The sequence below is a fragment of the Cricetulus griseus genome, chromosome 4, assembly GCF_003668045.3.
Source record: "Cricetulus griseus strain 17A/GY chromosome 4, alternate assembly CriGri-PICRH-1.0, whole genome shotgun sequence".
In the NCBI taxonomy this organism is placed as follows: Eukaryota; Metazoa; Chordata; class Mammalia; order Rodentia; family Cricetidae; genus Cricetulus; species Cricetulus griseus.
This window is the reverse complement of record NC_048597.1, coordinates 75,403,803-75,547,202: the sequence shown is the minus strand read 5'-3', so window position 1 is coordinate 75,547,202 and position 143,400 is coordinate 75,403,803. Positions and strand designations below refer to the sequence as shown.

At 50.1% G+C, this 143,400-nt stretch overlaps 2 protein-coding genes across 2 annotated transcripts; both read right to left on the bottom strand.

Moving 5' to 3' along the window:
- Positions 1 to 58,023: 58,023 nt before the first annotated feature.
- On the bottom strand, positions 58,024 to 59,545 carry Foxl3 (forkhead box L3). Its single transcript, XM_027413767.2, has 3 exons — positions 59,439 to 59,545; positions 58,604 to 58,772; positions 58,024 to 58,398 (listed from the first exon to the last, which is right to left on the bottom strand). Exons 1-3 carry the CDS (start codon positions 59,543 to 59,545, stop codon positions 58,024 to 58,026), a joined length of 651 nt encoding a protein of 216 aa, XP_027269568.1.
- A 10,663-nt stretch (positions 59,546 to 70,208) lies between these two features.
- On the bottom strand, positions 70,209 to 122,932 carry Fam20c (FAM20C golgi associated secretory pathway kinase). Its single transcript, XM_027413451.1, has 10 exons — positions 122,340 to 122,932; positions 120,500 to 120,678; positions 111,193 to 111,271; positions 85,199 to 85,291; positions 82,694 to 82,809; positions 73,971 to 74,151; positions 72,969 to 73,078; positions 72,760 to 72,841; positions 72,242 to 72,301; positions 70,209 to 71,135 (listed from the first exon to the last, which is right to left on the bottom strand). The coding sequence occupies exons 1-10, from the start codon at positions 122,930 to 122,932 to the stop codon at positions 70,886 to 70,888; spliced, it is 1,743 nt and encodes a 580-aa protein (XP_027269252.1). The 3' UTR covers positions 70,209 to 70,885.
- Between the last annotated feature and the right edge of the window lie 20,468 nt (positions 122,933 to 143,400).

Here is a 143,400-nt window from a genome sequence, read left to right as displayed (position 1 = left end):
TGCCAGGCAACCACATCCTGTAGCCAGCTAGCCACATCTTATAGCCAGCTAGCGGCGTCTTGGGGTTCCTCTGATCTATAGTCTCCTGGACCATTCTATTTCCCTCCAAGGCCCCGCTGACACTGAGGGAGACCACATCTTTACTTTCGCCTTCCATCTCCAGTCATCTGGCATCACCAGACCACACAGGCTCCTTTCCTGTCTGAACTTCCTCTTTCCATGCTCATTCTGGTGGTGTCCTCCCTGGCCCTATTTAAATGATGCTTCCTCTGGGAAGGTGGAGACCACAGCAGCATACAGTGGGAGCCACAGCAGGCTGGGGGTACAGGGAGAAGCATCATAGACTAGTGTGATCAAAAAAGGGGTACATGTTCTCACCTTGCCTCTTCACAATGACAGGGTTACACCTTCCTGGGGGAAGTGAGTGTCTACAGGGACCTCCCATTGGGTCCCAGGCACCACCTATAAATGATGGTCTTTTGTTCTATCTTCCCCTCTCACCTCCTCTCCTAGCTATACCTCAGGCTCAACACCTTCTTCCAGTCTTCTCCTCAGCTGAGGTTTTTCTCATGGTCAAAGTTGCATTTCCAGGCTGCAGAAACAAGGATAGTCAATAACTTCATATGAGCTTGAGACTCATCTCAAGAACAATATTACAACCTCACAGGCTAGTATTTTAGCTGTAATTCATTTTTCTAGGAGCACCACACAACACAGGAGGGCAGAACTGTAGGTTCAGAACCTCTCCCTCTTGTCCCTACCTGGTCCTCAGTTTCCCTGCCTGTCCAGTGGTCTGGTCTTGAAGGCCCTTTACTGATGCTGTGGGTCTCTTGCAGGTTTGAGTGGTCAGGTCACACCAGGGACTTTCTCAGGGCATATCCCTCCAGGGGTCTAACCTGGGCTATGAGAGTTAGAAGCTCAACCCCTTTCCAGCTTATCTCGCCTTTTGTGTGTGTATTAGTTAAACGCATTTATGTACATGGTGCTTGTGTGTATGGTGTTTAGAGGGTGTCTTCCTCTATGACTCTCCATCTCATTTTCTGAGAAAGGGTCTCTCACTGAACCTGAAGTTGTTTGATTTAGATTAATTAGCTGGCCATCACACTGTAGAGATCTTCTTGTCTCCTGCTCTTCCATGCTGGGATTATAGGAGTATACTGCCACACCTAGCTTTTTCTATGGAGTCTGGGAATCCAAACTTCAATTCCCACGCAAGCACTGGACCCACTGAGCCATTTCTCTAGTCTCGGGTATCTGATTTTTTGACCTTGCAGTGTAACGTTGTCATCTACACGTGTTGGGCCACCTTCCTATCACCCTTCTGAAACCAGCTTTGGGCCTCTTTGGGGGCTTCTCCTCCATTGCTGGCTTAGGTGCTAGCATCTTTTGTGCTGTCCAGCTGGCTTGGCATGCAACTGTGTTAGCTGTACTATGATGACCTGCAGCTCCAGGGATCTGAAGCCCAGCAGTGGTTGGTTGTGTTCACATTATTGTAGATTCAGATCAAAGCAAAGGGGCTACGGACAGCCCCAGTGGTCCCCACCAGAGAGCCATGGCTAAATGGCCACAGAACACCAAAGGCCTCAAGATGCCACATTTGCTTGCCCCAGGGGATGGTGGTGAGACCTTGGGTGGATGGTGTACTCCTGAGGCCACTGTCTCACCACAAAACCGCTTGTCACACATGAAACAGCGGGTTAAGAATTTCCTTTTCTATTTTTACTATGGAATTTGCCCTGGCAAAGAGCATCTGGTTTGGGGGAATAAAGGCTCTTTGGAGCAGCTTGGCTGAAGATGAAAGGTGGTCAGGCCTGGGCCGCCTTAGTGGCATGCTCTCATGGGGTCCATGGCCTCTTCAACTGCAGGGCCAACAAGGGATCAAAAACCTCATTATCGCCCGTTTTTATTAAGCAGTTAACCACTAAGAAAGCTGTGGCATAGGGGCCAGGGTGATGTGACCAGGGGCCACTCACATCCTTTGTAATCCCTTTCCTGAACCTTTGCCTGGTGACCATGGAGGAGCAGTGAGGACCTGGGTTAAGATACAGGCTGCTGTGGGCTCCTTTGCTCCCTGAGTGGGGTGAGAGAAGGGATTTGAGATGCTCTGGACTTTTCAGAAAAGTACTGTTCACTCATGTCCTCAGGCTGCTCTGCCACGAGTCACCACTGAGCTGCTGCTGGCCAGCGGGAGAGGATGCAGGGCAAGTTACGATAGACAGACACAAGAGGCTTCCTGTGTACTCCGGGGGTCTCTGCTGAACTGCAGTTGGGGTGGTCTAAGACGAGCCATTACAGGCATGTGCCACCACCACAGAGGCAAGTGGATCTCTGTGAGTTCATGGCCAGCCCGGTCTACAGCCCGGTCTACAAAGTGAGTTCCAGGACAGTCAGAGCTGTTACACAGAGAACCATATCTTGGGGGCGGGGGGGGGAGAAACTGGCCATTGCTTGGAGGATATGAGGTACCCTGGAGAGTCCCAAGGAGCTGCATGTACTTTGTGGTAGACCATGTGGCTTTTAGATGAGCACCCCCCCCCCCGCGCCCCACTATGTACTATCCTGTGGGTCCTTGGTGCCTGTTCTCTGGAAAAGGCTTTACGGGCCTCTCAGGCTTACAAGAACAGCCTGGGGACATGAGTGGACAGCACTTTTCTGAGAAGTTCAGACTGTCTTGGAGAGAAGGAGGCCATCAGGAGGGAATGAGGGGAGGGGTGGAGGCTGCCAGATCTAGGTGGTACAGAGAAGGTGAAGGGCCCTCTCTGGAGCATGGGTGCCGTGGATGGTGGGGGCGCTGTTGTCTCCCACACAGAGGCCATTCAGGGTTCCATGAACAGAATATTTTAAGAACAGGGTCTGTTTGTAAGAGAGATGTGAATTTTCTAGTGCGCAATACCGAAGCAGCTTCTCCAGTCCCCTTATTTCTGCGGGATGTGCAGCAGCCATGGTGGGCATGTCCTTCCCAAGCAGGATGCCTGGCAGTTGAGGTGTCCGGGCAGGGAAAGGCAGAGATTGTGCCTTCCAGTGTACCTACATTCATGTCCCTAGAAGAATCACTGCTGGAGTTGCAGGATATGTGCTCAACAACAGTGAGAACCTGCGTGAGCTGCAAGTGCTACTCCAGAGAGGTCCATTCCAGAGGACGAGCTGAGTGTGTCCCTTACCCACGCAGGCATACATACATGCACACATTCAAACAAGCCTTAGCATATATGTACATACACACCATAATACATGCCCTAACATGTATGTGTATACACATGCTGCCATAAGCACAGGCATGCAATAAGCACACACTAGTGTGCACTCTTACCTGCACATGCACACATGATCACCAGCATGAATACGCACATACATGCACTAGCAAATCACACATGCATGCCTCCACATAGGCTACTTCCCACACATATATTCCTCCATACTTGGGTGTACCCTCATAACTAGCATATCACATATTTGCCCATGTGCTCAATGCTCACCCACTTGCATATGCACAGGTGTGCAGTCTCGACCCAAGTGTGCAGCACTCACGTTTATGTGTGTGCACACTATTAAACCATGTTTATGCTCACACTTACATACACACATGCTCACCCACATCACATTTTCACACTCATGGACACATGCACATTGGTATTTGTGAGGTTTAGGGAATGAATAAAGCTGAAAGAAATCCCAAGCTCAGGGTTCTGTGTTCAGGGCTTGCCCACTCGGCAAGGATGGACACAAAGTGTTTGTAATTGGGGGCTACCACCCTGCAGCTCTCGGGAGGTTCCATGGGGGTAGGAGTTACACTTCCTGGAGTTAAAATTCTCATCACGGCTGTCTTTGGATTTTCTCTAAGTCGCTGACCACTCAGCTGTCCATGGCAGATACACTGTACGGTAACCAGCTCACATGGTTCCCAGAGTGTAGTAGGTTAGTAGGCTACCTAGGAGCTGTCCAGGGTGACAGTGGGCTAAGCTGCAAGCACCTCCTGGACCAAGCACAGGTTAGTGTGTTAGTTCTGTGTGGCCCCGTGGCTCCTTGTCTTCCCACTTTGAGAGTTCCCACATGGTGACAATAATTGGCTCCTCAATCTGGGTAACTGGTAGGTGCAGTGTCTACTCTAACTGTCTGGTGTGTTTTCTGACCTCCGCTGCTGTGTGCACTGCAAATGGTGAGGCCACTGCTGCCAGGAGGTCACCAGGGCTCATTCCCACCCACAGCTGCAACAGTCTCCAGTGCCTGCTAGGGAGTAGAAGTCACTCTTCTTGGCTGGGTGGTGGTGGTGCACACCTTTAATCCAAGAACATGGGAGGCAGAGGCAGGTGGATTTCTGAGTCCAAGGTCGGCCTGGTCTACAGAGCAAGTTCCAGGACAGCCTGGGCTACACAGAGAAATTCTAATTCTAGTATTTTGGCTGGTGAGAAAGCAGCACAGGTAGGTGTCCTTTCATTGTCCCCAGGACCTCAGGATTAGCTACTTTTCTCATTGCTGTGATGAAATACCTGACAAAAGCAAACTTAGGAAGGAGGGTATTTTTTCTGCCTCTCAGTTCCTGGGTCCATCACAGTGGGAAAGGTGTGATGGAAGGAACACGAGGCAGCTAGTCACATGGCATCCACGGTCAGGAAGCAGCGAGAGAAGGATGCTGGGGCTCAGCTAACTTTCTTCTTTTTTATTCTGTCCAGGTCCCCAGCCCATGGGAATGGTGTCACCCACCCACATTTAGAATGGGTCTTACCCCATCAATTAGCCTAGAAACTTCCTCACAGACATGTGTGGAGATTTGTCTCCTGGGTGATTCTAGATACTGTCACAGTCTCTGAGGCCCTAGTCTTTACTGGGTGTTCCAGGAAGGCAGAGAAGTCACCACCACCTTCTGAGACCCACAGCCCTTCATGTGATGGGGTTCAGCAGTCTGAACTCCAGGGCAGGAAGCTGGGATTCCCTGGAGACTGTCCCAGAGGACAGCTGTGGAAAGCTGATGATTGTCTTTCTGTCCTTCCTGGGGGACACAGAGATGGCAAGCCAACTGGAAATGGTTGGGAGCAAGGTGGATACACCTCCCCACAGATGAAGAAACTGAGGCTCATGGGGTCAGCAGTGAGTTATTTCTGTACAAGTGTCAGCCCCTGAGTCATAGACTGCAGAAGATCTTCTAGGGTTCATGCGGTGACTCAAGGGATCAATATGGGAGCTCAGTGCCCTTGATCTTGGGCCTTGCCTTCAAGGACACACTGCTGTCACTCCAAGAGGAGCTCTTCCCAACCTCAAGAAGCCTTGTGGGTCTGGCCACCTGTTCCTTATTCGGCAGCAGTCATAGTAGCAACTGTCAGGATAAGGACACTTCTTCCTGGGCACATACCATGTATGGAGCGTGGTATAGTGGAGGACTCTGAGCATAAAAGCCACAGCCATCTTCACCAAGGTACTGACTACCCATGAGTGACCCTAAGGATCAGGATTGTTGACATTGACATTGCCTCAGAAAAGGAGGGGGTGGAGAGGGCATTAGAGACCACGACTACTGCCTTCCTGTAGTTCTATCCAACTGTATGTAACTCTATTCTGATTGCATGAAGGGTTGGGAGTGCTAGGGGACATAGAGGGAGGAAAGTTCATGGATGCGGGCACTCCATCTGTGCCACTATAAGGGTGTCATTTCCATGTTGCGAAGGCAGGGAGGGACTTATCAGTGGTGTGGCTGCTTTGGGATCACCCATATTCCTGAAGATAAGCCCCACAAACTCACTGGTTCACTAAGCTAGACTTGGGATGGATCTTTGGTCTGTTGTCAGTGTCCTATTGGAGGCGTTCATGTCTCATCTGGGAAAGTCGTCACATGTGAGCAATGGAGAGTGATAGAAAGAGTGTCTATAAATTAATGACAAAATGCAAGTGAAGGAATGGGAGAGAGGAAGGACAGTGGTGTGCAAGGGGGGTCTGGGAAGCACTCCTTTTATGAACTGCCTCCCCCAACTCTGTGGGCCACAGCCACTACATGGAAGATGGTGCATGGAGCACTCGCAAGTGTGCAATGGAGTGAGCATCTCTTCAGCACATTGTGGGGATGGACACCCTCAGAGGCAACAGTCTGGCCAGATCCTTCACACTGACCGTGTGTGCCTCATGGCTCTGTGTTTAGGGTTACCTCTTATTGAGATGACTATGAGCCAGGAGGGGTATTTACAGATCATCCTCATGTCCCCTACTCTATGCAGTCTGTTTTCAGGGCTGGGGAGAGGGCTCAGCAGGAAAGGTCTGGTTGCAAAAATATGAGAGCCTATAGTGGGAAATTACCAATACGGAGCCAGGTAGAACTATAAGGGTATTTAATAGGGAAAAGCCTTACTTACAGAGCAAACATACACAGTACATTCCCCATCAAGAGCTTGAGTCCAGATACACAGAATCCAAGTAAAGAGTGGCATGGTGATGCATGCCTACAACACTGAGAGGGTGGGAGTAAGGGGGTCTCGGGGGCTTGCTGGCTAATCAGCCTAGACAAAATGGTGAGCCCCAAATTCAGTGACAGACCCTGCCTCATAAAAGAAGAGGTGAGGAGTCATTGAGGATGTCATATGTTCACCTCTAGGATCTTCGAATGTATGCACAGACACCATGCACAGGTGAACACACCAGCACATATACCCACCCCTCTAAAAAAAAAAGGGAAATTTTGTTTTGGCTCAAAGTTCTGGAAGGTTCCACCCACAGCTGTTGTTTGGGGCCTTGGGGCAGGCAGTGCACGATGGTAGGAGCTAAACAGCTTATTTTATGTCTTGAAGATAAAAGAAAGGAAAATGAAGGACACCGGGAACCCCTAGCCTCTTCATTCTCGTCCCAAATGATGCAGCCTACCCTCTAGGGATGACTGCTCACAGCTTTAGTCACCTCCCAATGCCATCATGCTGGTGACCACTTGAGTTCATGGCACATAGCTTCGGGGGACACCCAAGATCCAAAGTAGAGTCCTGTGTAATTTGGGGAGAGATGTTAAAAAAAAAGGGAATTGATTGAAACGTACTCCAAGCCTGTCAACAGTGAGCTGATTAAATCAATCCTGTTCATCTCAGCAAAGGAATATTAAACAGGTTATAAAAATAACACTGTATGGATAAGGAGTACCATGAATTACATTCTCTTGAATTCTAGGTATATAGAGGCATGTATGCATGCGTTTGTGTGCATGTGTGTGTAGAGGCTGAAGTACAAGCCCCATTCTTCAGCTGCCATTCATCTTTTTATTTAGACACCTTTGTTTTTGAATGTTGAAACAGAGTCTCAGTCTATGGTCTTGGCTGGCCTAAAAACTTTTATATGGTCCAGGTTTGCCTTGAATCTGAGGTCCGAGGTGATTCCTCCTATTTTTGTCTGCAAGTGTTGAGATCATAGGTGTGAGCCACCACTCTGGTTTCTGAGACCTCTGCTTATAGACAGGGTCTGGGAGAGGGGAAGGAAGAAGGGAAGGAGGGAAGGAGGGAATGCGGTAGACTGTCCTTAAAGAAAGGACAGAATCCACAACACAGCCAGATGCTTTTGAGAAGTAGCAGAGGAGCACACATATAAAAGACTGGAAGGGACTTGGCATAAAATCTGTCACTAAGTGACACACTCAGCAGATTGTCTGCCCACCACCATCCCGCACCAGGGTTACAGATGCCCATTGCTGTGTCCAGTTTTATGACTGTGCTGGGGAATCCAGACTCAGGTCCTCATACTGACCCTGCAAGCACTTTACCCACTGAGCCATCTCCCCAGCCCCTGCCTCAGCTTGTCTTTGCTTGCCACATGACATCTGGTTTCTCAGAATGAACTTCTGGAACAAGGGAAGGGGCTGCGTGGTGTTGATCTAGGGAGTTGACATAAGGTGTCTGTCAGCCCCCACTTGTCACAGGTCATGTCCCTGGAGCCAAGACTCTTGTGGGTCCTGCCTCATAGCACCCCTATGCTTCTGCCACGATCCTCACTGTCCCTGGGTTCTTGGTCTTGTGACCAACATTAGTAGGACTTTGCGGACCAGCCCCTCCCCTACTTGTCACCTGAAACGGCATCCTTGCATAGCTGTAAAAGTCACCTTTCAACAAAGAGTCTATTTATCACAGCTCAGTAGAGGGGCGTGGGGTGTGTGCCCAGGTGGGCTCTGCATCCAGGTGGGCCTGGGCTGGGTCCAGACCCAGTCGCTTTATAACCTGGGTGACCTTGGCCACCCCTGGCTTCTCTCAACCCGCTTCCTTATCTGTTTCAAGGGAGCAGAATTCCCACCTGGCGAGGTTGTTGTGGGGTACAGATGAGATAGTAAGCCATAAAGTGCCCGCCAAGGGCTTGGCATGCTGCTGGGGAGAGCGTGAGAGTGGCCTTTGTGTCATTGTTTGTGTAGGAGTCTTATCTGCCAGTGTGTGCGGGGCGGCTGCCTGGTCCATCTCTGTGCCCAGCTTAGTTAGGTAGGGGCCTGGGCTCTGGAGACCACAATGACTCTGGGTGATTTGTGTGAGACTCAGTCCCAGTGCCCCAGCCAGCCCCCTTATCATCGTTTCTCCAAGGCTGGTGTAGAGGGGGCTGGGTGGGTCCCCAGGAATGCAATCCATCTCCCCCAGCCCCCGAGGGACTCGATCTTCCGCTTGTGATAGGCCACCTGCAGTCTGCAGAGCCCGCCATGGGGCTGGGCTGTCAGCACCGGGAGGGGCCGCCTGTCCCCACAAGACCAGGCCTGTGCCTGGGGCCACATCCGGAATTTGATGGCAGAGCTTCCTCTTGGCCCTGTCTGCTCTTGTCCTGGAATGTCCCACCCTCCTAAAGGGGGTGGGGTGGGGCTCTCCAGAGCCCTTTCCTGAGAGTCCCTGCTATGTGACACCAGGTCGAGGGGGCAGCCATTATAGTATGGGCTGTCCCATTCTCTCAGGAAGCACAGACCTGGATATCGGCCCAAGTGCATGAAAGGTATGCCGCCTGGCCAGAGGGGAATGTTCTGGGGTCTTATGAGACTTCTGAGTGGAGGTGACTCTAGGAGCAGTCTCACCCTGTCACACCCCAAATGAGTAGCAGAAGAGACCCTCTCAAAGGCTGGTGTGATCCAGGGCCCATCAGTGAAGGAAGGATTGACACTTTCAGCCCCAGGCATGGGTCACCAGGCAGATGTCACAACACAGAAATGAACCTGCCCAAGGCCAAAGTAGCTGCTGGGTTCCCAGAATGACATGCCACCCTCAGGCAGCTGTGGGCTCTGATGTACACTTGTACTTATATTCTCTCTCTCTCTCTCCCCCTATTTATGTCTGCATCTTTCTCTTTCTCTGGTATAAGGATGACACTCAGGACAGGGCCTCAAGCACTCTGGACATGCTCTACCACCGGACCACACCCAAAGTCCCTTACTGGGGATTCTAGCTCATTTTACCACTGACCTCTCATTTACTTTTAATTTTGGAATAGGGTCTCATTAGATTGGCTGGGCTTGCTTTAAACTCACTGTGTAGCCCAGCCTGGTCTTGAACTTGTGATCCTCCTGCTTCAGCCTTCTGAGTAGCTGGAGCAACAGGTATACACCAAGCAGCCCAGCATACCTTCCTTGTTTATCTTTTCTCCTGTATTGGGTCCTGGAAAATGATATTGACCTCACAGGAGCTTGTAGAGGGTCAGCTAGAAGTCTAGTGGACACACAGGGAAATGGGCTCCATGATACATGTTCCCAGGGACATTCTGATTCCAGGGTCTCAGGACACTGGCACTCTCACTGTTGCTGAGGACAGTGTGGGTTGGGGCTCTGTTCTGCTCACCTTGAACATGGAACCAGTTCCTTAGCAACTTACATGGGGCCTGCAGGCTGCTGAGCCAAGTTCCATTGGGGTCTTCCCTCTTTACAACTAGTGGAAAACCCGGCTGGGACTGTGACTCGGATTTCAATGATTCACCCCAGGCCCCTTTGCTCTCTGGGCCTCAGTTTCCCCCACTTGTTCAATGAGATGCTCTCAAATGCTCACCTTGACAGCTCCTCCCACCATAGCTCCACCAGCCTGCTAACACGCAGTTTCCCTGAAGCAGCTCTCTGCTGCCCACCCACCCTTTGCAGCAGTGTGCCTATCAATCCCTCAGACCTGGGGTTTGCAGATAAGGATCATTTATGGGCCCTTCCCAGACTCATGTCACAGGCTCTTGTGTGGAGATTGGCTCTCCTTAGATCTCCCAGGGAATGCAGATTCTGGGGTTTGCTCTTCCCAGTGACTGTGCTGTGTCCTGGTGGGGACCAGGGACCCACAGCCTTGGGACCTCAGGGTACCCAGGTTGCAGGTGAGACTGAGGACCCAGGGACAAGTGGTAGAGCAGGCCCCAGGAAAGATGGAATACACAGAAGGAGCCTGTCCATACCTGTGCTCCAGCTGAATTTAGAAGGCTGGAAAGGACAAATAGAAACTAAGTTTTTGTGCACCAGAAAGCGATAGCCAAAGCCAAAAGGCAAAGTAAACGGTGCAGAATTTGCAAAAGGCTCCAACAAAGAATCAATGTATTAATTCCACAAAGAATCTGAGAAATAGGGGAGATGGCTCAGTGCAGTGCCACGCAAGCATGAGTACCTGAGTTCAATCCCCAGCACCCACATAAAAAGCTAGCCATGTGTGCCTGTAATCTCAGTAGTGGGAGAGTAGAGACAGGTGGATTCCCAGGGCCTATGGTCCTGTCAACCCACTCACATCAGCAAGCTCTGGGGTCTGTGAGAGTTTGCCTCAAAAAATAAGGTAGAGAGTGACTGAGAAAGGCATCCAAGGTTGACCTCTGCCCTCTGTATGTGTGTGCACAGGTGAGCATAAACACACACAGACACACATGCATACAGACACACACACACACACACACACACACACACACACACACACACACAGGTCTGAAACTTATCATTTGAAAAGCCTATCGTTAGGCCAGGCATAATGGCATTCACCTATAACCCTAGCACTCATATGGTCGAGGCAGGAGGATTGCAAGTCCAGGGCTAGCCTGAGCTACAGAACAAGATATTGTCTCTAAACATAACAAAACCCAGTGCAAAACGTCTGCAGGTAAAGGGGCTAAGGCCAAGGATAGACACTTTCATAAATATTGTGCAGGAAAGACGAGGGGAGTGGCCATCACTTGTTATGCAGACTCAGCTGTGGTTTCTACAGTGGGGGTATCAGCCACTCTCTTCCTGGCCCAGCAAGTTCCTTAACATCAAACTTCAGTTGTCTAATGTGTACAATGGGCACAGTTACTGAGGGGATATGGAGAGGAGAGCAAGATACTCTGTGTCCAGCATGAGGCCCACTGGGGGCACCTGGTTAAGCCATCACAAGCTCCATCAGCCCTCAGACACGAGAGCTGATGAAGCTCTGGCATTGTGTGAGTCCATACAATAGTGAAGCCACTGTGAGCATGAGTGACATGCAAAAAGAAGCCAGAGAACAGGTGGCTGCTTCAGAGGTCCGCCTGAGTGAACATTTCTCTCTTACCTGCCCACATTTCTGACATAAGGTTGTGTCACCCAGAGAGAGTGTCAGCTCCCCAACTGTGATGTCTGGATTAGTGAACTGGAGACCTAGAACATTCCCAGGCTTCCCCCAGGCAGGTGAAGGTCCTCTAGTTAGTGCCTGCCTGCTGACTTCTGACCTTTCAATCCCATACCTGCTGGCTTCTGTCACAGGATCCAGCTTTGTTGCACAATTTTGTCCTATTCCAGGCAATACACAGTGATGTTTTTGTGGATTGTCAACAAAACAAGACCTAGACTCACCATGGAAACAAATATCTGAGCATGTCTGTGAAGGAGTTCTGGAATTAGCTTAATCACGGTGGGAAAACCCACCTTAACTGTGGGTAGGCTGAGGTCCTGAACTGAACAAAGAGGAGACAGTGAGCTGAGCGTCAGCATCCGTCACTCTCTGCCTCCTGACTGCGGTTGCCATGTGACTAGCTGCCTTGTACTGACACTGTGTCTCCCTTGCCATGATGGACAGTACCCTCTATCTGTGAGCCAGAATAAACCCTTTCTTCCTTAAGTTGCTTTTGCCGAGTATTTTGTCACAGCAATGAGATGACTAAAACAGAAGGATGGGCCATTGTCCACTGACACTGGTGGTGTCCAGCTTTTGACTGTTGGGATAAGGCAGACATGGGCATCTCACACTCTTCTGAGTGTCCCAGATTCGCAGAGTTAGGCCCTTGGGTTTCCAGGGAGAACAACTGATGGGCTATGGGGAACAGTCCCCCAATGAGAAGGGAACAGTTTGGGCCCTTTCCAGCTGTGAAGGAGGATCATCTTGCACCCAAAATGAAGAATCTTCCTATTAAGAAAATCAAAACAAAACAAAACAAAACAAAAACAAAAACCAAAACAAAACCCAACATATCTGAGGCTGAGGACAAGACTCATTCAGTAAAGTGCTTATCTTGTAAGCATGAGAACCTGAGTTCAGTAATAATATTCTATGTGAAAAGCCAAGGGTGGTGTTTTGCATTTGTAACCCCAGTGCCAGGGAAGCAGAGAAAGGGCAATCCTTGGACTCACTGGCCAGCCAGCCTAGCCTATTTGATGAGTTATGGGGGCAAGTGAGAGATTCTGTCTCAACAACAACACAAAAACAAAAAACAAAATCACAGCAAAAACAAGGTGACAGTTACCAAGGAATGACCTTTGAGGTTGCCCTTTGGCCTCTATACATGTAAGTATACATATGTGTGCATCTGCAAACACCTGTATATGCATATACACACATACAAAAGAAAAAGTCTATATATGAATGTCATTTCTGGTAATTTTCATTTGTTTGTTTTTGAGACAGGGTTTCTCTGTGTAGCCCTGGCCATCCTGGAACTTGTTCTGTTGATCAGGCTGGCCTCACCTGCCTATCTGCTGGCTGAGTGTTATGATTAAAGGTGTATGCCACTACTGCCTGGCTATTTCTGGTAATTTTTTTTATCACTATAGTTTTAAAAAAAGATAACTGGACCCCTGCCTCTGACAGGGAGTAGCCAAGCAGGAATTATTCTCTGTGAGCAGCCGCTCGACTCTCAATAACAGTCTGCCTGACACAGGACCAGGTAGGAAAGTGGCAAGCTCTAAAAGATGCAGATAAAACCCATGCTGTGTTTGTCCCAGAGTCACAATTGATTGGACAGCACAGAATGGATTTGTAGGACCTCCACAGCAGCAGGTGTAAGGAGAGTGAGAATTTTGTAGTCCTTTCAATAAATGAGAAAGAGTGTAATTCCAGTACACAGGAAACTGAGGCAGGAGAATCACAAGTCCCAGACTGACATGGGCAACAGACTGAGTTCAAGATTAGCTTGGGCAAGTTAGAAGATGGTCTCAAAATGAAGAGTAAAAAGAAAGCTGGGTGTGGCTCAGGGACAGATCAGCTGTATGAATCCCCCAGTGAAGGGGCCGAGGGTCTAACTCAGTGACAGAGTACATGTCTGGCACACACAATGTCCTGGTTTCCATCCCCATCACTGCAAAAAGTACACAGAAGCAGATCTGGGGAATAAAAGCCCTGGGAATGAGGCAGGGATGCCTCAGGAGCAGCAGTTTCCATCTTGGGTCTGCGCTGCTGAGGCCACTATGCCAAGTGCACACTGCTGGAGGACTCTGTGCTTTCTAGTGAGCTGGCTGGGCGCTGCTCATAGTATCCATCCTTTCATCTTTTCGACCAGTCTTCGTTTGAGTCTGGCTAAGGGGCACCTGTTTCTGCCCCACTTGCCAGCACTTCTTAGAGATCAGAGCCCTCTCTCCTACAGGACAAACAGCCCACATGCATCCCTTGCTTCCCCCCGGTGTGTTTTTTTTTCTTTTTTTCTTTTTTTTCTGTTGACTTTGGCTGCAGCTTACAGGCACATGGCCACCTCAAATCTCTTTGCAAGTCTGGGTAAACTAGCAGCCCAGAGCTGCTGGTGAGCACCCATGTGGGCCCTGTAGGCCAAGCTGATCTTCCTAGGAGGTAGCCTAGCTATGCCTACCTGGGAGCCTAAGGGCCTCCTGGGAAGGCAGGTACCCCCCATAAGCAGGTATGGGTCTCCAGTGAAAGAGACACCAGGGAAATACACAGAGCCAGCCTGGGCTATGGAATGAGCTCCAGGTGGACTGGAGACCCTTGCCCAGGCTCCCTCTACCATAACCTCTTTTGAAGGTGCCTGTAGTCAGGGCCAGGACCAAGACCAGGACCAGGTAGGGTGTGGAGTCAGGGCAACCTGCATCAGGGTATGTGGGGACATTCTTCCTTGAGAAGGACTGGACCACTATTCACCTTTTAGAGGAAAACCAGCTCTGGGGCATCCTTTGGAAGTGCTTTGGGAGGAACCCAGAGCAAGTCAGATTGCAGGGCCAGGGCAGCTAGGAATCTCACATCCAGCCACAGATCACACCTTCTGGATAACAACAGGCCAGTTCCATTGCCTCTCTGGGCTTTCAATTGCACTCTGCACAGCAGAGGATGGAAGACCATACTTGGGTCACTGCTGCGGCAAAAACTTCAAGCATGGTCACCTGTTAGTGGGACTGTGGTCCTGCTCCTTCCAGAGGCTCCCAGGACAGACTCAGGACCTTCCACTTTGGAAGACTTGTCCTAATGCATAGGTATAAATAGAAGGGTGGCCAAGGAGCCTTCAGGTTCCCAGAGCACTGGAAGGACACAGGCTGGGGTTTGGCATAGCCTGGAAAGGTGTTTGTGTGTGTGTGTGTGTGTGTGTGTGTGTGTGTGTGTGTGTGTGTGTGTGTGTGTGTGTGTAGGGGGTTCCCAAAAGTAAGAGGCAGTTAAGGGTCCTGCTTCTCAATTAACTATATCAGAGAGAGTCCCATTCCATCTTCCAACTTCACTGATTCCCCAGGAAATTTCCAGGTTTCATCCTCTAACAGAGTTGAAAACTGAGTTAGCACCTGCTGTGTAACAATGGCTAGTGCTTAGTGGCATCAGATAGTGAAACTATGTTCTGTCTCCATGGCTTCCATGATCATGAGTTGGAGGGTGGCTCAGGTGGGCATTACTAGCTCAGGGACACTATCTGGAGGCTGTGGGACCAGAGACAACGGGGCTGGGTGGCTCTATGTTGGCTCCTGTCCTTCGGTGTCTTGGGTTTCCACAAGGTGGAGGTATATGCAAGAAACCAAACCATTACCTTGGCAGGTGTTGACCTTGAATCTGGTGTCATTGAGGGAAGGGTCACCAAAGCCACCACAGTGTCTGGCTCTCTGAGATGGTGTAGGTACCAGGCACCAGGCTAGGGGGGACATGGGCAGTGAGGCTGCTTGAGGTGCTTTTCCCCTGTTCCCAGGGGTCCTGGGGTCTGGGTAGAACCCTGTAGTCCACCAGCTAGGACAGGAAGGAGCTGAAAAGAGCCCCTGACTTGAACTTGTAGCTAGTTAACTAGAAGGGTTTGCTGGATTTGAGAGTTTTGTACTCAGAAAAGCCTCTCGTCTCTGATCTGTCACAGAATGATTTAGAATTGAAGCCTCTATACCTGGAATGAGCTTTTGAAATGGGAAACAACAGAGACATGGCTGGGAAGACCCACATTCCAGGGTGGGGGCATCCACTCTCTGATACCAGGAGTCCAGGCTGTGCTTGCTCTCCCATCTCTGGATCCCGGCTTGGATCTTCTGTAGGCTATGGAGCTGTTTGCAAGCAAACAATGCTGTAGAGATGGAGAGATGGAAGGAAAGCCGCAGGAAGTCTGCCTCCCTCTTGTCATTAAAGCCAGTTAGATGAAAAAAGGACAGTTCCCTGGACATGTCAGGGACAGGAAATTAGATTGCTCTAGTCCAGAGAATATTGTAGAAGGTCCCTTGACCCGTAGCCACGGGTGTTCTGAGATGCTCAGGGTGGAGCTAGGGCAGGTTAGGATATTCATTCTTATGGCACAGAACTGGAGTCTTGGTTGGCCTTGCTCTTCATGCAGCTAGAGCCCCACCATACTCAGTGGACATGGGGAGCCAGCACCCAGCCTTGAGGTGTTAGCTGCAGTCCCCAAAGTCTCTGTGATGGATGGAGAAGGGGCCCAGGGCATCAGAGCTTCCAGCCTGGGTTACTCAGCATTCTTTGGTGGGTGGCTGGCTGACGATGGCCATGATGAATGCTGGTCTATGTCTTAGTGGATTTCCTCATGTTGGAAGTCCCTAAGGGCCTAGGGGTTGCTGCTACCTCTCTGAGTTCAGACACCTAGTTGATAGCCCATGGTGACATTTGCCCCACCCCTGAGAGCCAGAATGTGGTACGAAGCTTTAGTGATTCTCTGATGGGGCAGGAGTGAGGATACTGAAGTTCCCGGATCTGGAAGGCTCCAGGAGGGCGAGGCTCAGGGCACAGGTGAGCCATAACCTGTGGAAGTGCAGGAAGTGCTGGTTCTGGCCTTATCCCACCTGCTGGTCATGAGTCATGTCCTTGACCTGGAAGAACTCCTGCTAGGCCTTTGGTATTGGGAACAACATTGGCATGGCCCAGGTCCCTTGTCCTTGACCTCCTAGTAGATCTTGACATTGTCCATCCAAAGTGTGCCCTATATGGTAGCTCAGGCTGCTGTGTTCCCAGGAAGGGTGGCTTTGGCCCCATTGCTCTGTGGTTAACTGGTCCATTGTGGTGCAGCCACTGACCCACAAGCTGACTCTGACCACTTGTTCTAAGGTTCTCTCCTCTTAGCCCGACTCTGGTCTCTGAGGGGATTTCTATGTGGCTCGAGAAGCCACCGGGGATCCAGTATGAGGACACTCAGGAACTCTGGACACCTACCTCTTTCTCCCATTCTGGATCAGTCCTATCTACATACCTCCCCTTGGCCTTCTTCTCTCTTCCTCTTGTCTCTCTTGGCTCAATCCCATCCAAATAGTTCACGATGCTTCCAGGATTAGCTGGAAAACAAAACAAAAGCAAGTCAACCCAAGGGGAAAGTCCTCAATAGAAAATGGTAATCCTGGGTAAAGGTTAAGAGCACTGGCTGCTTTTCCAGAGGTTCTGAGTTCAATTCCCAGCAACCACATGTTGGCTCACAACCACCTATAATAAGATCCGATGCCCTCTTCTGGCCTGCAGGGATACATGCAGACAGAACACGGTATACATAATAAATAAATGAAGCTTTTAAAACATGAAAGAAAATGGCAGTCTTTTATATAATCCTTATTTATATAAACATTTGAAATTATCCACACACACACAAAGACATGTTAAGCTCAGCCTCAAGGAAGGCAGCCTTTCCTCTGGACGGTGGGTAGAGAGATAAGCTTGGATCCTTGGATCAGGAACACTGCTGTTGGTAACTATAAAACAAAGATGTGGAAGGGTGAAGAGAACAGAAGAGACTTGTGCCATAACTTATGTCCTTGGTCCCAGGAGACCCCCAATGTGAGAAGAATCATGAAAACTGATCCCATAAAGGATTTGATCATGAAATTGCTGGGCCTAGTGGTGCATGCCTTTGGTCCCAGCACCTGGGAGCAGAGACAGGTAGATCTCCGTGAGTTCTAGTCCAGCCTGGTTTACACAGTGAATTCTATGCCATCCAGGGATACATAGTGAGAACTTGTTTTGCAGGGAGGAGGTGAGAGAAATAATTTCATCATGCAATTAAAATGGGAGAGAAGTTATCCCTGTGAACTTAAGTTCATTCAAACGAAAAACACATTAATTGAAAAGTACTTAACTTCAAGGTTAGACAGCTAACACAGGATGGCTTCTGTGGGCTGAAGGGCATTTGTTCTGCAAAATATTTTTTGTTGTTATTGAACATTAAGTAGTCAAGGTTATAACTGAGTATTTGTATTCAGCAATGCCTTACACAGGCACACATGTATACACCCAGACATGTCCATAGACACGTACATCTGTGCATGCAGACACATGTGTGGATATGCTGATGTGTGCATAACACACACATATGCATGCATATACCTGTGCAGGGACACACTAATGTATATAAGCACACATATGTATGCGTGTATGTAGATACATGTGCATGGACACAGACATGTATACAAGCACACGGTCATGTATGTGAACACATAGATGTAGGCACAAACACATCCATGTGCAGACACATGCGCATAGACACACAAGAATGCACATAGACACTTAGAAAAGCACGCACACACAATCTCCAGGAGCCCTAAGGCTCTACCTCATGCTGGTTTTGCCTCACGCACGCATGCATGGAGAGCCTGGCTCCACCCTTGCTGCCCTGTGACCTAAGCCCTTGTTTGGGTGGAAGGGGATTTCCACATTCTTATCAGCATTCCCAGCTTCCCTCTGTTGAGCCTGGTCAGCCACTGCCTCCTCCCCCCACCAGAAATTTGTCTATTTCATCTCAAACAGCAGTTGTACTGGGGTAGATCGTAGGTACCACATGTCCAGAGCAGGCTTCCACAACTGCTCTGTAAAGTACCTGTCAGCAACCTGTAGCCCTGGTGACCCTCACCAGACAGGAATCTCTGCCCTTCTTGACCCTGTCAGCTCTTCTCTGGGAAGATTCCACAGACCTGACCTTCTAGGACGGAGTGAAGCTCTGATCCAGAGGAAGTATTGCTCCCACTCTGAGGTTTAGCCATGCCTGGGCAGGACATCAGGTCAAGACTGCCGGCTATGCCTGCTGCCTGAACTTTGTCATAGGCTGTACCTCTCTGATGGCTGCTGGGGGCTTGGAGGGTGGCGTCACCTGAACTTGGATCTCCCAGAATTCAAAAGCCCCAGCAAGACGGGAGCTTCTTCAGCAAGGACAGTTTGGGAACAACTTCCTTGTCCCTTTCTGTGTCTGTCCTGGAGGCCTTGTGAGGTCTGGGCTTGGGGATTGGGGCAGATCTGCACTAGTATTCTTCACACTTTTGAGGTTGTCACCAAGGCAAGTCTGTCTTTCCTTCTCTGGGTGGGCTGCCCTCTGTCCACACAGTGAGGACAGACCTTGGGATGCAGAATGGTGTTCTTTAGGCAATGGAGTGGCCTCTGAGTGTGCGGTGCTGCTTCATAGGCCCAGGGCCAGCACAGTGCCAGGTTTGAGGACCATGTAGGGCTCCAGTCTGGCCTGGAAGATGGGGCCTCCTTTCCTCCTCCAAATAAAAGCACGGTCTCCTCACCCTGGGTTGAGCAGTAATAATTAACTGTGACCGGCTCTGATCTCTTTGTTTCGGTTGGGCTGGGGCTGGGGGTACACAGCCTCTCTCTGCTGCGTGTGAATGCTGGGTTTATCTTTTCTGGCCTTCTCTAGTTTCAGGGTCTTATTTGTTCTGACGTAAGTGGGCTTTATCTTCAGTTCCTAATGGCTAGTAATAGCCCAGACAGTTCCTCAGAGGTTCCGGCCCTTGTAGGTATGCTGAAGAGCTAGGCTGTGCTGGGTACCTGAGGAAGACACAGCTCACAAATGTCCCTATCTGTGCGGCTCCATCTCTTGTTTGTGTTTAAGGGGGCAGACAGCCAGAGCAGAGCAAGAAAGCCCTCCTCCCCAAACGAGAGGTGGAGGCTCCGGGGAAGACGCTTCAAAACCTTCCAGAAGGTTCTTTCCCTGGGCACTCCCTCACACACCCATGGCCATGATGGCTTAGCAGCTGCACTTGCTGCATGGTCTCTCCATGATAGGGCTGCTATTTTTCTGAAGGAAATTTCTAGTAAGTATTTCCTCATACCCCTTTCTTATTTGGTGGCCTCTGACCCAAGCTTTGATGAGTTGGATATGTGCCCTGGTGAGATCTGGGCAGAGTGGATGGAGCCCCGGGCCTCTGAGGAGGCCAGGGCTTGCAAGTTGTAGCTTCTGCTGGCCATCTCATCTTGTCTGTCCTCCCTAAGTCCCAGCTGTTGTCCTAGTCTTTCCCCATGCCACTCCAGGTCCAACCTGTCAGCTCACTAGGCCTCCAGAAGTCTAAATCTCAGATCAGCAGATCCAGAGACCGATGTAGCAGAACCTGGCAGGTGTCACTGGAAGTCTGATTAGATTTTCTGCACAGCTGAGAATGTAAATATTGGTGAGAGTCGGAAGACCAAGTCATCTCTGGCAAGATATGACGTCACCCCAACACCTGCTCTGGACAGAGCTCTAAGGGCATGTGACCCACCTCATAGCTGGTGTTGCCACAAGAAGCTGATAGGTGTTGCCACGAGGGACACAGTGTGTGGCCAGCTGCATGTTTGCAGAGCTGGCAATACCGGCCACTGGGTCCCAGCCTGAGACTCACCAGGCCCAGCTGTCCCTGCCTGGACACTGGGCCAAACAGTGAGTTCTCTGGGCCCCCGGAACTTATCTTGAGTCAATAGAGACTCTGGGCAGCCACAGAGGCTGTTGACCAGGCCAGCAGACAAGAGTGGCATTCAGGCCCCTAGCTGGTTTCCAGTGAGCTCAGCTGCTCCACAGCTGGGGCCAGGGACAGCCTGCACCCCACCCTCCTGCTAGGCCTGTTCTCCTTCTGGTAAACAAGGAGCTTGGGGAGGGTCAGAGCTCTGGGTATTGGGGAGCTAGGCCTTCACCATGTACAGCTTCGGGCACCTGGAGAGGAAACTGTGCGGGTACACACACAGTACAACACGGCTCCTGTGGGAAGACATTGGGTGTGTTACCCTTTGCACCAGGAACCAGAGAGCGGTTACCAACCCCTGTTCTGGGGAACAAGGTTCCTCAAGATACCATCTGATGGCTGAGGAAGTTTGTGGGGGAGTCATTGGAACAGGCAAGAGGAAAGAGGATATTCCTGGGGCCCTGAGGAATCACCTCATACTGTCCTATCCAAGCTTCTTGAGGGTCAATGGTTAGAAGCAGGTCTCATCTCTTTGGGCAGCCTGTGACAAAGCTGAGGACAGATGATGAGGACTGTGTTCATCTGGCCACACTGGCCAGAGCCTCTCCAACTTGGGCAAATAGAGACATGTCCCAGGTTCTTATCTGACAACTGTGCAGGACCCAGGCAGAACCAATACATCCCCTTTCTCTTCAGCCCTCAACTATTGGTGCTGACATGCTGGGGGACTGGGCTGGAGGAGATGGGTGTAGCATCACTTGTGGACATGGTTTGTGTTCAGGATGTCTGATTTGCTTCGGAGAGGCCCAGAGTTGGAGGTGTCCATGGGCAGGGACTTAGTGACGGAAACTTTCCAAGTTTGTATTCTTGTTGCTGTGATAAACACCATGACCAAAGCAAGTTAGGGAGGAAAGGGTTTATTTGGCTTAGACTTCCAGGTCACAATCCATCATTGAGGAAAGTCAAGGAAGGAACCTGGAGGCAGAAACAATGGAAGAACCTTGCTTGCTGGTTTGCTCTTAATTAGCTTTTCTTATGCAGTACAGGACCACCTGCCTAGGAAATGGTGTCACCCACAGTGGGGTGGGCCCTCCTACATCAACTAAGACAATCACATTAACTCACTGACATGCCCATAGACCAACTTGATAATTACTCAACAAAGGTTCTTCTAGGGTGACTCTAGACTGTGACAAGATGACAGCCAAGGCTAACCATTGCTCCAAGTTGACTTGGGGGTACACGGTCAAGAGTCTGCTTATCAGGTTACTCCTTGGACTCTGTAGTGGCCCACCCTGCCTGGGGTTCCTAAAGCTCTGCAGGGAATTCTGGTGTCTTCTCCAGCCTTCTGCCTGGACTGAATAATCTAATGCCAGATTAACAATCATCCCCAGTTCCTGTTCATGCAGAATGTGACCTGTTAGGAAATAGGGTCTCTACAGATGGCATTAGTTAAAGTCCTGGTTTTAGATTGAAGCCTACATTTTAGTATTGTCTTTGTTGCTTGAGACAAGGTCTCATGTAGCCCAGACTGACGTACAACTCACCATGTAGTCAAAGATGACCTTGAATTCTTGATCCCCAGCCTCCACCCCCAAACACTAGGCTTACAGGTTTTGCAGTACTGGGGATTGAGGCTTTGCACAAGTTAGGCAAGAACTCGGGTAACCAAATTACTTTCCCTAGCATAAGTCACCCTTAAATCTAATGAAAAAGAATTCTAATCAATGGTTCTCAACATTCTTAATGCTGCCTCCCTTTAATACAGTTCCTCGAGTTGTGGTGACCTCCCCAACCATAAGATTATTTTTGTTGTTACTTCATAACTGTAATTTTGCTTCTGAGCAGTGTCTCAGTTCCTAAGACCATCAGAAATATATGTTTTCCAATGGTTGTGACCCACAGGTTGAGAACCACTGAATCAGATGAGGGGTTAGAGTGGCCATGTTAAGAAGGGGACATAACCAGGCCACAGCTGATGTCCACGGCTGAGGGTGTCAAGAAACATAGGCAATAACAGACACTGGAGTGGGGCTGGGGCTTGGCCTTTCTCAGCCCTGGGAGTTACCAGCCCCCAACCGGGTGGGGTCCAAGGGAGTATTTCCTTGATCCGAGCTGGTTATCATTTGTGCCAACATTCCCAGGACACTCTGAGGCTCCCGGAGTGTACCATGGGCTCCCGGACCCCAGAAGAGTCTTAGGAAAACCACTATCCTTACACTGTGCTATGCCTTTTGCTGAGCCAGGAGCAGGGTACAGAAGAGAGGGTTCCTTCTGCACATCTGTGAGACTTGTTGCTTGGTTGGTACAGCTGAGTTCGCCTGCAGCACACAGTGCAGCTAGCTTCTGTACACCCGTGGGTGCCTGGGTCTCCCTGTCTATGTGGAAACTTGGACCTCCTTTCTAATCTCTTTAGGGTGCTATGACTCATGACAGACATCTACAGTCATTTTCCCCACAGTGGAGGAGAAACCTGAGGCTTTAATATATTAGGTACTGCGGGCATTAGGACCCTGATGGGCTGTCCCCACAGCCATCCTCAGGCTATGCTCTGTCCCCTGTCCATGCAGAATGAACTCTATAGTAATCCTACACCTGGGAAGATGTGAGGATGAGTTGGAAGACCCAGTATCCCACTCCTGGCTCTGTGTGTCCCTAGGAAGCTAGTTAACTTGGAGAAACTGTCCTTGACTGTGGAGGGGCCTAGAAGCTTCTTATCTCTCTGCAAGGTGACATGACTGTGGCTACCGCCCATCAAGTTCCCAAAGACTCAAAGAACCCATGTCTTGCTGTGGACATCAGGGCATGAGACACTCTGGAAATGTGTGACTGAGTCTAAAGTGCCCTTGCCCTGAGCACCTGCTAATAATGTGGTTAGTGTGCAGACAGCATGGGGCAGCTCTAGTCAGATTTAGTATCTGAGAAGCCCTAGGTTTCATGGAACTTCATCATGGTTGTGACAGTGTCCAAACTGGGCTACCCTGTCCCCATGGATCTGCCTGGTAGATGGGGGTATCCCAGGAATGCCCAGATGGGCAGGACCAACACTTCACTCCATACCCTCTCCTGCAGCCCTCAGGTTTGGATATCTGAAGCACAGGACCCTCAGCACCTGCTGCTCTAGGTGCCTGCCCCATTTAATTGCTTAAATTGTGTTAATTTTTATGCCGTTAATATCCTGTGCTGAAAATAATGTTGCCTAGAAAACGAACTTACCTAGGCCACTGCGTTCATCGCTTTTTGAGAAAACAGAGTCACACCATTTTACTGCCAGCTTTTCCATTTCTCCCCTCTTAGGTGTCTTGTATTTGGTACTAAACTTGGAGATGAGGCTTCTGGGGAAACCTTAAAGGGACATTGCCCCTCCGACTGCATCTATAGGCCTTCCTTCCCTGTGACAGCTCCTGGAGAGCACAGCTCCTGGTCCCAAGAGGGATGGGGACAAGGAGGTCCCAACCATGTGTGGAGCAGTCTCCTGCTGTGTTACCGACTGTCGAAACCATAGCCTGGAAGCATGTGCCTACTGGTGATATGTGTTCACACATCTATTTTGGTGTGGTCTCACCCAAGACTTCTATGGTGAGATGCACAGGCTCATGAGGCTAAGGCCCAGAAGAGCTGGGACCTGCATGCATTCGGAGCCATCCTCCGTGGTGATGACACAACGAAGATCTGTCTCCTCAGCTCCTTTGTGACCTCTCTGGGGTCCCCCATCATCGTAGTCAGGGATTCTGTTCCTGTGATAAAACGCCATGACCAAAAGCAACTCAGGAATGGAGGTTTATTTCAGCTTACAACTCTTGCATCACTCCATCACTGAGGGAAGTCAAGGCAGGAACTGAAGCAGACACCATGGGGGGGGGTGCGGGTTACTGGAGCTCACTCAGCCTTCTTATACACACAGGACCACCTGCCCAGGAGTGACACTGCCCACAGTGAGCTGGGCCCTCCTACCTCAACCACTAATTTAGAAAAAGCACTACAGACTTGCCCACAGGCAAATCTTATGGAGGCATTTTCTTAATTGAGATCCCTCTTCCCCGGTGACTCTAGCTTGTGTCAAGCTGACATAAAACCACCCAGGGCACCCATGGATTGACGTAGAACCCGCCGGCTACTCCTGTTCTTTGCTTTCAGCTTCAGGCTCACCCCCTGACAACTGCTTCCTCCAGTTTCTTCTCAAATACATCACTGACATGCAAATATCTTCCCAGGGGAACAGAGAGTCTATCTGTCTCCACACTGGTGAACAGACAGCTGTGTAATGTGGACCTGTGCGCATGCATGTATATGTTTACAGGGACATATACAGGTGGTAGGCAGCATATCCCCCCAGCCACCAGCCACCAGCCACCAGCCAAGGAAGTACCATGCTGGGGCTGGATATGCTCCCTTCTCAGGCACACAAGAAATCTGCAGGTGTGGTAAAGGAACCAGATGGGCTGTGTGTCAGCCAGTGCTTTCACAACAGGGGCACAGGCCAGGAGCCAGAGGGTCTGCAAATGGGAGCCCCGGATATCCAAGAGCCTAAGGAGGCCGACAGTGAGTAATACCAGGTGATGTGACTCTCAGCGCCTACTCTAGGATCTGGCTTCCTGGGCTTTCTGCAGTGTTGACCTGGTCCCAGACAGCATAGCCACATAAAGAAATACTGTCACAGGTTAAAAGTCCACCTGGGGGATATGATAGAAGTTTCAGGGGATTGGGATGTGGATCTGTGGCTCGAGGCGTGGGGGCCTGGAGAAGGCAGTGGGCTGGGGGTTAAGCTGGAGGCTGGAGCAGGGTTGGAGGCCTGAACATGGGAGCATAGAGTAGGGTCATGGGGGTACATCAAGGAGTGAGGTCACGAATAAGACAGCCTGTGTCCTCATGAATACTTGCTTAGTGAGAGAGAAAGGACCCTAGAGGTCATAGGTCACCCCAGGGATAATGATAATCTCTGTCCTATGTCCACCTGTTTCCCATACCTTTGACTATAGCTAGTGGATCACAGTGGGATCTGGGAGCCACAGAGTGAAGACAGCAAGAGGTGATGATGCTCAACTAAAAGTAGCCTGCCTAAGGTGGGAGATGGCTCAGTGGTAAAGAGCACTGACTGCTCTTCCAGAGGACCTGAGTTCAATTCCCAGCAACCACACGATGGCTCACAACCATCTGTAGTGGGATCTGATGCCCTCTTCTAACATAAGGTTGATAGAGCACTCATATTCATAAATTCATAAATCTAAAACAAAACAAAACACCCAGCCTGCCTGCTTGGGACAGGCAGATCCATGTGTTGTCCTCCAGCTGTGCAATCCACTTCAGCCAGTCTCCGGCTCCCATTTCCTTCCTGCCGGTTGCTATGAATCAGTGTGTGCTCATACATGAGTCTAAGTGTGCCTGTGTGCACCGCTGTGTGTTCATCCTTGTGTGTGCCTTTGTGTCCTTATGTGTATCTGTGTGTCTTTATGTATCTGTGTGCCCATGTGTGCCGCTGAGTGTGCCTTGTATATCCCTGTCTGTGCCTGTGTATGACCATAACTATGTGTGCCTATATGCCCGTGTGTGCCTGTGGAAGCCCTTATAAGCCTGCGTGATCTACCTACGTGTCTGTGTGTGCCCCGGTGTGTTCTGTGTGTTTGTGTGTGAGCCTGTGTGCATATATGTACCTATATACCTGTGTGTATCTTTGTGGGCACCCATGTGTACATGCATTTATGTATCCATGCACGCATGTACTTAGGCATACTCAAGCTCTCAGGGGCCCCTGATATGTGGGCTAGTGTGCATGTGAATGTCCATGAATGGGGCTGGGGCACAAGCGGGGAGACGATTTTCCTGGAGGCTATGCTTGATCGGCTGCCAAGCTATCTCTATTGTCATGTCAACCAAATATTTTCAGGCTCCCCGCCCAGAAGCCTCGGAGCGCTGTCTCCTCCCGGCTGCGAACCCCAGACCAGACTTCCAAACCGCTAGGCCAATCTGGAGGCCCTTTTTTTAGCTGCCGAGGGGAGGGAAAAAAAAAACCATAAGCAAACACAAATCCACTGATCGTAGCCGCCGCCTTCTCTGCAGTTTAATTTCTGAGCTTTGATCTGATACTGGGCCCCAGAGGACGTGTTATTTCTAAATAACGAGCCAAATGTTTGTGCCCGACCTTGAACTCCTCTGGTTTGGGGAAAAATATGACTTAGCATAGATGTTCTTTGATGCGGCCAGCAGCATGGGGATCAAAGGCTTTTCAAGGGGGCAGAGGCAGGAGGGGTGGCAGGGCGCTGTGGGCCTGCCCTGGGCAGCAGAGCCCTGGGCAGGCCCACACCCACCCACCCAGGCCCACATAGAGGTTTTCACTGGGGCTTGAGCCTAGTCACACCTGTATAAGGCCTGGCCCCCAAAGTCTCCTCAGTGGCTGTGAGGGTTGAAGGCCCAGGGTAGGGGTGGAGACAGCCTGCTACTGTGACATTGAGACTCTAGAGGCCCATCCTAGAATTGGGTGGGACCCCTGCTGTAAATTATGGGGGTTGGAGACAGCTCATCAGCACATGAGCACATGGAACAGCAGGTACAGGTGGCTGTTCTGGACATGTACAGTGGCATCTTGGAAAAGAATTGGAGACAGATGCCCCCTGCTGGCTAGTGCCAGACCACACGGTTCGGTCCAGTGTGTCTGGGTAGATACCAACATACAACCTGTGCTGCTTAGCCCTAGTGGCCCAGTGGCCCAGCATCCTGCAGGCCTGGCCTCAGGTCCCTGTCTTGAGGCTATGGGTGCGGTAAATCCTGGAGTGACTTTACATCCTACAAATTGCTGATTCCATACTGGGGACGGCATTTTCCCAGGGAAGCATGCCTACCAGCCTCTTTAGTGGGGGTCAGAATGTAATGTCATCAGTCACCTGCCTTAGTGATTAAGCTGGGGCAGTGTGTGTGTGTGTGTGTGTGTGTGTGTGTGTATGTGTGTGTGTGTGTGTGTGTGTGTGTGTGTGTGTGATCTCTGCTGTTTCTTGCTTCTGTCCTGAATCTTGTCCTTGGTTTTTGTTGGCAGGTCTTGGCCAGGGAAGGACTCTGTCTGTGGCAGCTCTGCTAAGCTCTGAACCTCAGTGCTCACAGTGGTCCCCGGTCTGCTAAGGACCTACCTACAACCCAGGCCCAGGGGATTCCTAGACCCTAGATACAATGCAAGCATGTCCCAGTACCATACCCAAATTGGCCTTTTCTGTTGTCATCTGTAGAGAGCCAGAATCCAGACCATTAATCTGAGGCTACTCCTTGACCACTGTGGGGTTGGGACGTGGTAGTATTGTTTGTTTTGTTTGATTTGTTTCTGGATATTTCTTTCTTTCTTTCTTTCTTTCTTTCTTTCTTTCTTTCTTTCTTTTTTTTTTTTGAGACAGGATCTCACAAGGACCAAGGTAGTTGTCTTAGTTAGGGTTTCTGTCCTTCTGTCCGGGTCCAGCTAACTTGTCCTGAAAGGAGGAATACGGATTGAGGAAAGAAATAAACAAGAAACATAGAGTCTGGAGGGCATCCAGTAAATACTGTGATCCAGTAAATACTGTGATCCGCCCCAAGTTTATTACTCAAAGTTCTTATATACCCCAATCAAAGGGGGGGGGGAGGCAAAAGACTTCCTTACCATGATATAAGGAACAAACAAATGTAATTACCTCCCAAATACCCAAAACATCAAGTAACCACACCCTAAACCAAATATCCTGTTGTCAAGGTGAGAAATCCATTAGCTACACCTTAGGCCAAACATCCTGTGGCTTAACCTTGAAGGAGCAACAATAGGCTCGAACTCACTGACCTTATGTCAAGATGGAACGGAGCCACTTCTATGGGCCATCACTGGTTTCTATTGCTGTGATGAAACACCGTGACCAAGAAACAAGTTGGGGAGGAAAGGGTTTATTCAGTTTACACTTCCATATCTCTGTTCATCAAAGGAAGTCAGGACAGGAACTCAAGCAGGACAGGAACCTGGAGACAGAAGCTGGTGCAGAGGCCATGGAGGGATGCTGCTTACTGGCTTGCTCAGCCTGCTTTCTTATAGAACTCAGGACCACCAGCCCAGGAATGGCACCACCCACAGTGGTCTGAACACCTCCCCAATCAATTATTAATTAAGAAAAAGCCCTACAGCTGGATCTTATGGGATCACTTTCTTAATTGAGGTTCCCAACTCTCAGATAACTCTAGCTTGTGTCAAGCTGACATAAAATTGACCAGCACAGAAGCCTTTAATTCAATATGTAGCCAAGGATACCTTAAAATTTGAATCCTCTTGCCTTCACCTTCCAAGTGACAGGACTACAGGCACTAATTTTCATATCTGTTTTGCATGTGGCTGGGCATGGGACCCAGAATGTTTTGCATGCTAGGCAAGCACGCTAGCAGCTGAGACACATCTCCAGCCTAGGATATGTTCCTAAAGATTTAGTTTTGGTTATGAGCATGTGTGGGTGTCTGTGTGTGGGTATTGTACAACTGTGCAGGTGCCCTCAGAAATCAAAGGCATTGGATCCCCTGAAGCTGGAGTTCCCAGTGATTCCACACAGGTGCTGGAAACCAAACTCAGGTCCTCTGTAAGAGCAGAAATTCCCTCTTAACTGCTGAGCCACCTTGCCAGCCCTCAGAGATGTGTTTTTAAAAGTTAAATAATCTGAGTCAGGTAGGGAAGCCTGTACTTATAATCCCAGCACATAGGAGGCTGAGGCATGAAGGTTGCTGTAAATTTGTGGCCAGCCTGGGCTACATAGTGAAACCCTGTCTCAAAAAAGCCAAGTGAAGAAAAGCCAAATAATTGCACTGACAGGTAACAGTTATATGATGCCCCATTCTGGCTTGGGTGGAAGTTGAGAGGCACAATCAGAGAAAATCATGATAAATAAAATCCAGACATGAGACAACAGTGCTGTGGACATATTGGATCATTCACTCTAAGGAATCTCTTTGGTTATATAAGCTTTTTCTAGGAGAGAAACGTATTCTCTCCTCTCCTCCAGATAACACCCCAACAGCAGGCCAAAGTACGATTCTACCCAAGTTCAACCTGGAGAACGGATGAGTTTATTGGTGTTATTTGCAGAACATGTGCGAAAGGGGTTACTTGCAGGACTATGGGTGATCCCAAAGCAGCCACAGCATAGAAAGTTTCACCCCAGCATGGGTGATGACTTCCTCATTGTTGCATAGATGGAGGCACCCCCACCTCAGTTAACTGTCTACTCCTTGCCCCTTGGGAGACCTCAAAGCAATCAGGACAGGATTGAATACAGGAGCTGTGAGGGGCAGGAGGGAGTGATTAGTATCTCCAATGACCCTCCCCCTCCCTTGCTTGCCAATGGACCAAGATCTCAAAGGTCTTAGGAGAACTGCCACAGCTGCCTATGAGGAAGGTGGCTGCTACGTTTGAAAGATAGTGCTCTGTCAAAACTCCCTTGTGAGGTGCCACAGTATGGGGAACAGGACTTGAGTGTCCTGGAAATATACCATCTCTGAAAATGGAAAGGATTCTAGAACAACGGTTTCTTGTAAAAACTGGGGAGGAAGTGGCACAGGGCCTGGTGGGCGGCACTGAGGGTGGGGGACTGTGCTCCTGTGTTGACATGATATGATTTTACTACAGGGGTGCAGATGAGGGGCTGTGGCCACACCCCAGGAGAGGGATGGAGTTGAGGATGGGAATGACAGTGGGGTCCCTGGTGTGTCTTGAAGGTGGAGCCATTGGAGTTTCTGATAGGTTGGACGTGGGACACATGGAGGGACAGGCCAGGCAGGTCCTCACCTGCTCTACTAAAGGGCAGAGCTGTGTGAATTAGAGGGCAGTAGATGTGCGAGTGATGGGGAGGTGGCAAAGACATCAAGGTCTTGTTCATGCACATGTGTGGGCACATGGGTGTGGGGTCACATGTACTTGTGGGTACAAGTGGAGGCCGGAGTCAACTTCTGGTATTGTTCTTCAGATGTTCACCTCATTTTTTTTCAGACAGGGTCTCTCTCACTGAATCTGGAGCTTGTTCAAAACTCCAAAATTCAAAAAAGTAGGTTGGCTGGCCAGTAAGCACCGGGGGTCCTCCTTCTCCATCTCCCCAGTGTTAAAATTACAGGCATGCACTGCCACATCAGGCTTTTTTATATGGACTTTGGGGATCAAACGTGGGTCTTCATGCCTGCTGCTCTCCAAGAACTTTACCAGCTGAGCCATATCCTCAACCCCCAACTCCGGTCAGGCTCATGCATTTAAATATGGAGTTGAGGTGGGAGCCAATTTTGGGTATGTCCCAGTGGTTTCTGGGAAGGAAGAAGACAAGCCTGAGTCCCTGCCTCTACACCCACCAACCCTTTGTACTCACCTTGTGTTATGGGCCATCAAGCAGGTACTCTGGTCTGTAGGGTCCGCTGCACCCATGGGACCCATCCTGCAGCCTGGCCATGGGGAGCCAGGGCCCTGATCTTCCTCTCCATAGTACTGTAGCTCCTCTGGTACTTTCTCCACAGCTCTGCTCCCTGCTGCCCGCCATGTGCAGCTGCGTCAGAAGGCACAGAGGGCCTCCTTGCCCTGTGTTCATTTCTGCAAACTATGGACCGTCTAGGTTGCAACAGTTCCCTGTTGCCTGTTTTCATCAACAATCAGATCTTCAGTCTCCCCCCCCCCTCACTCTTTCCCCCCTTTCTTAATTTTTTGTTTTTGAGATAGGGGTTTGTGTATCCCAGCCTTTGAGCCTCTGATCCTCCTGCCTTAGCCTCCTAAGGGCAGAGATTACAGGCACATGCCACCATACCCAACTCTCATTCTTTATAAAGGTTGTGCTTTATGCAGATGTAGTGGCTCTTGCCAGCAGCCTCAGCATGCAGAGGCTGAGGCAGGGGGACTATCATAAGTTCAGGTCATGCGCAAGCTTCATGGAAAATGCAGACCAGCCTGGGCTACAGGGTGAGGCCATGTCTCAAAACAACAATGAAAAGGTTGCATGTTGCTGTAGAAATTGTTCACCAAGCTCCTGCTGATGAGCCTCTAGAACATTCTAAATATTATATTGAGTGACTGTGCTTGCTTGCAGCGATACTGTAAGGGCGCAGGACTTTGTTGGGGCAATGAATATGCATGCTGATCCTTTCTATTGACCCTGTTTCTTGATTGACCATAAATGTCACATGGCTCATCAGCTGCAGACAGTGTCTGCTTCCCACTGGCCTGCCACGTGCAACACTAGCCAATGCCTTGCTCCCTGCTAACCAGGTAATAAAGTGGGTCTCCATTTCCTTCCTGCTCACATTTCCTGTTCCAGGCCAGGCCCCTCCATGGATTTAGTGAGATGACACTACTTCCTGAGTATCCTTGAGGACTGGGCACTTCCTGGGCACTCTTCATCGTGTGTTTGGGATGTGAACTCATTGTCACTTCCTTTCTTGGTGACTGGCTGGGTTTCAGCTTTGGCTTGTGGCTTCCTGGCCTTGTCCGGATGAGTATCACATACTCTTTGCTTGCTGCTTTGGCCCACTTTGGAGGCATGGTCTTCAACCTCACTACATCCTGCTACCTGAGCCCAGCAGGGCTGAAATTCCATCACTGTCCCAGTTGACCAGGCTGATGGCAAGCACACACATATGTAGCAACATCTATAGAACATACAAGACACTCTGTTTTATTTTTGTATGTGTGCATGTGTGTGTCTGTGTGCACACACATGCATAAAGGTGCACTCACCAGTGTGTGGGAACGGAGGTTAGAGACTGGTATCAGATGTCTTCCTCAGTTACTTCTCTGCCTTACCTTTAGGGGCAGAGTCTCTCACCGAACCTAGAGCTTGTGCATTTGGTTAGTTTGGCTGACCAGTGAGCCCCTAAACCCCTCCTCTCTCTCAACCTCCCCAGCACTGGAATTACAAGCTGGTGCTTGCAGCTATGTTCAGTTTTTAAACCTCAGTGGGTGCTGGGGATCAAACTCAGGTCCTTATGCTTGTGTGGCAAGCATTCTTATTGGATTGTCTTCCCAACCTTTGGAACATCCTTGAATGGAAGGGTGTCTTAGTTGCTGTCCTATTGTGATAAGACCACATGACCAGGGGCTAGAGACATGACTCAGTGATTAAGAACACCCACCACTGCTCTTCCAGAGGACCTGGGTTCAATTCCTAGCACCCACAGGGTAGCTCACAACTGTCTGTAACTCCAGTTCCTTCCAACTGCCTTAGACACCAGGCAAGCCTGTGTTATACATACATAAAAGCAAAGTAATCATACGCATAAAATAAAATATTAAAAAATACACCATGACCAAGGCAACTTCAAGAAGAAGGAATTTATTTGGGGCTTACAGTTTCTGGGGGTTAGAGTCCATGGGCATCATGTCAGGGAGCATGGCAGCAGGCAGGCAGACAAGCATGGCACTGGAGCAGTAGCTGGGAGCTTCTGTCTTGAGACACAACCACAAGTCATAGAGAGCTAACTAGGAATGGTGCGAGCTTTTGAAACTTGAAATTTTACCCAGAGTGACACACTTAGTCCAATAAGTCCCCACCTCCTAGTCCTTCCCAAGCAGTTCCTGGGGATCAAGTATTCAAACATGTGAGTCTATGGAGGCCATTCTCATTCAAACCACCACACGGGCCCCAGAGGTGCTGGAGCAATGGGGAAGTAGAAGATCCTCAATACTCAGTTGTTCAGAAGGTACTGGAAAAGACAGGAAGACACCCAAATGCACAGCTGAGGACTGCGGATAGATGTCATTGGATGAGTAGTGACAAGAGAGTGAGTCATGCCAGAGTGAGCTTCACCCTCAGGATCCTCAGGTTAAACACCACCCTCGCCCCCATGAAAAAGGGAGGAAGAAAGAAAACAGAGAAGGTAAAAATTATGGCCAAACATGGAGAATGGGGAGGATTAAATACCATTCCCTTAGGCTTAAAATTATGACACAATATTTTAGTCAAGAAAGTCACCAAGATTTCTTTTGAGGTAGAGATAAAGTAACTGAGAGTCTGGAGTTGAAGGGTCTCGAGTTGAAGGTACTGGAGTCATGGAGGCAGGGCTTAGAGAGAGATGGGTCAGGGAGACAGGGGTCAGGGAGGCAGGGGTCTGGTTAGAGAGAGATGGGTCAGGGAGACAGGGGTCAGGGAGGCAGGGGTCAGGGAGGATGGGGTTAGGGAAGCAAGGATCAGGGAGGCTGGGGTTACAGAAGCAGGGGTCAGGGAGGCTGGGGTCAGGGAGGCTGGGGTCAGGGAGGCTGGGGTCAGGGAGGCTGGGGTCAGGGAGGCTGGAGTCAGGGAGGCAGGGGTCAGAGTGGCAGGGGTCTGGTTAGAGAGAGATGGGTCAGAGAGGCAGGGGTCAGGGAGGCAGGGGTCAGGGAGGCAGGGGTTAAGAAACAAGGGTCAGGGAGGCAGGGGTCAGGGAGGCAGGGGTCAGGGAAGCAGGGGTCAGGGAGGCTGGGGTTAGGGAAGCAAGGATCAGGGAGGCTGGGGTTAGAGAAGCAGGGGTCAGGGAGGCTGGGGTCAGGGAGGCTGGGGTCAGGGAGGCTGGGGTCAGGGAGGCTGGAGTCAGGGAGGCAGGGGTCAGAGTGGCAGGGGTCTGGTTAGAGAGAGATGGGTCAGAGAGGCAGGGGTCAGGGAGGCAGGGGTCAGGGAGGCAGGGGTTAAGAAACAAGGGTCAGGGAGGCAGGGGTCAGGGAGGCAGGGGTCAGGGAAGCAGGGGTCAGGGAGGCTGGGGTTAGGGAAGCAAGGATCAGGGAGGCTGGGGTTAGAGAAGCAGGGGTCAGGGAGGCTGGGGTCAGGGAGGCTGGGGTCAGGGAGGCTGGAGTCAGGGAGGCAGGGGTCAGGAAGGCTGGGGGCAGGGAGGCAGGGCTTACTCAGACTGAGCTCCTTGGGGGCTGGGATAAGGCTGGTCACTGCTGCCTGGTGACCTCCCCACTTCCGCCTTCTTGAAAATCTCCTCAAGCTCTTGGTCAGAGCCGGGTGATGTTGTCCAAAGTGTTCCAAGTTCCCCAAGAGCCACCCTATCAGGTCAGTTGGCACCTGTTCTGGAAACAATGGCAGTGTCACTCAAACAAAGACAAACACCCTGTGCAAAGTTAGCACACAGATAGCTAGGGGCATTCTTTCTGCCTCTAGGGAGTTGCTGTGTACCGGAAAGGGCCACAGAGGCTCTGGCTCCATACTGAACACTCCTGTTTAACGTGGGAGTCTTTTGGGCTTTTAGTACGGCTAGCATGTAAGTGCAGGTAGCTTCCAGAATGCTGAACCCATTTGACATAAACACAGGATGACAGGCTGGCCTCTGCAGTGCTCCACTCGGGCCTCAGAGCAACAGAAACCAGGGACTCTAGAAAGTTCCCTATGTGCTTGTGCCTTCCAGGGATCTGACCCAGGCCTTAAACTCTTGCATGCAAATGGGTGAAAAGAGAATAAAACAGGAGACCTCTGCTGGCTGGGCTGGGTCCATAGGTGGCAATTGGCTGGGATATCTGGTTCTGGTAAGGACAGGGAGCCTCTCCAGAGCCAGTCTTTCTCTGAGATTCCCCGAGGATTGGCCATCAGTCAATTAAGTATTAGGTGTGATGCTAAGAGAGCGGGCTGCATATGTCCGGTGACCACTCAGGGCCTGGAGGGGGCCCTAAGGTGGGATGGCCGAGAGAAGCTGAGTTGAGTCAAATGCTTGAACAAGGAGAGGACAGGCCCACACGTAAGGCTGCAAGGCCCCAAGTAGGGAGGGTTTTGGTTTCAGTGGCCCAAGGATACCATGCAGGCACTGATTTCTTTTTATGTCTGCCTTCTGCCTAGTTGGCCTCATTCCAAATCAAGCTGTCCCCCACGTATACACAAAAGAGCGGCTGTAGTTCCAGGTTTCACATCCAAGTGCCACCCCGCCCGGGGAGGGAGAGTTTATCTGTCCCAGCTGTTCACACAGAGAACCATAACGGGGGCCCTTGGGGTGCATGCCCACCCTTTAGTGTACACATATGCGGCAGGGGAGAGGAAGATGTGATGGGCGTGCAGGAGAGGGATGTGGGCTGTGGGTTTCTGGGTACATAATGGTGACTTCTGCTGCCCAAAGGTTGGGATGTGAATATTGCATTCATTGTCTGAACTTATTTCTCAGACAATAGCCTAAAAGAATCAGCGCAAGAGGAATCTTGCGCTAGCTAGTGCAGTAGAACCTGTGTGACACCAGAGCCTGGACATGGGACATGGGAAGATTGGGGTGCTGACAAAACTCTAGCCATCTCCACTCAAGACATGCACCCGAGACCTGAGGGGTGTGTCTCAGAAGACCCACCCAGGCCAAGAGGTTTCGAAAGACTTTGAAATGGGCGGAGTGATTGTGCCCGCTGCCTTCCGGGCCCTTCCAGGCTACTGTAGCTATTTACAGAAAAGTGATGACATGGGGATGATTCATGTTCTTAGAAGCACGTATGAATTGTCTCTGGTGGAACCCCATTGATTGTCATTTGGGGACAGATGGCCGCATCATATCTAAGCTCACCAGGGCATTCCCGTCTCCTCCGCGCTGGCAGTCTGAAGTTTTACTGGCTTCCTCATTGCCTCGTAAGTTCAACACAGTCTCTGAATGTCAGCCCCATTCCACCTTCCCTTTGTTATCTACCTGGTCCTCTGGTGGGTCTGAGCTCTAGAGTGAGCGGCCCAGGAACCTGGCAGGATGCCAAGGAAGGGCTTGCAGGTGTGCTGGCCCTGCCCTGCTGTTCCAAACACTGAGGCGGCCTCCTGGAGACACACTGCTCTGTCGCTCACATAGGCTTCACAATTTCTCGGGCAGGCTTCTGGCTAAATCATTCTTGCTACAGTGTGAGTGGCTGTGGATGGCTTTCCACGGTATCACTCAGCATTTCTCTAGGCATAACTTCAAAGTCAGAGGACACTAGATGGCTCTTGTTTCTCCCCTCCCTGCTCCACACACCCTTGGCTCATCTGTGGACGTGACCTCAAGCAGCTCCTCTCAGGTTCAAAGTTTCTTCAGCATTTCTGTTTTCAAGGAAATTTTATATCCAGTGTCAGAGTACATTTGTGAGTTAGTACAGGCAGCCTGTAAGTGACTTTCCTCGGAGTGACATTGGTACTCTAGGGACAGATCGTCTCGGCTTTTCCAAACCCTGTGGCTCTCTTAGAGGTCATTGTAGCGTATCAACTCTGCAGGAGAGGTAGGGACTTCCAGTCCCTCATGGCCCAATCAATAGGGATTGCCTCAAGGCAAGCAGAGAGTGGTCCTGAGGCTGCACTGGGCTCAAACCTGGCTCAGAGACCCTAAGTGAGGTTCAGAGAGGCACAGGGTGTGTAACATGAAAAGGTGAAGAAGCTGGCAACACTGTGAGCCTGTCATTCACAGCCTCTTCAGTACAGTGTTCCCTGGGATACCCCTCCTAGAAAGCCAAGGAAGTTGTGGGAAGAGATCTCCAGAAACTGTGCAAGGTCAAAGACCCACCTAACTATGGTTCCGAATCCAGTGGGTTCTAGGGTCAGGTCAATGCCTAACAGGTCCTGTGGCCAGAACTCATCTGGTTGTGAAATCAGGTCTCCTGGGCCTAGAGTCAAGGGACAACTTTAGATGAGTACCCACCTTACCTACAGTAGTCACTGTTTCACCTTGGAAACTCAGGGTGGATATTACGAACTCTGGCTCCACTGTGTTTCATGAGAGGTGGCCTCATTTCCACCCAAGGGCTCCCTGACCTGTTCCTCCTGGGTCTTCACTACCTGTGTTCCCACAAGACAGCTTTTGTTGGTTTGGCTTTCTGCAAAAGGCCTGGTAAAAAAAGTGAGGAAGCAGGTGGGCTTGTAGGTCCACCCTGGTGTGGGGAGCCTTGCACCCTCTGCCCCTCCACTATCATCTCATCCCTACTGGGTTACTTGTTGACTGACCCCAGACCATGTGGGTCTGGCACCTCACAGACTGTGGCTTAGGATGTGGGTCCTAAGGGGTAGGGGTGTGGCTTGTTTTGTGGGCGTGGCCTTGCCATAGGCCTGGGCGGTTACTGTGGCTGGGGCACCGCGGCGTTGCTCATGGCTGGCCCTCTGCTGCCACCTGGTGTCCAGCCGCGGCAACGCACCTTCTCTACTTCACTTTGGTGCGCGCTAGTGCGCGCATGCTCCTGGACTGCGGGCTGCGCAACAGGAGTCCCTGCAGTTACAAAACAAGTGTGTGTGTGCTGAGGAGGATGCTGGGTTCTCCAAAGTCCTGCTGGTCCAGGGCTTGATGTTCATACACGTACAGTGCTTTAGTAGGGGTGCATCGCAACCTGGCGGAAGCTGAGCTGTACCTGGAGAGCCCGCCGCCTTGATCACAATGGGGGAAACTGAGTCCCCATCCCTCCTCAGCCTGCCGCCGTGGCCCTGGAGGCATTTTCGCCAGCCGGTGCCTGGCCCACCTCGGAGAGCCCCAGTTCCGCTGAGAGGGCTGCGGAGGATCAAGGTCGGCCTTTGGGTGGAGTTGCATTCTCCTGGGGAGGAAGCCAACGCAGAAAGTGCGCTGTAATGAATGCCCTCATAACCTATGATTTAAGGGCACAAGTGCTTCCTCACTGGGAAGTAGAGTTCAAAAGAAATGACAGGATGTGGGGAGTCAGGGTGCCCTTCTGTAATCCTCCGGGATAGAAGGATGGGGAGCTTCAAGCCAGACTGGGCTACCTAGCAAGGGCCGATCTTAAAAAATAAAAACAGAGGTTAGAGCTGTAGCTCAGTTGGTAAGGTACTTAGCACGCAGGACATCCTGGAGCCTGCAATTCCAGCACTGGGACCGTGAGGCAGGAGAATCAGAAGTTCGTGGCCATCCTCAGTTACATAGCAAGTTTGAGGGGGGCTGGGCAGCATGTGATCCAATCTCAAAAAACAAAAATAGGTCAGTGTCCTGGCGCATGCTTTTAATCCCAGCACTGGAGAGACAGGGGCAGGAATGTAAATTTCTATAAGACTAACCTGATCTATGTAGCAAGTTCTAGGCCAACCAGAGCTACATAGTGAGAACTCATCTTTAAAAAAATTAAATTAACTAATTAAAAATAAAGTGACAAGACACAGGATGCTTCTTCGGCCCCGGGTGGAGTCAGAACCTTCATCCTTGACACAGAACAGAGGGGCTAGACAGAAGGAGGCAAATGTCAGGGCCTGGAGCAGGCAGAGCTGCAAAGATGATCGGCTTTTATTTTAGGCACCTGATAGGATTTTATTATGGGGGCTGCGAGGAAGGCATGGGGCATGACTGAGTTCAAAGGTCCCCTGGCAACAAGAAGGCTGGCAGGAGGGGACACGTAACAGGTGCATGGCCTTGGTGAGCTCTGGGGTGAAAGGCCCAGGAGAGGCTGGAAGTGGCTTCATAGTTCATCATAAAGGCTGGGGATATGCAGGGAGTGGGAGCCAAGGAGGATTAGGGCCAACTGCCAGGTTTGAGTTGGAATCACCCACAGGTGTGATGGGATCCTAGCCAGGACACTGTTTAAATGGCCCTGTTTTTGAGCTCGGTGTTACATTCCACACATTATCTCAGTTACTGAGCATAAAAACCTGGGGCAAGGCAGTCCTTATCTCTTTCCGTGGCACGCTACCAGCTCTGTGAGTAAGGCTTTATTACCCCTGTTCAAGGCACAAGGAAGCAGGCTTGGAGGTGACATGGTTGCTGTTTCTGCAACAGCCAGGGGCAACAGCAGTGACTTCATCCTGGGTCGCACAGCACAGTGTGGGGTGTGTGCAGTTTCAGTATTAAGATGCAACTGGCTTGGTGGATGTTCGACATTTCAAAGCTCACAATCCAACGATGTTGAGTGCATTCACAGCGTTGCGTAACCATCACCAATACCTCACTCTAGAACATCCACACAGCTTCCAAAAGAAACTAAGGGGCTAAGCAGATGATGGCTCAGTCAGAAAAGTGCTTCCCATGCAAGCACAAGGACCGGAGTTCAGTTCCCAGTGTCTGTGTAAAACCTTGTGTGGTGGCACATGCTTATAATCCCACCTCCAGGGAAGCAGAGACAGGAGGATCCCAGAGGCTCTCTGGCCAGTCAGCCGAGTTCAGTGAGAAATCCTCTCAAAAACAAAGGGGGTCAGTGTCCTGAGAAGCAGTACCACACACACATACACACACACACACACACACACACACACACCCATGTACACCTTATCAGTTTTCCCAGTGTCTGATTGGCCACTGAGCCTGTGGCTTTGACCTCTCTGGCTACGTCATGTGGCTTACCCAGTGCATGACCCTTTGCACAATGTCCTCAAGGCTCACTGAGCACTTCTGTCTTGTGAAGGAGTGGCAGGCAGTCTGAGGTGTGGTGACATGTGCCATTTGGTTTTCTTGTCACCTGGTGATGGATGCTCAGTGATTCTTTACATTTGGACTCCTACGATGCTTCTCTGAATGTTCATGGAGTAGTCCCTATTTTCAATTCTTGTGGGTGTTCGGAGAGTATGAATTGGGGTAGTGGGATCATATATACAAGGTACATGTTTGGAGGCCAAAGTTCAGACTGGGTATACTCAGGATATCATCCACTGTTTAAGACAGGATCTTCTCACTAACCTGGACCACTGTAGACACACTAACTGTCCTTCAAGCTTCCATGTGTTCTTTGACCTTCCAGGTACCCTCCTGCCTCCACCTCCGATTCTGCTGAGCAGTGACTGTAAGTACATGCCACTTTATCCAGATTTTACAAGAGTTCTGGGTCCTCGTGCTGGCAGGGAAAGCCACCTTACCAGCCTCTATTTTCAATTCTTTGGGTATACCCCTAAGGGTAAGAATTGCTGAGTTATCAGAGAATTTGGGTTAGAGTTTTCAGAAAATGCAAATATGGTTTTCAAGGCATTGATCCATTGTTTAGCCACCAACAGTGTAGAAGGTGTCAATATCTCCACAACCTCACCAACTCTGTTATGTTTACTTAAAAAGTTACACTCGGCCAGGTGGTGACGGTGGTGGTGCACACCTTAAATCCCAACACTCGGGAGGCAGAAGCAGGTGGATCTCTGTGAGTTCTAGGCCAGCCTGGTCTACAAAGCAAGTTCCAGGACAGCCAGGGCTGTTATACAGAGAAACCTTGTCTGGATAAAACAATTACACTCATTTGTTTATGTTGTGTGAGAGTAGGACATGCATTTTCCCTGACGCTCATAGGAGACAACTTGTGCAAGTCCATTCTCTCCATCATGTGGGTCCCAGGAACCGAACTCACATCAACAACCTTGGCAGCAAGAGCCTTTACCCACTGAGCCATTCCCCTGACCAGTTTCCTCCTTCCCCAGCAGTGGTTCTCAACCTTCTTAATGCTGTGACTCTTTATACAGTTGCTCATGTGGTGGTGACCATCAACCATAAAATTATTTTTGTTGCTATTTCGTAACTGTAAGCTACTGTTATCAATTGGAAATATCTGAAATGCAGGGTATCTGATTTTCAACCTCTGTGAAACAGGGTCATTTGACTCCTAAAGTGGTCATGACCCACAGGTTGAGAACCACTGCCCTAGAGAATGTGAGGCGATGTCTTGTGGTGGCTTTGAGTCATTTCCTAGTAACCACTGGCCTGGACAGTCCTCATGAGCATCTCATAAGTCATTTGTGCACCTTCTTTGGAGAAAGTTCTAGTCAAATCTTTTGCCTATTTTTATTGACTTTGGCTTTCGTGTGGATGTGTGCATGTCTGTGGACACAAGTGTATATATATGTGGAGGCCAAAGTGTCCTTCCTCACCTTGAGTGTCTTTCCTCACAAGACTGGAACTCATGGAATAGGGTAGCCTGGCTGACCAGTGAGCCCCAGGGACCCACTTGTCCCTTCCTCCCCAGTGCTACGATTAAAAGTGCACATTAGTGTTTTTAATAAACAAAACAAAACAAAACAAAACAAAAAAACCCAAAAGCAGGGGTTTGGGGAACTGAACTCAGGTCCTCATGCTTGCAAAACAGTTACCAATCAAGCCATCTCCCCAGCGCCCTATGCCTGTTTTTAGATGAAGTGATTTGTTTTTACTACTTAGCTTTTCTTGTGGCAGTGACAGAAGCCGCTGTGGGGAGGGAAGGCTCGTGCTGGCTCACACTTTCAGGGGACACAGGCTGTTCCAGAGGGGAAGGTGGGGTAGCAGTGGCAGCTCCTGTGTGTGGTGATGGGAACTTAATGGCTTGTACCTGTCAGAAGAAGATGAGGAAGCAGAAGCTCCCAACAGAACTGATTGAGCTGGAAGATCATACTTAACCAATAGCAGCAGCCTGAGAAACCATGGTCTCTAGAAAGAGCCATTCGCTGGGCAGTCCTTGTTTTTTTGGCTTGTTGTTTTCCTGTTGTTACACCCTAGAGGAAAACTTGGGGACATGAAATGGTGAAGGGTGGGTGGCATCTCACAGACATACTCCTTCTCTTTCTCACAGTCCTCAATGCAGGGCCCATCCCTAAGTCATGGGCACCTGCCCTTGCCCTCAACTCCTGCCTTGAAAGTGGGCTAAGTCCCCTGCCAAGTCCTCCTGCTGTTTGTTGTAACTGGGGTTCCCTGAGTCTGGAACTGGGTTTTCAGGGTTAGGCCTGCACCTAAAGCAGGGAGGACACTGGCTCCCAGCAGTACCCACAAGAGGCACTGAGAGCATGGGCTGTGACCACACAGGGTGGCCTTGTACTACAGCTTGGCCTCTCATCGCTCTGAGATACAGGCATAACTTTTGATTTCTCTGTGTGCCCTTGACCAGATAGGGTAGTCAGATGAACCTCCCAGGCTGGTTAGGAGCTCATTCAAGATTGGGCAGGTTCCAGACCCAGAACACAGCAAGAGCTCAGTGAACAGGGAGGTCCCACAAACACAGAATGTTAATAAATTCTCCTAGGGGTTGGGGGTGGGACAGACCAAACTGGGGATGCACGCTGGGTACATTCTGGGAAAGTCAAGATGTGCCTGCCTCTGGCACCTCTGGCCGCTAAGCACTGAGTTTGAGAAATGATCAGAGTTTGGTAAACATAGGCTGGAATGTGCAGGGAGGAGAGCAGTGCAAAACAGAATTACAGCCTGCCTGTAGAAAAATGATGGAAGTATGCTGTAGTCTGGGTGGCTGCTTTGGGGGTTTGGATTGTGGACAAGTAGGGGAGACCATTTAAATTGTTCAAAGACTTCTGTGGAAGCAGTCTCACAGCTTCAGTCCCAAATGAACACACAGAGGCTTATATTAATTATAAACTGTTAGGCCAATGGCTCAGGCTTCTTATTGGCTATCGCTCTCTTAATTATTAACCCATTTCTATTCAACTATGTATTGTCACGAGGCTGTGGCTTACCTGTAATGCTCCAGCACGTTACTCCTTTGGCAGCTACATGGTGTCTCTCTCTGGTGACCATTCAATGCCTTTCCTCTTCCCAGAATTCTTCTAGTCTGCTAGCCCCACCTATACTTCCTGCCTGGCTACTGGCCAATCAGCATTTATTCATCAACCAATAAGAGAAACATACTTTCACAGCATAATGAAGGACCTCCCCCATCATTGTGTACTGCTGTGCAGTCTGCCTGGTCTCAGAATATCGGCACAGAATGGGGTGCTGAGTGATGGGGCCCAGACTTTTATACCTCTGAAGCCAGGATAGAAAGACTCTCCCATAGAAAACACCTTCCACAGCTGGGTCCTGCCCTGAGAAAAAAAGAATGTTAACAAACACTGCAGGCTCTGAGCTGAGTCCAGTCCTGACTTGCCAGTACTGTTCAAGACATTCAAGGTGTGTGTGTGTGTGTGTGTGTGTGCCTATGTGAGGTCAGAGGTTGATACTAGCTGTCTTCCTCTATCCTCTCCATTTTATCTTTTGAGACAGAATCTCTCACTGAGCCCGGAGGTCACTGATTGGCTACACTGGCTAGGTAGTGAGCCCTGTGATCCATCTGCCTCTCTCCTTCCTAGTGCTAGGTTACAGACGAGTGCCACACAAGGCTTTTATGTGACTTCTGAGGATCTGAACTCAGATTACCTGTTGCATGACCATTGCTTTACTGATCAAGCCACCTTCTCAGTCTCTTCTTTCTTTCTTTCTTTCTTTCTTTCTTTCTTTCTTTCTTTCTTTCTTTCTTTCTTTCCTTATTTTGAGACAATCTTAATGCATAGCCCAGACTGTCCTGGTACTTACCATGTAGTCCAGGCTGGAGTTGAAGTTGGACTCACAGAAATCCCCCCATCTCAGCTTCCAAAGTACTGACATGACAGATAATAGCTGCCATGCCTGGCTCCAACTCATGTTTCCATCATCTTCCAACCCCCTCATCAAATTATGGATCACTGATGAATGAACCTGTCAATGAAGTCATATCCCTTATGATCCAATCTCCTGCTCAAGGGATCCCTCTGAACAATGCAGCATTGGGAACCAAGCTTCGACACAAGAGTTTGGAGAACATCTAAAATTCAAACCATAACATAAATCACTTTTTTCAGTTTTTTTTTTGTTTTTTTGTTTGTTTGTTTTGAGACAGTTTGTGAAACAGGTCTGGCAGTCCTGGAACTCACTCTGTAGATCAGGTTGGCCTCAGACTCACAGAGATTTGCCTGCCCCTGCCTCCTGAGTACTGGGATTAAAGGTGTGCACCACTATCGGCCAGCATTATCTAACCAAATTTGGTGAAGGCTATAAATTTGCCTCTAGGTACTGCTTTGGCTGAACCCCACACATTTTGCTACATTGTATCTTCAATATCTTTTAGAAAAAATAACTCATAAATTTCACTTTGATTTCTTCTTTGGATCACAGATTGTTGGTCATGAAGCTTTTATTTTCAGTCAGATGGGAGTTGGTCATTTTGAGATTAGTTCTATTAGAGAATACACCTAGACAGCAACATATGGTCAGTATGGCAATGTTCTCTGTAAATTTGAAGAAATCCTGGCTCTAGGTCCTGGTATCCCGGGTTTTATGATATTCAGTAGCCAGTACTGTTCCATTCCCTCTCTTTTCTGCCCATTCTCTAGTTGAGAAGCCAATTAAAACCTCAGCTTAAGGCTGGGGAAGACAGATGACTCAGTGGGTATCTTAGATAGAGTTGCTATTGCTGTGAGGAAACACCATTACCAAAAACAACTAGCTTGTGTCAAGTTGACATAAAAGTAGCCAGCACAGTGGGTAAAATGCGTTCAGCACAAGCGTAAGGACCTGAATTTGATCTCTGAGAACCCTCCTTAAAAAGAAAGGAAGAGCCAGGTGCACGCCTTTAATCCCAGCACTCAGGAGGCAGAAACAAGTGGATCTCTGTGAGTTCAAGGCCAGCCTGGTCTGCAGAGTGAGTTCCAGGACAGCCAGGACTACACAGAAAAACCCTGTCTCAAAAAAAATTGATAAACAAATAACCAAAAGGAAAAAAGAAAAAAGAGGCTAGGAGGTGGTGGTGCACACCTTTAATCCCAACACTTGGGAGGCAGAGGGAACTTTGAGGAGGAAAGTGTTTATTTGGTGTGTATGTCCTGATGACAGTTGATTGTTGAGGGAAGTGGGGTCAGGAATTCAAAGCAGGAACCTGGAGGCAGAAGCTAATGCAGAAACATGGAGAGCTGCTTACTGGCTTGCTCCCAGGGCTGTTCAACCTGCATTTTTTTCTTTTCTTTGCCTTTTTTTCTTTTCAAGACAGGGTTTCTTTGTTTAGTCCTAACTGTCCTGGAACTCACTCTGTAGACAGGGCTGGCCTTGAACTCAGAGATCCACCTGCCTCTGCCTCCTGAGTGCTGGGATTAAAGATGTGTGCCACCACTGATTGAGTCAGCTGCTTTCTTATACATCTCAGTACCTCCTGTGCAAACGTGACCCGCAGTGGAGTGGGCCCTCCCACATCAATCATCAATCATTGATGCCCCACAGACCTGTCTACAGGCTAACTTGATGGAAGCTAGCTCTCAAACGAGATCCCTCTTCCCAGATGACTCTAGCGTGTGTCCAGTTGACAAAAAACTATTACATTACAGTCTGTATTAGATAGATAATGCAATTGCTCTAGCTGCCTGTTTATTATGTCTTGCATGGTATGTTTTCTTGTCTTTTTATTTTAGCATTTTTGTGTCCTTATAGTTAAAATATATTTCATATAAGCAACATTTAACACCCCTCTGTGTGTGTGTGTGTGTGTGTGTGTGTGTGTGTGTGTGTGTGTGTGTGTGTGTGTGTTAAGCACAGGGACTCATGTAGCCAAGGCTGGCCTTGAACTCACTTTGTAGCTGAGGATGACCTTGAACTTGGGCTCTTCTTGCCTCTACCTCCTGAGTGCTAGGATGACAGTTGTGCATCAATACAAATGACTATGTAGTTCTGCAATGGAACCCCAAGCTTCTTGAATGTTAGGCAAACACCTTACCAACAAGCCACATCCTCAGCCCCAAGGGCATTTGTCTTCTAGTTGAACAACATTGTTTCTTGGAGTTTCTCTGATTAAAGGTTAAGGTGACAAATAGTTCCCATAGTGAAGGGAGGTGGGCAGAGCTGGTTGGCCCAAGGCGAGAGAAGGGATGGTTGGACCCTTTCATCTTGAGTGTCAGACAGCAGCTGTGGTCAAGATGGGAGGGATGGGGACTCAAAGAAAGTTCCATTTGGGCAGTTTCCTGGAGGAGGTGGCCTTTGAGATGAATCTTAGAGCTAGACTGGGGGAAGGGAGGTGTCCTACCCAGTAGCTCTGGAAGTGACAGAGGACCCAGAGGGAATGTTGACCTTGGGAAACTCAGGATGAGCAGGGTGTGGTCAGAGCTCTGGAGGTGAAGAGAAGATGTGGCTTTATCTGTGTGCTGCTAAACAATGCAGAGTTATTTTAAACGAAGAATTGGCCAAGCACAGTGACAATTTTTCAATCCTTAATTTATATATTCAGTAGTCAAAGAAGTGGCTGTCTTAGTGGTATGATGTCATGATTGTATACATGCCCATTCTATGGGATTACTGCAGTCTTGTGTGCACATATGCACGTTAGTGGTGTCCTTGAGGTCAAGTCAGTTATCTTCCTCTGTCAATCTCTGCCTTGCTTTATTATTATTATTTTATTTCATTTTATGTGTGTGGTTGTTTTCCTTGTATGTTTGTGTGTGTATCACCTGTGTGCAGTGTCCTAGGAAAAAGAAGAGGGCATCAGATCCCCTGGAACTTGAATTACAGACTACCGTGAGCCACCATTTGGGTGCTGAGAATAAACCCAGTTCTATGGAAGAGCAGCCAGTGCTCTTAATCACTGAACCATCTCTCTGGTCCCTCCACCTTTGAGTTTCTCCCTGAACCTGGAGTTCATTGGTTGGGATAGACTAGCTGGCCAGTGAGCCCTGGGATCCTCTTATCTCCACTTGCCCAGTGCTAGGACTATAGACATGTACCTCCCATGCCTGGGTTTTGGGGGTTCTTGGGGTTGTACACAGCTCCTTGTGCTTGTGTGACAAATGCTTTACCCAATGAGCCATCCTGCCAACTCCCACATTCGTATGTGCACACATGGACACATTGAACACCTATGTATGTGGCCGTGTGCAGTCTCAGGAGGGTCCATGCAAAAAGTATACTCTTCATAAGGAAAGGCCTGGAGCTTCCTAAATCCTGGTGCTGGTGGGCTCTCAGATGGAAGTAGCATTCATTGTCTGCCTATGTGAAGAGAGATCCTGGCCTCCTGTGGAGCCCCTGCTGTGACTCAGGCAGGGGGCTGTGTCTGAGGACTTGTCTTGGTCAGGCTTCTTGTGGCCTGGGACTGCTCTGTCGTGTGAGCTGAGCCCAGCCTCAAGGATGCCTGTGGACCAGCTGCTCTCCTCAGGGCACTTGGAAAGTTCTCTGGGGTCCAGATGCTGTGCCTGTCAGCACCAAAGGACTCCAGACCCAGCATCCCCCCTGTAAACCTATCGCTGGCATGCACAGAGCAGCTCAGTGCAGAGAGGAGGGCCATCCATTCTGACGTGATTATGGACCATACATGAACAAACGATAATTTCTTTTGCAGCCTGCTCCAGATCCATGTGGGTAAGCCCCTCGCACAGCCCCCACCCCAAATTACATCTCAATCAGTGTTAAAAGCCGCCTGACATTTCCCTGTGATTTATGTATTAACCTTTACAGCGAGCGCCCAGCGCTGATGGCTGTCAGCCAAGCGGGGTAGCAGCTCCAGGCCCTCCCTTGCTCTCCCACAACACCCCTCCTGAGAGGAGCCTCAAGGACAGGAACTCACAGGTTGACTCAGGCCAGCAAGGGGAAGTGTGAAGCCAAGTACTGGGGGCGGTGCCTCTGGGTGGTACTGGTGCTATAGATTCTGGTATTTCTTAAGCCAGAGGTTTTCAACCTTCCTAATGCTGTGACCCTTTAATACCGTTCCTCATGTTGTGGTGACCCCCAACATAAAACTGTTTTTGTTGCTACATCATAACTGTAATTTTGCTGCTATTATGAATCATAATGTGAATATCTGATATGCATGATATCTGATAGGTGACTCCCAAAGGGGTTGTGACCCCACAGTTTGAGAACCACTGCCTTAAGCTTATGTCTTGGACTGAAGAAGATTGAAGACATTGTCTATTTGGGGACATATCCAGCAGCTGGAAAGCTAATGGACAGAGGAGCACAACTCTTGGGGTTCCCAAGACCGCCCCCGCCCCATGTCTGACATCCCCACATCAGTGCCTCACAGATCTCACACCCATCATCATTCACCTGTGCTTACCACACCCACAGTCACGTGTGAACCCTCAGCCCTGCCTGTGTGGGCACACGCAACCAAATAGACCCAAGTCTCCACCAGTAAGTGGTAGGTGCTGGAATCTAGGTCTCCATGAAGGTCACACCCTGTCACAACTATTTCTATTTGCGGAGAGGTCAGGAGCATGGTCCCCAAACTGAGTTGTGTGTGAGAAACTTGTTAGAGATATACTTTGGCACCCGAGGATGGGTCCACATTGTTATTCCCAGGGGAATTGAATTCCATGGCCTGTAGGCTTCACTTCCAACGCCATCTTCATCTGGATCTTCAGTAGGACAGTGTGAGCCTTAAATCCTCCATTGAAGACATTTCCCTGACAAATATGGAAATTTTGGCTTAACACCCCCGATTCTAAAGCTGTGGGTTGTGACACTATATGCAGCTGTGTAAATAATATGGGGTGGGGGTGTCCCACAAACTTTGGTAACAAGGAAGATTTTGGATAGTCACTATATAGCGACCCAGAGTCAACTCAAAATCAAACACACTGGGAACCTCAGAGTGTCTGACAGCTCTTGCCCCTGTTGTATGGAGTGACGATGTCACTGCAGCCTTTTGGCTCTGAACACACAGAGCATGCCCTCTGCACCACATACGGGTCACACCACACAATGCAATGGACACAGCCTGAAACAACCGGTGTGAGTGCTAGACTTTCTTTTAATTCTTGAATGTCTTTATTCTGTACATGTATGTGTAACAATATTTTGCCTGCATGCAGATGTGCATCCCATATGTGCCTATTGCATCTCCTGGAAGTGGGGTTAAGGATAACTGCCACCCACCATATGAGTATTGGAAATGGAACCTGGGCAGGCAGAGATCCTCCTGCCTCTGCCTCTGAGTGCTGGGTTTAACCGTGTGTGCCACCAATGTCTGGCTCAGAACAGATTTTTAATGTATCTCTTCCATCATTCCTCTGGTGCCAAGTATAAAATTAGCATATCTTTGAATTGGTTTGTATTAGCATATTTTATTTTTAAAACTCCCATTTGAGTTGTTGACTTGAGGCTCATTTAAAAACAAATACATTCAAGGAATTTTGGCTTGGGGTTAAGACAGACTGTCCATCAATTCCTGAAATGGCCTTCAGCACACATCTGCCCCCTTGTGCCTCATATGTATGTGACGTACTGTCCTCGACACAGATGATTCTAAAATCAAAATATTGACTAACTCTGAAAATATTAAAGTCACTTCTGTATTTTTTTTTTTTGAGACAGGGTTTCTCTGTATAGCTTTGGAGCCTATCCTGGCACTTGCTCTTAGACCAGGCTGGCCTTGAACTCACAGAGAGCCGCCTGCCTCTGCCTCCCAAGTGCTGGGATTAAAGGCTTGCACCACCAACACCTGGCTCACTTCTGTATCTTGAAGTATCAAATATTCCCTCAATGTTTTATGTAAAAATAAACAAACATAGTTGGGCACAGTGGCAAACTCCTTTAAATTAATCCCAGTACTCAGGAGGCAGAGACAGGCTGATCTCTGAGTTTGAGGCCAGCCTGGTCTACAGAGTGAGTTCCAAGACAGCCAGGGCTACACAGAGAAACTTGGTCTCCAAAAACCAAGCCAAACTAAACTAAAAAAAGCCCCCAACGCCAAAACCACATTTATTTCATTAGTATGCAAATCTTCAGCAATATATATATATATGTGAATTGAGAATAAATTTGCCTATGATTTATTATCCATAAATTTTAATTTTGTGTCTATTTTATGTACCTGTATAGCTAGAATTGTATAAAACTTCTTGGGTCAAAGGAACCCCAAGGGTCCAGTCACTTGCCATACACACAGTAAAGAATGACTGTGGTGCAGATAGCTGGAGAGTACTTCTAGTTTCAGGCATGACTGGATAAGGGTGTTTCCATCACCCCATCTAGCATCTATTTCCTTGCTGTTCATTTTCTGACAGGCTTACCCGGTGTAGCCCTAGCCAGACCCCAGTCCACCCAGCAGAAAAGCCTCTTTCCCCATCCTTACAGTAGAAGCCCTGTTGCTGGGGTTTAGTCTGCTGCTTTGGGATCAAGCCAATCTCTCCTTTCTCTCTCTCTCTCTCTCTCTCTCTCTCTCTCTCTCTCTCTCTCTCTCCCTCTGTGTGTGTGTGTGTGTGTGTGTGTGTGTGTGTGTGTGTGTGTGTGTGTATGCAATCCCTCGTGCACAGGGGTAGGGGACATGACAGATCAGGGTGGTTATGTGCCAGGATGGGGGCTGGCCTGGGAAGGTTGTCACAGAGGCTGGCAAAGTTATGTGACATCTGACTTTAGTCTTGTGGCCAAAGCAGACCCTCCTTACAGGTAATTCAGAACAGTAGGTTACAGGAGTGAATCCTCCAGGAATGGGGACCGTCCCACTGGCCCTAGCACACAGACCCCTCTGTTCTGGGAGAAGAGGCCTCGGTGCCTTGGCACAAAAGTGCCAAAATGAAATGTCCATTGGGGTCACTGAGTGGATATCTACTGAGCAAAGCATCCAGGAGAGATGGGGGCATGACCAAGAGATAACTGAAACTGTTTCTTCCACCTGCAGAGTGGGCAGAGGGGCTAGGAAGTTGGTGTGCCCACCCCAGTGGCTGGCTGGCCAGTTGGTTTACCATTGACAGACCTCGGTTTCCTAACCAGCAGAGTGGGGACAAATCTACCTCCCTTTTGCCTCAGAGTCAGTGTGAGAGCTGAAAATTCCATGTGCTTCAAGGTCTGAGAACATATTTAGGTGGGTTGAGGTTTGTGGGAGCTGATGGGATTCTTTATTCTGATGGGAGCTGGGGTGGCAAGGCAGGAAGTTGGGGTGCAAAGCAGGCCTCTGCTAGGCAGCTGAGGGGCCACTCAAAGGGTCTAGCATGGCTTCTAGTCTAGCCTGGAGCTGCCCTGGGCTTTGACACTGCCTTGGGTCTGCTTGTCTGATGTGGCTTGGGTCAATCCGTACCTCAAGGGGACCTTCAACCTCTGTGAGCTGACGGGACAGTGGGGGCCTGCAGATTCTTGGCCAACATCTGTCCCAGTCAGTTTATCTAAACAGAAAACTGAGAAATCATTCCAGACGTCTCAGAAGCTCTGGACACATGTGGCTTGTTCGGCCTTCGTGTCTGGAAACACTGACCCACATCTGTGAGCCCAGGGCTTTTGAGAGGAAGCACGTTCCAGCACCTTCCCTGTCCTGGGACAGACTTAGGTCCAGGAAGTCCGGATGGCAAGGATGTGGAGTCTGGGGCAGTTTGTTCCTGGGGTGACTCCTGCTCTTCTGTTAGCCTGTGTCCCATGTGACCTGGGTGGGTGGTGGCAGGAACCCTGGAGCCAACGTGGATTGCTCTCCTGGATCTACATGTCCCTGGGCAGATCTCCATACCCCTGGAGACAATGAAGTGTCCCTCACCCTGCAGTGGCTTTTCACTGCCTGGCCTGGGCTGGAAGCTCTGCCCTGCTCCAGGCTACAGAGGCTTGGGCTGAGAAGGATGTGTCCCTTCACTTAAGAGCCACAGGGGTGTTTATGAGGCCAAGCAGAGGAGGAAGGCATTACAACAAGGGATTACATGTGTGAGGACAGGAGGCGTGACAGCAGCAGGTCAGAGAGAGCCAGCAGCCTACCCTGGACCAGACGCCATCTCCCCTGAGTGTTCAGGCCAGGCTGGCATCCTTGCTCTGCCATGCATATTTCAAACATCATATGCTTGCTGGTATGTGCTCATATGCACATATGGAGGCCTGACTGCTTACTGTGAGTCTCAACTTCCCCTGTCTGAGGAGACCATTCATTCAGGGTGCTAGGTAAGGCCACTCTCTTGCTAAACCTCCCACAAGGGGTCTTCACACTTGAGAACACTCCCAGCCCCATCTCCCCCTGGCTGATGCTGCCTGTTTGTTGTTTCACAAAACTTCCAGAGAGGCAGAGGCTAACAAGGCCTTCTGGCCCTCTTGCTGGAACTCTCAGGGTCCTGCAATGACCTCCATACCCAGTGTCCAGCTCTTCCCCTGCCTGTGTCCTGTACTCAGGGATCAGCTATTTCCTTGTACATACAGAGCCCTAGCCACTGCCCTCACCTCCCAAGTTGGAGGTCACCCTGACCAGGAAAGAGCTAGCTTGCCCACTCAACTTCCTGCCATGGAAGCAAAGCTACCCAGTCCCTTCCCGCCACTCTCATTCACTTCTACACCAGAGATTTGTAAGAGGGGGAGGCCTTGAGGAGTCCTGGTGCTGATGTGCCCTGGAGGGTAGGGTAGTCTTTAGTAGGGCACTTTCTACCAGCTCAGGGACTGGAAGAAGCCCTAGATGATGGTATATGTGGCCTCCAAAATACTGTAGCACATCCCTTGTTCCTTGGATCAGGGTGGTTACATCCCCATCGACACCTACAGAGAGACTCTGGGAGTTGGGGGCTCAGCTCAATGGCACAGTACTTGCCTAGCAGGTGCAATGCTCTGGATTCCATTTTGAGTGCAGGTGGGCACAGGGGGACACGCAAAGAGTCTGAAGTTGGGTGTGGTGGTGCACACCTGTACTGCCAGCATTTGGGGGGCCAAGGCAGGAAGGTCCCAAGTTCAAAACTACCTCTGTCTCAAAAGTAAATGCAAGCCTAGCTATGATGTCAACCCTCTGTAGGCTGAGACAGGATTGCCTCAAATGAGAAGCCAGACTGGACTACACAGAGAACTCCAGTGGCAGAATCCAGGACATGGCAGGTGCTCCAAACTGGGTTACTCTTGGCCAATGATTCTGCTTTGCCACCTGGATTCAACACAGTGCTCAGGGCCAAGCTGAACAAAGTCCTGCCATTCCCATTCAATTTCCTTTCCTCTTGAGAAATGGCAGTACCATGTGACCTCTCTGTGTGTTTATTATAAATCTAATACCCCGTGTTTCAGTTCAGTGAACGCACATCTTATTTGGAACCTGCGTTTGAAGTCGCCTAAAGCTGGCCTGAATGTAATTGTACTGGTGCATACAAGATCCTGTTAATTTCTGTCGGGCCCCACGAGCTCCACACTGGTTTGGGGATTGTCCCATCTGCACAGCGGAACATGAAGACCAGGCACTTTTTTGCCCAGGATGTGACTGGCATTTTGTGCAGAATGAAAATGAAAATGCAATTTTGTAACTGTTTAAAGATTGTCACATCACAGGTCACAGGCCTGTACTTTTTCTTCCTTCCTCCCTCCCTCACACTCTCCCTCCCTTCCATCCTTCCTATTGTTTTTTGTGTAACTCCCCCAGAGAAGGTGGGCACTGGTGATGTCCCACCAGAAGGGACCCCACCACCACCCCATGCCCCAACATCAGCAACTCAGCAGCTGATCCACAGTGAAGATGCTGGGCTGTTCCAGGTCACCTTATCCCTGGAACAGTACTTCAGCTAGTTGATAGTCTATTTAAAAAGTATTACATTTATTTATTTTGTGTGCTTATGCATATTTAGGTAGACGTGTGAGAGTATATAGGTGTCACAGAGTGCACGGAGGTCAAGGGACAATGTTTAGGAATTGATGCTTTCCTTCCACTGTGTGGTTTCTGGAGACAAAATGCAGGTAGCCAGGTTTGGTAGCAAGCACCTTTAGCCACTGAGCCATCTCAATAGGTTTTTGTTTTGTTTTTGAGATAAGATTTTACTATGTAGCCATGGTTAGCCTAGGACTCACTATGTAGACCAGGCTGGGCTGAAACTTCCTGAGATCCACCTGCCTCTGCCTCCCAAGTGCTGGGATTAAAGGTGTATGCCACCAAGCACAGTCATAGGTTTAGTTTTAATCATGTAAATGCATGTTCATTTGTGTGAGGATATGGGTACAAGTGCTCGTGCCCATGGAAGCCAGAGGAAGGTGTTTGGTCCTCTGGAACTGGAGTTACAGGTGGTTGTGAGCCGCCTGAGGCACTGGGAACTCAGGTCCTCTAGAAAAACAGTCCAGGCTCTTAACCTCAGACCATTTCTCCAGCTCAGTAGACAGTGTTTCTAACACCAGTTTACTACACCCTTCATGAGAGACTCTCAGAGCAGTGCCAGGCAGAGAGAAAATTTGGCACACACTGGGTGTTGTATCTGTGATTTGGAGACCCATCTGCCTGTCCCTCAACCACGTGGGCTGGATTTCCAGGCTCCTGTGGACAGCTGTTGCCCCTCATTGCTCTTTCCCCCAACCTGTGTGATGCATGCAGTACCCAGTGCTGCAAGGAGTAGCTGCCCAGCATCCTCATTCTAGGGGTGGCCTTGTCACCGTGAACCTGGGCAGATAGATGGCCTTGCTCTGCAGTAACTTTCTTATAGGCCCTCAGCCTGATAAGAAGGGACACCTGCAGCCTCTTTCCAGTCCAGCTACTGCCTTCTCTGCTTCTCATGAGACCTTTGATGGCTCCTACAAAGTAGGAGACACAGAAAAGCTGCCCTGGGATTGTACCCCAACATCTGCTCAAAGGCCAGAATCCCAAGTTACAGAAGTTGATTTCTCAGATTCGAGTCAGTAAACACTCTATATGGGGCAGACTAGCAGATTTCAACAGAACATTCAAGACCATCAGGAAACTGCCTAGGTAGAGACAATGAGTGGTAGAGGGGATGGGGCATGCATCCAGAATGGTAGGAGTTGGACAAGATAGACCTGACATTGGAAGGGACACAGGATTGCCATGGGTCCCACGATACCTATCTTTTTACACTTTGGAGAGAAACGGCTTACAACCTGTGTTCTAAGCCTAGAATGTTTGTGCTGAGACCCTCGTGCTTTGAGATGAGCACACTCTAGCCTTGACCTCACAGCCCAGGCCTGGGGGGTGGGGGTTCCTTGTAGCATCATAACTCAGGAGATGGGAGAGAACCTGGCTTCGGTGAGGAAACTGAGGCACAGTGGAGGGTGGAGACCCAGAACAGGAGGTCACTAGACCATTCCAAAAAGTTGGGATAGAGTCACAGGCAGATGACAGAAGAAAACACCCTTGTCTCTCTGCCCCAGTGTCCTCCCCTGGGGACACTGCAAGGTAGCCTATGCGAGGAGTGAGAAGTGGCTTCAAGGAAGCCAGGTGTTCAAAAGTGCAATGGAGAGGTTACTCAGTCCTCAGCCCAAGATGCAGTCCTTCCCAGCCTCCTTCTCAATCCCAGGTACCAGCAGTGCAGAAAGGGACGGATGCTGAAAGGTGGAAGCCAGAGTGTAAGGGGGACAGATCTGGTACCAATGCAGGAGGTGTCGTCCCAAGGTTAAAGAAGGACCAGTCTGTGGTAAGCATGGGGCCTGGGGCAATCTGGGATCTGTTCCTATGCCTCCCTGTAGCCACATTTGTATCTGATCTACTCCGAAAGCCCCCATCTTTCCAGCCTAGGGCTGGGTTCTTATCAACATCCCTTTTCTCAGGGTCTCAGTTGTTGGCAGTGTCCTGTGCTTCTGCAGGTCACGGTGGTGGCTATCCCAGCATGGAGTGTTTGCTACATTGACTAGTCAATAGTTTCCAGAAGGCGGGCTGCACCTGGTGAGCAGAGGAACCCAAAGTTACATTCTGGCTTGCTGTGGGAAACTCTCCTTCACTTCCAGCTAGGGAGGTTGCTGGGCCTCCCACCGGATCCCACATGGAGAACTACAGTCTGGATTAGGTGTTCTGCCCTCTGAAGCTGGCTGTGCTCTCTCTACTTTCTTCTGGGGCTACAGAGATTTGCAGCCCAGCCCAGGAACTTTGGTTGGGACCATGCTAACTCCAATACATCCCCCCCTTCCCTGGAGCTTGCACTTGGCAGCACCTCCCAACTTTGTTAATGGAAACCTACTGATCCGTGACACGTGCGTGGCAGACATCTGCTCGGGGTAATGTGCTGGTAATGTACGTATCGATGATCAATCTGCGGATTTGCAAGAGCGGCATAAAGTATTTAATTATAATCACGTTGGGCGAGTCTGCGTGGTGGCAGCGACATTTGAATAGGTCACGGCCAGCCCTCACCCCTGTTATGTTATCCATATTAAATGCCACTCACTCCTGACGTCCTGGGATAGCATTTGCTGGCAAACTGGAAATGTCCCTTTGCTTCTAAGAACATGATTGATAACCTCTGCAAAGTGACTGGCAAACCTTAGGGTACACCAGCCTCACCTGGCACCGTCCTCACCTTTGCCATCTATAGCTGTGGAGATTGAGTTTGGCAGTGAATCCCTGTGCAGAGGGACTGAGTCTCCCTAAGCCCCTCTGTCTTGCTCAGGGCAAGGGGTTTTCTGGTTTTAAATTAGACTTTGCTAACCAGAACAAACTGTCGGAAACAAGCAGGCATCCAAAAGATGAAACACAACTTTTATTTTCTCAGTTGGTAGCAGAAAAAAAGTATATCTTCCGACACTGTCTGAGCTACCTTTGATGTGTGTACCATCTGTGTCATAAACCATCTCGAATCGATGCTTTTAGCATGCCTGATGGACAGATACACAAAACAAGGACACAGACAGGAGCACAACCATAGCGTGCATGCGTGTGCATGTGGGCGAACACACACACACACACACACACACACACACACACACACACTTGCATGTGCACAAGTGCACAGGCACATACAGACTCACAAAGACCACCTTGACAGTACAGACAAGCCAGACCAGAGGAGGGGGACTGCATAGGGCAGGCACAGTTCTAGGTGCCATGTTATGCCTGGCCATAATATGGCAGAGCCCACAAGCATTCTGGAAAGCCTCAGGTGGTATTGCAAGGGGTGCAAGGAGCTGCACCTTTGGAATGGGCTTTGGAGGAGGGCTTCCTCTCGTCTTTCTGGGCTGGGCTAGGGAACAGCTTCCAGGCAGAAGCTGTGCTCAGCAGAGCCTGGAGGTCAGAAAGCAGGTTTACTCCTTAAAGGAGACCGGCAGCAGGGCCCCAGAGCCCCAGAACCCCTTCTATTTTCCCAGGCCAGTAAGGGCCCTATGGAACAGGCATGGGAGCAAAGGGATTAATTACTCCAGCAGGCTGAATGGTAGCTAGGCCTAAGAGATCTCTCCTGTGACTCCATCCTTCCTCGGCCACCTTTCTTTTCGTGCAGCCTGTTTCTAAACCAAACCAGGACTGTAATTCTCAATTGAGACAGTCAGTCTGGTTGGGGAGCGATTTATGTCATTCAAGGAAATAGTCACTGAGTGCATGAGATTGCTAACATTCAAATTAAGCCACAGCAAACAGTTAACGCAGCAGCAGCAGCAAAAAAAAAAAAAAAAAAAAAAAAAAAAAAAAAAAATAGGTTGGTGGAAAAATGGGAATGGTGGGCATGCCTAACTGTGTTTTTTAAACTGCCCATTTCAATGATAATAAAATCATTTACACTTCAAGTGGAGTATATCTCCACTCCTGTCTTGAGCACTTCACTGTGCAGTTTGGTGGTACTATCCCAGGCTAGGGTACCTGCACGCAAGGAAGCTGGTAGGGACTGAGTAGAACCAAGATAAAGTTCCTTTCCCTCTCCACTTCCCCTCCTTTCTTCCTCTCTTTCCGGTATAGAAATTACATGCCACTTAAAGTTTTTTATTATCTTTTTATTTTGAAGCAAGGCCTCACTGATTTTGCCCAGGTGAGCCTTGAACTTGTAATCCTCTTGCCTCAGCCTCCTAAATGTTGGGATGATAGGCCTGCATCCTCATGCCGCAGCTGGGAGGTACATTTTGTTTTTGAGAACACAGGACACTTCTGATTATGTCACTTAAAGCTTGACATCAATGTAAGCCTTGGGGTAAGTAATAGCCACAGGACAGATTAACATCTGTCTTCGCTGTTTTAAATCTCATTATTTTTACAGGGAAGGCCTTAGCCAGCTTCATGTGAGTACACTTTAACTTTGGAATGGAGATGTCTACAAAGCCACTTGCCACATGGCTGAGGACAAAATGCTACCTGATTCCAGGGAGCCTCAGGTGATTTTACAGCTTGGTGCAGGGAGTTTCAGTGAGTCCCACAGCAAATCCTGGAGTGGAGCTGAATCCGAGCCAGATTTTCCTGTGAGAGAACTGTTTTTATTCACCACCATAAATACCTTTTATAAGAAGGTCTCCAGATCTTCCCTCCAAATGTAGAGCTGAGTCCCCAGGGCTGTCTGGGAAGAAGTATGTAGATGTGGCAACGTCCAGGGTTCTTGATTCAAGATGCCTGGTTCAAGTCCTGCCTTCAGGGGAGGATCAGGCCCAAGTCCTCAACTGACTGCAGAGCTCCAGAGGCCACCTCATGCTGCCCAAAAATGGAAGCTCATTTGCTGGGTATCCAGAGCTGGATACCTGACTTCCTGGGAGTGACAGGGTGACCTGAGCGCAGGGAAAGGGTCCGGGGAAGACAGGATGTAGTCAATGCTGAATTTGATGTCTCTGTGTGTGGCAGGGCTGACCCGGGCCCCGCGATCTGGGGCTTGCGCATTATCGGGGCCCGGGGACCCAGGCGCTGCTGGCTCGAGGGGACCCTGGGTTCCCTCGCGCTTGGGGCCACGTCTCCTGCGTCGCCGACGGAAGTTGCCATTCTCGAAAAGGTCCAGGAGGGACTCGCAACCGCCCGCGAACGTCCAGTAGTTGCCTTTGCCCTTGTCGTGGCCCTCGGTCCGTGGAACCTGCGGAAGTGTAGGGCTCAGCGAGCGTCCCCAAGTCCGGGGCAGGACGCACCTCCGGCAAGTGTGTCGCGGGTTCCCTCTGGTATATGCTAGCAAGGAACTTGTCCCCCTGCGGGAGGTGACATCCCTCCCCCTTTCGTCACCCAGGATGACTGCAGACACCTGAGGGTCCAGTGAGAACAGTGGGCGGGGGAGGGGCTCTCACCTTAACGAAGCAACTGTTGAGCGACAGGTTGTGGCGGATGGAGTTCTGCCAGGCGCGCTGGTTGGCACGGTAATAGGGGAACTTGCGCATGATGAAGTCGTAGATGCCGGACAGGGTCACGCGTCCCGCAGGGCTCTGCTGGATGGCCATGGCGATCAGTGCGATGTAGCTGCGACAGGGGTGCCAGACAGAGGGACTGCATCAGGCGGGGTGGCGCTGAAGCCGCAGGAGCGCTGGTGAACTCAGTCCTGCCCTGGGGCTGGCTGGAATCCTTGAGACCAGATGGACACCCCCCCACATCCCCATCCACTGGCGCTCCAAGGGCCTGCCAGAGCTCTACAGCTAGCGAAAGCCTCTGCTGAACCTCTGAAGCCCCCCAAGATCCTTTGGAGTCTCCCGGACACCCTGAAGCACCCCGATCCTTCTGCAACACCTTTTACCCTCTGAAGCCCCCCAAACCTGCTTGAGACCCCCGAGACCCTCTGAACACTGAGACCACCTGGAACCCCCGAAGTCCTCTGGAGTCTCCAATACCTTCTAGACCCTGCAAGAACGTTTCAAACTGCCAGTGGCCTGCTGGATGAATCCCTTTCAGCCCCCCAGGACTCCCGCGGAGCGTTGGATAATCTCCTTGCTGCTCCCTACTTCTACCCAGACCCCACTAACCTGCTCCCCTCATGGTGGACCTCCTCACGTTCCAGAGTGTACTGGAACGTGTGTCCTTCCTCAAACACCCGCAGAAGGAAGGAATCCCACCTCTCCCTAGACCGTGTCAGGTCCAGATGACCCAACCCTCTACAGCTTCTGTGGGCCCTGTCATCTGCCCCAGGGTCACCTGTACGCTGGCCTTGTGAGCCTTTTTTCCTCGTCGGAGCTGCCGGCAGGGTAGTCGTCGGCGTCATCATTGAAGCAGTTATAAGGGTACTGTGAGCTGTCAAACATCGTGGCCACCCCTGTGCTGGCCCGCGCTGGCGCCGCCGCCGCCTCCTCCTCCACGCTGGCCGCCCGCAGTGGGCCCGGCACTGGCTTCCCTTGGCTGGACCTACAGCGTCTGCATGCAGGACGCGGGGAGCCTGGGCTTCTGGGGTCCCCGCCCGCTCCGCCTGGCTCTTTGGCGTCCAATCCCAGTGCGGGGGGTTGTCCCCAGCCAACACAGAGTGGGGAGCGCAGCGGGGGGCGTCGCCACCTTCTGACCCGCCGGCAAGGGAGGCCTGGAGGGTAAGCTGGTCTCACAGGCAGGGCGGTCCCTGTCTGTTCTCCCCTGAGCTGAACCCTGAGCTTGTTGCAGGGCCCACAGAATCCCCATTCACAGACTCTGGGCTCATTGCTGCACCCACAGCTAGAGATAATGGGGCCAGTCCCAGAGAGCTGAACTGCTGTCCCTCCCCCATAGGACATAGGCTGGCTGCTTTCAGCCCTAGGGCACAGAGCCTGGTCCAGGCAGATGGGAGCTCCTGCCCCATCCCGGCTTCCTGTTTCTCCATTGCACCAGGTGGATGATGACGCCAAGGCCCAGGGTTTCTTCCTGCATCCTGGGCCCTCCTCCCACTGACCCTCCCTGGGTGCTCTGGGTGGCCCGGGGCCACAGAGATTCTTCTGAGCTTCCCACCGGCTCTCTGGCCCCTGGAAGGGAAATTGCCCGCATAGTGAGGGGGCATCTGAGTTGGAGACTGGGAAACCGTGGTGAGGTGGGATGTTTTGGAGGACCATTGGCATTCCAGATACTTCTTTCCAATAATTTGCAGGAATCAGATTAGGATTCTGTGAACCCAGAGAGATGAGAAGTCAGGGCTAGCCTTGGTAAAATTTCCTCTTCAGAGCAGCACCTTCAAGGTTACTTCCTTGTTGTAGCTTAGTGCTACCTCTCTTATGATAATGAATGGTCATCTAGGCGGATGACATTGAGGTTCTCTTTGGAGAAGCTTGGGTGCAGCAAGGCGGGCTGCTTTGTGCCATGGTGGCATGGCTACTGTGCCAGTCCAAGCCACACTCGGCAACAGGACATAAGAATTTGGGGAAATAGGGGCTGGAGAGATGGCTCAGTGGTTAAGAGCACTAGCTGCCCTTCCAGAGGTCCTGAATTCAATCCCCAGCAAGCATATGGTGGCTCACAACCATCCGTAATGAGATCTGGTGCCCTCTTCTGGCCTGCAGGCAGACATGTAGGCAGAATACTGTACACTTAATAAATAAATAAATAAATCTTAAAAAAAAAGAATTCGGAGGAAATAAAGTGCATAGCCCCTCTGTGAAATAATTTGGCAATTAAAAAAATTAAAAATGTAGTCAGTAGTGGTGGCATAGGCCTTTAATCCTGGCACTCAGTAGGCTGAGGCAGGAAGACCATGCAATTCAGGTCAGCCTACACTATAGAGTGAGGGAAACAAAAACCATATAAACACATGATTACCATATATCCCATAATATACCTTTACACAAGTCAGACAGAAACCTGAAACCAGCCCCATATGCACAGAGAAACTTTACTGGAAACGTCTTTTGATTGGAAATACACCTTTCAACATGTGTGTGTTAAGCCAACTATGTAGTATCCATGCTATAGATTGGGTACTACCCTGGCAGTAACAATAGAGGGACTCTTGGTGTTTGCAATAATCAGGTTGAACCCCCAATGGAGCAAAAAAGCCAATCTCAGACGTTTATCCACTTTGTAGTCTGACTCATAGGACACCCGAGAGACCAGGGAGATGTAGCATGGCTTTATGACTCTACTACTTAGTGAAGGCACCATCTCCTTCCATAGTCCCAGGCTCACTCAGAGCCGAGGGATGAGATCCAGGCTGCTTTCCAAAGGATACACTGTGGGAAGGGCAGATGGGATGGATGGTGCTGTGCAACCATTTTTGCTTTGTGAGGAGAACAGGTGGATGTGCAGCCACCTTTGTAAAAATATAACACTGCCCCAGAGGCCTGAGGGTGTGACAGGATGGGCGTCAGGGAATGAAGGAAGAGGGGATAATCTTCTGTGTAACATGAACCTACAGACCCAGTCTGCAAGTCACACATAGAATGATTTGTCAAAAACTAAATGGCATCAGATAAGGGTGTCGATCTTTCATCAGATGTGAAACTTGCCCATGATCTCTCCCACCCTGTGACTGTCACTTGCTTCATAGTGTCCCTTGAGGGACTCTAACATGTTTGGTTTTGACAAAGCCCAACTGGCTTATTTTTCCCTTGCCTTGCTGGAGTGTCACTGTAACTGGATCCAAAGCCATGATTTCCAGCTGTACTTCTTCTGAGAGCTGTACTTGCCCAGCTGTAGACAGGGGTGGCACCTGTGTCACAGTGTGATGGACCCCTGAGGATATCAGAAAGAAATCAGTGTGACACAAAGTCTCAGCTTAACTCGTGGTGCCTGAACCGGGCAAATGCAGTTAGAAATGAGTTTATGAGCTTGGTTTGGAGATGGTAGCAATTTTTGACATCACAATGGTCCGTAACACTGTGACTGTATTAATGCTATTGAGCTGCACACAAAAAGGTGTAAAAATGGAAGATACAGCCTATAACACATGTCAACAAATATATTTAAGTGAGGGGCTGGGGGCATGGAACAAAGCCCTGAGTTCCACCCCAGCATGAGCTGTGGGCGTGTACATGGTAATCTTATCATTCAGGAGGCAGTTCAAGGTCATCTCACTTACATAGTGAGTTGGAGGCCAGCCTGGGATAGTGAGACCTGTTTCAAAATATATTGATTAAAAGGGCCTGGAGAGATGTTCCCAGTCCCCAAGTGGGAGCTCACAACAGTCTGTAACTCCAGTCTCAGGCAATCTGATGTCCTCTTCTGGCATCTCTGGGTACTGCACACATGTGTTGCACATGCATGCAGGCAGGCAAACACACACACACACACATAAAAATGCTTACAGGTAAGAGTATTGGGAATGTCTAACACCTGCTTAAAATGGAGGGGAAATTAAGCAAGATTAACAGATGCCAGAGAGTTTGTGTGTGTGTGTGTGTGTGTGTGTGTGTGTGTGTGTGTGTGTGTGTGTGTGTGTGTAGGTTGTGTACATATGCCCAGGTCAGAGGAGGATGTCAGGTGTCATGGTCTATCATTCTCTACCTTCGCTCCCTTCAAACAGGGTCTCATGATGAACCTGGAGGTACATGGACAACCAGAAAGTCCCAGTAACCCTCGTGTCCTGATCCTCCACAGGACTGGGGTTGCACATACACAATCAGCCATACCTGGCATTTTATATGGGTTCTGGGGATCCGAACTCAGGTCTTCGTGGTTGTACAGCCAGGGTTCTTACCTGAGGAGCCGTTTTCCCAACCCTCTTTGCATTTATTTGTTTATTTATTGACATAGGGTCTTACAATGTAGTTCAGGCTGGCCTGAAACTTGATATTTTCTCTGCCTAAGACTTTGGACCATGGGGCTGCAGGTCCTCAATCTAGGGGTTCCTATGTGGCACCGGAAGTGTGGGAACAGCCTGGGTGCCCCCCTCCCACTATCCCCTCAGACTTGTGTCCTCCTGGAGGGTCTGGGGTGTAGGGAGGTGTGTGAACAGGGGCAGTGGGAAGTAGTGCAGATTCTATGCACATTGGAAGGCAGAGCTGAGGGGCCAGAGTATAAAAAGGAATTGAGGGTTAGAGGAGACCCCTGAGCTGGGGCTACAGTTGAAGTGCATAGACGCTGTCCTCAGGAAAGGAGGGATTAGAACAATACATGCGGGGAGTCTAACATCTGGCTTAACAGACAAGGGCACATCTGGATCCTCCTCCTGTCACTTGGACTGGCCACTCCACTCGGCACCTATCCTGTTTCCTGTCTTGCCTGGGTATACATGTGTCCCTAGTGAGAGTCTTAACTGAGTTCACATCTTCCTCCTCTAGACTGTTATGAAAGGCTGGTGTGAGTTTACACTTGCCAGAGGCCAAAGAGAAGCTGAGTATTACACACCTTGATATTCCAGAACCATCTACTCATTTAGGCTTTTTTTTTTTTTTCTGTGTCACGTGGCTCTTCCCAGGGAGATGTGAACAAGCCCACCCTAGACAGAGCAAGGACAGATAAAAGAAAACATTCCACTCAGGTCTAGCTTAGTGAAGCATGGAGTTTACTGGGGTTTTCCTACAAGCACATGGCTCAAATGAGGGACAATCAGAGAAGCCACGTCCTTGGAGTTCCCTGTGAGACTAGTCCAGGTTTACCCTGTGGGATCAAATGTTACTGTTCGCATTACCCTGGGGAAGGGGCCTTGTGAAGTCTGTAAGTTTGAGGAACTGCCTGAAACTTGTGAGTTGTTTACTTCCCAGGTCTTAACTATCGGTCTCCAGGAGAAATGGCTCCAATCCTAGGAAAGAGTTTACCCACCAGGAAGATAGAGTCTTTGGACAAAACAGTGTTTGTCTCAATGATGCTCTGGCAGAGATAAAAGCCAAAAATGACTGTGATGTGTCAGACTTTCCAGGTGATTATGGGCCATACACTTCATCTTGAATCTCTGTGCTTGCATCTGCCAAGAGCAAAATCCCTGCCCCCCTTCTCACACTCAGACAGCATGACATCTAATGATAGTCTCTCATGGCACATGCAAACCTGTAGAGTCATGATAAACACAGGTTTGTGACTCATGATCTGTGGTAGTTTGAATAGGAACGGCCCCATAGGCTCGTATATTTGGATGCCTGACCATTAGGGAGTAGTGCTATTTGACAGGGATTAGGAGGTGTGGCCTTGACGGAGGAAGTGTGGCACTAGGGGTCGGCTTTGTGGATCCAGATGTGGATCTCTCAGCTCCTTCTCCAGCGTAATGTCTGCCTGAATTCTACCATGTTTCCTGCCATGACAATAATGGACTAAACCTTTGAACTGTAAGCCAGTCCCAGCTGAATGTTTTCCTTTATAAGAGTTGCCGTGGTCATGGTGTCTCTTCTCAGCAATAGAAAACCTGACTAAGAAATGACCCAAGTTCCATGTATTCCTGGATTATATGTGAAACCATACTGTCACATTACCTGTCCGTATTTAATCTAAAACAGACACCCACATGTGTGCTCACGGGAACCAGGGACAGAAGAGAGACCCCTTGTCTATTCTACTCAATGCAGATAACATTGACTGTAAGTCTACTTTTCATTTGTTTGATTTTAGTTTTTTTTCTTTTTTTTTTTTGAGATAGAGTCTCATGTATCCCAGGTTGGCCTTGAACTCACTACATAACCAAAGATGGCCTTGAACTTCTTTTTAATAATTTTTCTTTCTAAAAAAGATTTATTTTTATGTACGGGTATGTGAGTGCATATATGTGCATGAGTACAGTGCCAGAGGGGTCCAAATCCTTGGAGTTAGAGTCACAGGTGGTTGTGAGTCATCTGATCTGGGTGCTGGGAACTGAACTCAGGTCCTCTACAAGGGAGATAATCACTGAGAAATTTCTCCAGCCTTGTTTTTGTTTATTTTGTTTTGTTTTTAAGACAAGGTCTCATATACCCCAGGATCTGGCTTTAAACTCATTATGTAGTGTGAAGCCTTGGTTTTCATCCCAAGCATTGCATAAACCAGGGATGGGCATATGTGCCTGTGTTCCCAGCATTGTGAAGGTGGAGGCAGGAGGATCAGGAGTTCAATGTTCATCCTCAGCTATTAATATATAGCAAGTTTGAGGCCAGGCTGGGCTATAAGAAACATGACATTAGAAACAAAACAGAACAACAGATGGTGGTACATGCGAGGTCTTCCAGGCCATCTGTCCTCCTCGTCCCTTGAGTACCAAAGGCCTAGAGATTGGACAGGCAGAGCCAGGAGCTCACAGTTTGAAGCCCCCAGAACCAGGGCCCTGTTGCTCCTGGCTTTAGAAGCCCCTGGACTGTGCCTCCAGGTGCTCTGAGATTTAACCATCAGTGATGCTGGTACTTGGCAGCTATTGTAATCCTCAGCTTCCAGCAGCAATGGACAGCAGCAGGAGGCAGCAGCGTCACAGCTTAGTCACAGCAGCATTAGTGTCACAGCTTCCAAACTCATCTTAGGTGCTGGAACCCTTAGCTCTACAGCAGCCAGGGTTTGAGCTCTTAAGGACTGGGTTGGGCCCCTGGTTCCCTGAGTTTTGGCAGACCCTTGGTGCTCTTTCAATCACTGTGGTTCAGTTTTTAGTCTCTGACTGTTCTCAATCTTCCATCCTTGGGCTCTCTGCCCTCTCTACTTCTGTTCCCTCTCATTGTCTCCATTGCCTCTGCTTCCTGGCATTGCTTTTCTGCTGGGACTCCCAGCTGTCTTTCTGTGTCTACCACTGAGTAATTATCATCATCGCCATCTTCACCATCGTCATACCATCACCTTCATCACCATCATCATTATCATCACCAACAGAGCAGTGGTTTTCTTAATGCTGTGACCCTTTAATACAGTTCCTCATGTTGTGGTGACCCCAAACCATAAAATTATATCATTGCTACTGCTATGAATCATAAATATCTGGTATGCAGGATATATGATATGCCACCCCTGTGAAAGGGTTGTTCAACCCCAAAGGGATTGCGGCCCACAGGTTGAGAGCTGCTGATCTACAGTAAGTTGTTTAATAGACACAGCCAGGACAGTGTCTTCTGAAGCTAGAGTTGTGCTTCAGCAGCAAGCTTCTGTGATTGCTGTGTAACTTCCTCAAAGTGTTTGTGGTGTGCTCAAACAACTGGATAATCTCCAGGGCTATCTGACTGGCTATTAGCTGACAGTCTTCTAATCAGTGCATCCAGGTATCTGGTGGTTTTGGGATCAGTGATTGGGCTGTCAGATCACCCCAGATCCTAACATTTTAGTTTACTTAAAGGAAAACTAAACATTAAAAGGTGTACTGGCAGCTTTGTTCACATTCACGGTGATGTAACAGCGGGCAGCTACCGTCTCTGCGTTCTTGAAGTCTGTCTCATCCACTCACTAAGATAAAAGTTGGTGAAGGTGTGAGAAAAGGGGTAGACTACACTGGTTTAGAAGGCAGTAGTGGGCTAACAGTGGCATCTAATTTCTTGCCCACCGTTGTTACAAGCTTCCTGAGCAGAGAGGTGGGCCACCTATGAGTTTTCTTCCAGGAAGTGGCTTATTGTGCCAGCGCTCGGGCTTTCTGTGGATTAATATCCAAAGGCTGTAAAAGCCCCAGTATAATATGGGCATGTCTTTAATACCATTTTAGCTTCTTTGTTTCCCATATTGGATGGTTTCCATTCTGCTTGGGTACTTTAAACTGCTTGGCAGTGAGGCAAAACCAGATAGAATGTGTGTGTGGGGGTGAGAGGATTGCAGGAAAGAAACAGTGAAGCTGAAAGTACACACAAACTCACATACGCTCAAGGACACTGACTGGCACCACCCAGTTTTTTTCCCTTGGCTCTTTGGGGCTCCTGCCACATCCTGAATCTCTGGACATCATTTGATTTTTATTTGTAATGTATGTGAGTGTTTTGCCTACGTGTATATATGTGCACCATATGCATGGCTGGTGCCCCTGGAGGCTATGAGAGGGCATTGGATCCTTTGGAACTACAGTTATAGATGGTTGTGAGCCACATTGTGCATGCTGAGAACTGAACCCAAGCCCTTTGCAAGAGCAGCTTTGGGCCACTGAGCCATTTCTAGAGCCCCATTACATATTTTTAAAATTTGTTTTATTACATGTATGTGCATAAATGAGAAAGAAGCCTGGTGTTAACCTGAAGAATGCCATCCACCTCTTTCACTGGCCTGGAACTCATTAATGAGGCGGACTGGATGGCCTTCCCTCTGCTTCCTTAGTGCTGGGATTACACAGGGTCTGTTTATTGTGATAATTGAAGATTTTGAGGACACTGCTCTGGCTTTAAGACCTGGCTCCTCTCAGTAAAAAGAACAATGAGGTTTGAACCCAGAGCAGCAGAGAGACACCCAGGACACACAGCCACTCCAGAGGCTATATGCCAGTGGACACCAGAGAGTCCAGAAATGACCCAGAGCAGACAGAGTGATCAATCCTGTCCACATGTTGGTTTCAACCTCACAATTTCCAAACTGTGAGAGAACATGTTTCTGTCGTTGTAAGCTACCCAGGTTGTGTTCCCTTGTCATAGGTGGGACTGACCTTGGGGCACTGAGCAGCCGCTGCTAGAGTCTCCTGTGAAACAGCTATATTTGGGTCGTTGCATGGGCCTGTGCAGTAGCTCAGAGCAGTGAAAACCATAAAGATGTAAAAATGCAGCTGGATGATCATCAGGTTCCTACAGGTGAATGTGAGCAATTACAAATTCATGGGAAAGTTTATGTAAAGTAGCGGTTCTCAATTTTCCTAATGCTGTGACCCTTTAATACAGTTCCTCATGGTGGCCCCCCAGCTAAAAAGTATTTTGTTGCTATTTCATAACTGTAATTTTGCCACTGTTGGAAATCATAATGTAAATATCTGATATGCAGCCCCAGCAACCCACAGGTTGAGAACCACTGATGTTAAGCCATAGCATGGTATAGTAGTTATCTACCACTGCAACAAACAACTGCAACAAGACAAGTGCTTGCTTCTTTATTTAGCATGCTTATGATATATGTATATATGTGTGTGTGTGCGTGTGTGTGTGCATATGGAGGCAAAGGTCAACATCAGGTACCTTCCTTCCTCCATTGTTCTTTACTTTTTATTGTAAGATGCTGACTTAACTGAGCTCTCTGATTGGCTAGCCTGTTTGGCCAGTGAGTTTCCAGGATTTGCCTGTTCAGCCCTCCCCCATGCTTGGGTTATAGACATACACCACAGCACCTAGCTTTTTACATGGGTGCTAGGGCTCTGAACCCAGGTCCTCATGTTTGCATGACAAGAATGTTATGAACTGAGCTATCTTCCCAGATCCACATGGAGCCTGCAGGCCAGGGCTCCTCAGCCCTCATGCCTTTCTGCCACATGGAGATAGCTTCCCACAGAAGAGATCAAATGCACAGCAGCCCATGCATCTTGTAACTTGTGTGGTTGCTGTGGGGCTCGTTGGCATGTCCTCCTGTGGTCTCACAGTTCCTTGGATTGGGGGTAAATGGCAGGTGTGAGTTTTAGGCATTAAGGTTCTTTGGACCCTCTGGAGACTTGTGGTACCCATAACAGGGACTGTGGGGACAAGGATGATGGGCCAGGGGGATGAAAAAAAGCAGGTATGGCCAACCTACCTCCTGTGCGAGCAGGCTGAGACGAGGTGCCATGAAACTCAGTGAGTGCAGAGGTCAGAGAAGAGCAGGAAGACTATGTTTGACCCTGGGCCACTGCCAGGGTTTTGTACCAGCCTGATTATCCTTGCTGTTCGGGAGTGGGTACAGCGGATGCTCATGGGCAGAAGACTCCGAGTTCCGTGCCCTGTCTCACTGACGGCTTGCCCTCTCACAGGCAGGGAGGGCATACCAAATTCTCTCCTTCAACCATGTAGTCCTGGGGATTGAACTTTGGTTATCAGCCTTGGTGGCAAGTACCTTTACTCATTGAGCCACCTCACTGGATGTATTTTTGAAATGGGATTACCAGCATGAGCTGCCACACCTGGCTTGGCTGCATTTTATAAGGACCTGTGGCACTGGATTAGGGCCATCTGTGTGAGTTCATTCATCCTTTTCAACCCCATCAAGGTCCTGTCCCCAGTCACACTAGGACTTAGACATCAACCTGTGGAGGTGGGATGTGCCTGACACATCATTCCTTATGGGATGTCTGTCCTGGGTGATGTCTGTCCATTTGCAATTCTCACAAGTCTAGTGACTTGGTCACATCTCTATCGCTGTTACTTCTGTAACCTAGTGATAGACACACCTTATAGCCTGGCCTGTCACAGGGCTCCATAGGCCTGTTAATAGTGGAGGATCTTGGAAGGACTGGGGTAATGGTGGTGAGATGTCCTAGGATCCCTGAGGTCATGGACAGGGCGTCTGCACAAGCCAGCACTTATGTCCTACCTACTGGAAGCCTGCACTGGAGTTGGCACACTGGGCAAGGAAGGTTGGCCTGTCCTTGGCCTGACTACCAGATGGTGGTTCTGGTTTTCCTCCCTGAGGCATAGGGTAAATACTGGGACTTTTGCTGAGGCAGGAAGATGGGAGGCAAGTTTGGGAGCTACTGGATCACTGTTTAGTTCCCTTGTGGTTCAATGGTCTTAGGCCATCTGCTGGTATGCTGTGCAGAAGGTTCTCTGAGCCCAGGTGGGGACTTGGGGTCCAGCAGGTCTCAGCATCCCCGAGTGTCTAAGTACCTGGCACTGGGTTTGCCAGCTCAGGAACCTACTGGCTTATGGTCTAACTTCCTGCATCTGAGGCTCAGGTATGTTATGGCTTATGTAGGGCTGTGTGGATGCCACCCTTGGGGGGCCCTCCTGTGGCTCAGAGCCCCAAGCTTTGCAGGAGTGGGGCAGGGAGTAATTGACTTCATATCACCTACTTTGCTCTGCCCCTTTGGAACATAGGCCTTGCCTAGACTGCTTATCTCCTGGGGGGCTGTGCAGGCAGCTCTCTTCACAGCCCTAACATGCTGAAGACCCAGGTCACACAGGCACTGTGAGAGCAGACCTTGGCCTCATTGGTGGGCTGTCTAGGAGGGCAGCAGAACCAAAGAGCAAGTCCCCACCCTAAAGAGCCATGGCACACGCTTGCTGTATCTTTATTGCACTGTTACCTCACTGCAAACTACTCCACAAAAATGTCCCAGGGTTAGCCTGATGCCCTGGGGCCATAGGACCCTGCATAGTGCCTTGACACCGATTGTCCAGAGCTCAGCCAAGGCGGGCAGTGTCCACCACCAACTAGTAAGGCCTGGCTACTGTGCAGCAGAAAACAAGTGGATAGCTGGTCATTTGTATCCAAAAACCCACTCTTGGGTGTTCATCTGCTCACACATAGGCCATGATGTCTGTCCAAGCTTCCCCTCCCTAGAGCTCTCCAGCTTCTGAGGGAGGAGGCCCTGGGAAGGGAGAGCAGAAAGTGGGTTGTAATTGAGGGCCAGAGTGTGATCACATCACAGCAGGTCCTCGAGGTGGCCCAGAGGTGATCTCTGGTCTTCTGGGTGGCTCTCCATCGACAGGAGTGTGAGCCTTTTGTTAAGTACAAAATAGTGGGCAAAGGTCCCTCTGCTGCATGTCCAGAGTGCTTTGTCCAGTCTCTGCTGGACCCAGAGGCCCACACATCCCTATCAGAGCCATGAGGGAGACCCCACGCTCCCTGCCGTAGGTCACCCTATGGGGATGACCTACCCCATCCGAATTCACTGAATTCACAGGTGGCTAGGCTCTGTGCTCCTCCTTCCTCATGGGCAGCATGGGTCACTACCTCTCAGTGGAGGCTCTGTGCTCAATGGCTAGGTCGTCCTCCACCACACTGCTCAACCCGTCCTTCTCCACGCAATCTCGAATGGCTTGCAGTACTATGCGCAGCCGCCGGTCCAGGGCCTCCAGATGCAGCTGGTAAAGCACAGGAGCCACCTTGTCGTGCTGCAGGGACTCAGCCATCAGCAGGCTCAGTTTGTGCTCCTCCTTGGCCAGCAGCTGCAGCCTCAGGTAGGTGGACCTCCGGATCCTGCAGAGAGAGTAGAGGTATCACCACTGGGAAGAAAAGAGGGTGGGGGCTCTTGTGGGGTGGCATCTGAAGAGAGAGAGACAGAGACATAGAAAGTCAGGGACATGGAGAGAGACACACATGGAGAGAGACACACAGAGAGACAATGAAGACAAGAGGCAGACAAAGACAAACAGATATGTAGAGAGACAGAGTTCAGAGACAGATGGAGACATAGACAGGCGGTGGGGATGGGAGGTAACTGAGGTAGAGAGACTTGGACAGAGGCAGAAAGGTGAACAGAGGGAGATGGACACAGTGGGACAAGGAGGCCTGAGACCCCAGACCTCACGGATTTAAGTCATGTGGAAATGGGTCATTCTCGAGCAGTGGTTCTCAACCTTTCCTGACGCTGCGACCCTTTAATACAGTTCCTCATGGGGTGGTGACCCCTGATCATACAATTATTTTCATTGCTACTTCATAACTATAATCTTGCTTCTGTTATGAATCACAATGTAAATATCTGATATGCAGGATATCTGATATGTGACCCCTGTGAAAAAGTAGTCTGACCCCCAAAGCGGTTGTGACCCACTGGTTGAGAACTGCTGTTCTAGACATCGATACTCTCCTGTCCAGAGGGGCAGGTGGCAGGACAAGTGCCCCTGAAGGCAGACCTAAGACTGGGCTAACTGCTGACCTGGGAGACTTCTTCCTCTACTGGTCAGTGGCCCTGGCCAGGTGCACTCTGTGTCTCCCGAGAGACATAAGTAATTTGCTCTGGGAGCTTATGTCCAGCCACTAGTGTGTGTGTGGGGGGTGGGGAGAGGGGAGGGGTTGAGAGGCTGTGGAAAGTGGGCAGGATGAGGCTGGCAGCCATGGCAGGACAGAAGGACCCTTTGTCTGGACAACCGCTGAGAACCCTTATGAGTGGGAGGTGCCCAGGTGAGGCTTAGGGAAGAGGGGTCAGCAGGAGCCATGGGCAGTGAGGTGAGATGGGCTTGGTCTATGGATGCCTGTCCACTGGTGCTACAATGGGTGGGGGCAGGCTCTGTCCCCTGCCTCTCAGGTAGTGATGGCTGAAGCTGGGGCAGGGAGCGGTCTGGACAGCCAGGGGCTCATACCTGCAGCACTGATGAAGAGGCGCTAGAATGGAGAGCTCATCATGTGAGTATTTCCCAAACCTGTGAGAAGAAGGTAGCATGGTCAGAGCCCTAGTAGCTGGAAAGCCAGGCAGGGCACAGTCCTACTTCTTGGTACCATGGTGTTGCAAGACCCTGGCCATGCCCAGCATTGGTGGTATTTTTTTTTTTTTTTTACATTGGGGTGATATCCTGTCTTTTTAAGCAGAGGTTAATGGCCTCTCCCAGGCAGAATTGACTGCTTGTTGGCCCTTCTCTCGCCTTTCTTGTCAAGCCACAGGCTCTCTGGCCTCAGTTTCCCCAGGGTAACAGTAAGGTATGACAGGAAGTACTCATATAGTCACTACCATGAATTCAGCACCCTGTGGGAATCTTCCCAGCTGATGTACACCCTCTCAGGTGACTCCCCTGCCCCAGTGACTGCTTCTCAGGCTAGGCTGGTTCCCCCATGGGTGAGGACAGCTGGCTTCCCAGGGTCTTCAAGGGCACGGAAGACCCACCCGCGCCCGTTGTCCAAGTGTATGATGAAGGTCTCATTCCCGAACTTCTCAAAGGTCTCGTAGTGATGCCGGTCCATGTTCCCTGCAGGGACAAGCACGCACAACTGCTCAGAGGCCCCTGGCCCTCCTGAGCTGTGGGTCACCAGGTGGTGCCCCCAGTCAAAGGTGTTTAGGCGTTCCTGGCAGCCAGCACGCCCTGCAGGACGTACCCATGAGGAAATCAAAGACAGTCATGTCCATGATGTCCAGGATTCGGTGGCCACTGTCGTAGGGTGGCGTCTGCTTCACCTCCTCACAGTAATCGGGGTCCACTTCCCACCTGTGGTGGGCGGAGGGGGGCATAATGAGACCAAGATTGAGGGCCTCTTCTCTGAGTGAAGAGGGAGGTCAAGGCCAGATTCTTGGCGCCTCCTGGCTCAGCAGAGCAAGGGGCTCACATTTTATAAGTGGGGATGGAGTGTCTGCAGGGACACATCTCAGGACAGGCTATGAGACTGAATTAACAGGAGTAGGGGCCTGGGAGGTGATGAAGCTATTCTTCCTGTTCTAGCAGGACCAAGACTGAAGGCACTATCAGCTGGTGTCATGCTTTTTATGGGGACGCATTGCCTTTTCCAGCACCTGGCAGACAGGGGGGTGGAGGAGCAGGGTTTGGAGAGACCCAAGTGACAGACGAGCACCTCTTCCACCTCTTAGATAGGAACTCTGTGGTAGGTAATAGTATCAATTTGACTGGAGTTAGAATCACCATGGCAACAGACCTCTGGGTGTGTCTGTGAGGGCATTTCCAGAGAGTTTTAACTGAAGCAAAGACCCACTCTGAATTTATGTGGGTGGCACCATTCCCTAGGCTGGGGTCCTAGGCTGAATGAAACAGGAATCAAACTCAGATTCCATGATCTCATGTTCTCATCTCTCTGAGCTTTCTGACTGTGACCAGCTACTTTAGGCTTCCGCCGCCATGCCTCCCTCAAGATGATGGACTACACCCTCAAACTGTGAGCTAAAAGCCATCTTTGTCAGCAATAAGCAACAAAGCCACACTGCTGCCACTCTCACAGTGGCACAAGCAGAGTTGCCTTTGCACTGTCCTTGCTGCCCCTTTTGACCCTGAGCCATAGGTCACCGACTCTCCCCGCCCCAGGCCCTGTGTCCTTAGCTGTGCAGTGGTCAGAAGCTGGCCCATTAAGTCCTGGGGGTGCCCGACTCACTCTGCCTTCTTTCGCTTGTGGTAGGAACGACGCCAGGGGTTCCGCCACGTTTTCCTCTTGGCCAGAGACAGGTCAGGCAGGAAGGCTGCCAGGGAGCCTTCGATCTGGTCAGGCTTCCCACACAGGGCATGCTCCGTGGAACAGTAGTAGGAACACTCTCCATAGAAGCAGATGTTATTGGCTGAAGAAGGGTAGATCCAGTCAGTCAGTGGCCACCACCCCTAGAAATGGCCACAGTGCTGCTCCCGAGCACTTCTGTTCTTACAGCCAGGACTTGCCACACAGTGGCCGCCATCACCCCCAGGTCCCACACCCCAGAACACCCTCAGAGCAGCCACAGTGAGTCAAAGTCAGAGCCGCTTACTGCTCACACTCCAGTCCCCTCAGATCGACTCAGGCTCCTGAGTAGAGAAAATGCCAATCACACACCCAAGGAAACTCTAGTATTTACCTGCAAAGAACACTCACAGCCTAGCCATGAAAGAAAGGAACCACTTACTTGGGCAAATACATGAACAGATCAGGTTCCAAAGAAATACAAATGGGGTCTAGACAGGCATAGATTAGTGGCAAAGGCTGCCACAGCCATGAAGACCTGAGTTCCAGCCCTAGCACTCATGTAAAAACCCAAGTATGACAGCGTATGATCATAATCCCAGCGCTGGGGAGGTGAGACAGGAGGACCCTGTGGCCAACCTGGCCTACTCGGTGAGTTCTAGGTAAAAGTGAGAGATCCTGTCTCGAAATAAAAAAATAGAACCCTTAGACTAGTACATAGGAACTCACAATATCACATGTTAAGGGGGGGGGGGAGAGCCTATTTATTGCCCATACAAAGGGCTCCAGCATCGGTCACCTAGCAAATGGGAAAATAAGATGGACAGTGAGTCCCTACCACAGTAGGTAGGCTGTTTTACCTAAGATCCCTGAACCTCAGACCATCCTGTCAGACATCATACCACAAGACATTGCCTTTAGAAGAGGATTCCCCAGCTTTGGAGACACTTTTGAACCATAATGTGATTCTCCTAGCATTAAATGAATTAAGCTTCTCCATCAAAGTGGAGGGGGGAGGGATTAAGTACGGTAAGAAAAATAAAGACAGCTCAAACATGTCCCTTCTTGTCCCAGCTGTAAAGTTGGTAACTTCAAATGTGGTAGAGGTTGTCATATTTTGCATATTCAAGGACATTCAAAATGGCAGATAGGGACTGGGCAACAACAACAATAAAAAAATTAAAAGGTTGATGGTGACTGAAGAAGGGCCCCCAAAGTTGACCTCTGGTCTCCACACATATGCATACATATGTACACACACACACACACACACACACACACACACACACACACACACACGCAAATAGTCATAAAGCTTATGAGAAGACACTAAGTTATCTCCTTTGTTTGGGAAACTCATACCAAACCTACAGTGAGAAACTAGTTCACACCCTCTTGGATGGTTGTGACCAAAGGGCCATATGGTGACATGTGTCAAGGAGGTAAAGAGCCCTGGGATCCCAGCAGGGTCATCAAATGATGAAGACACTTGGAAGACAGCCTACTGGCTGTCAGAGAGGTACACATAGGATTGGCTGTAACTCAGCTGCTTCAGTATGGGTCCCCAGCACTTGAGACATGTGGAAACATTTCCATGCTCAAGCCTGTGTGGCTCAGAATGGGAAGAAGCCACACAGACACCACCAGCCAGCCCTGGGGAAAGGAAACAGTTTGCTTTCTTTTTCTGTTTTTGATACGGGGCTTCATGTAGCCCAGGCTAGCCTTGAATTTACTATGGAGCAGATGAACTTGAACAGAGTATATACACATGTCCAGGGAATGCAGAGGACAACCTCTGATGCCATTCCTCAGACACTGTCCACCTTGTTTTGGCCACAGGGTCTCTCACTTACCTGATACTTGCCAAACTAGGTTGACTAGCCCCATCAGAGAGCTCCGGGTTCAATGAGAGACACTGGTCTCAAAAAATAAGGTGGAGAGACATCGAGGAAGACATCTAACGTCAACCTTTGGAACATACACTGTGGTAGTTTGAATGTATTGGCTCCCATAAGCTGATAGGGAGTGGCACTATTAGGAGGTGTGGTCTTGTTGGAGGAGTTGACTCATGCCTTTAATTCAGACCTTGAGGCTGGAGGGTACACCTTTAATCTGGGCCACACCTTCTGTTGGAAGTGTGTCACTGTGGGGGCGGGCTTGGAGATCTCTTTTCTTAAGCTTCACTCAGTGTATCAGTCAGTCGACTTCCTGTTGCCTATAAAAGCAGCATTCTCAGCTCCAGCACATCTGCCTGCACACTGCCAACCCCTTTATGATCATAATGGACTGGACCTCTGAAGCTGTAAACGAGCCACCCTCCATTAAATGTTTTCTTTATAAGAGTTGCTGTAGTCATAGTGTCTCTTCACAGCAGTAGGCATGCGACTAAGACACACACACACACACACACACACACACACACACACACACACACACACACACGGAGAAAAAATAACATAAAACAAACTCTGCAAAGCACACCTAGGCCATACAGCCATCAGCAGGGAAGGAGGCTGGAGAACTGCCAGGACCAGGTCTGGAAGGGGCAGGGGTTGGAAGGGTATGTGTTATTTATGACTCCTGACACACCCATGGGCACACAAGTCCTAGCTGGTCAGGCTCACTGCCTCTCCTCTCCCCTTCCCTTTTAGCCTCATCACCCCTCCCTAGTCAGTGCTGCATAATTAAGGTGGAAAGGATCAAAAGGAGGCCAGCCCACTGCAGCTCCAGGTGCTGAGGCAGTTTAGCCAGCTGCCCCCAACTGAGCCACTCCCCCACTCCTGTCTAGGGCAGAAAAGCAGTGGAGACCAGGCAAAAGCATAGTCTCCAGAAGTAAAATTTCTATCCCATCTCTTGTTGGCCAGAGTCATGAAATTGGATGCCTGTGTTGGCCTGCTGGCCCTACCTACGCTGGACTCAGAGCCTATCATGTTGAAAGAGGAAAGGAACCCATACAGCCTGGTCTCACAGAGGCACGTATGACTTGCAGAAACAAACAGGGTGGGCACAGATAACCAGTGTATATACGAGACATGTCAGTAGAAACAGAGACAGCAAAGAAATGTGTTCCTTAGAGTTGAGGGCTTCAGAGGCCCTGCCTCTCAGCTGTGTGGTGCTGGGGCACTCAACTGTCATCTCTGAACTCTATTTCCCAGTAGCTACCCTACAGCCAGGATGGAGCTTTTGTAGGCTGCTTGCCTGAGCTTACAGAAGCATCCTCTGAGGCCTCCTTCCACCTGGAAGGGAAGGGCATGCACCTCTCCTGACTGACCCAGAGCAGAGCTGCTCAGAAGTGTAAGGGTGTCTGCTGTGATCAAAGGCTTTCCAGCTACACTTAGCTCTCAGAAGCAGCAATGGCAATTTTGGCAGCGGAAGGATCTAGAAGCGCAAGCAAAGCAGAAACAGTGAATCCAAACAGACCTGGCTTTCTAAAAGTAAGATCAAAGCTGCCTCCAAACCCCCCGTGCTTCGGAGGTGGAAATCAGACATCTGGAAGGTTCTTGGAAGAAATTTGGCTGACTGGGCAGTGTGTGGTCTGGCAGGGACAGCTAGGTGGAGGTGTCTGTGTTGAAGAGTGGCCAGTGACACCCAACTCTGCAGAATGCTAAGAGTGAACCATCCAGGCCAGATGAACTACCTTAGGGGGGCCCTGACAGCCAGGGAAGATTCTTGGGGTTCATGGGGGGGCAGTCAACAACTTGGAACTGACTAGCAAGCCTCACCATGAGCTGCAACCCAGGAGCTGTGGGCCAGCTGATGGAGCAGCAGCTGCCGTGGGATGTGGGGCTGGGAGACTCATGACAAGTGATGCTCACCAGTGTGGGAAGCCATGGGATGCTCAGGGCGATGAGCTGAAGTCCCCTGCTGAGGGTGGGAGGGAGTTCCACACCAACAAAGATTCATCATCTGCTCAGATGAGTATTTAGTTCAGCCTTTTGTTTATTAAAAACAAGCAGGGCCCAGGAACAGCTCAGCTGTAAAGTGCTTGCTGAATGAGGACCAGAGTGAGATCCCCAGTACCACATAAAAAAGCTAGGCACTGTGAGCCACCAAGCCTTTAATCCCAGCACTTGGTGGGGCAGAGGCAGGCAGATCTCTGTGAGTTCAAGGCCAGCCTGGTCTACAGAGGGAGTTCCAGGATAGTCAGGGCTACACAGAGAAAGCCTGCCTAGAAAAACAAAAACAAAACAAAACAAAACAAAACAAAAGCTGAACACTGCGGCTCACACCTGTAATGCCAACTTCAGGGAAGGTGGAAATGGTTGGATCCCTTCAGCTCACTGACCAGCCAGCCTAGCTGACTCTGCAAGCTCCAGGTTCAGTGAGGGACCCTGTCCCAAAACACAAGGTGGAGAGAGAGCAAAGAAGACACCTGACATTGATCAATGGGCTCTGCATGCACCTGCTTGTGCGTGTTCATGTGTGAAACCAAAACCAAAACCAAACGAAAACCAGAATCCATCACTATTTCAGAATGACTAGGCCCACAATACATTGACTCTGCAGTGGATGACCTGGTGGCTCCTGTCTCAGAAACCCTTATTTATGCCTGCTGCTTGGACCCCACATACTCTCATGAGCTGTCTACTGTCTTTCGGCGGGGCTGCTGGGGACCTTTGGCCATAGAAAACAGTCAATAAGTCCCCAACTTTCTGCTTCTGCCTTCTTCTGAAGCTCTGGCTCCTCCTATTCACTTTGGGTGGTTTCCTCAACTGCATCCACCCAATGGCACCAGCAGGTGAAGAACCAAGCTGGATGTGGAATGCCATTGGTGGCAAATCATCTCCATGGAGACTTTAATGAATTTTGATATTTGAGGTAACATGATTTCCCATCTTGAGATCCCAGTGCCAAGTCACAGAACAAAAGAGGCCATGTGTGGGCCCCCAAGTGGACCGAAGCATAGAGAGCACAGTGACCATCTAGGACAGAGGGCAGCATGGGCCTGGCAAGGGGAAGGAGGCTGAGGGTGCTGTCCTGGTGGTGGAGGGAATTCACAGATGTCGGTAATTAGAGCACTGAGCTTGATAAACAGCATCTTAAATACTACAGGGAGGGCCAGGGAGGGCGCAGTTACTGGAGAAGCATGAAGATCTGAGCTCCATTCCCCAAACCCTCATTAAAAAAAAAAAAAAAAGAAAAAAAAAAAAAAAGAAAAAAGCGCATGCTGTGTGTTGTTGGTATACACTTGTCCCAGCACTGGGAAATAGAGACAGGAGGCTCCCTGGGCCTACTCAGTGAGCTCCAGGCAAGGGAGAGACAGACCCTGCATTCAAAAACAAGGTTAAAGATTCCTGAGGAATGGTGGCCAAGGCTGGCTTCTGCATACATACACGTAAGCACACATGTGCACACACCCTCCCATACACACACACTCAAATACCTACAGACAAGCACGGGTATACACAGAATACCATGCATCACTCTAAAGCAGGGTCACGGTGACACCTTCCTCACAGACAAATCCAGGAAAGCAGCAGAAGCTAAAAAATGTGCTGGGAACTCCTGATCTCCTGCTCTGGCACCTGGATCCTCCCCACCTAGAGATATGGGCACCAGTTGTCAGGAGGTAGAGTGCAGTCCCTCTGTGTTCCCAGCTGTGGACTTCCCAATGGCTGTCCTACTATCCACATGCTGACTGAGAGCTCTGGGGGCTGTGTTACCTGGGCCCACAGCTGCAGTGGGTGAGACCCTAGCTGCTAGCCTGGATGCTGAGCCAGCAGCTCTGCTCTGAGTGGGTGGTCCATTCTGAGTGACATTATCAAACCTTCGTGACCTCAGAAGGGAGTGTTTTCAGCAGTGACTGAGTGACTGGCATTTAGACCCCCGCCTGACCTGCCCAGGATTATCTTTGTTTCCTGTCCTCACTCAGCTCAGGATTGAGACCTGAGCAGAAATGCAGAGTGCTGGGGCTTGAGGAGATGCAGTTTTGCTCTTGCTAATCAGTGCCACCTCTGAGAACAGGGTGCAAAGCGCTATCAAAGTTGCAATCAGCCTGGGGAGATGATTCAGTCAGTAAAGGCCTTGCCACACAAGCATGGGAACCTGAGTCCATCCCCAGAACCCACATTTAAAAGGTAGTGGGGAACAAGAGGATCCCTGGGGCTCACTGGCCAGACAGCCTAATGCAATTGGTGGAGCCTCAGGTCTCAGCGAGAGACCCTGATTCAAAAAAACAAAAACAAAAACAAAAACAAAAACAAAACAAAACAGGATGGACATCACATGAGGTTGGATATTTATATGAACATGTACATACAAATATGAATGAGTGCACTCAAACATGAGTACACACACACCATAAATGAGTACACACAAACATGAATGAGTACACACACCTCTATGGATGAATACACACATACACATAAAAATGAGTGCATATAAATGTGAATGAGCACACACAAGTTGGATTAAACTATGCAGCAAAGGACAAGACGCAGTGAGGCCTCCAGGCACAGTCAGGCTTCAGCTCAGTCCAGGTACCTGAAAGGTGTGCACAGCTGGGGGTGTGATGGTCTGTCCCTGTGGGCAGTGAAAGGAGCTGGAAGGCAAGATGCCAAGATCTGGGGCTGCAGAAATGAGTGGCCACTGGGGCCAGTCCCTGTGGCTGAGGCAGGCAGAGGTCAAGACGGGAATCTCAGCAGAAACCCAGAGGTCCCAGGCTGAGGTGGGCTTCAGCTCTTTGAGAGAATATTCCTGTCTATAGCACAGGCTGTCTCGTGGGCCCAAGCAACTATGAGTGATGTACTTCTGGCATAGCTAACCCCAGAGATTCTCCACCCAGGACTGCTCAGCTCTTGATAGATAGTCACACGGGGGCCAGGCACTAGGGACCAAGCAAAGATGAGTGTGTGTCTCCACTTACTCAAGAAATCTCAGTCTCTCTCTCTCTCTCTCTCTCTCTCTCTCTCTCCCTGTGTGTGTGTGTGTGTGTGTGTGTGTGTGTGTGTGTGTGTGTGTGCGCGTGTGCACGTGCATGCACACGCATGTATAGGCTAGAGAAGGATGTTGGGTGTTTCTTACTCTATCTGGAATCCCAGTGATCTTCCTGTCTCTGTTTCCCACATCATTGAAGTTATAGGCATGTGAGGGTCTATGTCCGGCCTTTATGTGGGTGCTGGGGATATGTTTGAACTCATGGCCTCGTGCTTATGCAGTAAGCATTCTACCTGCTGAGCCATCGCTCCAGCTCTCCTATTTCCTCATATCAATGAGATCTGAGATGGTGGATGATGGAAATGGAGCTTCAGCAAGGCGTGGGTTCATGGCCTCAATTCTGACACATTTATGAATGCAGCTAGGAAAAGAACCAAGAGTGCTGATCTGCAAAGGCGACAAGCGACAGCTTTTAGGTTGGCTTTTGTGCGCCTCCAAGACTGAAGATAAAGCTAATAAAGGCCTTAATTAGATGTATCTGTGGGAACTGCAGGACAGTGAGGCGTGGAGGAGCTCTGGCCTATACTATCAGGAGAGTGTGGCTTCCAGGGGGCAGCTGCTTGGCACTCCCTGCCCCTCCCCCAGCCTGTCACTTCATTCTGTGTTGCAGGATGTCTGTGGGACCCCTGGCACCTTCAGAATGTATAGTACAGCACAGGCTGGGGATGTAGCTTAGTTGGTAGGGTGCTTGGCTAGTATGAAGGAAGTCCTAGTTTCCATCACTAGCATGGCATAAAACAAAACAAACAACAAACAACAGGTGTTGCCTCACACAACTGTCATGTCAGCACTTGAGAGGTAAAGGCAGGAAGATCCGGAGTTCAAGTCATCATCTGCTAGAGTTCTGGGCTAGCCTGGGCCACATGAGATCCCATCTCAAAAACACAACAACAGGGCCCAAGGGCATGGCTCAGTGGACAAAAATGTTTACTGCCAAACATGAGGACTGGAGTTCTGAGCCCTAGAAAAAGCTGGGCTGGTGTGGAGGCCACTTGTAACATTATCACTCAGGAGGCAGAGATGGGTAAGCTGGAATAGTAGGGATTGGTGAGATTTTGGTTCAGTAAGAATGGAGATTGACAGATTGACTGAGGAATGTCCTCTGTGATCAACTTTGACCAACATACACACACACACACACACACACACACACACACACACACACACTATACACCCCATACACACACATACCACACACACATTATACACACATGACACACACACAAACCATATACACACTCACATCATACACATACCACATACATATACACGAACTCCATACACATGACACACACACTGTACACCCCCTACACACTACACCACACACACACACACACACACACACACACACACACACACACACACACTATCCCTCCACATAAATAATAAACAAGAAACAGTAACACAGTAGGTGGGTGGGGCATTCCAGAGCCCAAGGGGGCATCAGAGAGACCTGAGATAAGCAGTTTGTCACAGGCCTGGACCACAGGGAAACTTGGCTTTCTGACTGTGGATGCCATGTAACCAGCTGCCTCATGCTCCTGTCACCATTCCCCACCATGATGGACTGGACCCTGGAACTGTGGGTCACATAAACCCTTCCTTAGGTGCTTTTGTCAGGACATTTTATCTGAGCAACAGGCAGAGTAATCTAATCCCTAATCTTTGTAGAGTTCACCAAGACCAGCATGTGACCTAAGCCACATTAGTCCTGTCCTTAGCCAGGTTACCTGGAGACACAAAGAAGGTTCTCCACAGCTTCTTATCGCGTGTGACATCCCGGATCTCCTTGGTCATGTTGATCATCCTACCAGCCACTGGAGGGACTCTTCGGAAGTCCAGGATCCTGGTGAGAAAAGGTGGGGGAAGGGGTTTTTACTCTCTGGGGCTGATTCTCACTGTCTGCAGAGGCCAGCTGCTCTACCATCACTCCCCAGTCATTTGCTGTATGAGGCTCTCAGGCTCAGCACAGTCTAGACCATCAGTGCCAGGAAGGTGTGCACCCCAGAGGGACTGAAGCCTTTATGCTTCATTCATTGACTCTGACCCAGCCTGATAACTAAAATGCGCCCTCATTCCAGGGCTAAATTTAAAAGGAAATTAAATTAAATTACCCACTCTTAATGGGGCTCTTTCTGCACACATTACCGCTTGCTTAATTAAATGGAGATGCCCGATGCTTGCTTTTTCCTGCTGACACAGGATGTAGAGATGAGTTGTCCTCGGTGAAAGGGTGGACAGAAGGGGAAGGACAAACTACATTCCTGTGATGGGTGGCCCCAGGGCTTCAGAGGATAGCTGCAGCCAGCATTCTGCCACCTCAAGCTTCATGGCTCTGTTTACATGTGTGTGTACATACGTGGGTTCATACATATGGGTGCAGCACATTAGGTCAACCTTGTTTTTGAGACAAGGTCACTCAGCAGCCTGGAACTCACTGGTTGATCAGTTATCAAATCCCAGAGGTGGTCTTATCTCTACCTCCCCAGCCCTGGAATTGCAAGCGTGTACCAGCATGCACTCTTTCCATATGGGTTCCGATGACAGACATGCAAGCACTATACCAACAGAGTCGTCTCCCAGCCCCATGGCTGTTTTTAAGGTGGTAACTTTTCATGATGTAGAGTCATAGGTTCATAGGTTCAGGATGCTTAAATGTCTGGCTTCTGGGGATTTCTAGTTCCCATGTAAGGTTTATGATCTACAACAGTCTCCCAAAATCCTGTGAGAAAGCAGATTCTGCCTCATGGGTCTAAGATGGAGCCTGGATTCCACAGTCTAGTCAGTCCCATGACAGCTGAGTTAAGATCAATGTCTAGTCATGGCTGTGGTGCAGTCAGGAGGGTCTTGGGGGCTGAATGCAGAGCCTTACCCCTCTGCTATTGCCTCTGTACCTCTCAGAGATGACCTCAGGGTCAGGCCTGTGAACAGCTCCTCAGGGCACAGACAGGGCCACCTGGAACCTATAGTGAATCAGGTTCTGCTGGGTCAGGTGCTGTCCCTTAGGAGACAGGTGACAGAGCCTCTCACCTATTATCACTAAAACACTACTTCCTCCAAGGTGCCTTCCTGATCTGTTAAAAACCCATAATGCCCAGAGCTTCTCTCTGCCCTCTTTTCTTTCCCCTTTATTCCCAATGATACTCTCTGCCATCTGCTCCTGATGCTCCTTTCTGGGTACAGGGGCATTGGTGTCTACCAGGATCATAAATGCCATGAGGGCAGGTTTTGGCTCTGGTTAAAGGTATGGGTGGCTGGCTCTTCTGGGGCCTCACTTTCTGGTCCGTAAGATTGGTACATGAGGCTGAAGAGCCAGAATAGCCTGAGTTCATTATCTAGCAATCAAGTGTGGTGGCACAAACTTGAAATCCCAGCACTGAGGGGCAGAGAGAAACAGATTCCTGGGGCTCACCTGCCAGCCACTCACCAGCCTAGCCTACTTGGGGTGTTCTAGGCCAGAGAGTGATTGTGACTAGTGGAGAGTTCCTGAAGAATGATACCTGAGGTTCTCCCGTGTAAGCATGCACACACTTGTGCATGCCCCACACATACACACACACACACACACACACACACACACACACACACACACACACACACACACACACTCTGATGGGCCTGTGCTGGTTTATCATGGAGCCGTTATGGAGGTAATGATGGTAGCTGCATGGATCCCTAAGGCCAGGCTCGTGCCTCTCGGTAGGTGGCATGCATAGGTACTAGATAAATCTGGATCAGGATGGCTCTTGGCAGTGTGAAGGGAGGGGGACTCACCTGTTGTAGAATATGAGTTGAAGATATGTTGCATTTGTTTAACTCTGTAAAGCTGTGTTACTTTGCCTGTCTAAAACACCTGATAAAAAAACTGAATGGCCAATAGCTAGGCAGAAGAGAGAAATAGTTGGGGCTGCCAGGCAGAGAATAAACAGGAGCAGAGAAGGGTCGAGAAAAGGAGGAGAGGAAGATGCCAGAGGTCAGCCACCCATCAACACAGCCAGCCATGGAATAAGAAGGAAAGGTATATAGAAAAGAGAAAGGTAAAAGCCCAGAGGCAAAAGGTAGATGAGATAATTTAAGTTAAGAAAATCTGGCTTGAAACAAGCCAATCTAAGGCCAGGCATTCATAAGTAAGAATAAGTCTGCATGTATTTATTTGGGAGCTGGGTGGTGGGCTCCCAAAGAGTTAAAAAAAACCAAAACAAAACAAACAAAAAAATCAAACCCAACAAACTTACCTGTCGAGGTGAAAGGCAGCGATCTCTGCATTGTGCCTCTCGTAGTCAGAGAAATAAAAAAAGTCAGGCGGCGTCTCCTGCTCCCTCGTCTGCCTGTAGAACACAGACAGACAGTCTGTCACAGAGGAGCTCTGGATGGAGGGGACAAGCTGAGGTGTGGGTGAAGCTGGAACCCAAGCTGACACACATTTCCAGATGTTAACCAGCTGTCAGAGGCTCATCATCAAGGGTTAAATGAAAGGGCCAGTGAGATGACTCAGTGGCTCAACGGATAAAAGCACTTGCTACCAAAGCTGAAGATCTGAATTCAACCCCAAGACCCATGTAACAGGAGAAAACCAACACCTAAAAATTGTCCTCTGACGTCCACATGTGCTGGGACATATACTGCCTCCCCAATAAATAAGCATATGTTTCTTAAAAAAATAAATTATTGGCAGTGGGAGATGGCTCAATGACTGTAACACATGCTTTGGATGCATGAGGACCTGAGTTTGATCATCAGGACCCACATTTAAACAGTCAGTTCTGGGGAGGCAGATAGGAGGATCCCTGGGGCTCGCTGGCTAGCCCTCCTAGCCTACTTGGTGAGTTACCAACCAGAGAGGGATAAAAAAAAAAAAAAAACAAGGTTGGCCAGGTGTGTGGTGGCGCATGCTTTTAACCCCAGTACCCAGGAGGTGGAGGAGTTTTAGGCTGGGCCCACCGGGGAGGTCAGAATTTGCTCATGAGGAAGGTGAGGCTGCCCTTGGACCACACTTATGCCTTTGTGCCTGGTCAGAGTATCTGAAATGTTTGAAAGAGTATATTGGATATGTTTAAACCTCGAGCAGATGGTCTGGTGTCACTCAAATCCACAACCACATAAAAGCTCCCTATGTCAACAGAGGCATCACATCTTCAGACCCCTTGGAGCAAGTCTCTCCACCTAAGGAACTTCCTATATAAAAGGGCATGACTCTCCTTGACTCTCCTTGGGGTGGTCCTGAGCTCTTAGAACTGTGGGAGACCAGTTGAGGAGAACAAGGAGCTTGTTGAATGGACAAAGGGACCCTTAGATCTCCACAAGGCCCTTCCTCAGTCAGGAAGTCTAAAGGCCAGTTGGTGCTGGCCAGGGGCTCCCATGTGCCTACCCTGAACCCACAGGTATGTGACTGGTCAGTCAGCTTGGTCTTAGCCCCATGCCTGGCTCTCTCTTTCTGTCTGTGTTTCTGGTTCTCTCTGTCTCTGTCTCTGTCTCTGTCTCTCTCTCTCTCTCTCTCTCTCTCTCTCTCTCTCTGTCTGTCTCTGCATGCACTCAAGCCACTGGCTTAGCCATCCTCTCTGGACACCAACACAAATTCTTGGAGAGTTGGCACTTGACCCTTCCTGTCTGCTTGCCAGCCAAAGACACGAAGCCAGGAGGGTTTGAAAGGTTAGTGTCATTCCACAAGAATCAAAGGTCTCCCCACTGATGCAATTTGACCATAACGATGTGGAATGGTTAGTCTATCATTGCCCACAATCCTATCTGAAGCAATGTTTCTAGCCTGAAATCTGCTCTGCCCTTCCCCTCCCCCCCTGCTCCTTACTTCCATCCCAGGTCAGACAGGTGGGAATGCAGCCCGAAGGATCACCTCCCAGCACAGATCTTTCAACAGCCATGCTGTTTTCTTTTCCAGGTGTGCAAATGAGAGCCTGGGGGCTCACCCCTGCTCTATGGGAACTGTCAAGAAGTTTGGGTCTGGATGCTCCCACAATGGAACCACACACACCTTCCAGTCTAGATTCTTCTCTATAGACACACAGCTGAAGTTACTTGGCCCTTCAAGTCCTCAGCCCTACCATCAGGTGAGGCTACTGTCCCATACAGAGTGATGAAATTTATATACAAGGTGTGTACAAGGCTTCCTGTGGTTTACAGTGGGCTTCAGGTAGCAGGCAGCGGCCAACCACCTCCTACAGTTCCCTGAACAAGACTTGATCAATAATCACAAACACTCCTCGGCCTTCCAGAAACCAGCATGGGAAGCTGAGTGAGTGTATGTATGTGTTGGGGGTGGGGGTCATGGGGGGCATTGTGGACCCCATGGCTCTATGGACACACACCTTGACAGGTTGATGACTGAAAATAGCAGTGGGCTCACACATGTGTGCACATGAAAACTAGAGGACAACCCTGAATGTTGTTTCTCAGGAGCTATCCATCTGTTTGGCTTTCACTAGTGTTTGTTCGGCCCATGCCAAATGCCTCAGTGACCAGTGAGGACAGGCCTCATGGAGTTGCAGGGACCAGGAAGGGTTGAACTAGGCAATGGTTGCTGAGGGTCCGTGCAGGGCTGAGATGGTTAACTTCTGACCACCCATTACAGGCATGCATATGCAGGCACATGACTGCTGTCGCACACACACACAGGAACTCCACTGTGTATTAAAGCTGTGCACATGTGTGTGACACATGGACACCCTATGGTGCAGGCTGTTTGGAAAGAAGGGGTTAAAACAAGCTCCTCTGATGTTTTCCAGGTCCATCTGTGAAGGGGGTCTTGAAAAGGCAGCCTGACCATTCCCACCCACCTGAAGAGCCTCAAAGCAGGGAGGAGGGGACAGATGGGGGACGGGTGGGGGGAATGGGCAGGACATGGACACAGCAGCAACTTTCCTCCTGGAGTACATGGATCTTGTCACTGAAGTACAACCTGTGTGGGGCTGAGGATGTGGCTTAGTTGGTAGAGTGTTTGTCCTGGGTTCTATCCCAGTGCCACATAAACCAGTCATTATGGTGCACACCTAAGGCCCAAGCACTTGGGAAGTGGAGGCTGGAGGAACAGAAGTTCAAGGTCATCCTGGGCTACTTGAGATCCTGTCTTAAGTTAAAAAAAAAAAAAGAAAGAAAGAAAACCACAAAACCTGCATGGCTACTTCTGCTGACATAAGATCTCTTCCTTCCCATGTCCTGAATATCCCAGGAGGACAGCTGAGACCCCCTCCTCCCCACAGCTGGCCTTAGCCTGTGCTTTGCCCTCTTTCCCTTCTGGGAAGCTTGACTTGGCTGTCTCCTCTGCATATCCTATTCTGATGGGGGCAGAGGCAGAGTGGGGGCTCCCTTCCCGGAGTACTTGGCAGGATGACACTGAAGGGCATTGTTAGCCTGGCTCTGGGAGAAGCATAGGGGATGAGGGTGTTCCCTCCTCGGGAGTGCAGTCAAAGGCTTGCCTCAGAATTGCTGTCTGTGGACAAAGAACAAGTGGCCGGCTGACTATCACCCTGCAGTCACCCCCACTCGCTGACCTGGGGATGACCAGGCATGGACCAGCCCCTCCTGTCCACAATCTAACCCTCTCCCTGCCTGCTCTTTTGAGGTGACATTTTTCAGATCCAAGTGGCTTAGAGCCCTGTGACTCCCTGGAAGGGCCTCTGGCATGACCTGATTCCTGGTTCTGCATCCTTGGGTTCAGACACTCACCTTCTACCCTCCACGGAAGCTGGCTGATGTCCCAGACCCTCAGGGCACCCACCCCCCCACATACATCACAGCCTGCAGGTGTCCCTGACTCCTAGGTACCTCCTTACCTGGAATAACCCAAGGGTTCATAGAAATGAACAGCAAGTGTGTTCTATTCAGAGGAGCACCTCTTGTTTGGAATGCCTCTCAGGCACTCTACGTCCTTTTTGACCTGGGACTCCTGGCACTCTGTTCTTTCTTCCTTTCCAGAAGGCTCAAATGCTGCCCCATGGAGCCTTGCCCCTGAGGAGGGGCAGGAACAGTGCTTGCCCATCAGGCCTTGTTTTTTCCTTTCTGCACAATAGCAGAGAGTACAAGAAGAGCCCAGAGTGGTCTCCAGCTGGAGGCAAGGTAAAGGGAGGAAGGGTCCTCAGATGTCCCCCAAATCACCCCAAGCCAGGGTTCCTTTTCCCAGGCTATCAGCCATCCTCTGGCTCTCACTGCACTCCACCTGGAGGCAGTTTATTCCAGACTCCCTCAAGTCTGGAATGCATGTGGGCTGCAGGTCCCCCTGGGTCTCTCAGAGCACTCTGGTGATGTGACTATGGCTTTGGACAGCTTCCACAACTTAGGGGGCAGTTTCTCTTAAAGCTGGGCTCTGAGGCTACCAGCAACGAAACTGTCCCTGAGTATGTGTGCTGAGGGGACTGTTACAAATGAGGGGCCTCCCACACCACTTCTGACCTGCTGGGCCAGAGTCCTAGTGCTAGGGCCCAGGAAGCTGCATTTTAGTAAGTTTCTATGATCTCATGCAACCAAAGTCAGGGCCATTTCTGTGGGCATTCCATGGAGGCTCTGGCCCCTGTAGGCTGGCCCCCTTATCATCCATAATGGATACTGACTTGCCTGTACCAAAAGCACACCTGTAATCTCCCAACAGCAGAGTCTACTATAAGCTCCCAGTGGCTAGGGTTCTATGTTATCAAGGCTGTCCTCAGGGCTGGAGATGCTGCCATCCCCAACTCTCTACCAGAGTCTAGGGGTCACTGGTCAACTGGCATGTTGGAGGCACCACGCCATCCAGAGAAGATCCAAGACTTTAGATCCTTGATGTAAGTTACATGAAGAGCCTGAGAAGCACGCACACGAGGAGAATAAAGTGGGCCAGGACACAGAAGCCATCCTCTCACTCCTGATTCTCCAAGAGACAACTCTGAGGCTGCCACCCAACAGATTGACTCCAGTTGCCCCCACACAACAGGTCTCTCAGACTCAGGGACCCCCTTGTTTACTAGTCTTGTCCTTGAAGCTGGGTGGTGACACTGTTATTACTCTTTGTGGTGGCCCATGCCTATTATTCCAGCACTGGGGAAGCTGAGGCAGGGGAATCACATGTTCAAAGCCTATTTCCTACAGAGTGAGTTCAAAATCAGCCTGGGCAATTTAAGATGACCCTGTCTCAAAAGACAAAAACAATATAATACTGTCATGTTAACTTATGCCAGGCCCCATGTGCACTGTTGACCTGCAGCATAGCAAACAGGCCCTGGCCCATGGGAAGCAAATCCAGTTACATTGGGATGCTATGCTGTGGTTACACTTGGCCCTACAGGCCTCTAGACTCTACTTCTCCTGTTACCCAAGGCCAGCTCTAGGCTGAACCCTGCAGAGGCTTCTGGACCCTGCCACAGTCTATGCAGGTTCTGGCCTCCTCCACACCATGGTGTTCCTGGGAACTGTTTTCCGCCCTTCTGAGGCTGTGATCCTAAAGTAGGGCTGATCTGTGTTGAGGAGGTCTCAGAACAGAATTAACTCAGGTTCTGGAGGTCTGTAGGACAGCTTCCCAGTGGATGTAGGCTCAGGAGAGGCAAGAATGGGAGAAGCTGGGTCTTCTGGAAGAAGCTGACAAAGGACCACTTTGTCAGGTCTGCACTGAGATGAGGTGGGAAGTGAGGACCTTCTTTAGGGGACACTTGAAACCTTCAGCCTGGCATCTAGCAGAGTTCCCAGTGGGCAGCTGGGCTTCAGAGCCATATGCTGCCAGAGACAAGCCCAGGTCACTGAACAGTGAAATGAAGAGGCATCAGTTACGACAGCCACTGTTGCTACAAGACCTGGATGTTGCCCCTCAGGGTCCCTTCAGAGACTTGCTGCCTAGTGCACTCTCACCTCTGGCTGGCAGACATTGGCTGCCTTTGCTCAGCAGAGATAAAATATCTGCTTCTGGCCAACTTCAGGGTGAGGCTTTGGAAAAGTACTAGGCCCGCTGTGCCCCAGGCAGAGGACACATTTGGTGAAGCCAGTCACTCAAGTCTTAGGAGCACTCAGGTATGGAGGGCAGGTGCAAGGGTTGGCCTTTTCTTCAGGAGGGAAAGATGTTATCAGACATTCAGTTGGCTAGGTACCCAGAACAAGGAACTGCCTGAACTAGGGGAGGGATAGGGCCACCAGGATATGTGCTTCCTGGAACAGGAAGGGTCTTTGAGTAGGTTGGGAACCCATGGCCCAGGTTGGCCACCAACAGCTCCCTGCAGGTTAGGCCCAGGCAGATGGCCTCATTGTGGCAGAGCTAGCTACTACCAGTTGGAACAGCATAGCCATCTCAGAAAATGGGAGCCTGATTGTGTTTTTTTGGGGGGTAGGGGACAAGCAAGACTTTACGTTCACAGGAAAAAGTGAAAATAAATTAGTAACCAACCAGGCATGGTGGTATACTCCTATAACCCAGCACTCAGGAGACAGAGGGACAAGATGGCCACAAGTTCCTGGCCTCCATAGGGAGTTCCAGGTCAGCTGGGACTACAGAGTAAGTAAAATCAACTTCCCCAAAAGAGTCACCTGATGTATATATGAAAAAAAAAAGAATCCTCTACTAGGACTTATTTGGGGAGGGGCTTTGTGTGTGGTTGTAACAACCCACATGTGTGTCCCCAGGTCTGTGGATGACAGCATAGCAGAGTGGCACACCCTCCCATTATAGAAAGAGCTGGAGTTAGGGGATCGTTTGCTTCCGAACATGGGTGTTCACAGTTTGTGCTGAGGACTTGTTGTGACACTGTCCTCATTTAAACCCTCCCAGAACCTCTGAGATATGAGTGGCCCACTAGCCATTTTCCCAATGGGCTGCAGTGGACCCTGGCAGTGTGCCTGAGGGGGCTTCAAGATGAGGTTCATAGTCCCTCTGCCCAGGCAGCATGGCCAGGCTCCACAGTCTCACAGTGGTAAGGAAGCTAGGCTGGCCTGTCTCCTCCATGTCCTCATATGGGTTTTGGACCAACAGTTCAGAGTTAAGAAGGGCCTGTGGGAGACTTTTGAACACTTGCCTTTTGGTCTCAAGTGCACACAAGGTAACCCGGGGGTGGGGTATCAGCAAGGTGCTGAAGGAGTCACAGGGCATTATGACAGCCCCTCCCCTCAGCAGACTAGAGTCATCCCCACCTGTAGCCAAGACCTGGGGAGACCCAAGGACTAGGTGGCTAGTGGGCATACTTCCCCTAACAAGGATCTGTTAGTCACAAGGAACCCCAACCTTGGCCTCTAAGATGAAAATCATCTCCAGACAGCCACACCTGGCCTTCAGCCTGAGGCCATCTGCTGCAGGAAGTTGCAGGAAGTTGCAGATCTGGCTTTTTAAACCACCAGATGGGGCTGGAGAAGGAGGGTCATGAGCCAAGCTCTGTGCTGGTGACTTCAAGCAGGGTAGTCTGCTTGAAGAGAGGGAACCTAGGAAATCCCAAGCAAGGTGCTTGAACACAGGGATGCTTATAGCGTCACACAGCTCCACACTGGTCCCCAAAGGCCACTAGAAAGGCAGGCATCAAGGTGCCTACAACCTTCCACAGTCTCTTTCCCTTGCCTCAGATGCTGAAAACACCTAGGACTCCTTTAGAACAATTTCTCTGAGCTCTAACGAAAACACAGTCAAGTGTTGATTGTGTTTATTCAAAGTGATGTTGAGAATGAGTCTGCCCTGTGCAATCTACCCGGCTGAATAATGATCCGGCAATGATGTCCACACTGGAATCTCCCGGGATCTGAGCATACAGCTCCTCAAGGGGAGACAGAACTCGGCACATACTACTGGGGAACTTGACATCATTTTCCTCATGGCATAGCTAAGGAAACCAAGGCAGAGTTAGGAAATAACCTGCTCCAGGCTAGGAAGAAGTGGAGCCAAATTTTGCAGCTGAATGGGCTGACACCCCAAGTCCTGGCTCTGAGCCATAAAGCAGTGCTGGCTATAGACCAGGTCTGGGCCTGGGGCTGACTGCCCACGCCCTTTCTGGGGCCAGCTGAGGCAGCAGTGATGCTTGGCTTGAGGGCAGAGAACCAGCTGGGACCAGCCTGCTCCCGCCTGGCTTTAGTGCCAGCAGGCTTCTGTGGACCTTTCCAATCGTTCACAATATACATGCCAATCAGCTTGTTGTTGACAATTGTGAATACCCACAGAGAACCTTCTAGATGTTGGGCTCTGTCCTCAGGGCACCAAGTGTGTTGCCTCATTTGCTCTTCATAGTATTGTGAGCAGTGTCATCAGAAGCCCATTCCACAGATGGAACTCTGAGAAGATGCCAGAAGATGGAACTCAGAGATCTGGAACTCAGAGAAGGTGCCAGAGGACACCATCTGGGAAACTGGGGAGCCAGACAGAGATTGTCTGCACAGCCACTGCCCTCCATCTACCCGAGGCCTGTGTGAGCCCAGTCATCTAGATCAGTGGTTCTCAACCTGTGGGTCAGGACCCCTTGGGGTCAGAGGACACTTTTACAGGGGCACCTGTAATGCTTACATTACAATTCATAAAAGTAGGAAAATTACAGTTATGAAGTAGCCATGAAAATAATTTTGTGGTTGGGGGTCACCACAACATGAAGGTCCCATTATTAGGAAGGTTGAGAACCACTGATCTAGATCGTGGAAGGAGCTCTCTGTTGACTTAAACTAAAAGGAACTTCTCCTGTCTGGGTGATGGAGGGTCAAGTCCAGGATCAAGACTGGGCAGGGATGCTCCTTCCAAAGATGCCAGACATCCCTTGGTCATGGCTTCATTGCTCCATCTCTGCCTCTGTCTTCACAGAGTTTGTCTTCTGTGTTCAGCACCCCATATTCCCTTTCAGTTCCTGTGCACAAAAATGTGCTACTTCTAAGAGGAGTGCTGGAAAATCCATGCACTCACCCCATTCCCAAATTTTTATACACATCTTCAAGATTGTATTGCAGTATAAGGGCATGGGGCTGGATGGAGGGGTGCATTTGCAGAGAAAGTGTTTACCTTGAAAGTACAAGGACCTGAGTTTGATTTCCACACAATCCATGTGAAAATGTCTCTAGGTTAATGAGTTGATGAGTTCCAGATCAGTGAAGAGATCCTATTTTAAAAGATGAGGATAGCTCCTGAGGCCTACTAACACACACACACACACACACACACACACACACACACACACACACACACACACACACACACACACGAATAAAAGGATAAGAGGGCATTTACAAGTTCCAGGGATTAGGAGCTGATGTTTTGGGGCATTCCCTATCCTGGGGCTGATGTCAAGGACACAAAACCTCAAGAAAGACAAGACACCCCCTTTCCTGCTAAGTGCACAGTGGGTCCCTGACTCACCAAATGAAGGCGTGGAGGCAGAAACCAGCCCTTCTGCCTCCAGTAATCTTCCCGTCACTCACACAGCAGAAAACAGCCCCCTTGTCATTAGGGAGATATATTAAGCTATTTAATACCAGGCTTTCTGCAAGTGAATGTTCTGGAAGGTGAGGGGGGCTTCTCCTTGGCAGAAGATCAGTGTGACCTTCAGTCCTGGAGCGTTCAGAGATGCTTTATGCTAGATGTGGCATTTCTCATTTCAGCCCTGTGGGTGCCATTGTGGACTGATCTTGTTTAAAGCCTCAGGCACTGTGTTTACACAGCAGTCTCTCTCTGGTGGAGCACATATGGGCCATGTCTAAGCTGGAGTGAACCATATCTGCAGACAGTAGTGGGACCTATGGGCCTAGCCAGGTGGCTGCTCTTTCCTGGTCTTCCTACTGGCTGCCAATGAGAGTCAGAGGCAGGGAGCCCAGAGGACTGGGTGGGTGGGTGGGTGGGTGGTGGCAGTGGTGTGTCACAACTATTTGTGCACTGACAGGAACATATACTGAGAGTCCCCAGAAGGCAAAGTCCTCACAGTGAGGGGAGATGTGACTCAGTGTGCCCCCCCCTTGAAGGGGACCAGCTCCCTGTGTGTCTGCAGGTGGGGAGGAGGGTCCCTTTGGTAGGATAATTCCTGCTGGCTGCCTCTGGATGATCCTTGAAGGCCATGGGCAGCCTGTCTGTGTGCCTGCATTGCTTCTTGTCCAGATGGCTTGAGTACCCTAAGGCCTCTCAATCTCCAGTGAAGCTCCAAGGCCATGGTAGGTGAGCTTTCCCAGGTGTGGTACCTCAAGCAGCATGGTCTCAGCCAGAATGGTTGGCTTTATAACATGGAGGCCATTACATGTCAGCACATGTCAACAGTTCTAATGCTGAGTGGTGACCATTTACTGGGCTACCACTGTGGAGGCAAATGGACACAGTCAGGGACAGTGAGGCTGACAACCCAAAGAAGCTGCTTAAGCAATGGCCAGATGGTGTCTTGCTTCTCCCTGGGATGACATTACACCACAGCTCTGTAAGAATGGCAGCCCCCAGACAGGACCCATTACCCTCCCTCACCCACAGGTAGAGGTTTGCATTCAGGCAGACTCCATGCCCCACTGAGTCATGACTATCTTGATCCCAGTCCCCTGAACAGTTTAGGGGTGTCTAAATCAGCAGGGGGACCTGAGCTTATAGTGCTCAAAATTGTCATAATGCAGGGTCCCAGTAACTTTGAGACCTAGAAGATTCCTGGGTCTCTATGGAGAATCTGTTCTTCAGAACCCAGGGCCTAGAGGCACCATGACACCCTGTCCTGCTTCTTTATGTTGATGTTCTATTGTGGTGCTAGGGATATTACCCAGGGCTTCATACATGCTAGGCAGATGCTCTACCACTGAGCCACACCCCAGCCCCTCACTGGGGGATTCTAGGCAGGTGCTCTACCACTGAGCCACACTCCCAGCACCTCATTGGGGAATTCTAAGCTGGTGCTCTGACACTGAGCCCCACACCCCTAGTCCCTCATTGGGGGAATTCAAGGCAGGTGCTCTACCACTGAGCCCCACACCCCTAGCCTTCTTTTTACTTTAAATTTTTGACACCAGGTCTCTCTAAGTTGCCCTGGCTGGCCTTGAACTCACAATCCTCCTGCTTAAATCCCCCACTAGGCCTGGCTGATTTACTTGCTTGTTTTGGGTTTCACAAGGGACACATAGGGCAGAAGGTCTTCCTCCCATGCTTCTGTTACCTGCTGAGACCTGCACATCTACTGTGACTCTGCTTCTCCACTGGCTCTGACAGGCTGGTTATACAGCCAGAGAATCAGAACACAGTGGGGAAAATGCTGGTATTCAGACAGCCAGGACCCTTCAAACTCCAGGCACAGCCAGCTCTTCACAGTGGGGTGGAGGAGGTAAAAAAACAAAAAAAACAAAAAAAACAAAAAACAGCTGGCCTCTTCATTAGCTGAGGATGAACTGGAGCAGAGCCTCCCTGCTATGGTCAAGTCAATGAAAATCAATAATGAATCAAAGGTTTGTAACCTTGGGAAATTTGAAGTCATGCCAAGATGACCAACAAAAGGCAGACTAGGTTTGAAAAGCACAGGGGAGGGCGGGGGAGATGACTCAACCGGTAAAGTGTTGTTGCACAAGTCCAAGGGCCTGAGTTCAAATCCCCAGCACCCAAGTAAAAAGCCCAGTAGAGTCACATGCAGCTGTAATCCTAGCACTAGGGAGGTAAAGAAAGAAGGATGCCTGGGGTTTGCAGGCTGCGAACCTAGATGAATGGTGGGGTCCAGCTTCGGTGAGTGATCCCATCTCCAAAAATAATGTGGAGCACGATAGAGAATTGACATGTACACACACATGCACACACATGAACAGCCCCTCCAAACAACAGAATTAGGGCTGGGGACAGGCCTACTGGGTAAAGGGCTTGCTGTGCAAGTGTAAGGACCTGAGTTCAAATCTCCAGCATGCATGTAAATACTAAGAGGGAATGGTGACCCTCAGTGACCCCAGCCTCGGGAGACTAAGAGAGGGAAGCCTAGCCATAAGCTGCCTACCTACACTAACCGAATCTTCAAGTTCTGGGTTCAACTGTCTCAATATATGAGGTGGAGATCTAGATCTACGCCTACCTCTGGTCTCTATTGAGCACATGCATGTGTACAGGGACCTGCACATACCTTTGTGGACACACACACACACACACACACACACACACACACACACACACACACACACGCTTGCAGACCCCAAATAAATAGAATAAAATAAAAATGGCACAGTGTGGATATGTCTGAGGTAAAAAGATCTCTCATAACTTTGAAACTCTCTGCAACTCAGCTTGGAGGGGAACAAAGTAGAATGAAAAGGGGCTCTCTGGGCTCCAGGGGCACAGAGCCCTCTTCTGTGTACCTCAGTGAATTCATTCATTTAAAGGAATATATATATCGAGACACCAGTAATGCTGAAGCTGGGGATTAAATATTTAGCACAAGTTGCTGCTATCATCTTGTTTCCCCTCCAAGGAGCCCTCGATGTTTAGAAAATATCAATAGGGGAAATAAACTGAGCCCGGAGCCAGGAGCTCACATCTCAGACCATTTTCTGGGTTAAGGAAGGTCTTAAATCTAGAGTTTCCTTTGGGGGCTATTAAAAAACAACAAAACAAAACAAAACAGAAGACTAAAAATGAGCAGATTTAATTGAACTGCTTCGGAATGAAACCCCCCGACTTTCATTTTCTTCCCCTGGAATGGAAAGAGGAAAATGAAGATAGTGTTTCTTACTCTCCTTTTAATCGTCTGCCCTGACCCTGACACCGTGGGCTCCCTAGCGACTGTCACAGCCACAGAAAAAAGAAAGATGACACTTTCAGGGTGGCTGTTAGGAACAACTAGGGAGAAAACGACTGGCTGGAATTTTCAAAAGTGTAGGGGGAGGGGGTGGCTTTCCCTGGAGTCTCTGGAGAAAAGTCCCAGCATGAATGGTGCTGAGGTCCCCAGGAGGTCACCAAGGGCATGAGGGCTCAGCAGGTGCAGCGTGTGGCTTTGCTCTGAGTTGGCTTCCCTAGGTTCTGTAATTCATTCTTGTCTCTGCCCTGTTTCCCGGCATTCCTATACAATTTGTTAATAATTCCTTTTTGTGGTATTAAGTAAATAACCTTCCAGCTGTTGAGGGAGAATAGGAGCTGGCTAACTGCTGAGGTCAGCTTCAGACAATGCCATTTTGGCCATCTTGGAACCTTTGGGTGCTGGGCAGGAATAGTGGGGGCTTAGAAGTCCGAGGACCATATCTCAGGCATTAAGATGGGGGCATGGCTGGGGATGGGGCTCAGTAGGTAGGGTAGTTGCCTATTATACACAAGGCTCTGGGTTAAATACTTAGTAACCAAAACCAAGCCAAGCCAAACTAATCAACCAACCAAACAAACAAATCCAGAAGAGTGATGGCACATACCTGTAATCCCAGGCCTTAAGACGTCAAGGCAGGAGATCACAGGTTCAGTGCCATCCTTAGCCACATATGAGTTTGAAGGCAGCCTGACATGAGACTTGCCTCAAAAAAGAAAAAGAAGAAAGAGTGATAGCTTGAAGACCTCTGCTGACCAGACAGACTGGGGTGAAGGCTACGGTGAGTCCTAGCTTTGCAGATGCATGGTCCAGGAGCAATTCCTTCCTGTGCTCAGGGTCCTTGTCTGTGGATTCGTGAGGACGCCATGGCTCTTGTGGAGCTGGCTGAGGCCTCTTCACTGAACTGGAGTTAGCATGGGTTAGTTACTGACCAGTCTTTTCCAGAGGCTCAAGAGGGATAGAGGTGGTAGCTGCACCCTGCACAGCTAGACATGGGAACCCTTAGACAGAAGGAGAAAGGCTACAGGGCTCCTGCTGACCAAAGCGGGGATGGCAAGGGAGACTCTTTCCCAGTGGTCCCACGTGGCACTCTGATTGGCCAGCTCCACCCCTGCATTTACAAAGATCATCTGCAGATGTCGTGGACCTCATTAATGTTTGCTTGTTCTGCTGATAATGGACCGACCTCAGCAGCTAGCAGCTGTGAGAGGTGCAGGCAGGCTGAGGGTACATGCCTGCTGGAAGGCTCTGAGCCCACACAGCTGAGGACAGGTTCCCTGTGGGGGGCAGCACACAGGCCTCTGAGGCCCATGTACCCCTGCTGTGCCCCAGATCTTCTGCTTCCTGGATCTTTAGGCTGGCTCTGTGAGGGTTATTGCTTGCTTGTTTTTGAAATTGATACAGATCATGTTCTTATGACTACAAACATAATCCCCAGATCTGGAAATGACCCAATTGTCTACACCTGAGCCAGTGTTGTGCTATCCAAGGCAGGAAGGCTACACTGAGTGCTCCAAAGAGAGCAGCAGCACCAACAGCCCCCTCTGCAAAGTCACTGCAAGGACATGTCCATACCCCACAGCAGCTGCCTCACAAGTCCAGGTCCCAGCTGCCACTCTGTAGTTACCACCTCGGCTCTGACCCAGATAAATGTGCACAAGTTCACACACAAGCATGCACATGCAACATACACAAACACAGATGCATCAGATAGGAACAATGCAATATACACCCACATGCAGGAGCATACAGAACAAATAACCCATACACACAAGCACACGCACGTAATAAACTGAACACATACAACCCATATCACACATAGAAGCATATACATGCAATTCACACATGAGTATATACATACATATATACTACAGACCCATATAAGAACACAATACAATACATGCCCACACATGTGCAATATATACTCATACAAGAACACATGCATGAAATACACAAACACATGAACATGCATGGTATACATACTCACTTACACAAGCACGTACATGTATATATGTACACACAGCTGTACACTCTCACAAAGCATGTACAACCTATGCATGCATGTTCCCCACATGCTGTGTACCCTCACACTGGGTGTTCCTCATGTCTCACTTATCTCCACAGGGCCTCTCCCCTCTGCCTTGCTCAGACCTAGGTCCTGGGTCTCCAAGCTCTCAGCAAACCCCAGTGGTAACCTCCTCCCCACCACCCAAGCCCTTTATTGTGCAGAACTTTCCCCACTAGTCATCTGCTCCCTGTAACAATGCTTAAAAATCAGCCTACAGGCTTCAGTGAGAGGTTTGAGGAATTAGACAGAGGCTAAGATGTCCAGAGGAACCCTGGTTCCCTCCATCCTCATGCCAGTGCTCTGGTGGGGCCCACCCCATTGCTCATGGGATGTTCTCATGACACAACCTCCACCCACAACTGCTCATGCTCAGCTGAGGGATTCTCTAACCAGCAGGTAATATCATGGCACAAATGCAGACTGGCTTACATCCCTCTGGCTCTCGAGTCTTTGAGTGGCCTCCATCACTGTTCTGGTCCCTAAGCTGCCCACTGCTCCAGATGCTCATGCCCTTGTTATTCTAGGGCTTTCCTTGTCTAATTCCTCCTGCAGGGCCACAGAACTGCCCATGTGATCGCAGCTCTTGGTAAAAAGGTAGCTCTGGGCCCTGTGTCTGCAGCTTTGCCTCTGATACCATCTTCTTGTGTCATCTGGGGAGCACCAGAGAAAAGACTGCCATAGCCCATGTTCCCATCAGATGCCATTCAGAAGGTGCCTTGGGCACTTTTAAAGCCCCCTGTGCAGTCACAGGTCCTGCCTACAGTCAGTCTCCCCCTCCACTCCTGTGTTTCAGAGTCTGTGCCTGCTCATGAGTGGCTTTGCACATACAGTGTATAGAGCTGGTGGCAGGGTCACCCTGCCAGTCCCTAGGCCCTCCAATACCACATTCTATGTTCCTCTGTCTGGACATACTCCACTCACAATAGGACCTCCACCCCTCTGAAGTGCCCTTCACTCTTCTGTGTCGACCGTCTTACAGGGCAGGCACGTGTGGCTTCCTCATGGCAGCTCAGCAGACACTCAGAGAGAAAGCCCAATGTGCATTCCAGGTGGGGGCTGGGGCATGGAACCTGGAGCAGGCCTTCCCCATGGACTATGTTATCCAGGATTAGGAAGGGTTCCTTTCAGGCAAGTCCCATGTGCCAGAGGCCAGCTGCCTTGAGCATGGCAAGTAACAGAACAACCCGAACGATATGAGGGAGCCCAGGAGGCCCCTTGATGAATGAGTGAAGGTCTAAAGTTCTGACCTGGAGTTCCCACTGAGGAGCACATGGAAGCCTCAGGAAGCCAGAAGGCCAGGCCACAGTACAGCCAAGGATGGGCACAGGCTGGGAGACCAAGTATGAGCTGACAGTACATACAAAAGGGTCCTTGTCTACTTCTGGTCAGGCCCAGGCCTCTGCTGGCTCCACACCTGTGACCAGGATTGGGCAATCTGTTTGTTTTTGGGCCCAGTGAAGGCATAGGCAATGAAAGCATGAGTTGTTCCCCACTCGGCCAGGACATCCTTGGAAATCTCTAACCCTGTTCACTGGACTTCAAACGTGAGTGTTCCTGATCCTTGTCACGGCCATCACTGTATGACCCTCTGCTCAGCCTGTCAGACATAACTCACTGAAGACCCTGCCTATCCCAGGAGTGTGCCAAGGTTCCCTGACTACCCCAGGAACACACTGAGGTCCCCTGATCACCCCAGGAACACGCTGAGGTCCCCTGCTCACTCCAGGAACATGTGTATACCCCTTCCTGACTTTAGGACTTCTTTGAAGTCCCCTCCTCAGCCCAGGACCACACTAAGGCCTCCTGCCTGGATGGCTCAACATCTAAAACTCTGTTCCTTCCCTTCCAGTGTCCTTTGTCCTTCCTAGCATTGAACAGCCTTGACCACAGGGTCCTGCCCTTCTCAGAGTAGATTTCTGACCCCAAGCCAGAGCTCTCTGCCTGAGATGTTTCTGCTGTCTCAGGCACTCTTTTATTTCAGATTTATTTTATTATTTTATGTGTATGACTGCATGTATTTAAGTGCACCATGACCATGTCTGGTGCGCAAGGGGGTCAGAAGAGGGCATCAGATTCCTTGAGAATTGAGTTTCAGATGGTTCTGAGCTGCCAGAACATGGGCAAGAGCAACCAGTTCTCTTAATTGCTGAGCCATATCTCCAGTCCAGTCTCTTCAGCTCTTTACTTTCCTTCCTTCACTTATACATCAGCTCTTTGGGCCAAACCTGAGTTTGTGCATCTGTATCCTGAGTTTGTACATTGGTGACATGGACAATGTCTCCACACCACCATTTCCTCTCTACCTTCTGCCAGCTCTTCCCTAAACCTTCCTTACCAGTGACCAGGTTTCCTGTTACCAAGCAAAACACACAGAGAAAATGGGCCCATAGTGTCATATCCACCTTGCCCAGATGGTGTCCAAAGGCAGGTGCACTGTGCCTGGCCTGTTAGGATGAGACTCTCACTGTACGTCTCAGCTGGGCCCATTAATGACCTCAGAGGTTTCTGAGTAAGTCATGCCCCATGCCCATCTGGGTTTAGGTTGTACTCGCATAAGCTACAGGTCTCCAGCCTGTCACCTGTCACCTCCCACTTCCTGACCAGTCTGGGGTTGAGCCAGGTCAAGGACATGATCCACACAGAAAGCATGGGAGGTCATCTACAATCCTCAATGTCTGCCATGAGGACTAACTAGATTCAGTCTAGGGTATGTGGTTCCCACTGTGATCTCACTGAAGACAGTGAGTCACATTATAGTGTCAAAGGGTCACTGGGCCCAGTGTAGACCACTGAGGTCACCAGCATACTGCACAACGCTGGGGAAAACGCCAGTGGGGCAGCACATGGTGGCATATGCCTATAATCTTAGCACTCTGGAGGCTGATACAGGAGGATTACTGTAAGTTCAAGGCCAACCTGAGGTGCAGAGTGAGTTCTAGGCCAGCCTGGGCTAGAGTTGTTATGCCTCTTTATCAGACAATGTCTAGATCTAGGCTCAGGCAGCCTGTCCTCCAAGCTCTAGTGCCCCAAAGGCCTGGCACCTAAGCCAGGAATCCTGGCTTCATACCCTGGCCTGTGGCCTGCTCCTTGTTTACTTCCGCCTGTTCAAGGCTTGTTCTTCCACCATTAAGGAGAGTCCATCACAAAATAATACACATATGTGATATTGAGGAATGTCAAAGAATGTGATATGTGCTAGAGTTGGCATTTACATATAGTCACTCAACTGCCCACAGCCACACAAGCCACCTAGTCACATAACCTCACCTGTGACACAACCTCACCTGTGACCCACAGTCACAACGCATCCAATCACACAATTGCCTATAGCTACAAAACCACCTAGTTACACTACTGTCCACCATCACACAACCACCTATGGGCATCCAAGTGATCCATAAGTACTCAATTGTCAAATCACACAACCACCCACAGCCACGTAACTGCACAGCCAGGACATCCTAAATCAGACCCCTTCCCTGATGTGAGGTCCACTTGGGTGGCCCTTCTCCACACCACTGCAGACATCTCAACCTCAGCCCACAGGTATGGAGAGCTCTGAACGGTAGTGGGGACCTTTGGGCCTGTCTGGTCAGGAACCAGGTAGGATGTGGGATATACTGTCACATTGGCCAGAAGTAGAGATGTTTCCCAGGCTGGTGGCAGCCATCACAAGCCACCCCTGGGCCACTCAAGGTGGATGCTTCCTGAGAGTCACTCAGCAATGTGGGGAATGCTCTCTCCAATCCCTTGGGAAATGAAAGCAAATTCAGCCAGGAATCAAATGGGCAAAACACAGGTTGTATGGAGGATGGAGATACTGTCCTCTGCCTTATGGAGTGACTTCCTCCCTAGAGATGAGCCTTCTGGGAGGGAAGGGTCCTGGACAGCAAAGGGAACAGTCTGGAGGGATGGGTCACACAGTAAGTTTTTGTGGCTAGGACTTGACCTAGAGGTGTTCCTCTGTGCTCTACCTGGATGTCCCAAATGGGTCCCCAAATGCCATCAGACACAAGGTCAGAGGCTCTCTCTTCTTCAGTTGCTTCCATGTCGCATCACTGTGCCCAGAGAAGGGCCTGTACTGGTTAGTCTTTGCCAACTCAACATCAACTAGAGTCACTTTGGAAGAGGAAACCTTAACTGAACAATTGCCTCCATCAGATTAGCCTGAGGGCTTGTCTATGAGGCATTGATGATTGGCGTGAGAGGGCACAGGCCCCACCCTTGGGCAGATGGTCCTGAGTTGTATAAAAAAAGCAAGCTGAGCAAGCCATGGGTGTCAAGCCAGTGAGCAGTGTTCCTCCATGGCTTTCAGTTCCCACTTTGAGCTCCTGCTTGCCCTCCCTCAATGAGGAACTATAACCTGTAAGCCAAATAAACCCTTTGTTCTCCTAGTTGCCTTTAGTCAGTGTTTTATCCCAGCAACAAAGAACCAACTAGAACAGTTTCCTAGATGTCCTCCTCCACCACACTGCCCAGCCTCTGTGGGTAACCCCTTCCCTTTCCTCACTCTCATTCCCCACAGCCTCCTTCCCGTCTCCCCAGCTCACCCATCCTGCACTGAGGCAGGAACTGTGCACCCTGACATCCCAAATACTGATCTGAGCCAAGGGCCAATGTCCAGGCCCTAAATGTACAGTCTCAGATCAGGCTGCTGCCCGGCCTCACTCAGTGCTCATGTCTATGTTCAGACCCCAGACTTTCCCACTGGACCCCACAGGAATGTGTGGCCCCTGTCTTCCAGCATGGCACCCCTTCATCATGCAGGCCCCAGCAATTTGCAAGCAGCTGGAGGTGGTATGGAGAGGAGCTGAAGTCCACTGTGGACAGCTCTATCTAGTACCTGATACACTGAAGTCTGTGTTTCAGACAGAGCAGATGAAACCTTGTGGGGACCTGATCCTGACGGTGCCAGTCAACACCTTGGACTGTGCACATGGCTCCCCTTGTGGCCTGGACATATCTGACCTTCACTTGACCTTCATACTCACCATGGCCTCCCTGAAGGCTGCTTCCAGCTGAGTTCTTGTAAGGCTGTCTTCCCTTCCAGCCCTGACCCTCCTGACCCTCCTCAGGGAAGCCTGCTGCTCCATCTGCCCACCCCACAGGAGCTCTTTCTCCCGTGCATTCTGTGCATCACTGCATAAGCAGCAGTCATAGCTGTCGTGGTTGGCTAGACACCCACACTCCCTCATCCCCTACTCAGCACTCAAGTGACCCACGTCCAGGCCTCATAGCCCTGTGGCTGTCCCATGAATCATGTCTGTGCCAGGCCCAACCCAGAAGCTCTGGAAGTACCTGCGGCTTTTAGGTGAGTATTTCTGCCATGAGATGGTCATGCTGCAACAGAGACAGCCTCAGGCATGCCTGGAAGGTTCTTTTCCAAGAAACAACTTGATGTTTGTACTGTTGAGGCCTGCAGCTGACCCCACCCTGCGGAGCTCTGCTCCTTCGAGCGGCCTCTGGGGAAGCACCCAGGGCATATCCTAGGCTAACTCCCAAAACATGGACTTGGGATGAGCCATCAGGCCTTATCTTACAAGGCTTTGTGGACAGATAACTGAGTCCCAGTGAGGCCTCATGGTTTCTATGTTACACACACACACACACACACACACACACACACACACACACACACAGATATTAAAGTTTAAATAGCTCACCAAAAACACAAACAACAAAAAATGAATACCCTAAAACTTGAAAGCCTATACTTCACATGACACCATCTATGTGATAAGAGTTATTTAACCTTTTGACAACAGAGACAAATAACCAGGCAAAAAGATGGCAGGAGTGCTGAACTGTTGTATCTCCAAAGAAGACATATAGAAGACCAACATGCTCTTGAGAAGACTCTGGTCTCCTTGGCCATCAGGAAGTCCCTTCTCACACTCACGAGGACAGCTACCATCAAAGGTAGACAACAGGATGTGCTGGTAAAGACTGTAGAAGCCGACACGTGGGCTGTGCAGGTGGGATTATAAAATGGCACAGCTACCATGGAAACTAGATGCAAACCAATGAGAATGCTAAGAGATCCAGTGGCCTTCCAAAGCTGTGTCTAAGAGACCCAAACCACGGGCATGGCCAAGTTGGTAAAGCAATTGCCTTGCAAGCATGAAGAACAGAGTCTGGTGCCCAGGACCTGTGTGAAAATGTCAGGTATGGTGGCTCATGAGGGTAATCCCAGTGCTGGGGAGGTGGAGACAGACAGATCTCTTGGGCTTTCTGGCCAGCCCTCCTAGTAAGTTCTAGGTCAGTGAGAGAACCTGTCTCAAAGGAGGCTGATGATGTTTCTGAAGACAACACCCAAGGTTGTCCTCTGTATAACAACCATACATGTTGTTATAAAATGGGGTTCTTTGGGCAAAACAAACCCACTTTCACTGGGTCAGCACTGTGTGCTGCAAGAGGCCATTGGGAGCAGACCTACTGATATTCTCTTGGAGAAGGAGTGGGTTTGGAAGGTCGTGGGACCTCAACTGAGAGTCCAGCTGCTCTCCCAAACATTTCATGCAATTCTGCCCTAATTGCATGTGGCAACTGGGGCCTGGGAGGTGTCTATAGCAGTAGTCCTCAAGCTTCCTAAAGCTGCAGCCCTATAATACAGTTCCTCAGGCTGTGGAGGCCCCCCCAACCATAAAATTACTTTCTGGACTACTTCAAAACTGTAATTTTGCCGAGGTTATGAGTCATAATGTAAATATCCGATGTGCAGGATATCTGATCTGTGACCCCCCAAAGGGGTCATGACCCCACAGGTTGAGAATCACTGTCTATAGGATGGGGGAAGGCTCCATCTGTGCAGCTATGGATAAGCCATCATCCATGTTGGGTGAACACTTCCAGGTGTGGTAGCCATGGGTTCCCTCACCCATGCTCTGCAAGCCCAATAGATTTACTGGCTCCTCAGGTGAACTCTGGTAAAACTGTACTGCGCTTTGTTGTTAGAGGAGGCTATCTACAACGTTTACTTCTCTCCAGGGAGATTATTCTCACAACCCACATGCATTCCCCCCCACCACATGAATCCCTAAAATCCATCCATGGGGCTGGAGGTTCAAAGCGGCATTATTCATTACAGACCGTGAGAACAATCCAAGCCCATCAGCAGATGGATGGATAAATAGGGCGTGGCCCATCCACACAATGGAATATTATTCATCAATAAAAAGGCAGGGAAGCATTACCACATGTTCCAGCATGGGTGAACTATATCACTGTAGGCCAGACAGAAAGCACTGTACACGGCATGATCCCATGCCTACGAAAACCCAGAACAAGCAAATCCACACAGCGAGACAGGATATAAGTGATTGTCAGGTGCTGGGGAAGGGGGAGGGAGGGTCGGCTAGATTTCTAAGGGGTTTCCTCTTAGACCAATGAAAACTAATGGTGAGGGATATACGAATCAATCAGTACCAGAAGCTATGGGACTCAAGTGAGTGGCTTTAGAAGACATGGTGTGCATTTGTTGTCAGGAAGGCCACTTTTAAACTAACAAAAATAAAAAAAAATAAATACTTTAAAGCAAAGGTTCTCAAACTGTGGGTCATGATGCCTTTAGGGTGGGGAACTAGAACGACCCTTTCACAGGGGTCGCCATCAGAAAACACATATTTACATTATGATCCATAACGTTAGCAAAATTACAGTTATGAAGCAGCAATGAAAATAATTTTATGTTGGGGTCAGTGCAACATGAGGAACTGTATTAAAGGGTCACAGCATGAGGAAGACTGAGAATCTCTGCTTTAAAGCAAGAAGGCCCCGCCCCTCCCCAAGAGCTCATGGGCAGCAGTGCTGGTTCTGTGACCCTCCTACCTCAGTCCTCTTTCCTCTTCCTCCTCCTCCAAGTCCCTCCCTTCTTCCTCCTCTCCCCTTCTCTCCCCTTCCCCCAACAGAGACTCACTCTGATTCCCAGACTAGCCTGGGAAACTCATGGCAATCCTCCTGCTTCATCTTTCAAAGTTCTGGGATCCCAGCTGTGATCCACCATGCCTGCAGGCTTATGTGTCTTTTAGTGTCTCCTAGATTATACAACTTCTAACCCTGAATGACAGCCAGTCCTGGGGGTCCTCCTGTCTCTACTTCCCCAGTGCTGGGATGACAAGCATACACCACCATACCTGGCTTTTTTACGAGGCTTCTAGAGTTCCGACTTAGGTCCTCTCATTTGTGCAGCAAGTACCCTACTGATGGAGCTTTCTCCCCATTCCCTACCACTGCTTTTGACTTTTCAAGGTCATTGCCAAGAACCATAAATACATCATTCCACAGCCTCAGAGGAGCAAGGACAAAATGGGCAGCCCTGCCCAAGGTCATCGTGGTCATCAGTGGCTGGCAAGAGGACTGTAGTCAATGAATCTCAGGTGCCCAGACATTTCTGGACCTGGTCCATGAAGGAACACAAAGATGACCCAGACAGAGAGTGTGGGAAGTTTACAGCAAACTGTGCCACCTGATGGCATGGGGATACCCCCCACATACACAGCCTCCCCAACTCTGCTCCTTTTGAAGAGAAAATCCAGGCTGGCCCGAGGCTCTGTCTCTGGCCAGCCTTAAACACATCATGTTCCTTTCTGAGCTGTAGTTTCATTAACCTGTTTCCCCAGCAACACCCTGACCTGGCTGATACCTCCTACCCAAGCTAGGCCACACACCATTTTTCCCTGCTCCAATCACAGCCCTGGAAGCCCTCCAAAGCCTCAGATAATCTGGAGATGTAGAATTCCCAAGAGGCTTCTCAACTCAGCCCCTTATATGACCACTCAGGGATATGGTGGTACCTACCAGGTTGGGGGTTCCTTACAGGGCTTTGGATCCCTACCACCCCATTGCACTCCAGGTTCCCTGTTTGTATGTAGTTATGAACAGCCTGTCTTTAGACTTCATTGTGGGGATAAAACAAAACATAAAAATCCTGAGCGCAGTGCCTCATTCCTCTCCCTCTTCATGGGACACAGGCTATTCAAGTGCCTGGCAATGGCTGTGGTTGCAGCTGTCCACAGCTGGACATATCTTCCCCTCCAGCTACTCACACAGAACCAGGACACAAGCCAGAATCCAGAATCACCCCCATCTCCACTGATGTGGCCATATGGATCCCTAGGGCTGGCTGTCCCGAAACTCTGGGCCATGGGGAGCCTCTCTGGACAGCTCTGGATGTGTCTGTAAACTTCTTCCAGGCTTGAAGATACACTTCTCAGACAGGAAGCACAAACCTGCCTCTCAGAACTCATGCCTGCGGAACTTGGCTGAAAAGGAGTCGTGTTTGCTGTCATTTTCGTTTATTGTCCCCAGATCTTGGCCAGCAGCAGGCTGTCCTGATCCATTTGTCACCTGGCCTGGCCTTGGCCTCTATATGGGCAGGTTCTCATGGCACTGTCCTTGCTAAAACTAGAGGCCTTAAAATAGCTTGCTTTAGGAGCTGAGACTGTGGCTCGGTTGGTAGAGTGCTTGCTTAGCATGCACAATGCCCCAGGTTCCTTCCATCTTCAGTACTGCATATACAGGGTGTGGTGGCACATGGCTGTCATCCCAGAACTACGGATGTGGAGATAGGAGGATCAGAAGTTCAGGAATATCCTCAGCTACACAGCATGTTGAGGCCAGGGTGGGCTCATAAACCTCTTTACCCATGGAAGGAGAGTAAGAAAGGTAAGGGAGGAGGGTGGGGGGAGAGGGAGGAAGGAAAGATGCAGGGGGGCAAGCCTCTCTTAAGCAACATGTGGAGGTTTATATCTGTGACACCAGTACTCTGAGAGGCCTGAGGTAAGAGGATTGCTGAGTTTGAGACCAGCCTGGGATACAGTGAGAGTCTGTCTGCACTAAAGCCCCCATTGAGAAACCACAGGAAGCCCTGACCTTCTCCCTGGCATTTGGCCCTCTAGGACATCTTGGGATGGCCACATAGGCTACAGGCTATGTGGAGACCTTCTGCTTGCTCCTAAAGGGCAGGGACACATGATGCTTGACAGCACACACTACTCCCAAGTGGTGGCGTCCAGCCCATGGCTCTTCTCATGCCAAGTTGACATCACTCCCTGCACAGGACTGATGCTTGTGGGACACAGAAATGCCACTGTCTTGCATGAGGAGGGAAATAAATGCTATGCTCTTGGCTGTGCAGCCACGTGGCACCGCTGGCCACTCCACCTCACAGGCAGCCACATAGGCCTCACTGTCTCTTGGTTTAAGCCCTATGACTGACCAGGTTTTCCTTTGCCTGTGGGAGTGCATGGTGCTCAGGTCTAGGCTCCTGCAAGCCTGCATATGAAACAGGCTGACTGTTCTTGAGAAGCCAGAGAAGCCCACTTTCCCCCCTGAGCCCATCCTGGGAACACAGGACAAACAGGAAGAGCAAAGTGCTTTCCCTGCTTCCGAAAGTACTTACCGGTGTTTTGTTTTGTTTTGTTTTTTGTTTTGTTTTGTTTTTAAATTTAAGGATTAAATAGGAGGGAAAGCTGGATTTGTAGTAAAATCAGGGCAGATAGCAGAGACCTGGTCAGCCAACACAGTTGGGCTGTCCCTGGGGACCTACAGCCCGCAGCCTGCTGCACTGCAGCCTCACTCCTACAACTTGCATGCCCTCCTTAGCCTTTGTGGCTGCAAGCCATGCTCTAAAGAGCAATAGTCACAAAAATGCAAAACCCTTGGGCCAAGCAGGGTAGCCAGCCTGTGTCAACAATGAGTTGCATGATCTAGCAACTCCTGAGTGTCCTGGGTGGTCACATGCTACATAGTACTCCCTCACTGACACTGATGATGAGATTTCTACCTTTTCTGTTGGGTAGAGAGCCTGCTCTAGTACTACTTCCTGTTAGGAGGAAGTGTGGGCATGCATACTCTCCACCTTATATTTTGAGGCAGGGTCTTTCACTGAACCTGGAGCTCACCAATTCAGTTAGACTGGCCAGTTAGACACTCCTGTCTTGGCCAGTCCTGTACTGGACTACAGGAGTGCAATACCATGCCCGGCTTTTTACATGGGTGCTACAGATCAAACTTGGGCCTCATGTTCTTGTGGCAAGCCCTTTACTGATTAAGCCATCTCCCCAGGATGAAGTTTTATAATGCACAGGCTACACACAGATCCCTTATTGTGTCCCACTGTCACCTGGACTGGACAGCAGGCTGAGTGAGAAATAGGCCATACCACCTGCAGAGCTTTGGACGGTAACATTGGCCCTGTGTAGAGTTCCCCACAGTCTCTGAGCCTGTTAGAAAATAACGGTCTCCCCTCCAGGGGTCTCTTACATCCCACACTGCCAGCCCCCGTGTTAAATGCAAGCATACACCCTCCCAGAACAACATGGACAACCATCCCCAGTCGTGTAATGATGGTGTCAGGCTGGAGAGGGACCCGGAGTATGCAGACAGCCTGGCTACTCACTTAGCCATCACTGCAGTTCACCCCCAGATAAATGTTGCCTCCCTCAGCCAGCTTTATGACTGCACACTGTGCCCCAGCCTCATGTCCACCCTAGCGTCAGGCACTTACTTCATGGGTTTGAATAGCGCCTGCCCGTAATTCTGGAAGGTCATGATGAGCTTCAGTTGTGTGCCCCCTGACTTCATGGCTGCAGGAGGGAGGGAAGAAACAAACAGGGTGACTCAGAGGCTGCCTTAGGCCCCCGACTGCCCCCAGGCAAATAAAGGACTCTAGCCACCAGCCAGCTGGATCTTCTTCATGTGGCTATGGGCTCCCATTGTGCCTGAAAAGTTAGTGTTTGCAGCAATGATGCACCCCAGCTAGCTGAAGCCCCTCCTGATGTCCAGTAGGGTCTAAACAAACGCCACGGTGGAAACCTACAAAGGGTCCAGGGGATGGGCAGGTGCACTTGCCTGCTAGTGCAGGAGTGCAGCCACATACACACACACCTTCACACAAATGCACACTCCACAGACACAGCTGCACATACCCTATGCCCCCACAAACAACACCTCCATACCCACAAACACTCCCGCACCCCCATTCCCACATAGACATCCCCATACTTACACACCCTCAAAATACCCCATCAGCATCCACACACACACACACACACACACACACACACACACACACACACACACACACCACTTCTTGCCTAGGTGCAGGCAAGCTACTAGGATTTAGTGAAGGTCTGAGTGGTCACTCTGAAGAGACCCCCAACTACCTTTAGGTTAGAAGTTCCTACATCATTAGGACATGGAGGGGTATAAAAGCTTCAGAAGGTTCCCGAAGGCATACTGTTCTGGCACCTCACCATGTCAGAAAACGTATGGATTTCCAAAATGACCTTTCTTCCCCCAACCTTGGATTTCCCTTTTGCTGATGAAAGAGCTGGAAGGAAAGCCACGGGGGCTTTTCTCTTCTAGGTCAGCTGTGGCAAAGGCCTCCAGGTTGTTCAAGGCACAGGGACATGAAGGGGCCATCATACTGCACAATGTGGCCAAACCCACACACATGAGAGCTTGCCTGTGTATAGAGACATCCTGTATTCATAGCAAGCTCAGAGCAAGGGATATTGCCACAAATGTAACAAAGTCAGAGCCTTCATTGGACATGTGGATAGATAGGAAGTTACAAAGGGTGAGATAACTTTAGACTTCTTGGTGTAGGAGGCAAAGCAGGCATGTACTGGGGCCTGAGGTCATCGTGAGAGCCGAGAGAGAAGCATAGGGTTGGTCACCAAAGAACAGAGATAGGTTCTGGCGCGGGTGGGGGGTGAGGCAGGCAAAGGATGGAAAGGCTATATAGGGGTCTCTAGAATCCCCCAAATGAGGCTGAAGACAGGTGGTGGTAACAATCAGGGGACATGCTCTCACCATTTGGTTCCCAGGTGTAACAGGACTGACTGGCTGATGGGACCAGGGTCATGGGAGGCTCACAGGTAGGTAGGTAGGTGTGTTTGTGTGTGTGTGTGTGGACACCACAGAACAGTATGTGTGAAGGCTTGGTGGAGCTGGGCATGGTGGCACACATCTTTAATCCCAGTATTTGGGAGGCAGAGACAAGTGAATCTCTATGAGTTCAAGGCCAGCCTGGTCTGCATAGTGAGTTCCAGGCTAGCCAGGGCTATATAGTAAGACCTTGCCTCAAAAAAAAAAAAAAAAAAAAAAGAAAAAAGTTCAGTGGAAGAATAACCATGGTGGCCCACTCTGATCTAGACACTGAAGTCTGCTTAGCTTCCCCAGGCTGAGCATCCTGGAAGGAATCTTTACTTTTCCAGCCTCAGTTTCCCCTTCTGTAAAATGGGGCCATGGATGCTTGCTTATCCTTGTGTAGCTATTTCCTCCAAATTAAAACATTTCCTCGTGGCTGGTTGTGATTGCACATGCCTTTAATCCCAGCACTTGAGAGGCTGAGGCAGAAGCAGGTGATTCTTTATGAGTTTAAGGCCAGCCTGGTTCACGCAGTGAGTTCTAGGACAGCAAAGGCTACACAGTGGGTCCCTGTGTCAAAAAACCCAAATAAACAAAAAGATTACTCCTGGTGGGAGGCTCATTAAGATTTAGGAAGCAAATGGAACTTAAAAGGTGTAGGAAGTTCCTGAAACTTGTAAGAATCACAACGCCCCTCCTCCTAGTTTAGTAAGCAGTAACAGTTGAGGGGGAGAAAGGACCCTCCCACAGGCCAAGCCGCCTGTGGGTCATGCAGGGGGCTGAAGGAATGCAGTTTTTGCAAGTCCCTCTCCCCCACCAGGGTGGCCTTTCCTGTGGTACAGCTGCCTTTGGGTCATCTATACAAAGTTACTCAAGTACTCTCATTGGCTCACTAAGCTAGACTTGGGCCTGTCATTTAGTGCCCTATCTAGGGAGATTAGGTATTTGCTCATATCCCCTCAGAGAAAGTCACATGATACTCCTTCACAAGGTTATGGAGAGGATCAGGCTCAAAGAACAGCAGTGGCCTGGGCTCAGTTGTACAGTGGGGACAGCCCCCCTGCTATTTTAGTAGCATGGAACCTTCCTGGGCCTAGGGGACCACCTTCTTGGCTGTTTGCTGTGTATGATGGGCTGCATGTGGGCTCCACAATGGCTGGTATGAGATTGTGCCTTCCTTGGGTCACCACATATCTCATGCTGCAACCACACAACTAAGGGCAGGTGGCTGGTGGTGACCCCACCAGATGTGTGACTACCACCCTGCCTGCCCTCTGAGTGGCAGCAAAGTGCTTACGGTCTGACTATTAGGCAAGCCGCTTATGAAACATTCATGCTCCAGGAACCTCATTTTCCCCTTGAGGACAGGGACACATGGATTTTTCAGCTCTGATATACAGACCGGCAGTAAGCCTGCACCTCTCCCTGGGGAGCCTGGCAGGGGATTTTAATTTTCTGTTTTTCCTTATCTGTGCTTTCTAAATTTGCACAACGCACACCCACTGCATTTCTGGTAAAGTGAAAAAGAAGGAAGTGATTAAAAAGTTTGTGGCACCATTAAGTCTCGGTGCATGGCCCATTTTCGTTTAATAACAGAGACTCCTGGATTTAATGGTTCCTTCCTGGGCCAGGCTCTGTTTAAAGTTTGTAATCCTGGCTTTCAAATAGCAAAATATTGTGTTAATCTGGGCAGCTTGGTCTGTCCCCGCCCCTCCCCCGCCACCTGCTTTTCTCTATTTGAATAGGTTCTCATGTAACTGAAGCTGGCCTCACACTTGCTATAGAGCTGAGGATGACCTTGAACTCCTGACCCTCTTCCCTCCATGTCCTCAGTGCTATTCATGGACTCTGGGGCTTTGTGCATGCTAGCCAAGCACTCTACCCACTGAGCTACACCCTAGTCTAGTCAATCTTTTTCTGAGGGGGTCCGGTCTGCCTCCCTGTTACCCTGACACGACACATGGCCAGTACTCCTGGAGGAGGCAACCAGAAGCTCTAGAACACAGAGATCTGTGGTGACTAAGGTATAAACCATAAAGCTGTCCTGACTCAACCTACCCTTAGCCCTGCAAGCTGTCTGAAGCTGACTGGGGTATTCTGACTGGAACCCAGACCCCACATATCTGACACAGTATGCTTTGTGTTACACCAAAGGCTCAGGGTGTCTGTCTAGGTGGGCAACAGATGGGAATACCCATCGGCTTATGTACTACACTGTCCTCACTGGGCATTAAGGAGATGGGCCAGAAAAGGGTGGTCAGGGTAGAGGGACCAACAACTGGCAGAGCCAGTATACAGAATGGATTTTCCTCATGGAGACAGATGGATGGCCATGGCTACAGGAAAGGCCTGCTCCTTACTGAGGCAGAGAGGTGGCTCTGTGAGAAACCGAGACTCAAGCTCCAGGCTTGAGAGTCACTGGGCACCTTTTAACAGAGAGGACATTCTGTGGTTTCCAGTGGACTGAGACCATGTTTTATATAAACTAATTTGTTTTTTCAAAAGACCTATTGGAGGTTGAGGATGTAGCTTAGTTTGGTAAAGTGCTTGCTTAGCATGTCCTGGGTTTTATCCTGAGCTCTGGGGAGGAGAAAGCAGGAGGATTGGGAGTTCAAGGTCATCCTGTACTTCCCAGCAAGTCTGAGGTCACCCTAGGATAAAGACTATCTCAAAACAAACCAGCAAAGACCAGTGGGCCACACTTGAGATATTGATTGGTGGCCCTTGGGGACCAACACCACTGCCAGGCTTGACCTTGGTCGTCTTCTCTGGGTGAGGGGATTGGTGATTCTTTTTGGGGTCAGTCAGGCAGCAGCTTGACTATTTACACACACACACACACACACACACACACACACACACACACACACACACACACACAGTCCTTGTTGCCTTTTAAGGGACAGAGCAGAGACTGTTCCAGAAGATTAATGGAGGCAGGTGTTTGCATTGTAAGTGAAGGCCTCCCTAGGGAGACTCACATTCAGAGAAAATGCCACTCAGCTCTTCCCGGCTTGTCTCACATGTCTCTGAACTGAAGAGGCATGCCCATGGCTCAGATGCTGGGCACCCACACCACACAGTCACCTTCTGCCTGCCAATCTTCGACTTGAGGAAATGGGCATGGGCACATTTACGTGGTGGCTAGGGGCAGATTCTTTGAGGCTGGCACTACAGGCACCCACCCTGACGAGAGGGGCTGGACAAGCTGAGCAAGCAGGCATTGACAGTGGCTGCCCCAGGTCTTCAAGCTCCTGGCCTGTAGGAGGCTTTCAGGCTTCAAGCCTGTCACTGGCTCAGACCAGACACACGTGGTGCAGCTTCTGCCCCAGTGGCCTCCAGCCTGGTGTTACTATGTCATGTTGTCTCTCAGGCAGCTCACTTTTATTTTGAGAGTGGCGGTCAAAAGAGATCCCAGAAATACCCTGATGGAGCTTGCTCTGGCCCACAGAAAGCCAAGACAGTGGAAGCTGGGTTCGATCCCAGCAGCTTTCTGGCTGCACAGGGAGAAAACAGGGAGGGGTGGGGTGGGGCAACCCAAGTCCCTACTGGAGAACACCCTTTGCTCTTGACCTTCCATCCTATGGCACTGAGCAAGGAATAGCCATTTGCTGCCTCCCTGGTGCACTTGGATCCTTGTTATTTCAGGAGGTCCCTCTACCACTGAGGTCTGTGACCTGTAGTAACCCGCCCCCTCTCCCCCACGCATGCTCTGAGTCAGAGGCAAGGACCTGTGACCCTGCTGTGGCCAGCACTGCCTCTTGAGAGCTGTATGTAGCTCTATCACATCAGACAGGGATGATACACCCTCCCCCCTTCACAGGCAGTATTTCCAGGGGCACCCCCATCATGAGCCCTTTGTTCCTTAATGCTCACAGCCAATTCTCCCAGATTTAATCTCCATCCATTCTTTCCCTCCGGCAGATCAATTAGTGGCAAGGACTTCAGTCCTGTGGAGTCACTTTTCTTTGTTCTGCCTCGTTCTTGAATCCATGGGCCTTGATCTGACCTAGATGGAGCCACCTTACAGATCTCTGCTCAGGCCAGAGGCTGCCTGAACTCCCCACTTCCAGGGAGACTTCTCCCTCAAGTAACTTCAAGTGTAGAGCATTTGCATTCAGAATTGTACACGATAGTGATTTGATTATCATCGGTCCCAGCCAAAGGTGTGGCGGGCCTGACTTCCAGCTGAGCAGAGGTGGATGTGTAGAGCCTCTTTCTTTAAAGGCAGCAGTGGCCTGTTACCAGGCAGCCTGGAGCCTGGCTATAAATAAACCTCTATTGGCCTTGGCCAGCTGCGCTGTGGGCCACACAGAGCCTCACAAAAAGGAGCAAGAGGTTCTAAACAGGCGAGACTTAATGGAACCATTCCAAGAGGGCGTGGAACCCCCCTGGCATCATTTTCCATCACAACAGTTATTTCCCAGCTCCATATTTCATAGTGAGATGAATAACTTGAAGATTAAAGTCATCACTCCTGGGGCCAGGGGGGGTGGCTCAGTGGTTAATGTGCTTGCTGTGCAAACATACAGACCCTAGTTTGCAACCCCAGAATCCAAGTAAAAGCTGTACAGATGTGGTGACTGCCTGTAATCCTAGCCCTAATGAGGCAGACAGGGAATCCCCAGAGCAAGATGGCTAGCTAGACTAGTTAAAGCCAAAAAGCTCAAGATTCAGTGAGTGACCTTGCCTCAACAAGTTAAAAATGAAAAAGAATTGAAACACCTGATACCAACTTCAGACCTTTATACCATGGGCACATATGTGCATATACACCTACAAACATTGGCTTGTACATCTATGCACACATGTGCACAGACACTAATAAATACAAACAACACACATACATGCTCACATACACATACATACAATTAAAAATATAAAGATAAAGTTGTCACTTGTGGGCCACAGGGGACCCTGAGTCAGAAGGAAGGGGATACTACCCACTAGTAAATTTCCCTTCTCTGGAGCCTCAGTTTCCCTAGTTGTGGGAGGAAGTTGGATGGCAGGACTGGCCTTTGAAGGTTTCACTTTACTCCAGGTCACAGCAGCACCAGGCCCTAGGCAGAAGCAAATCCTATCTATGGGTACCCAGCTTGTCGTGGCTACGCTATGATGAATGCCCAGGGGAGGTTATGTCTCAAGGAGCCAGATGTCCACTCAAAACTTTGCCTGGATCTTTACACTCACGACAACCTTTGGGGCAGTTCAAGATGAGTCAGGTTAGTGAGAGCAGCAGGGAGTTGCCTACAGCAGGCAGCCTCTAGGACAGCGTGCAACCTCCAGGTCACTATGCTGTGACCATGGCCAACCATTTCAGGCTACTTCCTACAGAGTAAGATGTCTGGGCCTGGCCCACTTCTGCAGGGGTGTAAACTCTGTAGCCCTGAGAAGATATGGATGCCTGTTTGACTCCAGGTCCCCTAAGCAAAGAGGCCTGGCATGCCTTGAAACATGGTTGCCACAAGGAGATCCACCAGGCAAGTGCTGTCCAGTTCTGCTCTTTCCCCTGACTCATATTTACACACTGATGCCTTCTCCACTTATGGGGCTGGTGTCACATGTCTGAACTTTCTGGGCAGCAGGATTTGTGGATCCAGAAAGGAAGCATTCCATCCCTGCTAGCAGGAATCCCTAAAGCCAGGAGGTCAGAATCTTGCAATCAACATTCCCAGCAGGAAGCATGCATGACTTCACCTTGGGGAAAAAGTCACTTTTTACAATGACCTCAAACTCATGTATCACCCCCAGATGCATTCAGGTTTTGCTGCCTGGTAGCTCTTTGACTGAAGTCACCGTGGTTAGTGACTGGTACAGCTGGGATCCCTCAACATTCTGGGAGGCAGTGTCCTTTGTCTGCCTGGGGGATAGCCATCCCCACTCAGCTACCTTCCAACAGTTTCTGGGCACCTGCAGATGAAGGACTCAGCATGTCCACAATGGGAATGGATGAAAACCACTTTAGCCACTGTGTTCCAGCACATCACTGTAGGTTCCATTCAAGCATCCCTTGGCCCAGAAGGGTCAGCAACAGAGCTGCTCATCCTACTGTGATGTCAGGATCTTAGCACCATCGTCTTCCCGAGTAAATCAGATCAAAACAGGGGGCTCAAAGTTAAGCACATGAAGACAGACAGAGGTCCTTGAGATGAGTACAACTACTGGTGAGGCCCTGGAACCCCAGTCTCCCCTGATCTCTGGAGATCCTGGGACAGATCCCATCACCTTTGCATAGAATAGGTATCAGTGAGAATAGGGAATAATAAATTGAAGCACCTGCAAGTGGCTGGCCAGCTGTGGGGATCACTTAGCACTCAACCATCCTAGGCTTGATTTTGCACACTAAGGATGCCACCCTCTTCATTGTTGTACATGTCCCGTACTCCTCAGCTGAATGGTCCACAGAGGCAGCGGTACCTCTGAAAGCTGGTCTCACCAGGTCCTTTCACTTGCTAGGAAATTGCTTCCCCACTGAGCCATGTTCTCAGCCCCTCATTGGAGGATTCTAGGCAGGTGCTCTTTCAGAGGGCCACAACTCTAGTCCCTTACTGGAAGATTCTAGCAGATGCTCTCCTACTAAGCCACATCCCCAGACCCTCACTGGGGGATTCTAGGCAGGTGCTCTACCACTGAGCCACCCCCCAGGTCCTTCTGTGCGGGATTTTACTACTAAGCTACACTCCCAGTCCTCTTTTCAGTTTCTGTCTTAAAAAGGGTCTTGTTAAGTTACCCAGGTTGGCCTTGGCCTTTTGATTTTCCTGTCTCAGCCTCCTGCATAGCTAGATGACAGGCTTCACCTTTATGCCCAGCTTGGGTATTTCTTTAACAGTTACATTATACTCCAAAGAGAAAGGGCATGGATTGTGGCTCCTTTATAACAAAGTCCTTGTGTTAACAAGGACTATTCCCCACTCATCCTGAATCCACAAGGGGCATGGCAGGGTCAGGTGGGGATGCATTCAGACCTCCCTGGCAGGAGGAGGGATGGTGGAAGACCACTAGCTTGCTCTTTTTCACTAAGTGATCTGACCAAACCCTGGGGGAAACTGTGGGTCCTGGCTTTTTTGACCAGGCAAGAGCCCAGCACACAGATCAGCAGAGCCCCAGACACCTCTAAAGAGGTGGTTGCCGCAGGCAGGCAGCTTCTAACTGCTCCATGTCAGCAATTGGCCCAAAGCCCATAACCGGAGGGAGCCTGTTAGCAGATCTGCTTTCAAGACACATGGCAGGCTACCCAAGCACATGCAACTGGGCACACCAGGGCCACCCCTGCACAGCCCCAGCCCTCAGCCTGTCCTATGCCACCTCTTGAGCCACAGTGACTATCGATCACTCACAACCTGATAACAACCCCCAAACCTGCTCAGAAACTGCCCCTGATGTTCTGTTTTCCTGAAATTGAAAACAGGATTTTTTTTTTTTTTGGCTTATTAGATCACGAAAACCCAGAGATGTTCCTTTTAAACTGCTCCATCCAGGATACTCAGGCTTCAACTTGTTCCTCCTTTGACCTGGTGAGATCCTGGGCCCCTACTGAACTCTGAAGGGAACAGGCTCAGAACTTCAGGCCCTTGCTAAACCATGCAATTTAGCTGCCCCTGCAGGAGGGACAAAGATGGCCCATGCATAGATGTTGGCAGGAGGTGCTGCAGCCACTATGGGTCACCAGGTCATTTTTTTTTTTTTTTTTTACAGGGGAGGGAGGGCCCATATGTCTTCATATATAACTCTACCAGGGGTCAAAGTGGTGACCCTCACTTTCCAGCAATGAGCCTTGAGGCATCCATCTGGCTCCTGGATTACCAAGGTGGTCATCTAGATACCCTAGAAAGAGTGGCTCCTTTGTCAGTGAGCGACCTGAAAAGAAGCCAGCTTCACACAGCCCTGGTACATCCACACCAAGGTACATTTGCACCAAGGGCAAGCAGGTGGCTACCTACCGACACTGGTGATCTTCTGAGAGCCAAGGTCCTGCAATAAGGCATCGATGGCCGGGTTGTGTCTGGAGTACAGCTCATACCGGTTGATGCCGATGTGGAATTTGAGCCAGTTAGGATAGAGGTCCACCGCTGCCTCACCAGTAGGCAAGAATTCTGCTCCTTCAGCACCTTCATGTGGCCTGCAAGGAATGAAGGCAGGCTGTAGTCAAGTGTTAAAAGAGAGGCAAGAGGCGGAGGAATGTTGGGGAGCTGGTCCTGAGGGTCAGGGCTTGCGACTTTGGGTTCAAAGTACAGGTTCACTAAAAGCTGCCTTCACACTGCCATGTCTGCACTTTCCTCCCCGGCTGCGGTTCCACCACCTAATAACACACCTTAAGGCCTGTAATTCCTATTTACCTTCTAGAGACGCCACAGACAACCCTAACTACCACTGGCCTAGACCCAGAGTGTCAGCGCTATCCCAACACTTCTGTCCTGGGGTCACCAAAAGTGCCCCCATAACAATGATGTCAGCTGGGAGTGTGTGGGAAGGGACTGTCAGCTTTTCCTGGGACCAGACAGCCTAGAAGTTGTAGGCACACCCAGCCAGCCAGAAACGTCTCCAGCTTGCTGCCTTTGTTCCAAAGACTAGGGGCAGGGATGATGCAAGGGGCTAAATTTGATTTTAATGAGTGAAGCCATAGGTGGGGAGAGCTGGACGGAGGAATCAGTCACTCCAGCCCAGGTTCAGAGGGAAGACCTGCTGCCTGCTTTCTCTGGCCATGGGGTTGTCTCGAAGAAGAACAGACCCTCTGGGAGCCTGCTAGGCTGGAGGGAAAGAAGGGCCGCTTTAGCTCTGCTTCACTGACAGGTGAGGATCCTTCAACTCCAGATTGTCCTACACTAGAAGCAAAAGGAGGACTGGGGTCCTCCAAGAAGCCACACCCTGGCCACTCTTTCCGCTGCCTCTGCTGGATGGTTTCTGGCCAGTACAGCCCAGAAGCCACCAAAGAGCTCATATGTGCAGGCTCAGGGCACAGGGCCTGGTCACATTCCAGGGGGGGAAAGGATTTCTGAGGCTGTTTTGGACGGGTGGCTCGTGCTCTCTCTCTGCTGCTCGGGAACCTTTGCAGGTTATTTGCTCTAGCCAGCTGTTGGTTAATATTTCACTCTGCTGGGCTTATTTGGATCTGTGCAGCTGTGGGGGTGGGGGTGGGCACAAATCTGGACAGCCTGGAAGGTAACTCCAGGATGGCTCATCTTCCTCCCCACAGCTAGTCAGGGTGGCCCTGGTTCACACCCTTGCCAGGAGGCCTCGACACTGCCAACATCACTTCTCAGCTGCTTTCGTCCCCAGTGACTGGGTTTAAAAGACTTATTAGGTACATTCAGGATTTCTGGAGGTGCCCACCCCGAACAGCTCACCCATCGGTCTCAGAGCCAGAGCAGCCCAGCCCCTCCCAGGGGAAGGCAGCTCCCACTCTCCCTGGCTGGCTTTCCCAACATATTCATTCATCTGCTTCCTCAGCCATCGCCAGGGCTGGCCAGCATGCTTCCTTGTAGGTGGAGCACTGGGCTCCCCTGGTTCCTGGTGGACCGCCAGCCTCCCACACCAGGGTACTGGGGGCCTCCCAAACCCCATCAGCCCTTCTCCCTAGGAAATCATTGTGGAGACAAAGGCAGGGCCCAGAGCAAGAAGCGCATCTGCCCCGCCCACCAGGCGTCCCTACCCAGCCTCCTCTCAGGGTCCCCAACGATACACAAAATGCTTGGCCTGTAAAATAGCTTTCTAAGGGGGTGTCTTTATTCCCGGAAGGGTCGGGCGCGCCAGCCCCACCCCAGCCTCCCATTCTCTGCTCACCAGTCTGGATTCTCTGCTGCTGCCTTGGGGTTAAACCTGATGTCGCTGTTCACATTAAACAGGACGTCGTCCTCTGTAAGAGGAGGCACAGCCCCCTGGTAGAGTGGGTGCTCAAACAACTTGGCTAAGAGCGATCGGTCCCCGCTGGGGCCAGGGGGCGGTACCCGTGGCCGGGGCCCAGGGTCTCGAAGTAGCGGCCGATGCGCAGGGTCACGGGGTGGCGGGGAGCCCGGCTCCTGACTCGGTGGAGTATGATCAACTGGCTCCGCTGCGGGAGGCAGTTTCTCCAAAGAGTGGGAGGTTAGGTTAGAGGCTGGATCTGAGCTGAAGTCTTGCAGGATGCGCAGTGTGTGTTTGTTGGGCCAGCCTGCGTCGCCACCGGCGGACTCTCCCGGGCGGCTCCTCGCCTGGGCCCAGCCTGGGCCAGCTGCCTCTGCCGCCGGCTGAGCGCAGGAGCAGCCGGGCTCCCCGGAGGATCGCGCAGCGCGCCGGTCCAGCTTGGGTAGCAGATCAACAGCAATGTGCAAAGCGCAAGCCAGTAAGAACACCACCAGGATGAGCACTCGAAACCTGCGCACCAGGATCATCTTCATGGCCACGCAGGCCAGCGGGCTCGGGGGGTTCCGGACGCGCGCTCCACCGGTGCCCCTCAGCTTGGCACCAAGCCGGCAACGACTCACGGGTCAAGGTCCATTCAGCGTACGAGCAGCTACCAGCTCGGGGGCTGTCCCCAGGCTCGGACGTCGTGGAGGACACCCGCCACAAAAGCACCGGCTCTCCAGGCCATCTCGGGGGGCATCCAGCGGCCCTGGTCGGTGGAGCTGGTGGCAGTGATGACAGGGAACACAGCAGCGGACGAGGGTCTCTGGGACGGCGACCACACTCATTGGGTGTGTAGGCAGAAGGCGCGGCTATTCATCCCCGGCCGAGGCGCGACGGATCCTATCCAGAGGGCAATGCTCCCGCTGGGCCACTCTGGGTGCTGGGCGGGGGACAAGGCAGCTCCTCCGTCAGGCTGCGGCTAGGAGGCCGGGCTGGAGAGACAGGGTCGAGAAGGGGAGCGCGCGGGGGCGCGCGGGGCGAAGCCGCGATCTGGCAGGTGCAGCGGGCCGACCCGGAGCGCAGCGCCCACACGGCGGAGCTCCAGTCGCCCCGCGCCTGGCCCGCTGATATCCGAGCGCCGCGGAGCCGCCCCCCGCGTCAGCGCCCGCAGATTGGCGGAGCCGCGGCCCGCCGGCCGGCGGCGCTCGCCCGCTCTCCGCTCTCTCCTCCCCTCGGCCGCGCCCCGCGGTGTCGTCGCGCCTCCTCGGTGCTGAGCCTGGAGCTCCAGAGGCCCGGCCGGGAGCCCGCAGCCAAAGCGGGCTCTGGCTTTGCGCGCACGGCTGTCGGCCTGGTCGCCTGCGTCCCCGAAGCTCTGCGCGCCGCCCGCTGCAACCGAGCGGCTCCTCCCCGGCGAGTGGAGGCCAGAAAGCAGGCCAAGTCCCTCCCCGGAGCCCGCGGGGCGTCTGCGCGGCCGGACGAGCTCCCCTCCGGGCGGTGTCCTGGCACCTCGGTCCCCGCAGCTGGCTAAGTGGAGGACGAAGGGGCGACGTTGCCACGCGGCGGAGAAAACGGCGGGGGAGCGCGTTGAGCCCCAATCCGAGGGGACGCCAGAATCGCGGCAAGACTGCCGGGCCCACCCCACCCCAGGGGACACGCCTGCGCCTTAACCCTGGCAGCGCCGCGCCCGGTCTGGCTGAGAGGCTTGGATGCGCGGGCGGTGGGCGGGGCGCGTCTCGCTGCCTGCCCTCTGGGATGCTAAATCGGGGTGCACATTTTGGGGAGATCTGCTTCTACCACGTGGTCTCATCTGTCGCCACGAGGCTTCTGGTCCCCAGCCCCCAGTAGGAAATAGAAATCCATGGGAATTTCCGCCTAAAATTCTGGGAAGGTAAGCGGGAGAGGGTCACACACAGATGCACAGGCTGAGCTCCCGGCTTCAAGCACCTGCAGATTGCCACACCAGCCCAACCCAGCTGCCTCTGTAAGGGACCGAGGGGCGGAGCCTGTCCGCTGGGAGCCCCTCTTTGTCATGCTCTCCTGGCTGTGCTCCCAGGCCCTCTAATGCTCGGAGTGAGCCTGAGATCTCTGTGAATCGAGTGCACAGCATATGGTATTTCTGAAGATTCAACGATGAGTCTGTGGTAGCCGATATTCAGAAGTTGCCCACTAGCTTCTTGTTAGTGAGGAAGAGGGTCGCAGCCAGCTAGCTGGTCAGCAAAAGTGCCTCCTAGGCCATTAGAAAGGGAGAGAGGTGGTGTGTTCCATACTCCTGTAACAGGAGCTGATGCCTGTGCTGGACTACATAGGGGAAACGCCAAGAGTGCAGTGGGTGGGGCCTAAACAGAAGTGCACCCCCAGGAAGGTATGGCTTACACCAAGGAAATTGAGACACTGCATTCAGCTTTCCTTCCACTCACACGGACAATGAGTTTGTGTAGATCAATTCCAGAATGGGAAAGTTGGTGGTTGGTGGTCCTGAGGTCTCTGGAAGGAAGCACCCCAACCTAGGACCTCTGGGGATAGGTGAATGTCCTCAGGGCAGAGGAATGGGGGCACCAGTGTGAGGGCCTCCCTGGTTTCTCCTGGTGTCCTGGATACTCCATTCACTACAGCTGTGTGGTTCCCTCAGGGAATTCCTGGCTCTCTGGCTCCTACTGTAGGGAAGTAGGATGTAGTAGCCTGTGTATGCAGTGGGCCTGCCTGCTGTTTTTTTTTTTTTTGCAGCAACACCTGTTGCTGCTGTCTACTAACAGGCTTCCCTTTAGTTACTCTCTGCCCTTCCTCTCCCCAAGATGCATGCACTTCTTGGAGGGTCTCCGAAGAGATTTAGCTCTCATGGCTCCACCCAGAGGCCCCAGGAAGGTCAAGGTGACTCATGCAGAAGAGGTCTCTGAAGGCACAGTCCTCCTACAGAGGAAGGCATGACACACTGTGCCCCAGCTACTCTGAGCTGAGGAGGAATTTAACACAGACACTCACAGATGACACACATGGGGAAACACAAGGGAAAACAATGACATAGATACACAAGCACACAATTGCACACAGACATACTGATTCAGACACATAGACACAGGTGACACATGGGAAACCCAAGGAAAAACAGTGATACACAGACACACAGGTGCACATAGACATACACAGACATGGGCATACAAACCCAGGTGACACACAGATACAAACATGGGAACACATACACACACACACACACATACACACACACACACACACACACACACACACACTCTAAAGGAAACAGAACCTCATAAAGCCTCTACCTTATGGCTGTCTGTGCACATGCCCCACCAGGCTAGGTGGCGCTGCCCACGGAGGACCTTGATGATGGCATGCAGCCCCTGCCAGAACCTAGGAGGTGGCTCTAGAGCATTTTATTAGGGTGGCATAGAAGCCCCTGAGACAGCACATGGGAATGACCCTCTTGGCAGTCTGCAATGGTACTCATGCAAGGATTCCTATGCAAAGGCCCTGGGGCACACCAGAGCAAGGAGACTCACAGAGCTTGTGTTGGGTGAGGGGTGTGAGTGAGGGCAAGAGGGAGACTGAGGCAGTGACAGTGTGTGTGTGAGGGCAAGGTGGTCTCTTGGGAGGCCCACAGGTGACTGCCAAACAGTGAATTATGTCTCAAGTGAGGCAGGCCATGGGAAGATCTAGGCTATCCAGGCACAGACGGCACCGTAGCACAGGGAAGAGAGTTGGGCTAGGAAGTTTTAGTGTACAGTGAGTTCTGGCCAGTAGGATGCACTGTCCACATGCAGAGTTCATTGTTCTCCCAGGCTCACTGAGACCAGTTGTGGGATATCAAACATTCCTATCAAACAGGTAGACGACAGTCCAGATAGGCCCAGGACCCCTTCCTGGAGAAGGGGAGAAGTGCAATCCAAGATCTGTCCTGTCCCCTGGACTCCCCACCCTGGTAGGGCTTGGAACTTCTCAGCTGGCAGTAGAGAGGGGACATTGGGCCACACAGCCCTGCACTCACAGGGCGCTGGTATCTCTCTCTTTGAGGTTTCCTTACTCACAAGTCTCACAACTACTGGGGAAACAGGCCCTGGTATTGGGTTCACCCTGCAGATCTAGTCAAAGTTCTCAGGGGAAATAAGACCTCAGTGGGATCTGTGTTCCCTAGGCCGAGTCTGAGGAACTATGGGAGGAGGATTCAGGCATGACTGACAGCTCATGCAAGGCCACTGACCATCCCATTGGTTAGCATCTGAGACATCCTTTCCCCAGTGTGGTTCAAGGATTCTGAGAAACAGGACTCCAAGGAACCAATCCAGTAGCCAAAGAGGGTTTGGGGATACAGGCTTGGTAGTAGTACTGGGGAGACTGAGGTAAGAGGAAGTTCCAGGACAGCCAGAGCTACTAACGTATCAAGGAAAACTTGGCTCAAGGAAACACCATAAAAAACAACCCGAAATCACACAAGCATAACAATTAAAAAAAACTTGACTTCATTTGAACATATTGTATGCTTTAAATACAGGGTTTATTTTTCCCCTACCATACAGGAAGTAGTTATAAAATCTGGCCATCTTTGGACCATAATAAAAATGTCAAGGAATTCCAAAGGGCTGATAAAGTTCCATGTGTTCACTGAGCTGTGCAGACAGGCATCTGGAAGGTACCTGTGCATCAGGAGTGCACTAAAGATGCTCCTGGCATGTGTGCATTTGCCTGGAGCATCTTCAGTGTACACATGCATGCTGCCTAAGCCCCGGGCAGGTGCACATGTGTATGTGCTACACAGGTGTACATACATGCCTAGCAGACTCACTTGGCAGGGTTGTGTGACTCCCAGAACCCCGAGGCACTGTGATAGCGTGGAAGCTAAGCTTTAGAAATATTTCCACCTGGAAATTGGTATCACAAATAAAACCACAATTTTTAGGTGATAAAAGAATCTGAAAGGGAAATTAGAGACTATTTAAAAATGCACACAGACAGGAGCAAAACCTATTAAAATCTGTAAGAAGCCGCCGCAGAGGGACTCAGAAGAAAGCCGGAGGGAGGGCTTCCTTTATTAGAAGTGATAATGACTCAAAATGAATGGAGTGAGCTTTCAGCCCGAGAAAGTAGAAAAAGAGCAGTAAAATCTGCCCCCCCCAAGAAGGGATGGATTTCCACAGAACAGATGGGAATGAACACAGAGGAGAAGAAACAGTGGTGGGGGTGGTTAGAAACGTGAGGGCCAGGGCTAGAGAAACGACTCAGCTGCTAAAGGCTGGGCTCGAAACCCACACATTAAAACGAGAAGGCCTGGGGCTGGCAAGATGGCTCAGCGAGTAAAGGCACCTGCTGCCCAGCCTGGGACCCGTGTGGCAGAGGGAAAGAGCCAGCTCTTCCCGAATTGTCCTGTGACCTCCACACATGCTGCAGTGAAGGCACATGTGTGTGCACACACTTTAAAAAAATGTAATTAATTTTAAGTGAAGGCCAGTCAGGCATGGTAGTACACAACTGTAATCCCAGAACCCGGAGGTGGAATCAGGAGGATTAGGAATTCAAAGTCATTCTTGGATACATAGAGAATTGGAAGCTAACACTGACAAAAAAAAAAAAAAAAAAAAAAAAAAAAAAAAAAAAAAAAAAAAAAAAAAAAGGCAAAGAAATGGAAAGAAACAGAGTGCCATCACGCCAGGATGCCAGGATGCCAGGATTCTGTATCCAGCCCAGATGGGCCCTAGAAAGTGAGATGCCTCACTCGCTTCTCAGAGCAAACAGAACACTTGATATTCAATAAAGCCCGAAGAACTTTTGCTGACATCAACACTGAACTGTTGAGCTTCAGCAAATCAGAACAACAGGGTCACCTTACTGTGGCTGAGGCATCTGTGGGGTCTATGGGGACCCCTGGGTGCTTGCTTCATGGGAAAGAGCTGTGGGAAGACGCACCAGGCATGCCCTCACTCTTGGAAACTTTCCTGGAGCATTTCCCTGGACCACCTCTGATGGTGGCCTTGACTGTACCGCCTGATCTCTCCTGAGTGGGACCTGGTGCCTCATGTCCACTAGGCAAGCACAACGTCTCTGAGCTACATCCCTAACCATTTTTAAAATCTGTTTTGAGACAAGGTCTTTCTATGTAGCCCAGACTGGCTTGGGACTTGCAGGCTCCCTCCTGCTTCAGCCTCCGAAGTACTGGGATGGTAGGTGTGTGTCACTATGCCCAGCCACCACGATCACCTTTTCTGCTACTCTTTAGGTTTCTTTTCAGACTACCATCTTTGTTCCTGCCCTGGATGAGCTGGCTAGGGTTACTCCAGGCATCCTCCCATGTTTGTGTCATGCTTGATCACTCTGCTCAGGGCTCAACACTGATAGAGCCTCCATACGTCCAAGGCTGAGCTCGCCCCAGCGCTGCACCCCAGCCATGCTCTCCTAGTCCATTTACTTAGCCCATGATTGCCAAGCCACAAAGCCATGCTTTTTGAAAGCCGGGTGAACTCAATTTCCAAAACATGTTTCAAGCCAGCACTCCTCACCAACTCCAGTGCGTATAGTCACCCTCTCTCTCTGGGCCAAGGATAGCAGCTACTGAATCAGCCTCCTGGATTGCCATCTGGTCCCAACCAGGACAATCACCCCTTCTGCACACAGCTGGCAATCTCGCTGACATGAACTGCACAGGCTGATGCTCTACTCTGAGACCTGCACTTGGAGTGAAATCCTTGGTTGTGACTCCTTGAACACCCTACCTTTCCAAACCGCTTACCTTTCCTACTTACTAGACAAGTAGGCTCCTGCCTCAGGGCCTTTGCATGGCTGTTGTCCTGCACATAGCTGCATGCTCCCTCACTTTCCACAGATCTTCATATAAATGCCACATTTTACCAAAAGTGTAAATGTACCTCTACCGTACCCCACTCTTAGAACCCTCTTTTCCCCTTATCAGGCTTCATTGTCCTCCTGACTTCACCGCCAGTACTTGGAACATTTATATGACACATGTCTTCATATGTATCACTACATATGTATCCATATGGTGGGTTACATTTATCTATGTTGCATCTGAGAGGGTGGGAGCTGAGGAGGGGATGAGAGTCACTTGGCTCCCGCTGTCCACCCTACAGAGGACACAGGTCAGCATCAGCTTTCCTCGGGATTGTCTTGATGATAGTGTACTTTTGTTCTTTCTTTGAGCTGCAGCTGCCTGGGTTCAGGAGGCTGGTGTCTGGTGGTGGCAGGGCAGGTGCTCTGGGTCCCATGTTGCATTGCTCCAGTCCATTTGAAAGAGCAGAGTCAAGGGTCCTCAGGATATTCTAGAAATACATGGCCTTTGTTGGTGAGAACCAGGTAGAGTGGGTAACCCCTGGTCGTATGTGAGATTACAAGTCCTTGGGTTTAGCCTTGAAGGAGGCGGGATGAGGGACTCAGATTTAGAATGTGTGTTGGGGGTTGAGGTGGGTGGATGGGGAGTTGCTGAGGGGTCAGCAACCAGCTGGTTTCTGCTTGTCTGCTATGCCGTTTCCCCTCACCCCACTGTGTGTGTGTGTTGTGTGTGTGTGCTTTGCATGTGCACACATACATACAGGTACAAGAGAGGAGGGGATGGGCACATGAATTTGTGCATGTCGAGGCTACAGGGCAACCTCAGGTACCATCACTTTGTTTTTGTGAGACAAGGACTCTCCTTGCCCTAGGGATCTGCCTTCTCGGCCCTAGCACTATAGGCATGCCTTATCACACCACATTAAAAAAAATCTGGGGATTGAACCCAAGTCTTCATGCTTCCAAAGCCAGTACATACTGACTGAGCCATCTCCTTGACCCCTTTCTCATTTCTCAAAGCTGCCCCTGCTGGTGGGTGGGGAGGCCAGTGACCACAGCAACTCTAGTGCTTTAGCATTGTCTTCTGTGAGTTCCACACTGTAGGCTTCATTCTGACCTCCAAGGGCCCTTCCCTTGTCTTGCTGGAATTGACTAAAGGCCCCTCCATGCTTCTGAGACACTCTGGTCAGAGCTGACTAGAGTGAGGCAGAGTAAGGCAAATGAACTCTGACGCCTCTAGTTACCAGGAAAGATAGGAAGGTGGGTAGACCCTGGCAGGAAGAAGTCCTGTGACTCAGCTCTGTTGATCAGGCCTTGCCCAGATCAGTTCATAGAGATGGCACCACTCTGTTTTTAGGGTCCTGTTTCCTTCTGGGATAAGCTTTGCTCTCCCTCACACGCAGGAGGTACAGGTGAGTGAGGAAGCAATGGAGATTAGTAAAATCCTTCAGACTCTGGTATCAGGGAAGGTTGGACAAGGTCTTGGCTAACTGAGGAACATGGCACCCCTGGGGCAAATTCAGTACTCTGTAAGTGATACCAAGTGTAGGGGTCTATCCCTTGTCTTTGGTGTTTCATCCTTGGAAAGAAAGCTATTGTTCTTCATGCCATGGTGTAGATTGAAGCATGACCCAGCCATCACATGACTGCTCACAGAGAAACTCAGGGGCCTCTGGGAAGTTAGGGTCTCTGACTGGTACCACACTGGGTCCCCCAAGATCAGGGCTGGAGTTGGGCACCCCAGGCTCACAACCATACATACTATTCATCTTGTTACCGGAGTTATTAGGTTACAGCCTAGGAGATTTATTCAAGGTGATCACATTGAGAAAATGAGTAAAGAGTGGTCCCCAAGTTCATCACTGGGGCCCTAGGATGATGACCAAATTTAAATAGAGGTGAAGAGGTATACATAGACAAGCAGTGCTGGTCAAGGTGTGGTCTTGTCTATCATCATTGTCTCTGGTCTGCCCTCCCATCCCCACAAGGTGATCTGGCAAGGTTCTAGAACTGTATGAAATCTCTTTCAAGGAGACTGGTTTTCTTCTGGCTGGCCGGGGCTTCAGCCTTTTCCTTTTCCCACTGTGAAATTCCTGGGGGAAATTCCAGTTTCTTGACACCCATTGTTTCAATAGTGTGATAGCCAAAGGGATGGACAGATGTGTCTCTTTAGAAAATCTCCATTAGTGAGATTGTAGTATCCATGCTTAGGCTCCACTGGGCTTCCTGTGGGACAGCTGGGCTATTGCTCTCACCACTCAAGGCTATTGGGGTCCACTGTCCATCACAATGTGAAACATCCCAGCTCTGAGGGACCAGGTTGCTCAGTGATTTCCCAGGAACTGCAATCTGCTTCTCATGGAGCAGAGCCCACAGACTGTTGTTCCCTCCAAGGCACATTTCCAACAGCAGCCAAGTGCCAGGTTCTGGCCTTAGGTTTTCTATGTGTCGCTTCTGTCTCGAAACTTCCCAGCAAGCAGACATTGAGCTGGAAGTACTGGAGGGGAGGGGAGCCATATGAGCAATAAGCCTTGAAGATGGAGAGATCCAGCAGAGGGTGACTGTGTCCCCAGCCTGGAATGGGCACCTTCGAGGAGCAGGTGGAGACCCTCAGGTTGGCTCAGTGGGTGTCAGAGGCAGCCTTTCTCATGGCCATCTTTGCCCAGCTGCTGGGGCTCAGCCTCACTGTGGGTCTAGTGTAACAGTGACTGGAGACTGTAGCACATGAAGGAAGCCAGTTGGCAGAGAAAGAATGGAAGCCCTTTCCTACTTGGGCTTCATACAACAAATAGAATGCTCAGGCCAGTTTGCAAAGGAAGACTGGAAGATCTTTGCCACCCAGGGTTCATGAATGAACAAAGCATGTGTGAGATGAACCCACTGTGTTAAAAAAAAAGGCAGATGAAAATAGTCCTATCAAGGACCACGTGCCTCATAGCCTACGGCTTTTGAGGAGTTTCCCTCAACTCACTAGCCCATTTCCACTTTAGGGAACATTTCCCCTTTCTCATTAAGTTTTCATTTTTTTCTCTATTTCTAACTGTGAGCTGCTGGTATAATCCCTTGTCCAGGGACGTAAGAGTCTGGAATCCTGTGCCCTCTGGACTCAATCAGCCAGACACTAAGCATATTTTTTCCTTTTCTTTCTCTTTTTTTTTTTCAGACATGGCTCAAAGCCTACGTCTGCTCTTCCTGACAGCCTGGCCTTTCTTGTGCCTGGTTCTGACCTTTGTGCCTAATTTAAAATGCTCTCGGCCTTGTCCCTCCTCTCAGCAAGCTGCAGGATTGGCATTTTGCTTCCCTGCTGTTTTTCTTTCCAACTCTACTAAAATTGTCCTGGAGATTCCCGATTCTAAATTTATTCATTAAAGAGACCAAGAACCCCAAAGGGAACCCCACCCCTTGCAACATCAGCAGCCTGTAAGGGTATAATCTTTCCTGTAACCATGCAAGGAGGCAGTTCCAGACCCAATTAGAGGGCTGTGTGAAGAGTACAGGGGGCTGTTGCTGAATCTTCCAGAAACTGTAGCCCCACAGCACAGAGGGTCGGAGTAGTGTAGATGAAAACCCAAGGACAGGAGATGTTGTCATGTAGGTTGCTGGCTTCCTTAACAGGTAGATTCAGTTGTCTTCTAACACCCACGACCTAGCCTGGAGAAGCAAAAACAGATTAAGACTCATAAAACACTTTATCACAAGTTGCTTCCAATGCCATTCCTTCCCTGCCCCAGGCGCCCGCATCACCCCAGAAGGAGGCATTTGGTAAAATTAAAAGGCATTCGCTACATGTTATTTTATGCATGAATGCAATCTGAAGGTTTGGTGATTAGAGTAGGAAAAATGCAAATATGAGACAAATGAGATTGAATATTTAGAAGCAAATCTAAAATTTGAGTGGGTGAGTAAATCACTGGAAACTGCACTGGTGCCTTCAGTTTCAGGCCTGGAGCTGGTACAGGTGTCTGGTGTGCAGGGAGTGGGGCTCCACTTACCAGTGGCTCCCTCCTCCCCACTGCTGCCCATGGGGTGGATGTACTGCCAGGTGAGGGGAGAGATGGTCCAGCTGCAGGCCCCGCAGCCAGTCTCCAGTCATCCCTTCCTGCCACGCCCCAAACCCTGAAAAATTCTCCTCCTGTGAAGGGGATCACGACCACAAGGCTCCAAGTTAGGGTCACACAATCTACTAGGAGAACCTGTTTTTCCCAATACCACCCACACCTGAGAAAACAAGTACCTGTGTGCTTGAAACAATTCCTCTTTCCAGAACCCTGGAGGATGGGAAGCTGGACATAGCTTGTAGCCACCTGCATGTGTCTGATAGTAAAGGCCTGGCTGAGCATAATTCTGTTATTCATCATCAGAGAGCAAATCCCACAATTGATCAGCATGGCACAGACGCTTTAGTGCCAAAGAGGGGACCAGGCACTGTCACTGGAATAGTGCTGGGTGTAGAAATTATTGCACAAAGATAAATTCTGCAAACAGCTGCCTGCAATAGCATTTATGTTGGAAAGTGTGCATGAGGTCATTATCCAGGGTTTTATAGGCCATTCCTTGGCTCAGCCCCAGGGCTGCTTATGGCTTTGTAGAAAGGCAACATCACACTTTATGAGTGACAGATGGCGTTTATCACACCTTTCGTGACTGTTTATGGAGATGGGGCTGGGGGCCCCCTGCAGGTGGGACCTGAATGGGTGCCCATAGGCAGAGCTGCACTAGCCAGAGATGGGACTCTATTCTTATTCCAGCAGTCCCAGTGGCTGACTGAGTCACAGTCATAGCCTTGTCAGGTTTCTCAGCTCTGGAGAAGGCCAGTCTCCACTGTGTCTCTGAGCTGGTTTTTGTGTTCTATCTCTTTGGCTCTAAGGCAGCTGTATAGACTTCCTTGTCCAGGCCTTACTGTCCTTGAAGAAGGTCCCACTCCAGCCACATTGAGTGGTAAAGGCATTGTTCCTTCTGTTGCCTCAGTCTGGCTGAATACAGGCTGAATAGTCCTCCTTTGGGTTCAGGACAACAGCTGCTCAGATCTGCCTGGTGCAGCTTTGCAGATATCCCAACAGAATTAGGAAAGCAGGTTCAATTTGCTTGGCTCATACAGTCAACAGCTTAACTACCACTGAAAGCTAGCAGCTCCTTGTTGTGCCTCTGTTCCATAGGCTCAAGGAAATGTAGTGTGGGAAGCTGGGGCTGGGCTTCCATTGACAGAGTGTGTGCCTAGCTTGCACAAAACCCTGGGTTCCATCCCCAGCATTGCATAAGCCAAGCAGATGGGCGAACAGAAGAAGTGGTGGAGATGTAGGAGGGAGATCAGAAGTTCAAGGTCATCCTCAGTTGTATAATGAATTGGAGCCATCCTGGGAAACATGAGGCCATTTCTCAAATAAATAAATAAATAAATAAATAAATAAATAAATAAATAAGTAAATAGATGGATAAATAAATAAGAGCAGGCTAGAGAGATGAGTCAGCAGTTAAGAGCACTTACTGTTTTTGCAGAGGACCTAGCTCTGGTTTCCAACACACACAAGGTAGTTCACAACCTTGTTCACAACCGTAACTCCAGTTCTAAGGAAGCCAACACTGTATTCTGACCTCTCTGGGCATCAGACGCACATGTGGTGTACATACATCCATGTAGGTGAGACACTCAGACACATGAAAAAAATAAATCTTATTTTCTTTTAAAAGGCAGTATGACAGATCACAAGCTCAGAAGGGCAAAGGACATGTGGCTCACTCTTATGTTGACTCCATCACTGAATCTTGAGGTCTAAACCAGGACCCCAGGACTCCTGAGAGCCCACCAAGCTTCCCTAAGCCTGCATCTTGAGGTCTAAACCAGGACCCCAGGACTCCTGAGAGCCCACCAAGCTTCCCTAAGCCTGCATCTTGAGGTCTAAACCAGGACCCCAGGACTCCTGAGAGCCCACCAAGCTTCCCTAAGCCTGCACACACGGGGACTTCTCTTCTTGTCCCTCTGGGTGGTGCTGCTCTAGACTGCTGTCCTCTGAGATTATCTGAACCATCCATGCTCCTTTCAAGGTCAATGGCATCCTCCCAACTGAAGCACTATGTGTGACTTAATTTCATCAGGGGTCTGGGGATCCCAGAACTGTGGGATGTCAGCTGCTCTTTAGAAAATCCCTTAGCTGTCATGCTGGTGATCTGAAATATCCGGAGCTTCTGCTGTTGCCACCGGGATGGAGTGCTGTTTGGATCCTCACTGGAAAATGTAGCTCCTTCCCCTGGCACTGATTGTCTGTCTCTCTGGTCTACCCCACATCAGCATCATTTCCTATCTACAACTCCAGTGATGAAATCCAGGTTGATGGATCCGTGGACTCTGGGGGTCTGGATGAGATTTGGGGGGCATGTGGCCATGAAGCAGGGCACCTCACATTATGCCAGGACCCAGCCAGATAGACTCTTTCTGCCAGAGGCTGTAGGATGAAGCTCCTCAGGGATATCTGCCCAGATGTGTCGGGGCCTTGGGGATGAAGACACGCTGGTTAATTTTTGCTAACTCGACACAAATCTAAGCATGTCCGGGAAGAAGAAATCTCAGTTGAGGAACTGCCTTCATCATATTGGCATGTGAGGTATTTTGTTGATTGCTGACTGATGGGGGAGGGCTCAGCCCATTTTGGGTGGTGCCATCCCTGGGCAGATGGTCCTGGGTTATATAAGAAGGGTAGCAAAACAAACCAGTAAGCAGTGTTCCTCCAGGGTCTCAGTTTCAGGTCTGCCTTGTGTTTCTGTCCTGATTTCCCCCAGTTATGGACTGTGACCCCTAAGCTGAAGTAAACCTTTTCCCTCCCTGGTTATTTTTCTGGCCAGTGTTTTGTTACAGCATCACAGAAGCAAACCAAATGAGTACAGACTACCCAGAGTCCAGCGGTGCCCTGAAACTCAGGAGGGAAGCCATGAGAATTGATCTTGATTGTCAATTTGATGGGAATTTAGAATCATTATGGAAACAACCTCTGGGCATGTCTCAGAGGGAATTTCTAGGCTGGGTAGATTGAGGTGGAAGACCCACCATGCATACAGGTGGCACTGTTCCATGGGCTGGGGTACTGGACTGAATAAAAACAAGAAAACGAGCTGAACACCAGCATCTCTGCTTCCCGACTGAGGATGCCATGTGACTAGCTCCTGCTCCTGCTGCCATGCCTTCTCCATCATGACTGCCTGTAACCCTGAACTGTGAGCCACAGTAAACTCTTTCCTAAGTTGCTTTTGTCAGGTGTTTGTCAAAGCAGTGGAGGTAACTAGAATAGAAGCTGTGTCCCAGCCAGGTGTGTTCTGGGGAGGACTCTGTCCAGATAAACACTAGGAAAGAGTCACAACACAGCAACAAGACACTGGGGCAGGATTTGGAGGGGCTGGGGACTGGGAGGGTTCCTCTAGGGGGAGGCTCTGTCTTTAACTGTTCTGGCTGTACCCCATGGCATTCCCTCTCCCTGGAATGGTTTTGCCCATGATTACTAGACACTGACTGTGTGCTGGCACTATTTAAGTGTGGAAGCCACATTGAAGACATGTAGCTCCATTCTGTGGAACCCATCTAGTTTCAGGAGATGGTAGTGAAGGGATGACAGCCCACTACAGGAATCTGGGGTTGCAGGAGTCCACAGCAGCTGCTATGCAACTTTGCACTGGGTGAGAGGGACAGAACAGAGGATCCAAAGTCCATATGACCAGGAGGGTGGTGTTGCTAAGCCATGTACAGTAGAGTATACCAGGAAGGAGCTAGGGACAGACAGATTCATGTCAGGTGGGGGTGCCAGCAGGGCAGGTGGCTCTTCCTTCGGGCATAGGTTTGTATTTGGGTTTTCAGCTCTGAAGAAGACATGGCTTTTTGTGTAGAAACGTCCTGTGTAAAGAGTAGAGGGGGAGAAAGAAGAAGATGAGGTGGTTCCACCTGGAATCATGGGATAGAGTGGAGATGGGAGTTGCAGAGAAAAAAAAAAACAAACCTTCTTCAGGTTTGAGTGAGCAGGGAGGCTGAAGGTGGTGGGGTACCCCATTCTATCACCCTTATGACCCGACTCTGCAGCAGGGATCCATCTGACAGTGTTCAAGTTTCTGTATAAGAGGCCTGTGACCCCAAACTTTAAAAGTCCATTTTAGGCTAGTATTGTAGCTCTGTCGGTAAAATGTTTGCCTAGCATGCAGGAAGTCCCAGGTTCCATCCTCAGAACTGTAGAAGCCACATGGTGGCTTTAAATGCTTGTAATCCCAGAACTGGGAGAGAGAAGGATCAGGGATTTGAGGCCAGCCTGGGCTATATGAGACCCCGTGCCATTTTTATTTGTCTTAGATTAAATGAATTATCTTACCCCCGAGTGGCTTAAGAGCTGTTCCAGGCAGCTCTCAAACTCAGCTTCTTGCAGGAGGAAAGTACTCCTTAGTGTTTTGGGTTTTTGAATTATTTTATTAATGTATATGCATTCATGTGCGTGTGTGTGTGTGTGTGTGTGTGTGTGTGTGTGTGTGTGTGTGTGTGTGTGTGTGTATGTGCTGAAGGCCAGAAGTCAATATAAGATATCATCCTTGATTACTGTCTACCTCATTATTTTATGGAGGTCCTATCACTGAACCTAAAACTCACTGACTATAGATTGGATGGCCAGCAAGTTCCAGGGATCCCTGGGTCTCTACCGCCCAGTGCTGAGATTACAGTTGCATGCTATCATGCCTGCCTTGAAATTGGTGCTGGGGGCCAAACTCACAAGGATGCTTGTGCAGAGAGCATTTTACCAACTGAGTCATCTCATCCCTGGTTTTTGTTTATTTGTTTTTTTTTGTTTTGTTTTGTTTTTGAGGCAGGGTTTTACTCTCTAGCTAACTGACCTCAAACTTGTGGCAATCCTCCTGCCTGGGACTTCAGAGTGCTGGAGTGTCTTAGGTTCCTTTTGCTGAGATAAAACACCATGACCTTTCAAGAAATGTGAGGAAGAAAGGACTTATTTCAGCTTACTGTTCATAGTCCATCATGGAGGGAAGTAATGGCAGGAAGTCAAGCAGGAACCTGAAGGTAGGAGCTGTAAAAGAGGCCATATAGGAGTGCTGCTTACTGGCCTATTCTTCATAGCTTACTCAACCTGCTTTCTTATACCACCCAGGATCACATGCCCAAGGATGGGACCACCCCAGTTAGGGTTTGTTTTATTTGTATTTAAAGGCAGGACCTTACATTGTCCAGGCTGGCATTAAACTGACTGTCTAGCCAAGGATGATCTTGAACTTCTGGAAGTTGTGGAGATGGAGGATGGTTGTATTTTTGTAGTAGGGTGCACTATAGTCTCCTGGGCCCAGCAAAATGAGAAGCTTGTAGCACAGGGGGCAGCAATCTGGGGATGAGTGTGTTGTCTTCCAACAGTTTACTGGGATTGAGGGAGTTGTGGAGGAGACAGCCCGGATGGTCCTAAGCAGGTTGAGAATGGTGTTCCCTACTGAGAGACCCCTAAGAAGGAGGCTAGTGAGGGGACTGTTATCATAGTTACTAGAGTCACTTCTAGCTCCCTAACAACTCAGGCTTGGCCACTAGTCCCCAGTAGGGCAACTAAAGACACAGTTAATAGTGAAAAACAGACAGGAGATTAACCCAATGTGATCATATTGGGAATAGGAACAATGGACCCAGAGATAACCCCTCCCCCAAATCCATTTTCAGGGTCCTCAAGGTTTAAAAAGCAAAAGGTATGTATGGCTAAGCAGTCCTGGTCACCATTGTCCCAGCTCCAGGCTCGCCTACAAGGTGGTCTGAGAGTCTTCTGAATGGTGTGAAATCTTTTTCCTAGAGACAAGATCCCACCTCTCAAACCTCACTTTACTATTTCCCCCATTGTGAGACACCTGAAGAAAAGCAAATTCCCTGGGCCCATCGTTTCAATGGTTTGGTAGCCACAGGGAGGGGCACAAGTGTCCTGTTAGAATGTCTTCATTCAAGAATGTTAGAGACTTTCTTCCCACCCCAGACTCTAATTCCCTATAGGCTGCTGTACCCACCATATCTTAGACCCAAGGATATGCTGGGGACCAGCCATCCAATGGCAGTATCTTTATAAAGGATACAGAGCCTAAGTATAAACGGGCTAAACAGAGATAGGGCTATGACTATTAACTGGGTCACTTTCAGGGACCCAGATCCAGGTGGGTTAGCTCAGGCTCCACCAGGCCAATGCTGCTCCAGCCGGATAGCCTCAGGGGGACTCCTCCCAACTCACTCTACCAGACCACTAGGCCGAACTTCTGCCCTTGCTGCTGGGCCATCCTTACCCACAAACACCCACAGCACCATGGCCTGGTACATCAAACTGCAGGTGCAAAGATTTAAATAGCATCCGAAGAGGTCACAGTCTAGACTCTAAATATTGCATAATGAGAAACAGGAACTTGAGGATGGGACTTATTTGGGTGCCGGAAGTGTTGCCAGGTGACACACATTTTCCAAATGATCCTGTGTCCTCAGATCCTAGCCCTCTAGCCTGTGTTTGACCCCGTTGCTCTCCCCACAGGCCTGCCTTCTGCAGGGTGGACAAGGAGCTCAGCATCCCATAATAAAGCTGCTGTCTGTGTATTGGATACAGCACTTCCCTTCCTCAAATCTGGATATGGCTTGGGTTGGCTGAGCCGCCTCAGCTGGGCAGACAAGGACCAGACAGATATCACTGGCAGGGGGACTTGCTCCTGAATCCCAGTGAAATGTCCCCAGAAACATTCGATTTACATAGCCTCCATCCCTCCCATGGTTCCAACACTGGATCTCAGTGTTGTCCTGTGACCACAGGGACCCTGGACATGAAGGAACCAAGCTGTATAACAGCCCCTGGAGCCACAGTGACCCCCCCTCAACCTTGTAAGTGTTTCTACTCTTACTGGCTCGAGAACAAAGCAAGAATGTGGGTTGTGGCCAGGGTTTGTTTTAGATGCCTGTAGAGCCAGCTGGATCTGAAGGTGAAAGCTATTTTCTGAAATGAGTGAATGTGAAGGAAGTGGAGCTGTTCTGATGACCCGAGGCACCGTGCTCTCCTACCACTCTGGGCCCTTGGCTCAGCCTCATGAGGCACTCACTTGTGTAAGCAGCTGTGCCTCTTACTGTTTGCTTCTCTTGGCCGAGTGCATGTGCTCTGCGGCCCATTTACCATTACCACGGGTGGGGGGTGGGGATAGTGTGAAGAGCTGCAGGTATCAGGTATGGTGGTACACACCTAATTCTAGCACTTGGGGCTGAGGCAGGAAGATTGAGAGAGTTCAAGGTTGATCTGGACTACTTAGCAAGCGCCTGCCTCAAAGCATCCTCTCTGGGAAAGAAAAAAGGGAGAGAGAACATACTGCTCTCACCCCATCTCCAAGACTCCATAAGTCCAGTAGTAGGTAGAGGAGAAAGTGACCTTTCTGAGAAGCCACATCCTGCCCTCTTGCTCCATACAGAGATAAACAAGGGGTCAAGGGGCTGGGGATGTAGCTGGGGATGTAGAGTGACCCCTTGGGACTCACAAGGCCTGTGGGTTCCAGTCCCAGTACTTCATAAACTGGGTGTGGTGGCACAGCCTTTAATATCAACACTCAGGAGGTTCAGGAAGGAGGATCAGGCATTCAAGGTCATCCTCAGCTATATAGTGAGTCTGAGGTCACCCTGGGCTGCATGAGACCCCGTGTCAGCAAACAAAAAGCAAAAACAATAAAAAACCCTCAAGAGGTTCAAAACCTTGGAATGCTGATGCAAGGAGTGAAGGTGAGTGACTCTGAGGTCTTCTGAGGTGAGGAAACCCAAAGGGACTTCCTACAGGAAGCTCCTATGAACAAAATTCCTAGGCCATGCCTGGGGCAGCCAGGCAGTTTATGGAGCCACTGGTCTATGTCTTGTCCCACTTCCTGCCCACTTCCCAGCTACCTAGACCTTGCTGGGACACATCAAATGAACCATTCCTCACAGGGGTTAAAGCAGCCTCCTTAGTGTTAATGACAGGTCTTTATTGTAGGTGCCTCTTTTATTATTACTTTTCCTTAAATAAGCTAAGATGTCTGACCCAAGGCAATTTGACTTCCAGTTGAAAGCTGTTAAATCCATCCCCAGTGCCCAGCTGCCTTTGAGCTGATGACTATCAACCAAGCAGCCAGCAGGATAGCCGTATGGCAACTGATAGCTTTGAACACCTCACAGGCACCTTGGTGAAGCTACAGTACAACCACAGTTGCTTTGCTGGTGAAGCACAACTCCAGCTCCAGATGATACAGGCTCAAACAGCTGACACCCAGCCAATTTTGTCCTCTCTGGTCTCTTGCAGCCATTTTCATCCACAGCAGAGGAGGGACATGCCTCTTGGTGCCCAGCCAAAGGCTGTGGTTGGTGCAAACATAATACTTCATTTGCATGTAGGACTGCTGTGATTGGTGCAGATAGCCACACCTTTTTTTTTTCCTGGCTATATAAGCAGTCTGTGGGTCAACCAGAAGACACCCTCCTGGGCTCCCCTGTAGTATTGTAGCCTTAGGTCCGTGGTATTTTCTGATGGGCTTTCAATCTTTGTCATTAGTGGAGTGGCCTGAGCTGGTTGCACGAAGGGGAGAAAACTGTGGAAGCAGCAACAGAAATGGAAACTGAGAGAGTGGCTAGGGAGCTTGAAAGAGCAGAGGCAACGGCACCATGAGTGGTGGTGGGAACAGAGAGTGAGAGAGGGCTGGGGGCCAAGGCTGAGGAAGGATGGATGACTGTGAATAGCCAGAGATGAGAAACTGCAGATCACAGTGGATGGGAGAGTGCCAGGGTGCTGCCAAGCCTTCAGAGACATAGGCTGGGGGTCTCAGCACCTGAGGCCTGCTTTGGGAGCTGTGACACCAGCAGATGCTGCCCTTTCTGTTGCCTATTGCTGCTGTTCCCTCTGCTGCTGAGGATTACAATAGCTGCCAAGTGCCAGGGTGGCTGGTGGTGAAAGCCCAGAGCAATAAGCTTACAGTGTGAGCACCCAGAGGCATAAGCCTGTGGCTTAATGGGCTTCTGGTTCTCCGGGTTTGGAGCTATGTGATATGGAATAATGCTCTTGTTCACTCTAAAGATTCTGTGCATTAGTCAGGGTTCTCTAGAGGGAAAGAGCAACAGATTGGGGACTTCCTAGATGGCTTTCATAATACAGTCTGGGAAGTCCCACAATGGCTGTCTGTATGCTGCTCAGTCCAAGAGACTAGATGCCTTAATAATTCTCCCAATCTGGTGTTGAAAGTCTGGAAGATTCCTGGTGAGCTGCTGGTCTTCAGTCCACATAGGAAGGCCAAAGAAGCTGGATTCTGATGTTAGTGAAGATCAATGGCTGTGCCACCCTAACACACCCAGTCTCATCAGATGTTAGCAAAGGATGAGGGCAGCAGCAATAGTAACATCAACAGAGTAGACGTACTCACCAGCAAGAGCAAAGGTGGGCAGGCTAAAACAACACTGCTTGTTTCCCCTCAAACCTCTTTATAACTGTGTCACTGGTGGTGGGTGCTGCCCAATCTGTGGAATGGTCTGCCCTCTCAGCGCTTCTGGGAAATGTTCTCAACAAAACCACCCAGAGGTACATCTCTGAGTTGATTCCAGAACCAATCATGTTCACAAACAAAATTAACCATCACAGAGCTGCCAGTCTCTGGCTCTGCTGGTACTCAGGGACTCAAGGGCCTTGAACTTCCAGCCTGTGAAGGGGTGTTCACCTCACCTATTTACTACTCCTATGTGGGTAGATAAGGACTCCAGAGAACATATTAATGACATCACTAGGAAGAAGAGAAACTACCATACTGCATTTGTTATCTGCAGCCTAGGTGTTTGCTTTTTTTTTTTTTTTTTTTTTTTTTTTTTGTGCTCATGAATCTTGTTAGGACCAAGAGACTTGGAGGCCTCTGTCCCCAAGCAGCAGTTTCGGTTCCAGTACTAGTGAATGTATGGCATCCATGGGTACTTCTTGCTAAACGTAGTAGCCATTGCCATCTTTATGAGAGCAGGTGTAAGTACAAGAGACCCTCAAGATCTGGCTTGTTGGCCTTCTATCATCGAGGGAGGGAGTAGGAGGGACATCACACATCACCTAAGGTTCCAGCTACGCCCTTTTGTAGCCCCTTCCCAGATCTGTGTAATTCTGCCCCGGCTATACATGGTTTTGGGAGTGTTAGGATATATAGAGGGTGAAAGATTAGCAGAAGGAGAGACTCCATCTGTGCTGATATGCAGAAGTCACAAACCATA

What these genes read in the sequence shown, in the direction of transcription:
- Foxl3 (XM_027413767.2), bottom strand. Translation starts at nt 59,545, where the DNA reads ATGTTTGACAGCTCACAGTACCCTTATAACTGCTTCAATGATGACGCC. An exon ending in CTCACAAGGCCAGCGTACAG is followed by an intron (nt 58,773 to 59,438) that starts GTGACCCTGGGG and finishes CCCCTGTCGCAG; the next exon opens with CTACATCGCACTGATCGCCA. An exon ending in TCAACAGTTGCTTCGTTAAG is followed by an intron (nt 58,399 to 58,603) that starts GTGAGAGCCCCT and finishes ACACTTCCGCAG; the next exon opens with GTTCCACGGACCGAGGGCCA.
- Fam20c (XM_027413451.1), bottom strand. Translation starts at nt 122,932, where the DNA reads ATGAAGATGATCCTGGTGCGCAGGTTTCGAGTGCTCATCCTGGTGGTG. An exon ending in AACCTTCTTTGTGTCTCCAG is followed by an intron (nt 74,152 to 82,693) that starts GTAACCTGGCTA and finishes ACCCTTCTTCAG; the next exon opens with CCAATAACATCTGCTTCTAT. An exon ending in CACAAGCGAAAGAAGGCAGA is followed by an intron (nt 73,079 to 73,970) that starts GTGAGTCGGGCA and finishes CGCCCACCACAG; the next exon opens with GTGGGAAGTGGACCCCGATT.